This window comes from Labrus bergylta, chromosome 14, assembly GCF_963930695.1.
Source record: "Labrus bergylta chromosome 14, fLabBer1.1, whole genome shotgun sequence".
Lineage (NCBI taxonomy): Eukaryota > Metazoa > Chordata > Actinopteri > Labriformes > Labridae > Labrus > Labrus bergylta.
In genome coordinates this window covers 11,149,612-11,291,534 of record NC_089208.1, presented here as the reverse complement: position 1 = coordinate 11,291,534, position 141,923 = coordinate 11,149,612, and the positions used below count along the sequence as shown (strand labels likewise).

Here is a 141,923-nt window from a genome sequence, read left to right as displayed (position 1 = left end):
TTCAGCTCCCTGGTTTCCAAAGATATGAAGCTCCTCAGGGAGAGCAGCTGATTGGCTCACTGAGCCTCAGAGCTTCAGGCCAACCATGTGTGTGTGTGTTTTCGTTAATGATCTACCAATTAGTCACACATTGGTAACAGAAACCTAAACACCTCATCACCTGTCTGCGCTGCCGAGGGTGAAGCGGTGTCACTAGGTGCTCTAACATCTTTGGGGATGTTAGCGTTTGCACTTGGAAACACATTTTAGATTAACTCGCACCAACGCAAAACTGCATTTCAAACAATGCAGCATCTCTATCATGTCACTGAGTTTATCTTCAGTTACCACAGCAACCAGCTGCTGTGTGACGGGCCAGGTAAGGGGCAGACAGTCCCAGTCCTCCTCCCTCCCTCAGTCCCCTGGCAATAAACACTCCCAGAGACTCCCTGTTAACTACAAACACTTTGTTCAGCTTGCACAGTGTCACTGCAGAAAAACTTGACCGAAAGCTCCTCTCACGTAGAATAGATGACTGCTATGAAATAAATGTTTTCTCAGCACCTGCAGATCTGAAAATGACCGGCCATCCAGCGGAGAGAGAGCAGTCTCCTCACAATCTGTCAGTGAAGACCACTCTGGAGGAGGAGATCGAAAGAGCTGAGAGTATTCTTAGCAGGTGACAAAAACTTTTTCTTTTTTTTAAATTGACTAGCCTTAGAGGTTTTGTCTGAGATTAGTCAAATGTGAGTTATTTTATTTATTTATTTATTTTATTTGTAAAGGGACCATGTACAATATTTAACATAAATGTTTTTCTTTAACCTCCCAGGGTGCCATCTGTGTGTGATGACACATCCTCAGAGCTACAAAGAGTTTCTGCCCTCGACCCTCATGGAAGAACCTCAAGAAACTCTTTTCAAAGAAACGGAGCAATCTCAGGGTAAAGCTTAACTCCCAGCTGTGGCACATCACCCTTCTACACAAAGCCTAACTGATCAGATCATTTGTTTTCAAAAGCAGCTCATGGCCTTTGGTACCAACAAAGTTTAAAAGAGGCTCATTTGAACTCGTTTGAAGTTGTCTTAGGGTCACAGGCTGGACAAAAAGTACACATGCAGAGATTTAAAGTTTGGGAGTTTTTGCATGACTACATTTATTTTTACATTTTACCTAAAGCTGTGATGTTATATTTATGTGAGCTTTCATATTTCTTGTATGTGTGTGTGCCCGCGTGTGTGTGTGTCAGACTGTTTAGACTGGTGGTGAGACTGAGGGAATGGGCACACAGAAGCCTGTTGGAGGAGGAAGAGCGGCCGGACTCTTTCCTTGAGCGTTTCCGGGGTCCTGAGTTGAGAATAGCCCCGAGCCGCGCCAGCAATACACAGCCTGACGCAAATGGTAACACCAAAGGGATCTTCAGGTATGCCTGCCAGTCACCTTGGACCGTGACCATGTACTTTGAATATATTGTGTACATTAACAGCTCTGTAATAAGTATACATTAAAAAAAAGTAAATCATTTAGAAATATATTTCACACCAGTAAAAATCTTTAAGGGTTGTGGGTCTAATAGTATACAGGGTAATGTTTAGGGTTAGAAAACAGTGGGACACGCCAGGGGAAAACCCAAGCGTTAAACTGTCCATTAGGTGGTAGACATGTACTGTTATAATACATATTTTAGCTTCACTATTAATACTAAATATTTGGGGCTAAATATTAAAAGTACCTTTGGTTGCATTAATGGCAATAGTTTGGGACCTGACTTAAACTCTCAGATGTTATAAATGATGATTTCATTTGCAGAGTTGTTGCATTGCATCATTTTATGTTTTGCAGCTGCTTTCATCTTTTTGTGTTTTGTGTAGAAGATTCAGGTATTAGTAAAACATGTGGCTTATCTATTATCTCTCCATCTCTTTCAGGAAAAAGTGGGATCTTTTTGTGGTGTCCCCAGCTGATAATGCATACTACCGCTGGTTATTTGTTATCGCCACAGCCGTGCTCTACAACTGGTTCCTTGTTGTAGCCAGGTAATAACACAACAGTCTTTATCTGTTGGCTCCCTGCAGCCTCCAGTGATGGATGACGGATGGAGTGAGTGTGTGTTTTTACTTTCCACTTGTAAGACTCTATCTGTAAATCCATTTTTGTTTACATTCACAGGGCATGCTTTGACAAGCTGCAAGTGGGCAATTACATCTGCTGGTTGGTGTTGGATTACATGTCTGACTTTGTGTACATAATGGACACTTGCATCCGACTTCGCACAGGTATTTCAAATGACTGTGACAGCTTGCTTTAATTTTTGTGTGCAGAAATATGACAATCCCCGTAAAATTTCAACAACCTATGCCATTTTCAGCTTTCCCAATAAACAGGGATCAAAAATACTTTGACATAACACTTTTGAAGAAAAAATGTGATCAATACCTCTGGCATGCAAATATAAAAGGTAGCAAAGGAAGCAATGAGGACAATTTTCAATGAAAACAGCTGCTTGTGGTTACTTGAAATTATAGCACCAAACACTTAAGCTTAAGAAAGAAAAGGAAAGAGCTTGATAATTGGTGATTGCAATTCACCCTTCAGTACCAATGGTTAAACAATTAATTACATATTGTTTATTACTTCATTAATTTCTGAATCTGAATGTTATAGTTTTCTGTGTATGGATGTTTTATGATTGATGTCATTGTTTGCATCGCCCAGTACACTGAAGGGATCTTAATCTAGAAACCAGCGTGGCAACTGAAATAATATAAGAGGCATCTGGGCTCTGTCTTAAACGCCTATCTGAAACATTTCTGATACTGGTATGGTATCAGCTTAACTACTAGCTGATGCGAGATAAATAGAGTTCAGTGATTATTCTCTTAGTTTTTAACTAAAGCTTAAGCTTTCACTATAGATATTGTTATTTGATCTTTGGTCTGTATTTTTGGTGTTTTTTTCATCCACATATTTGATTGAAGAAACCAATGAGCTGAGATTACTCTTAAAACTGAATTTGTGATCTGTCTTTCTCCCCTCAGGTTTTCTGGAACAAGGTCTGCTGGTGAAGGACCATGTCAAGCTTAGAGACAGCTACATCCGAACGTTACAGTTCAAGCTCGATGTACTGTCCATCCTGCCCACTGACCTTGCATATATCTCTACCGGCATCCACACACCACAGCTTAGGTTTAATCGTTTGCTGCGCTTCCCACGCATGTTTGAATTTTTTGACCGCACAGAAACACGCACCAACTACCCCAACATCTTTCGGATTGGCAACCTGGTGCTTTACATCCTGGTCATCATTCACTGGAACGCCTGCATCTATTATGCAATATCTAAGTCTTTGGGGTTTGGCTCAGACACTTGGGTGTTCCCAAACATCTCCAAACCTGAGTATTCCTCCCTGACTCGGAGTTATGTCTACTGCCTGTACTGGTCCACTCTTACTCTTACCACTATCGGAGAGATGCCGGCACCAGTGCGAGATGAGGAGTACCTCTTTGTGGTTTTTGACTTTCTTGTTGGAGTGCTGATCTTTGCCACAATTGTGGGAAACGTTGGCTCCATGATCGCCAACATGAATGCCACACGTGCGGAGTTTCAAGCTCGGATAGATGCCATCAAACACTACATGCATTTTCGCAAAGTAAGCAAAGAACTGGAGACGCGTGTCATTAAATGGTTCGACTACCTCTGGACCAACAAAAAAGCAGTGGACGAGCAGGAGGTGCTGAAGAACTTGCCAAACAAATTGCGGGCTGAGATTGCTATTAATGTACATCTGGAGACCCTGAAGAAAGTACGGATTTTTCAAGACTGTGAGGCAGGACTGCTGGTAGAGCTTGTGCTCAAACTCAGACCACAGGTCTTCAGTCCAGGGGATTACATCTGCAGAAGAGGGGACATCGGGAAAGAGATGTATATCATTAAAGAGGGGAAGCTGGCTGTTGTGGCCGACGACGGGGTCACACAGTACGCTCTCCTCACAGCTGGCAGCTGCTTTGGGGAAATCAGCATCCTAAACATAAAGGGAAGTAAGATGGGCAATCGGCGGACAGCCAACATTCGCAGCTTGGGTTACTCTGATCTCTTCTGCCTCTCTAAGGACGACTTGATGGAGGCAGTGACTGAGTATCCAGGTGCTAAGACTGTTCTAGAGGAGAGGGGCCGGGAGATCCTGATGAAGGAGGGTCTGCTGGATGAGAACGCAGAGAGCGGTGGGCTGCAGAAAGAGGACACAGAGGAGAAGGTGGAGAGGCTGGAGTCCTCTCTGGACACGCTTCAGACTCGCTTTGCCCGTCTGCTCAGCGAGTACACACAGACTCAGCTGCGGCTGAAGCAGCGCATCACTCTGCTAGAGCGGCAGCTGAACCAGACGGACTGCGGCGCAGATGCGAGTGATGACAATGATGCAGATGCAGAGATTGTCAGTGAAACTAACTGTGGACCTGTTGGCCGAACAGATGGGTCTCCGCATCGGAATAGTGTGCAAAAAGAGGAGAGACAGAGCCCGACATCAAAACATTAACTGTCTAGCTAAGGACAATTTTCTTTCCATCTCTTTAAAGATTCATCAATATTAAGAAGACACCTTTTATGACCTCTGATGTGAGAATGTTTTATCAGTTGAACTGAGTGTAAAGAAATGTCTGCATGTCAATAAACATAAAATTTAGTAAAAAAGGAAAAAGTAGTTGGATGTTACAGTCATGTCCATCAAGCATCAAGCTAGATCACGGTACAGAGAGAGAACAAATTAGTGATGAGCAAAAATATACCAACAAATCAACTACAGTAAGTACATTTAAAAACCTGTTAAATGAAATGAAAATCTCACTTTTTGGATTTCAGACTAAACATTAATGGTTGCCATGGTTTTTAGGTGACTTGTCTTGTGTTTGGTTGAATCAGCAGAGGGAGTAATTTCTCCTGAAGTGTTTTATATCACGCTCTGGCACTGTACACCTTGTCTGTTACAGCATATTTCTCCTGGGTAAAAGTCCGAAGAGAGATGACAAGAGGAGATTTGCTGATTGCATAAACACAAACACTAAGTTTCCAGCTCTGGCATACCATGCTGGTGATCCTAACTACGGTTTCAAAGGAAAAGTGACTCACTTGCAGTTTGCCATAAAATGTACTCTGCTGTTCTTATTTAGGAATGAGTGAGACACTTTGTCTCTGAGTTAGACTATTTTCTATGATGGCGACTCTCTCTCAGAAGCCAGGACTGGGGATTTTCCACTTATTTAGCCTCTGCATTCCAGGATACAACTCAACCACATGAGCAGTGTCGATAAGCACAGCTGGAACAATGCCTCTGTACCAGAGCAGGCTGTGATAAAGAGGTAGGAGGTAACGAGTACACATTCACTGCAGCCCCTGAAGGAATGGGTGAGACCAAGTACAATGGACAAAAATCCAGTCACTGTGTACCTGCTGTGGACTCGTCATCGAGCAGAAATATACAGTTTCTCTTTGATCTGCCACAAAGGAAAAAAAGACAGGAACAGCTCTTGAAATTATTTTGGGATCAAAGTATAAAACCTGTGTTTTCTGCAGCACGTGAAGAGCTCAATGAATTACATTTAATGTAAAAGGTCATTCGGAACCTTTTTGAAATCTTGAGTTTGGCAATGTGAGGTTTTTGGAACACATAATGACCATATTTGGGCAAGAGGTTGAAGCTGGAGAGTAGTGAAGGGTTCGCAAAAAAAAAATCAGCTTCACAGCAACACAGGTCTGAACATGTCTAATTCAATAGCTGACTACGTTTCTTGCATACACAGATAAATGTTAATATGTCCTACTTTAAAATTACTCTATATTTCACTCACCAGAATAGTTGGAGCACAGACTTTCTTGGCACCCTGTTAAGAGTTATTCCCCTGACAACAATCATATAAATGCCGAGTTCATTTACTGAATGACCCTGCACGCAGCTGACAGCTAAAAGCATGCATATGTCACTCAAAGCAACCACACCCCGATTATAACTTTAAGCCTTTATACTATTTAAAAATTAATATCCTTCTATATGTTGTTATGAAGGAGAAAAGATCTACAGAGACCAAAATCTGTTCTTGAACCAGTCTTTACATGTTTTGTTTTATTGTATGGTTAGGCATTTTTATTTGGAGTTTAATTTGGAGAAAATAGAAACAGTACTTTTCAGTAACCTACACTGCTAAAACTGTTTGACTTCACAACCAAATTTGTTTCAGTTTAAATCTAAAATATCTAGATGTAGCCTATACTATGACCCATTAATCCCCCCCCCCATAAAACACAAACTTCATAAGATTTGGGCTGTGGTAGGATTGCATCAATATTTGAATTGACGTCAGAAGTGATTTAAAAAAAAGTTATCTTTGAGGGATTAAGAACAACAACATTTTAATTTTATTAGAGCTGTAAATAATAAAGAAGTACAAAGCTGTGCAGTGCAGATGGCCTAGCGGTTAGGTCAAACCACATTTTGGAGGCTATAGCCCTCCAAGCGGGAGGCCCATGTTCAAGTCCGGCCTGTGGCACCTTTTACGCATGTCATTCCCCTCTCTATCTCCCATTTCCTACTCTATCAACTGTCTTATCAAATAAAGGCAAAAAGCCCCAAAATAAATATTTTTTAAAAAGCACAACGCTGCATGCACAATGTAAAGACAAAATACTTAACAATCACAATAGTCTAGTGGGATTCAAACAAAGACAAGTATATATGGCCATATCCACATGGTCAAGACACACTCAATTTATTTATCTTTAAACTTCACTGCAGTCTCTTTTCTATTTATTTCTTAAATATATATCTTGGGCTTTTATTTAATAGGACAGTGGATAGAGTAGGAAACCAGAGAGAGAGTGGGGAATGACATGCAGGAAAGGGACCACAGGTCAGATTTGAACCCAGGCCACCAGCTTGAAGAACAGTGGCCTACAAACATGGCCACAACCAAACCGCTACGCCATAAGCGCCCCCCTTTTTTTCCCCCATTTCAAACCTGAGTGAAAACTGTGTCTGAAACTAGATACAAGATTTCACTTACAGCACAGTAACAAGAAGTGTTGCTTTCAAACAGTTCATAAACCAGCTTGTCACTATTTAAAACAAGACAACAAACAATCAGCTTCTTGTCTAGATAAAATACTGTTGTACTTCTGTCAATTTCATGCAATTTGCTTAACAGGTGCACTGAACTCTTACGCCCCCCTTCACCACGCACTCTTCTCACACGCACACGTATACGTCCAGCCCCCCACCACATCAAACACCTGCCACCATATGTCATGTGGAGAGGACAACTGTTCCGAAGTGTCAAAAGACCTTGTGGCTGCTGCAGTGAGTCTAAGGAACAAGAGGAACAACTTCCCTTTCTGTTCAAGATATACATCTTGTCGCATGACAATGTCAAAATATCAAAAAAGAAAAACAGAACACAGATTATGTTTTTTCTGAATATAACTATATTTTCCATCCATTCAAAGTTGTAACAGCTTACAAACTGCATTTGAAAATCCAACAGTATCTACTGCTTATCATTTGGAAATTAACATCCCCAAATCGCTGGGATTAACTGCCTAGGGTGAAGAAATCTACTGTATAGGTCCATACAGGTGACAGCAAAGGTAGCCCCCTCCATAGCAAACACAAATATTTATTTTTAATTCAATTCATCAGGTTGGGGCAAATATTTCAACAGAATGTGTTGTTTTTCAAGCTGTATATGATCACTGTAGAAATTTGACACAAAAAACCAACAAAACAAAAAATAAATCAAAAAAATGATTCCTGCCCAGAAATAACTGATTGAATGTGAAAATATAGAAACAGTGCAGGGCTGCTTATATGCATCAGAGCTGAAAGACCACCACAGTGGTCTGTGGGCTGATTGGCTGAGAGTATCCACTGGGTCAAATGCCCCGACTAACGCATCCGCATGTGCAGGCTGTGCTTGGGTCCATCCACCCGCTCCAACTTCTCAAAGTGTTTCCTAGCATTGCGGATGTTGATGAGAGTGGCTGCAGATGCTGAGAAAAAGGAAGAAAGGAGATTTGAACAATTCTCAAGGCAAGGGTTCAAGAATAATAAGAAGCACTCATTATATTTGTTCGTATTTTATGTACATCCTCACTGAAAACTATGTCCATGAAGCCCCTTGTGACCAAGGTTAGAAAAAGGAAAAAGCCTTAAGTAAATCCTACCAATGGATTTGTAAACTGTGCGCACAGATTTTAAACCTTACCACAGATTTGTAAATCATTGCACACAGTTTGCAAAACTATTCTGTGCTTACATAATTAAGTCCGTGCACACAGTTTACAAATCAGTCCACATAGCTTGGGAACCATGCGTACAGATTTGGGAAACAGTGCATACGGATTTGTAAACCCTTGGAATAGATTTACAAACAGCTTTTTAGTACCGGCTTTCTTACCTGAAGGGACTCATTGTTTAACAAAATACTCAGTATCTGTGGCTGTCACAGTTAAATCTAATTATTTCATTCTGCTTACATTTGTACATTTGTCTACTATATGCAAGCCTGCCTATCTTCCTATCTTATTGCATATTAGCAGATTTGTTTCAAAGCTAAAGCTAACAGGCACAAGAATAGCTCCTTATCTCTACACTCTCGTGGATTCGTTCAACACCAGTAATGAGGTAGTGAGTGTTTTTGTGGTTTCAGTGAGTGGCTTTATCTTTTTACCAGTTGGTTATTTCATATCTAGCTGAAGTTCTCTCTCCAAAGTTATCTCTTAAAGCTTTATCTGTAAGCTCACTGTAAGATCTGTAAAACTTACGAATGGAGGGGTCCGACATGATGACCATGACATATGTGTTGGAGGTGAAGACGTCGATGAAGGCGGCAAAGTTAGAGTTCCTCACTTCCATGCTTTGGAAAGAGGCTGCAAGTTTACTAGATAACAAAAAATATATACAAAATCAGACACCTCAAAAGAAATTAAGCAGAATATATGTGGAGGGAGGGTGTTCTTCTGCGGACTGAACTCACCTACAGCTGAGTTTGAACTGTTTGATAATATTACTTATCTTCTCAAAGCGATGAGCATCCCGCTGCTCTTTGCACTGATAGTGGGAGATCACCTTCATTGAAGAAACACAATGCAGAACAACAACAAATTACTTGAATAAAAGGATGGAGATTTTCGACATGAGTGGCTGAATCAGAGAGGGTGGCCGTTCTCACCAGGAAGGTGGCTCTCTCAAAAAGAAGAACTTCATCTGCCTCTATGATCTGAGCAAAATTTCTCAGGTTTGTCTCCAACTGCTGGACATTCGGGATGAGCTGGTACACAATGCTTGACCAGGCCTGCAAAGACATTGAAAATGTTTCCTACAGTGTTAACCTTTTTTTTTTTTTTTACCAGACATGTTTTCACAAAAACAGTCATAGATCACAACCTTGTAGAGGGTCTCGTCCCAGATGGATGTCCTGAAGCATGTACAGGCCAGAGGTCTGGACAGTCTCTTCAGATCTTCTTCACGTTCCTTAAAGATCTGTAAAAACACAAAACACTAAGTCAAATGGACAGCACTATATCTCAACATCTCTAACAAATGATGAAGAAAAAACATCAAAATTTTAAAGTTGGAGTAGTGTATTCTCTATTCTACATCTTTCTTCCAAAAAATGAAGCATGCTGTTGTCAAAGCTGAGAAACTTTTACTCATTTGAAATACATTATTATTATTATTATGATGTAATGTGTTGTGACACTGTTTTCAAGCCGGTAATAAATATGCCGTGTTATTTTTTTATTCCCAACAGTGAGGATGCGATTGTGCTAAGGAAAGAAAAGATTGTTTCTGCACTGAACATGGCTTTCAAATCGTCTGCATTTTCTGTGCTACTTATTAGAGAGTGTGAGACCACTGCTACTAATAAAACAAAAACCATTATGTTTACCAGATCTCTCTGGTCTTCCTGCACCAGGTCCATTTTGTGAACGAGGCAGAACACTTTGGCATCCGGGGAGTTCTGCAGAATGGCCTCCAGACATGACTGGTAATAGTGCATGTCTTTCTCCAGCTCACGGCTCTCAACATCGAACACATATATAAGAACCTCTACGTTTCTGAAAATGTTGTCCCTCTGGCTGGTGAAGTAGTTTTCCATGAACGTGTCCTGTCTGAGGGTTGGAGAGAGTCATGTTTTAAAGAGGGATTCAGGAAATGGGAATAACTTTGAATCAGCAGAGATGGACAAAAGAAAAAAGCATATAATGAACAAGTGTATTTACCCTCCACAGTCCCACAGGTTTAGGACCAGATTGCCAAGAAATCGAACATGGGAGTGCTCCACGTCAACTACACTCAACGACAGAAAATTAAAAAGATGTTGTTACAGATCAGATCAAAGAAACTTCCAGCATTAAACATTCATCTGAATTTACCACTTTTTCTTAAAGTTCTCTTACTTGTAGCTCCAAGGCGGCGTGTGTCTCGAGCTATGTAGTTGGCAAAGATGATTGATCTCATACTGGTCTTTCCAGACCCACTTTTCCCCATCAGTAACACCTGAAAGCATGAATGCTACATTTAGGACCATGACTGAAATCTTTTGTGTCCTCTCTGTGTATACTCTCTCACACTGTTATATAGATAAAAGAAGAATGATAATGTAACTTCAGTTTGTAGATGCTTTGACTAATGACTTTCTGCTCTATGACTCAGGATATGTTAAACTGTGTTTGTAATTACTCTGTGTTTTATGTCTGTAACTCTTGGTTGTGCTGCTGCCCCTCTTGGCCAGGACACTCTTGCAAATGAGATTCCTAATCTCAATGGGGTTCTCCTGGTTGAATACATTTAAATAAAATAAATAAATGAATAAATAATGTAAGAACATTGTATCCCAAGTAAAAGTCTTGTATTTATTTATCTATTTTAGTAATAATTGGTGGTGTAACTGACCATTAATACCCTTGTGTCATACTCAGATTCTTTCAAAGCATGTTCTACATATAAATGGGGCTCAAAATGATGTGACTACTTGTATTATTATTGGAGTCGTAGCAATGTGTATACATACACATTGCTACAACTCCAAAAATAATAGCAGTAAGAAGAAGAAAATGGAGGATGCGATACATTATCAGGATTCATGGAGATGCTTTTTAATCGTAGGGCTTTTAAAACGTGCAGTTTGAGACAAGACTGCAGCTGAGGAGTAGAACAGTTATACTATAAATATATGTTTTTTTTATGTTTGATCTGAAAATGATCAGATCCATCATTGCACTTATTTCCAATAACTACCTGCTTCACAACACTAACAGAAAACAATGACTGGCACATTTCAGATTGGTCTGCTGTGATATACTATCAGCTAAAAATGATTGATGAGATTTATATTGTGAGTCACTAATGGGATTACTTTTAGGAAACTCACGGTTTTGACTACACTGAGTTACAAAACCATAAAACTTTGGCATGTTGACCTAATGGTAAAAGTTTCAACTACAAATGTAAAATACTGCTTTAAAATATACTGTAAGTAAAAAGTAATGGATTCACCTTTTTCTTCATCGCTGTGCTTGACATCCCCCCTTTGCAGACACGAAGTAGAGTATTCCTCTGGGCTGCAAGTCAGATGACTTCAGTGTGTGTCCGCAGCAGCAGCTCTCCTTTTCCGCTGAATACCAAACACAATTATCACACAGCTGCTGAGTAACAGATCATTTCTAATGAAGCAGAACTACGATGTGACTGTAAAGATAAGTTTATCCACAATACGTTGAACACGTCTACACATAGGTATCACCCGCGTTCGCTTACAGTCACAAAACAACACGCAAACAGCTTACAAAATTATGTCAAACTATTTTTTTCTTCTCCGTGCGAACACCGAAGCTAATGCTAATAGAGCTAGCACGACAGAGAGTCTACAGATGTCAGCAAAGCTATACAGCAAGCTAGCTCAGTAGATATTGAGTAGTTTTGTCGTCTACTTACCCCGGCAGGGTAGAAATGTTTCTTAAAATAAAGCTCTTTCAGCAAAGGTGTCTATTTTTCTTGGCATACAGTTGTAAACATTACTTGGAAGAGGCAGGCAGTGAAGTCAAGATCAGCTGCTTCCTGTTTACGCCAAAGTCACATGACGAGGCACAAATACTGCAGCCCTGAGTTTTGTCTTGCGGGCAGCGTTTCCGTCGTTAAATCTGTTGTTTCTTTAATTGTATTCATTTACAAGATTTAAGTAGAGTTATAGAGATACTTACTCCTTAAAGGTGTCAAGGGCAAAAGGCGTTATTTGACTAATGGACCGGAAAAAAAGGGTATTAATGAAACAACAAGAAACAAGGCATTTGAAAGGGCTGTTTTTAAAAAGAAAACATTTTCAAAAGCTTTTATTTTCATTTCAAACAATATGACAGACACCCACTTGAACTTTTGTCTCTTATCACATCAATTAAACTTTGTACGTGAAACAAATATTCAATTCAATGTCTTTCAGTTTTTAATTAAAAACAAAAAACAAATCAATGTATTCGATAACTCCAAAAAGGCAAGGTTAGTTTTTTGCGATACTACATTTCAGTAACAAGGCAATTTGAAAGTGCTTCACACGAGACATAAAAATAAACATTACTAGAAGACGTTTGAAAATCACAAAAACAACCATTAACAATCATAGAGAAGATACAATATGAAAATATAAACAAAAATCTGAAATAAATATAGCCTAGACATATGAGCAACATTAAGCGAAAACAACACATTAAAATACACATTTTTAAATAACCTCAAATTTAGAATTCAGTGATGTTATCTGATCTGCGTGACTTTAAAGGTTAAATGATAATCTATGTATCTTAAAGATTCTCTCTCTCCCTCTCTCTCTCTCTCTCTCTCTCTCTCTCTATTATGGCTGTCAGCATTAAGTAGTGAATCACGATTATTTAAGGTCAGAAATTAATGCATACTTTTTTACGTGATTAATAACATTCTTTGTGTCTCTATGGGTGCACGGTAGAATTGCCTCCACTAGGAAGCCCTGTTTTGACATCCAACATTTCATTTCATTTCATTTCTGTTCCCTTTAGCTGTTTTCATTTAGCTGTTGATCCAAATGAGTTCCCTTTTCTGTGGTTAAGTTAATGTCACACCCTTCATACTGAAGGTCGTTACTTTATTTCAAACTATACTGCTTGTATTTTGTGACGAGACTTTGTAGATGCTGTAATTTCATTTAAGATTGAATTTAACAGGGTTTAAATCAATCAACCTCAGCACCAGTAAGCACATGAGCATGAAGGTAGTTAATAATGTGTACTGTGGGCAAATAAAATTAAAAAAAAGTTTATTTTTTGCACATCATAGTTCGTGGCATAGCTTTCGAAGAGCACTTATATAATGGAACATGGTTCAGATGAGAAGTGAGATTTCAGTTGCATGCAGTGTAGCATAGCAAGTAAGAAATTCATTTTGAAGGGGATTGTGATAACATGGAGGTACACAGCAGCAGTATCAGACAGTCACAGGGAAGGTCAATAATTCACTTATTTCCTCTGTGTAAGTGAGAGTAGTCAGAGACATTAATGATTAGAAATGATTGGGATGTCAAACACTAAAGAAAGGTGAGTGTATGCAGTATTTTATAATTTCATGTTCTTCTATTGTCACCCCATGTATTGTTTATTTTCATGTAATTTCTGACAAATATTATTCTGTAAAGGCTAAATACTGGATGTATGTTTTGCATCCACTGTAATTTGTTTTGGTTCACTGAGGAGCACATATAGTTCCACAAATATTTGTCACAACATAATGTCTCAATGTCTGACATTTAATAGAATGAAGGAGACACACTATGTGGCTTTTTTTATGTCCACACAAAATGTGTGGTGACTACAGATGCAATCCTGATGAATGTGTAATTACTGCAAATAATGATTTAATTTAATGACAGAGATTAAAAAAACAAACATAAAAGTATTATAAAATTTTATTGATTACTTCCTGAATGAAATCTACAAAGTGTAACCCCTTCCCAAATGATCAGTGAAAATAATGACGATGATCAGGCAAACACACAAGCCGATCATCCAGGATCTTCTTAAAATATATGTCAGAAACAAAACAAATCAACACAACAAGTCAACTCAACAGTGACGTGCATGGTCTTTCACACACTGAGGAGAAAATGCATACATGGGTTTGCAGTTATGCACAGATGAACCAGATATCCACTTCTATGGTCAAGAAACATTAATCACCATAAGTAAATGAAATTTGCCTTTAAATAAAAGGCGTACAACTGCCACTTGTAATTACTTTAAAACAGGTATGGTGACCTCCAAGGTACACAATTTCAACAATACAGTTCCATTTGATCTTTCCCTCTGTGTATATTTAAGAAATATTTGTTTCCATCACCATCATCTGCGTTAGCTTGAAGAAAGGTATTGAATGATAATAATGAACACAGAAGAAACAGAGGCCACAATAGAAGCAGAGACACATGAGATGTAAAGAGGAGGAAAGACCTGATGTAAATAAACAATGTTTAGGAGTAATATCCAGGTAGTGTGAAAGCACTCCAGAGCTCTGCATTAAGGTGCAAGTCCTCAGCAGTTGTTGTTTACACTTGATCTCTAAGTTTGGAAAGCCTTTGGGATAGTTCATCCTTTGGATAACAGAGAGAAAAGACAGGTGTTAGTGAGGTAATGGAGATGGTACAATAATATATGATGCTTTTTTGAATAAATAAGCATTTTGAAACAAAAAAATCAGAATCATTTTCAAATGTTTGGTTATCAATTGCTTTCAGTTTAAACTCATGTTGTGATCACGGTTTCTCTCTATGTGACAACCCCTTTATTACATGTGATGTCGTAAGGTCAAAAAAGTACACGTTTATCTGTGCCAAATGTAGAAGATTTTAAAACAAAATGTGCACCTGTTCTGCGGCGGCCACGCTGGTACCCACTGATCCAGTCTGTCCCCGAGGGAGCTCCAAGTTCAGGTCCAATCTATAAACAAACACATGTTCAAATCTTACTTAAAAAGTTAATAACCCAATCAAATATAATCATTTAAACAGTTCTACAAAGAATGACAATCTAATTGTTCACAGCAACCATGATTTACAATCTACAAATGCATGACAAGAATGTACATTTTTTAACAATGTTGAGATTGAAATCTGAAAAGGTTACCCTGCTTCATCAGCCAATTCATGCATCAGTGAGTCCACTTGGTTCTGAAACACACATCCAATGTAAAGTGAATGTTTTGTCTTTAGAAAAAATAAAGCCACGCAACAAGGGGAGAGAAATGTACCTGTGGTGTTGTGAGTGTTGTTGTGCTGCTCATGGTGTCCTCCATCTGGGCTGTCTGAACATCCAGAGTTTCAAACTGGTGCTCAAATTTATCCATAAGAGCCGAAATCTGTAATCACAAAAGAAATCATGTTAAAACGTAAAGGAATTTGTTTCCAAGTGTTTCAACGATTACGGTTTCTGCTAAAAAAAAAAAGAAAAAAAAAAGAAGAAAAAAGCACTAAGTAACACTCTACCTTTTCCAGATTCATACTCTTCAGGACAGAATCCATTCCTTTCACCACTCCAGCCATAGATTTTGTGACCTGAGATATAAAAGACACTCATTTAAATGGAAAAAAATGACAAGCAATTAACGTTTTCTGTCTAGAGTGCCACTCTCAAACCTGTATTGCTTACAGTATCAAAAGGTGACCCCAGTATTCAACGTACCTGGTTCATTGTGACTGCAGTTTGGACCCTTGCTGATACTGCATCAACGCGAGCGCTCATCCTCAGGAAGTTCACGGATTGGTTCTTCTGTCTGATGGCGTTCTCTGCATGGATTCTCGCCACTTCCATATTCCCCTTCTGGATGGCCTGGAAAAAACAGTGAAGTGAGTCAGTAAAAAGTATTCTGCAGCAAAGACCAATTCGTTAGCTTCTATTATATGCTTTTTATATTATTGCTATTACTATGGAGTTAGATCAGTCTCAATATTGTTTGTGAATATTGAGACTGATCTAACTCCATATATTACAGCATCAGAAGTGTAACTTACTTTCTTGACTTTTGCCTTCTCGGCTTTTTCCTGTTTGTCACATTTCGCTGAATTTCTTTGGAGATCTTTGGCGGCCATCTTCAGGTTGAAGAGATTTTCTGTGATACTCAGTTAAAGAAGAACAAGGTCCAAACAAAACCAACAAACCTTGAAGGACTAATGTAGTGTAGGGGGGGGGGGGGGGATAGAAGCGAAATGTCTTGACACTTTCAGCGTTTTTCTTACATAGAATATGTGTCCCATCAAACAAACAATTTGCCAGATTTAGCACATTCTCCAGGGAACAGAAATGAACGGTGAACCCCTGTGAAATGGTGATGAGCGAACTTACAAAATCAGCAGTGATTCAAACAACGAGACAATAATGCTCACATGAGCTTGGGCCCCTCTCAGCCCCTTGAGGTCTGGAGCACTCTTGTTTTTCCAAGATTAAATACATGCAACAGCTTTATTTAATGGATTTGAACTCTGAAATACACAGCATCGGTCTGGTGTATTTTAAAATTAAGACAATTGCAACAACTTTACTCTTGACTGAGTGATCAAGCTGTCACAATAACAGGTTCAATAACGTCCACTTAACATAACAATAAGCGTGTGATTAATTAAGTTCCTGCCACACCTTTTATGGCTTTTGTGTTATATAAGGAGCTTTTAGCCCGAAAAACTTATAGTCGTTATTTTAAACTTTCTTTATTTTTGGAGTAACTTAGCACCTTGACTCCATAGTTCAAATAATTAAACTTCAGCTGTTGGGTATTTTCAGCCATTAGCATTAAAGCTTGTGGCTTGGAGTTCTCCCCATTTTACGACGACTAGAATCGATTAGAAAATGTTCAGGTTCATAAAAAGGCAGTGCTTAAGACTTTGGATAACATCTAACATAATTAAAACAATTTAAGACGTCCGTCGTAGGTTGGTCTCACCAGTTTCGTCACATTATGTTCGGTCTTTAAGCACTCGACGCTACACCACCGTCGAGCGTCGTTTCTCACCACTGTTTGTGAAGGATACTTTCCATTGCCGACATTTTGAGGCGACTCTTCGTAAATCCAACAGTTAGAGGATAAAATACTTACAGGGACTTTGTAAAAAAGGCAGTTAAATAAAGCTTAACTTGGAAGAAAAACTTAAACCTGTCGGGTTTCAGTCGTCGCCTTCTTCGACACTTCCTGATGTTTCACCAAAATAATGAACGACGTCATTGTCACGTGGTGACGGTATTCCACCCGACGTCACGGGGACGTCCCCCGCCTCCATGCGAAATATGAATGAAGTGTTAAAAACCGAACCGGTAACACGAAAACATTATACATTAATGTTACAAATCTGTTCCCCTGGTGTTTTTTTTTTTATTCGGCGATGAATAAAGACATGCACATAAAAGTGGAGGAGGCGTTACACCAGCAGATTAGTGGGCGGCGAAGGCGGGTGATTGATGATTAGATTTACGGTGTGGATCACGGCGGGGAGAGGGGATGACTCACACCGTCTGATGTGATGTTCACCCCGCAACAGCTCGGCAGTGCGGTGGCACGCCGGTACTTCAGCCTGACAACCTCGTTGTGCTCCTAAAATAAATGTCAAACTTTATCAAACTGTGAAGATGCATTTCGGTGGCGCTAAGATGCGGTGTTTGTTTCAAACTTAAGTGTTTGTCAATTTGTAATTAGTGACGAACGAAGAGTCGTGATTTAGGGCTACGGTGAATTTCGTGACGCCTCATTACCATGGAAACAGTGCTCGTGCGCTGAGAGGAAACAGTCCGTGCTAACTTCATCATCAACGTCTCTAACGGGGTCGGGAAACAAATTTAACCTGTTGGATATCTGTTATTGTCTTTTCTTGTTTTGCTGTTTCGGATTTATCCCCAGTTTAAGTTTGCTACAAACAAGGTGAGTTTTTAAAATTATGTTTTCGTTTTATGATTGTGTCTCACCCTTGTTTGTACCCAACCCCCCCCCCCCCCCAATCATTTTTCCAAGTTTACAACAAAATATTTCACTTCTCAGTCAACTTCTGACTTGAATATTGTCTTGCAAGTGTATACATGTAGCACAGAAAATGAATTGGGATTTAGTTACTTGAAAAAAATGAAAGGCTACATTTTTTAATTTAGAGGATGGCATGACATAAGAACAAGGAACAAAAGTGGCAAGTGCACAATGTTGTTGGCCATGGGAGTTCATAAAAATATCCACTAATACGTTATCTATAATGTCTCCAGATCACTCCGATCTCAAGCAATATAATTTGTTTTTTTTTAATCTGTTTGCCAGGCTGATTGATGAAAAAAAAAACATTATAGGTGGTGCATTTGTGTCGTCAGGGAATGCATCCAGAAGAGGCAACGAGTGATGCTTCATTCAGGGGCTGTATGACTCATATAGTCTTATCTATAAAGAAGCCAAGTGGCAGGAGAGCAGTCCTGCTGCAGGACCCAGCTGATGTATCCGCTGACATTCACTAGAGGCTGCTGTGGGCCATGCTTCACTGTGCCCTGAGTAATGTTGCCTCTGACTGTATTTACACTGATCAAGTCCAAGTATAAACACAGGCTGAGGATGTATGTTTGTTTTGAACCCAGCAGATAGCCCATAGCTAGCCTATCATCACATGAACAGTCCAGTTTGAAACCAATTTGTAGGCTATTTATGAAAGTTAGGCCCTATACAAACAGCAAAAACAATAGTTATTGAACCATTAACCTCTAGTGTAATGTGCAAGTATGACTATCTGTACCTGGATCTTTAGACCTAAAAGTGCTTTGATGTCTTACCTTGAACTTTTACATTTAATTCAACACATAGCTTACTGCACACATCAATACACATTATTGTTTTATGCTGACTAAATCTTGAATGCACAAACATCTATATAATTAAAAGTAACCTATATTTAATTACAAGGTAGTGTCTTTTATTACACTAATTGGCATTCATTATTCAAGCATTTACTTCTCAAAACACCTTGAGGACCCTTAATGGATCCCTAAACCCTAATGTTGTCATAAATGTATCTGACAGTATATGAAGGTAAAGCCTGCTGGCAACAGGCTCAATCTGTGACAGTATGAGTCAGCATACATTAATGATGATGCACCTTCCTGCCTACATTTTTGATATATCTGCTAGAATAAGCAACTTGTCCCCTGTTTTATTAATATTCTGCAGATGTGAAAAATCACAGAATCATTTATATTTGTGGGTCTGAAAAGCTTGGATTAGTCACACTTGCATCAGACGGAGAGAGCTTACACATACAGACAGGTTTAGCCTGTCTCTAGATCTTTCAAACTGAGTTGTGCAGCCGACAGTCAGTGAATAACAGACAAGTGACTCACCAACTTGCAAAGAAGTAGCCGACTTTATCATGTAATTTCAACATGACAATTATTAAATATTCATCTCACAGATACTAGAAAAACGTGAGAAGCCATCTGTGATGTCTATATTGCAACTGGTACAGCTCAGAAGACAAAAAGAACTTATAGTGCATTTTGGGAGCGGTTGCAAAGTAGGCACCACTTACATCTTGTAATGATTTGTTTGTATTGGTTTAGTTGAAAGCATATATCTGTTATGGTGACAGCCATGTTGTTGTTTTTTTTTGCCATGATTGTGAGAGCAAATAATTGTGAAGAACTCACAGCACAATACAAGCAGCTTACTGTATGTTCAAGCATCTTCCTTGCCATTCAGATCACTTTGCCTTGCTGTGATGCTGACTGTTGCCATCTAGTGGTAGCCCAGCAGCATACAGGTTAATCACTGAGACTTCCCTCAGTCCTCTGAGCTTAATCATGTCATGCTAAATGTGGCAGAACATCAGAGCAGTAAGTGCATTTAATATCTCAACTCAAAACGAATCACAAGGAGTTCAACTGCACTTCTGCATTTGATAGGGTTAGGAAGAGAGGAAAAGAGTAAATGCTAAATATTTCACAAAAGAATAAACCTCAAGCAAACAAATGAGTGAAATAATGTAGACACAGTGTTACATGTTATTTGACACAGATCTTTTGCATGGATGCCAAAATGACAATGCTGGTAGATTATGTTTGGTCAAGAAATATTTTGCTTCTTGTACTGCTTTCATTGACCATTATTCCTTAATCATAAGCGAAAATATGATACAAACGTCAGACTTCTCTTTCACAGGCAAGTATGACAGAGCTTCAAAAGGAGAAGAGGTTCCACAACTTGACCCTCGAGCAAGTCCAAGCTCTGGACAAGGTCCTGACTGAAGTTATCCCCATCTATGGAAGAGGAAACTTTCCGACACTCCAGGTGAGAGCCAAAGACATCATCCGTGTGGTAAAGGATCGTCTGATCGAAAGAGACATCCAGGTCAAAGATATTCGACTCAATGGCGCAACTGCCAGCCATGTCCTGGTGAGGGATAACGGCCTAGGCTACAGAGACTTAGACATAATTTTTGGAGTGGAGCTGCCAAGGCAGGAGGACCTCCAGGTGATTAAAGAGGTAGTTCTGGGGAGTCTACGAGATCTCCTCCCTTGTGGAGTAAACAGACGGAAGATCACCTCTCTGACAATGAAGGAAGCCTACGTCCAAAAGATGGTAAAAGTCTTCAATGAGCATGACAGATGGAGCCTGATCTCGCTATCTAACAACAGGTCTAAAACCGTGGGACTCAGGTTTGTCAGTTCCCTTCGGAGGCAGTTTGAGTTCAGTGTGGATTCCTTCCAGATAATATTAGATCGAATGCTGGAGTCCTACTGGGATACTGAAAGGAGACAGGGTGGAAAACCGGCATTGAATATCGGAAATTCATCTAAAAGAGACAGTGGGGATAAGAAGACGGAGCAAGAGCAAGCCAGCAATCCTCTGGATTCAGATCACCTAAAAGACTCAGCAATGGCAACTGGTGAAGAAAATCGTTCTACCAATGAAGCAGTTTCCATGCTTGACAAAGAGCTTCCAGGTGAGGTTGAGCATGGGGATGAAGAGCACGAGGCACAGGAGGCATTAAAAACTAAGAACATTAACTTACAGCAGGAGAACAAGGAGGTGGATGGCATAGATTATGTTCATTCAGAGGAGGACATTGTGTTTGAGTTATGTGACGAAAGTAGAGAAGAGAAAGGACAGTTTCAACAGGTATCTTCCCCTAAAGCTTTATTTGCAGATGTCAATGATCCATCGATAACACATGACTGTTTTAAGATGCAGAGTAACAAAGAGCTTCCTGTGTCAAACGTTTCCCCTCCAGCATCTACGACATGTTTGGAAGAGTCATCTCCAAAAGATAAAGTCCTTGGTGAAGACATCACTCAGTTCAAAGAAGACTCTATAATCTGTAGGACTGTAAGTAGCTCAGATGTACACGATTCAAATCTTGAATGCTCCTTTCCTCCTCCAGCTAAGAAAACTTGCAGCACATCCCAGGACATTATACCAGACCATTGTCCTTCCCCAAAACTACAAAGAAAAATGTCTCGGAAGATGATCACGAAGCCTGAAAAATGGTCTTTACTGAATGATTTGTCAGATCTTACGACACAGCTTTTCCCCCCCATAGAAATCCCTAAAACACTTCAGCCGATGCCTCCGGTACAGGACAGCACTCAAGAAGCCCTTAGCTCAAGCATTTCAGATACCAAGTCAGAGACCCCTGAGATCCTTAGGGTTCCAAAGTACAGTTTAGCTAGAACATCTCCTGATGGAACAGGCTCGAATGAAAATATAGAACAAACTGTGAAGCCAAAGCACTGGAAGAAGCCACCTGATTTGGACAATCAAAGCCACACATGTACAACATACATGCCCTCACAGGTAATAGACAATGTCCAGAAAAGCTGTGGGGAAAACTCAAGGGCAAGGCCAACAGAGGATTTGACCATCACTGTGGAAGCAGAGTGCATGTATGGAGACTTCCAACAGGCCTTGGACCACCTTCACCACCGCCTCATTGCCACCCACAGTCCAGAGGAGATCCGGGGAGGGGGCTTGCTGAAATACAGCGACTTGCTGGTGAGGAACTTCAGACCAGCCAGCGAAACAGAGATCAAGTCCTTGGAGCGATACATGTGCTCCCGTTTCTTCATCGACTTTCCTGATGTGAACGAGCAGCAACGGAAGATCGAGGCTTACCTGCAGTGCCATTTCATTGGCAACGAGGAGGCAAGTAAGTACGACTACTTGATGACCCTGAGGCGCGTGATAGATGAGAGCACAGTGTGTTTGATGGGACATGAGAGGAGGCAGACGCTCAACATGATCACAGTTCTTGCTCTGAGGGTGTTGGGTGAGCAGAACGCCATCCCTAACACGGCCAATGTCACCTGTTTTTACCAGCCTGCTCCGTATGTGACAGAGCCGATTTACAGCAGCTACTTCATCACCCAGGCCCAGCCCCCGCTCGTCTACCACCCCTACCCTCCTTTACATGTCCACATGCAGACTGGCCTGGTGTAGCAAATGTGACGTGCCCATGTAGGCAGCTTTCAGCATGGTGCTCTGCAAGCTCAGGCACAAATGGAAGTTTTAGCAACAACAGGCTACCACAGGAGCAGTGTTGTTTAAAGCTTTGAAATCCCTCCTGCTTATGACATGAAAGACCATGAGAGTTCAGAACTGAAAGGGGTCTGGAGGCAGAGTATGTCACGCTTTCAAGAAGGATACTGAAAGGAAAAGACAACACTAAGAGCTTGCTTTTCAAAGAGCTCGTAGAGAGGTTTTCATTGAAGTGGACTGACTTTGTTGTAAGGTTGTTTCAGCTCAAGTTTGGCAGAGCTCACCCTCCCCTGCTGAGGAGATGTTTTAGTGTGATAATTATTCACTGTAATGAAACAGCTGTTGCAAATATCTTGATCTCGAGGTTTGAATAGTGATAAGTCCTTAATGTTTCTGAGGGGTTATAACCCCATATAGCTGTTTTGTGAATCATCAGTCTCTGTGGAGTAAATTTTAGCACGTGACAATACCTGTGTATTCACTGTATAGAAATAGGACACCTGTGAGTGAGGGTATATAGCCGACGAAATCTACTGTGGTACTTCCATGTTATTGTAAGGTCTGTGTTTGTATTATTGTAAACACATAATATGTAAGGTACAAACAAGTGATTCAAGCTTTGGTTCCATAAGGGACTGTCCAAAAATGATTTGGATGAAGAGAGGGGCTGAATGTTTATTTCTCAATGTAAAAATGGAAGAAACCCCTCGCTTGGGTAATTATATCCCCTGAAAAGAAACACAAGCTATTTCTTTGAACGTTTACTTTTTGACAAACAAAATAATGTTGAACGACAAAAATTATCCTCGACATGGACTGTATGTGTGTGGCTTGACCAGGTTTGACTACCAACAACTGCAAACTACCAACAAGAAGTAAATGACCAGAGCTGAAATACAGAAATCTCTTGAGTAAAAACAAAACTTTGTAAAGAATATGTTTTTTATTTTGGGAACCCAAGGGCCTTTAATGTTTTCAAAACAGGTTGCTTTTTATTCACCTTTGAAAAACACGCACTTAAACTAAGATGCATGGCAATGACACTGAATAAACCAACCTCCCTGTTTTTCTCAACTTATACTACTGCTTATAATTTTTCCACAGTCCCTTAGAATATAAAAAAAAATAAGGTTGATCCACATTAGTTACAGATTTTAATTTCAGAAATTGTCTTGTCATGCTTTTAAGTTTTTTGTTTTTTTTAATGGTAACAATCTGACCATATCTCCCCATATCCAACCTGCATTTGATCAGTTCAGTACTCCTACTTCATGTCCACTCTTAAGTTTTCTCTTTTGTATTGCTCCTTTAATGTAAAGGTATAATTATTCTACTTATAAGAAAGTTTTCCACACCTAAAAAAAGTGCAGAGAGCATGTATTTTTTGTTCAATTGGCTGAATATATTTCTGTATGTATTAAAGTTGTTTGTTGTGCTGGATGTAATGAGTGTTAGTTCTGTCTGGGTTTTGCCTGCTACTTTAAAGCAGAAATGTTGGTGCACCTTTTTAGTATGTGATGCGGCCAGCAGTTATTGCACTCTGTCCCTGTGTGTGTTAGTCCCTGTGTATGTATAGCTACACTAAAAAAGAAGACAATTTAAGCACAGGTTGGGAAATGTGGGCTGTTCACACTAAATCTGAGACTGAAGCACAATGTACTTGCACTTTGTTGTTGTTGAGTAAACAATGTGTTTATGATGTGCTTGTGAATATTGAAGAGATCTGAAATACTGTGTGAAGTAGTTTCTGTTATGTAACGTATCCTTGTTGAGACTTCAACTGTGTTGTGTATCATTGAGGAGCTGTTTGACCAGTTGAGAATTTCAAGTATTCCTGGTCTGAAATGTAGTTGCTTAGAATGTTGTGTTATTGTGTAATAAAATAAAACACAACTCTTTGTCTGGAGTCGGCTTTATCTACACAACTGTAAATACAGTTGTATCAACCTGCGTGATCACTATTTGTATTTTTATGCACTGGACTGGCTTGCCCAAGAGTTATCGCCCATAAACTAAATAAGGCTCAGCTTGACAAAAAGAGACTGAACATGAGAAGACTGAGAAGGCAAAGACATACGATCTTGAAACAATGTTCCCAAAATAGAATATCTTCTGGATTTTCTTTTTTTCTGATTATGAAAGTTGTGATTTCCAGTGATCACTAATGAAGTATTCATAATGAAGTCGTTTTTTGGTGTGATAAGTGGCTGTTGTCACTCTTTGCTTTGCTTGCTTAACATTGTCCCTTTTTACCTATTTATGTAACGATCAGATTTAATTCCCATGATCCTTCAGCATCTCTGCAGTTTCTAGGTGTGGCAGAGCATGGTGCGTCACAACTAAACCTTGTTTGTCCCTCGTCTGACTCACCCAAGCTTTCAGTGCATTAATGCAGTTTAGCAGAGGGAGATAGCACAGTCGTGGTTTACGTCGCGTTATCACGGTCGATAGGCCTGTCCTAATATCCAGTAACTATTGAATCTTTGCCTTCAATGCAGGTTTATGACTGCGTTCATAAAAACTGCAGATGACTCAGTTGCTGCTGAATAGCTGTTAAAGCTTTAGGTGAAGTAACACAGACAGAAATCATTGGATTACAAATATCTCGAACAACCTTTGACAAGTCTAACTTTTTTTATTAAAAAAAAAAAAAAGGGAAAACACATACAATCAAACTTTGTGTATAAAAGACAGTCACATAAACTCATTCCACCTACAGCAGAATGTTATTGTTGTACTCATCATCTAAACTGATGCGTCCTGACAAGAGCCATCTACTGTAAGAAAGTAAGATCCCAAAATATGAATTTTAAGTCTACTCACACTCAACCAGAAATACTTCAAGAAGCCAGTTAATGCTGCAGAATGGAGCACCCTATATGCTGATTTGTGTAATTTATCTCTGAGAACCTGACAAAAAAAAAAAAAAAAATCACCCCCCCCCCCCAAATAAAAAGACAAAGAATAACCTCTGAAGCCCCTCTTATACCAGTGACCACATGGAGGCTGACTGACAAGGTTGTTCAGATTTCAGCACCCAGCATTAAAATGGAAGTGTTCCTCTGATGATTCAGAGACTGCTCAAAAGTAAATATTACCAGTGCAACCAAAAAAAAAAGATGCATCCATATTGCAGAACTTCCAAAAGACCAAACCAATTGACCCATGAATCAATCATTATTAAACACAGTGATTTTGAGAGCAAATAAATACCTGATTGTAGTTTATCAGGTCAAATGTGTCTTCAGTTGGTCAGAAACAAGAGGACAAAAAGTGGCACGTTATTGAATTGCTGAGCAAAGAGCTGCTGTATGGTTGCTTTAGGCCAAAAGACAAGAAGATTAAAAATGGTACATCAGCTGATCCCTCAGGCTGAAAAAATGTTTTAAGCATGTTCTGTTATAACTTAGAAAAAAAAAAAAGACAGGATTAATGCTTTCTAATGATGTTCAAAATTCTTTAAAATATCATGAGGTTTCATCTTGTTTCTCTTTCTCCAAAAATCGTTATTACTCAGCTGCCACGTGGAGTAGATCAATGTGCAAATATATCCTTTTCCTCATCACTATTGTTGTTAAAAAAAGAAAAGAAAAGAAAAGAAAAAAAGAACGTAAACCAAGAATAACACAATGTAAAATAAATATTTCTGCACAAGAGAGTAGGCCAGAGACACCCTTGCTTTTTCATGTGCTGGGTGTTGGAGAAGGTGTGATGAAAGCAATTTGAAAACAGATGCAGATCAGGATGTACAACAGGACAGGAAGCAGTGGCTTTTTTACCCAAGAATATTTTAAAAAAAATCACCAATAAAAAAGGTAGGAATTCAAGAGAAAAGGCAAATCAACTACACCAAAAAGGAAGTGGGATATTACTAGAGCCAGACCGACTCAGTATCTTTGAGACCAATACAGATAATGAACAAGTAGATACTGTTCATGTTGCTTTCCTGAACAATTTAATTAAAGAATATTTTACGTCATTACACACTTGGTGCCCGGGTGTGATGCTCTGCTACTTGGGCTGCAGACAGTGCAGAGAGATGTTAGTGATGAAGAATGATCTGCTCTCTATATGATGCATGTATCAAGACAAAAATGTATGTCTTCATCACTATACTGGCTAAATCATATTGCCAAAAGACATGTCGGTCGGGCTCTAGATTGAATTCTCTCGTACTAAAACTACTGATTCCTCTGTATAAATCATGCCCAAATCACGCTTGAACTAAATCTGACTGAAACTCTGAAAACTAAGGCTTCCGGTTGTGAGAAAAGACCGAGTACCAAGACGGTTGACATCAGTTTCGAAGTAGAGACCACTAGCTTGATGGGTTTAAGTTAAGTTATTTCACAGAAAAAAAAAAAAAAAAAACCCAGACGAATAAAAACATGAGCACCGTTTTTGGCATCTCTGCATCCTTCTTTGGTGACCAGGATTAAGAGGCGACGTAGGAGGAGTATAGTGTTTAGTACAGGAGGAGGACAAGTGGAAGAAGAGCAGTGCCATGTTTTGGAGGCTCCGCCAGCGAGCAGTAAGGCCGAGGTGACTTAGTCCAGTTGGGGGTGAGGGTCTGTGTTGAACAGTAGCGCCGTCTACCAAGAGAGGAAACTCCATGGCAACGTGTCACAAGCACCAGCGATGAGTTTGAGTCATAAGCAGTCTCAGATAAAAAGAAACATCATATATATAGATATATTATATATACACTTGTACAAAAAGAAAGAAGAAAAATCCCTGAAGTTTTGCTCACGTTTGACAGTTTTCTTTTTTATTGAGGTTTGAGAGGGGGCGATGTGTCAGTGACTCCAGCCCATGAGGTGGCTGACGCGGGCTTTCTCTGTCATGCGCCGTACCCGCCCAGAGCGGGACCTGCCCAGGTTGAGAGGGTCGTCTTTTGACCCATGGGCGTCATCCTCCGAGTCGTCCCTGTACAAAACTGTCCTACGGCCCTGGTTTCGTGTGTTCACCCGCTGAGACTTGCACTGGCTGCCTCTCTCTGGTTGTTTCTTCATTGCTGTGGCTCCTCCGTGCGCTTCATCTGAGTTTTCCTCCTCCTCTTCCTCCTCCTCAGGTTCCTCCTCCTCCGGTTCCTCCTCCTCCGGTTCCTCCTCCTCCGGTTCCTCCTCTTCCTCTTCTTCATCCTCCTCCTCTCCCTCATCCTCCTCTTGTCTCACATTCCCCTTTTGCTGTTGCATTTGTGGCTGCTCTTCCTCCTCCTCTTCTTCTTCTTCCTCCTCCTCTTCATCCTCATCATTATTATTATTATCATCATCATCTTCTTCTTCCTCCTCCTCCTCCTCCTCCTCCTCTACAGGCGCCTGAACCCTGGCTCTTTTGGGTCTCTGTGCCTCCTCCTCTTGTCCTTTGTGTTTTCTTTTCCCTGAGGCCGCCTCCTTCCCCTTTGCCGAGAGGCAGGGGGCTTTGCTGTAGTCGTGGTCTCCCCCATCCACATACTTCTCCATCTCAGTGTCAGAGCTGTTCTCGCTGTCTGATGACGACGAAGAAGACGACGAAGATGAGGTGGAGGATGACTCAGACGAGGAGCTATTGGATCGAGACGCCGCCGCCGCCTCCTCCTCCTCCTCGTCTTCAGACTGCGACGATGCCTGCTTGGGGCGTTGTCTGGAGCCGTTACTCAGATTTAAGTTACGCCGGTGCCCTGATGCAATATAGAACGACAAAACTTTAATTCTGTATTCTGAAGAAACAATAAAATGAAACATGTTATATATTATGATTAAACTTGGGATGTTTTCATACCTGACTTCTTCACTGGAGTTGTGCGGCTGCGGGTCACCCGCGAGGACTCCTGGTCTCTGCTCTTGCTGCTTGTCCCTGAACTCGGGGAAGAAGGCTGGACGTCTTCCTCCTCTGCTACACTGTCGCTTTGCTGAACTGAAGCAACAACACACAGCAATTATTAAATACGAGTCTAAGAGTATGACTTTTCAGCATCTACAGCAGCAGTGCAATGCATTACATTCTATATTCAGTCATGACAAAACTAGAGAATTGTAAAAAATATATATATATATATATATATCTTTGACTTACACGTATAATGTCTTGCTACAACATGCTGAATTTAAATAGGTTTAAAATCTGCAGAGGTGTCCGGCAATAAATGTTGAACCTTTCTAAACTCTAACCAATCTTGGTAAGACTTGGAGACGGTTATTCAAAAGGAAATGTAAGGTGGAAAATGACTAATCTCAATAGAATTTAAGAAGACATTTTCCCACTCTCCTAACCTTAACAATCATTTACACCAGCGTCATATAGGGCACAGGAAAAAAAAAAAGACAGAGTTGTGCAGTCGTACCCTGATATGGCCTCCGAGAACGACTCTTGGTTGAGGTCTGGGATTTGTTTGGCTTTGACACCTTCCCCAACTTGTGCTTTCCTTTAGGGCTAGACATAGAGAGAGAGACAGAGAAAAAAAAGCAACATGTAAGAATAATAAGCTTCTTTACATAGAATCGCATAGAATGCGATTTTTATTTAAGGCTTTCAAACACTTTATAGGAGCAGGGGTTGAGGGAGACATTAGATCTAAGGAAGAAACAAGACTGTAATCTCTGTAAGTCAAATGTAAAGTTGAAAAACAAATCTAGATGTTTTCAGAAGATGCAGACACCCTGTGTACACTGTGTCTTCTGAGATGTACCTGGGGGATGGACTGATGGGCGGTGAGCTGCCTCCATTGTGCAATCTGTTCCTGTAACTGAGCCTCTGATGAGCCCGGCGCTCATTCTGAATGGCTGATTTGTGATCAGAGATGATGGAGATGATATTTTTTTCAAAGAAGGCCGACAAACTGAGGGTCATGGTGTAGATCTAGACATAAGTAAGAGTGTCAGAGAGTAAAATACCAGGATATCACTTTGATGGACTTCTCCCAATATCTACTTATTGAATTTCAGGGAGGTTTTCTTCACCTGTGATTTCTTGTTGGGTGTGTACGCTTTGGAGTTGCTGAAAATGAGACGCACGTCTTTGGCGAACTCCATTGGGTTTTCATAATTTCCTCCCAGCAGCGTCTCTGACACGGTTCTCAGGTCCATGGGAGTGTCTATGATGTCTCGATAATCCTGAACAAATATGAGAGCAGGAACGTTACTGTACAAAGATTTGGATTGTTGTAAATGTTAATTCATTCAAATGTCTTCAGTTGCATTATTACTGCATGTTACGGTTGCTGCAGATTGTTTTACCCGATACTCAAAGAGATCCACGGGCTGTCTGAACGGTTCTGAATCTGGCGAGGCAATCATTCGACGCATCAGCTCTTTACATTGACCTCGCCAAGCTTTCACATCCAATGACAAGCCACGCTTCTTTGAATTTGATCCCTGGAAGGGAAAGAACAATTAATATGTCTGTTACATAAGCAATATCACACGAGAGGGAGTGATGTTAGTCAATATTATTAGAATACGGTTTGTTGCGGTCACTTGACTCTCTCTTACCTGATGTCCTGAAGACGTTCCTGGAGTGTCAGAGTCCACATCCAAGTCAGCCTGTAGAGGAACACATACAAGAAAGTGATATCTTTTTTTTTTTTTTTTAATCTCTGCTCTGTAGGGGGAGCTCGATGATTTGAAAGGCGCCTTTAAATAAAATGTATTATTAAATATATTATCACAGAACACTTACAAAAGAAGGAAAAACAAAGTCTTAACCACAATTTCTCACCTCAGCTTCTTCTCCACTGCTGACCTCAGACTTGAGTCTGTGATACAGATCCAGGATATCTGTGCAGCTCTGGTCACTGCCGGAAACAAAGGGTTAAATTAAATACTGGTGTGTGCAGGCAGGAGTATCAATAACCTTAAAACAGATTTTGCAGTATCAGGGAAGATACTAGAACATGAACTCTCTGGAGTCTCACCTGATGTAGTGAAGGAGAACGTCCGTCACCACCTTGGCGGTTGCTACAATGGGGCTCTGGGGCTCATTGAAAGTGCGGGCGTTGTGTTCAATGTAGCGCACCTCCCACATTAAAGCCGAGATCCGCCTAGACACGAGAGAAGCTGAAATGTCAACACTTTTGGAATTTATGTGAAAGATAATTTGACTGTGTGTGTGAGGCTACATCGGCTGCTTCACCTGTAGAAGCGATTCTCCAGCCGTGTGCGGATGGTGCTGAGGTCAGTGGGGTAAGACACCACAGTGCAGTACAGAGGGTAGTCCCGGAGATTTACAGGATATGCAAAAAGCTTGGCAACGTCTGCAGAAAAATAAAAAAAACAACATCAAGCATGACCTGACTCTGCCTGCAACAACCACACTGGAATGAAACTTTGGTGGCGTACCCAGTGTAAGAAGCAGGTCGATTCCTTGGATGACTCTTTCACATTCTTCATCTCGTGTGTGAGCCCCCCACTCGCCCTCCTGAGGCTCGTAAAGCAGAGCCTTTAACTCGTCCTCTGCCACCTCCACACCATCGCCGACCTGCTCTGGTAATGAAGCTGAAAGAAAAAATGTATTCGCTCATTAAATAAATGTAATTACTCAAATAAGAGAAAAAGCTAAGTTACAATGTGCACCTATATTAATCATCTTTACTATCCTGATGGAAAACTTATATTCTTCCATTTTTCAATATATAATATAGGTATCTGAAAGTAAGATACCTAATAAGTAAGTAAGAAAAGTAAGGAAAAAAACAAGTTCACTTTTCAAAGAGATTAGAAGTAATAAAAGCATTGCTTGATGAAAAGATAGTTTTTCATTTTCTCCATTCTGCAGCTGAAACGTATCACCAGAATGAACCAGCACGGGGTTAAATGCCTGCCAAGTGAACTTTAATGGACAGCCAACTACATTTCAATATGAATGGACTACTTGGTGGTTCAGAGACATCACAAAGGAAATCAGAGCACTTGAAAAGAAGCAGCAAGTGGTTTCAAATGTTAGGGTACGAACAAGTCTTTTGTTAAAATGAAAAGATTCCTAATGTGAGCTGTTCAATAATATCTAAGTGGGTGTCCTTTTGAACAGTCTGATTTGGATATAAAAAATAATAATGAGCTCCTTTGTCTGGGAGAACTTGAGCCTCTTTATGGAGAGAAGATATTCACCAGCTTACTACAATTCTAAAGACAAACAATCAATTTGACAACAAAGTTCATAAGGTTCCATCTGAATTCCTCAGTTGGTAAAGGAGTGAAGATGTTCTTCTTTGACCACTGTTTCACAATTGTTGACAACATTTAAATACAGAAATCTGAACGTTGAAACAGGGATAACAACACTAAGAATACAGCGAAACCTTGAATTTATGAAAACCAAATGTTTCCAAGCAAATAAACCCTTATGGAAAATAAGTTTGGAAAAATATTGATCTCCAAGATGTGGTGATTTCCTATTTTTTCACATTTCTTTTGCTGAAACATAATTCTTATTGTATAAGAAATAATCATGTTGTATATTTCCTTTCACAGATTTTTGATTGCTCTATACTGAGAAATGTTTACGATAATATTTTGAATCATTTCAATGAAACAGATTCCTAAAACACAATGTGATTATGGACAACTTCTCTTGTTCACCTCCTGGTGATGTTGTAATGAGGCCACAGATACGAAGTTTGAAGTTATGGGTTGAAAGACTAAGCTTCAGCTTTTGAAATGAAATTTAATACAGTTTCTATATTTTTTTTTTATTGAACAGCAAAGGTTATATTCTTTGTGTAATCACCTGCAGTTTTTTCTTGGTTGCAATGGTGATCTTACATTTATTGGATCTATTCACATTTTTTCTGTTATAAAACCATCACAATAACAACATAACTGCACAGGTGTACAAACAGGTTAAGGTTCTCATAAATACTTACCTTCGTCAGGAATGGGCTCCATGTCCCAGGGACTCATTTTCTCCCGCTCACCATTATCCCACCTGATGGAAGAGGACGAAAACAAAGGGCAGTTAAAGAGAGTATTCGACTGAACATAAAATGGTACATCAGACAAGCAAAGAAGAATATGATATTGATTGTTTACACATCTTGTCACAGACATACTTTACTGCATAGCACTGAAAAAGGCTGTCTGGATATTCAGGCTGCAAAGGCTCTTGGTCCTCCACAGAGCCGAACCACCAGGCGTCATCGATGATGCTGCGGAACCTCATACCTGTGAGGTGAAGGCAGGATCAAACATAAGAGAAGGACCCACCCACACAATGAATATGAGTGGTAAACACATCATTTCACCAAGACTAACCTGACTGCCAGTTGTGCTCTTTAGCCTCATTGTAAAACTGCTGAAGTACCAGAAAATCTATGACATCAGGCATGTCATGGTACCTACAGAGAGTGGGAATGAAAAAGAAATATAACGCATACGTGAGCTTGGATTTTGATAATTAATAATCTAGGACTATGTATGTATAGTGTTTTCTAAATGCTCACTTTAAGGAGAAAGAGTCATTGGTCATCTTCCCTGAGACTGGGTCTAAGAAAGCCAGTTTTAGGCAGCAGAGGGTGGGAGGTCCCACTTCATATTTGATTCCCACCACTTTCACAGATTCCTGGTCCTGAAGAGGCAGGAAAAAAAGGTAAGACTCAAGACACAAGACAGTATATAGAACATCTGTAAAAGAAAACAAGTTCAGGCCTCAGCAGCACACAGCGGTTGATCGTGAACATGTTCAATAGAAACCGTGTTTGTGGATCGTTTGACACCAGTCTGGTAAGATGTAATTAGTGTTGATTTCAGATTCAGGAGTCTTGGTGCTGTGCTCCCAAAGATTTTTGATTTTATTAACTGCAATGCCATTTGTTTGTGTTCTTTCCATTCTTAGACCATTCTGCAAAGATTGTTTCAGAAGAATGGTCTAAGACGAGAGCTGTTTTGGAAATGCCTGAAGCAGCAGTAGATGTTATGCCATCCACCATGCCATGTCAAAAGTCACAATGTCTCGTTGATATAGCACTTGACCGGCCCACAGCCATGCTAGCATCTCTATGAGGCTGTACTTATGACACATTGGTGCGAACATGCTAATTTTAACAATGTGCAAATACTGATCCTAAATGAACCCTGAAGGATTTGTGTCTGATTTAAATTCAAAGGCTTTTGAGAAATGTCACATGTTGTAAGAAGTTGTGGTTCAAATGAGTCAGATGTGAACAGTGGTGAGAAAAGGACTTCGAGGATTGTGGAAGAAAGGATCCGCTGAGGGTATCGCGTTTTGGAATTGGGCATGCTAATGAGATAGCCGGTTTCAGAGAGTGACGTGAACTGACTGCTGTTTGCAAACTCTCGGAACAGTCGGGAGAATTGAAGTATGCAATTCTTTTTAATAACCCTGTGCCTCACCCTGAGGTCGAGTCTGTTCCATGGCTGTTTCTGAGGGTTGATGCTGTACGCCTTGGCCCTGCGGACTGCCCGGACGTAGGCCTGGTGGCCCTGTTTGAAGTAGATAAGCTGGCGGAGGACAGGAAAACCAGGATGAAACTGCATGTTATGAAACATATTTGTCTGCTTAATATCCGAATAACACACCCTACCTCATCTCCCATTTGTGGAACGAAAGGAGAGCGATGAGGGATTGTCTCCATTACCCACGATGGCGGCATCCACTCCTCAGCATCCAGTCCAGCCAGAGACGAGGTGGGTTTCTAAGTTAATGCACATTGTTAAGAATAAAATGTTCACATACAGAATTTTCCATACATACTCTGTGAGGTCAAGCTACATTGAGAGCAGCGCTGCAGAGGACAACTAATGTTTAGCACAAAAACATATGCTCACTCTGAATGCAGGTGTAGTCGACTCACCTGTTTAGTCTCCTTGGGCTTGCTCTTTTTCTCCCTTTCCTTCTTCTTTGCATCTTTTGCCTTGTTGTCGCCCTCCTCCTCCTCCTCCTCCTCCTCCTCCTCAGAGCTGCTGTAACCTTGGGGCTGCACAGGCCTCCTGCTTGATCTCTTTGGTGGTTGGAGATTGATCCCAGCATCGGCTGTCCAGTCAGAATATTCACTCGAGGAGTCACTGTGAGTGGGGAGAATGGTGCTGTTAGCCAGGTGATGGTAAAAACAACTTGAAAATATTGTTCATTAAAAAAGGATATTCACCTGGAGCTGCTTTCTGTCTGCCATTGAGTTTCCCCGTCAGAAGAGGCCTCGCTGTGCTCCCCCTGAGCTGCTCCCTGTCAACAAAGACACATCAAACACCTTTAGTATGATGTGAGGCTAACATACTTCAAAAACCTCTTCAAAATATAATTTTCACTTGTGTTTCAAGTGGGCTACACATGCACAACAAAATGTTTCTAGTGATGTTTATATATGAGAAATAGAGGGATGAAACATACATCTCCATCACTATCAGACTCTATCTGGCTGTCAGAGTTTCGTCGGTTGCTTGAATTTCGACTCCTAGTCCCAGGACGACGGACTTGAGCGGAGCGGGTCTGGTAGGCGTGGCGCTGCTGCTTTTTCTTGGATGGCCGCAGTGAACGAAGGCGTGTTGTCAGCGGATCGTTCTATAGAGAACAGTATGAGGTTGGAAAATAAGAAGAGCAGGAATCGACCAGAATGGACAAAAAACAACGTGAAAGAGAATGATAGCTGACCTTAGGTATGCATGCTGCAGGTTTCTTGCGCCTTTCTGTGTTGTATAGAGAACATTCCATGTCGCCTTTGGCTCGTCTACACTCCTCCAAAACTCTGAAAAGCACAAAAGATATTTTGCATCATAACATATATACACTAAATCGTATCATTTTGTTTTTAAACAGAAATCTCATCCTGTCGTCTTTTAACCGTCAAATATATCACTCATCAAGAACCTTTGCACTGGAAAATGTAAAAAAGGCAGTTTCCTGACCCCCCCAGCAACAATTTCTGGCATTAAAGATAATTAAATAGAAATAATCTTGTGGCTGACGGTCTCTTTTTGCTTTTGTGTGTCACAAAGAGACAGCAATATTATTATTTGATTCAGTTTCAGTTAAAAACTCCTCATGCTAGCTTTAAGTCTTCTTCCATTTGATGAAGTTTTCTTCAGCCCCCTCACCTGTGTACCCCTTGCGGTAATTCATTGACCATCACTCTGCGGCTCCAGGCCAGCAGGTCCCTTTCAGTGGCCACTTGACTTCGCAGCACATTATGCTGCATCTGCCACACCCTGTCAACCGGGCCAGTCCTGCGTGGTCCATCAGTTGGAGAGGAGGGCTCCACTTCTGCTGCATCATCGGCATGAGCTGAAATAGGAGGATTTCTTTTTAATGACTACATGTTATTTAAGAAATACTTAATGTGTGCCAATTAGCATTAAGCAATTAAAAATCTAGTTTCCACTCAATACTACTGCCTCAAAGTTTTATAATGGAACTCTGAGTTTTATGGACAATAGTTAATGGTATGAAAACACAAAACACACACTGTACATCACTTAAAAGTCACAGTTAGATACCTTCATCCTCTTCTGCTGGTTGCTCTGCATTTTGTAGTTGGTCCTGTTCATTCTGTAGCTGCCTGATGAGATTGTCCAGCAGGCTTTCTCTGTTTTCTGCCGTTTGCTGGCCAAGTACCTGCTCAACCAACTCTCCATCACCTAAATGACAAAAAGGCAGGACTCTCAGTTTCCTCAGTTCAAACTGTGTGAGCGTTCTGAACTTTTAACAACAAGGGAGCAAGGTTTACTGTTAGCCATGTATCCCAGCTGGGGAACCAGCTGGTCTTCCTTGCAGTTCTCTCTTCCCGGCACCAGGCGCTGGTAATGTGTAGGGTGAGGATTCCCATCAACATCCACCAGGAATGGTGGAGGCATGAGATGTGGGGCTTGCTGTGTCTGCTCGTCCAACACATAGTTGTTAGCGTCACGGATAAGAGGTCGGTAGTCCGTGTGGAAGAACATCTGGTCAGGAATCTGGAAACAATTTGTGTTAATAATGAGATTTAGAGAACTACATATCGCTGCTTACATTTAAAATGTATAACACCCAATCACAAATACACAAGAAACAGTACCGAAAAAGCTAAAACCGTAAAAAGACAAAACAGTACAAGACTGTAAAACAAAACTGTTATGAGTGTTTACCTTCTCATATGGCCTGCTGCAGCCAAATCCAAAGACGAGCAAATGGCCGTGTGAGTCAGTGCAGGCAAAATGCTGGCCATCCGCTGAGAACTTGCAGTCAAAAATAGCACCGTGGCCTTGGCCTTCAATCTGGAAACAAACAATTTCACATGAACACTGTGGTAGCGTAAAAAAAAATTAATTAATGTTGGAAGATTGTGATTCTAGAGAATTACCATGTTGAAGAAGTTTCGGATTTTGACTCCTTTGGACAGGTCCCAGATGTAAATGTTGCCATCATGGCCAGCAGATAGTAGGATGCGGGAGTCAATGGGGTGAGCTTCCATGACGAACACTTCATCATCATGACCCTTTACGAAGGAGACGGCAAACATTCAGGGCCGTTAGTCTCACAAAAAATAAAAACGCCATTAGACAAAAAGAAAAAAAACTATGCAGAGTAAAAGGGCAGCCACTCACTGATAAAATGTGCAGCAGCTGTCCTGTGGTTGAGCTCCACACTTTGAGCAGGTAGTTTGACACGGCTGTGATGACAGTGTTATCAGTGCGGTCCCAGGCCACCATGGTCACCACCAGCTTGGTTTTATCATCTCCGTTTGTAGCAGCCGTCCTGGAGGAAAATATATTCCATCAGAAATGAAACACTGAGCAGTTAACAGATAAAAGAAGCGGGCATCATACGCACTGTTTATTCACTTACCCTGGAAGTCTGGCAGCCATGTCTAAAGTGACACTCTTCCACTCTTGTTGCTGGTATTGCCAAATTCTGGCTGTGCCGTCACGACTGCCACTCACAAACCTCAAGCTGAACACAAACACACATTTAACTGTCAGAGGCTCGAAAGAAAAAATGTAATAACAGTTTGAAGTCTAGGAAACACACTCACCTGTCACTGTTATTGCTAAACTGGACGACCACTACTTTATCCTGATGACAAAGACAAAGGAGATGATTTTCAGTTACAGAGACTTTGGTTAAATTAAGTTCTTAGACTAAAACAGACCGAAACAGCAACGCGACAGGTTTCTTACCGTGTGAGCGTCCATCTCAGAGACCTTCATGGGAGTTTCAGCTCCAAGGTAGTAGACCCTGATCAAATGATCAGTGCCGCCAGTAGCCATGAACATGCCACCTATTAACAATAAACGGAAGAAATGTAGGTGACAGGAATACATTCAGTCTACTTCAATATCAATACAGCCACATCCTCTTGTTCGGTCACTTTTAATATACGTTGGATATCTTTGCCAAATGTATCTTGAAATGTGCTAATGTTCTTTTTTTTTTTTTTTTCATAAAGGAAATGATAGGAGGCGAGGAACTACACTCACCACTGCTGAAGGAGGAAGTGGAGACCTGTACTCCTGGTCGTGAGCGCTCGACAAACTTGACAGGTTGATCACTGAGAGATGGGAGTAAAACGAAAAAGAAAAAAAAACGTGTATGCCTATCAATTTTAAAGGAGCAATTTTACAGAACTTAAAAAGACAGATATGACCCGATCACTTACTTGAACGTTGTGCTGATCGAGTGCCACTTCCAGAAACACACCATGCCGTCTGCACCGGTGGAGGCCAGATACCGTGTTGTCCCTCTAATAGCCGGACAAAACTGAGGGGGTAGAGAGTCAGTGTTGGATACTTGCCAAGGAGTAAATCGTATTAAACAAAAACAATTATAATTATAATTATAATAAAAAGACACATTTATAATCACTGATCACTCATCAGCTACCTTGATAAGTCCTGAAAATAAGCACCCTCATCCATATTTGTTTGACTTATTGATTTTAAGAAGCATCAGCCTCACCTGTATCGATGTGATGGAGGCAGCGTGGGCCTGCAAGACAGTGATGGGTGCACAGGTACGTAGGCACCACACCCTGATGGTTTTGTCACAGCTGGCTGAGGCAATGAGAGTATTCTCGTGATTGACAGCCATGTCACAGATCTCTGCCGAGTGGCCACGGAGAGTTGAAAGGAGCCGGCCGTCATCTGTTGCCCAGATTTTCACCAGGCAGTCATCAGAACCCTAAAACACACAAGGCAAGGCAAGTTTATTTCTACAGCACATTTCAACAACAAGGCAATTCAAAGTGCTTCACGCAAGCCATCAAAAGACAGCATCATGAGACAGAAAAAAAAAGGAACATTACAATTCAAAATTAAAATTAAATCACTAACGCAAACCACTGACAATCATAGAGAAGAAACTTCCACCCTCAGGAAATCCCAACTCACAAGACACAAGACATTGGTAACAAATAAATCAACCAGTTTAATGGTGAATTATCTATCTGAGAAAGATAAACACATCAGGAGCCTTTCCGGATAGGGGCAAATGAGTAAAATCCCCTGAAGTTTCTTTTCAATAGATTCTGAGCTACAGTTAAAATTAATATGTCACTTGAATGCATACAGAACTACATCCTGTTCTCTGTGATTACTATCCCGGGGTGTGATTTTTACATATGTATCCGGAATAATCGATCTTGCAACCTAAAAGGTGACCTCTGAGACTCTCGTAGTAGTAGTAGTTTCCAAGCATAGACTATACCTGAATGTACTGCCCAGCTATATTTAAGGCTAACTAAGTACATTTATTAGCTTCGTCTTCTTTTATTTGCATAAGATCACCAAACTTGTGGACGAACTGAACTAGCCAACACCCACTCTGCTTCAGCGTATTGATTAGTGCCCGCATGCTATGCAGGTGATCATAGAGAGAGAGAGACATCCATTATTAAATCTGTCCTATAAATGAACTGAGGCTCACAGGTAGCAAAGCAGTATATCCTGTTGGCCTGTCCGAAAGTACCTTGAGCAAGATATTACATTTTTCTACTATTCTGTACGTCTTTGTGTGTGTCTGTTTGTGGTAATTTGTTGCTACTTCGTCCTTTGCCGATCAAATGCATGTACTACTCATAATCTCCAAACCTTAAGATGGAGGGATACTGGATACACTTTCTTCTTTTTTAATCTTTTGGTTAAATTTGACTTGTCAAATGGACGTTAATCAAGTAATAAACATAAAGATTTGCAGCCACAATTATCTGGCACTAATCATCACGTACCGTAAATATTCGACGACCAGTGCGATCAAAGGCTACACAGTACACTGAAGAAAGGTGTCCAAGGATACGTTTGTGTATCTTCATGTGTTGGTAGGAGGAAGAAGGCAGTGCCTGGCTGAAACGAGCTGTGCCTGTGGCCTGGCGAGCTCCCATGATGGACACTTGAAATGAAGACACATGATTTGTAGAAGCAATCATTAGCTTTATTTCATTATTTGCTGATACCTGGTCTAGGTTTTTTTTTTTTTCTCGTTTTTTTTTAAGGGTAGACAAAATAGATAAATATACACACCAACATTGGGAGCCTCCCCATTGCTGACTGGGGGTTCTGGTGGACGTCCTCGATGGAGTGCAGCAACAGCCGAACCGCTGCATACTTTGTGGCTACAACCTTAAACACACAGGCAGTAAATTAAAACAGAGAAAATGATGAACAGAGGTCTGCTTGATAGGAGGGATGTGCTCACTTTTGGTGGTACGAAGCAAGGACTGTCTTCCTAGCCCCAAAAGTGTTTTGACTCCGGGAACACTAGGTGGGATCTCCTTCTCTATAAGTGGGCCAATCCGCTGGCAGACACGGAGCAAATAGTCTGCAGGAATGTGCTGGTTTAAAATCACCTGCAAGAGTCACAAACAGCTATTACAAAGTAGCAAAACAAATTTATAACGAGCATGTAATTACAAAGAGAAATCATCAAGGTTACAGTCTGTAAAATTGCCTTAACAAAATAAGTAAAGAAGAGTTTAACAAATTTAAACATATTCAGCTTTGTTCTATAGATAGCTGTTTTTTTTTGTCTTTTCTGAAAAATAGTTGTGTTTAAATTGGGCTATACTGGATTTTCAAGGCTGCTGTATTATTTCTATTAGAAATTGTAAAAATAGTTAATCCCCAGACAGTTTATTGGCACACAAAGACAATTAATAATAATCCAATAAAGTGTTGGTATTACAATATTACTAAATGTTTTCATCTGCTCTTCTAAATGTAGTAATAAGCTAACCTTATGGCGCATCTAAACTAGTTTATTTTCTAAAATTAAATACTAATTTAAATGAGTAATTATAAATACGATTTAAAACAACAAGAATTATCATCTGTCTGTATCCATACCAAACGTACATATGATTGAAATGCTGGTGTGTATTTTAATGAAAGTCAACTTCTAACTTTAATCTTTTAATTCTCACACTATGCTTCTATTCATTGCTGAATTTAAAAGCCTTTGAAACAACAACGAAGACAAGGAAGAGAAACAGGACGGCAAGCGCTACTCACAGCCAATCAGAAACGTCTTCTACTATTTTTCCGGGTCGCTTGCTAAAAGCCAGTAATTTAATTGGTCCCAACAGAAGACTGACAGCTGGCTGCATCAGATTCAACCAATCACAGCGCGCCCTTGACTAGTCTCCTCCCACAAGCCCACACAAAGCCTCTACATAGTGATTTATCGGCTGGCATACACTAGTATAAATGTGTTAAATATGTTAAATAAACCTATACGTGCTATCAACAAGTTTGTTCTTTACAGTTGATTAAATTAAATATTAAAACCTCCGCTTATGCGTTTTATTTTTTAAAACAGATGCGAGGCGCAATATTTAATAAAAAAAAAAAAAAAAGTTAATAATGATTTTTCTGTACTTACCCAATCTTGAAAGGTCCGTTTGTAAATCTTCCCATCCCAACTCCATCGTTGAGGGACCAACTAAAGTTAAAAGATAATCTGTTAGAGATAGCATCAAGCTGCTAGTTTAGCTTAGGGCTCGACAACTCGCTGCTTTATCCAACACAAACCAGAATTTATGAAAAACCTGCCCTCAAATCGACGAGATAGGAAGCATGACGGAAACCACAGAGGAAAATAAAAAGAGAAAGGTCCAGCTGAACCTACCTCATACTGCTCCAGCTCCTCCACCAGGATCTAACAACACACACACACACACACACACACACAGTTAGCATTCACCGCTAGCATTCGCTTCTTTAAAAATAAATCAAGTTGGAGTTAATATTTCGCCGATAAGACGATGTTACCTGCGCTGCTCTTTTACAGGGCCCAGACTGCAGGAATCTGGCAATGAGGTAATATAATTCTGAAAAAGAAAACGCGTTGTATTAGCTCGGTGCTAAGTGATGTTAGCCAGTCGGTAGCCCAGCAGCTGACACACAACAACAAAGTGTGTGAAGTCCAAAGTGTTTGTTAGTGGGACACAGGGACGCGCAGCACTCACCAGCTTCGGTGTGTGAACTCCGTTCTCTTGCCATCACTTGATAACACGGGCGACATAAAGACAAACCGATGTTTTAGCCTGCTCCTTAGCCGCCGGCTAGCTAACAGTAGCTTGATGTGCTAACACAGGCTGGTGAGTGGCCTCCTCCTTTCTCAAGTTGTCCCAGACCACCTGGTGCTTTGTGTTAGCGCCCTCCAGTGGCACACTGCAACACTGTCTGCTTTGTTGCCTCGATTGCAATAAATATGAGATTCAAATATTAAAATGTACAGCTTTTGGTCTTTCATTTTGATACATGCATTGTAAAAACATGGGTTAACCACACCACAGTGGTTGTTAAAAAGAGATATTGAACCCTCAAAACACACACCAGTAGACTGAGGATCAGCTTCTTCCACCCAGGCCATTAGACCTTTTATTTATTTTTTTACTTTTACTTTGTTTTTATTTTTTTTTCTAAAGAGTTGCTTCATTCATATCGTTATTTCATTTCAGCATAAGATGTTGAATGAATCAAAAAAAGAAACTACCCCCAAGAAAAGAAGCAGCAACATCTTTAGAAATGAATACACAGACATACGTACACATCGAAACAATGAAATAAGAAAGAGAAAAAATAAAATAAATATAAAATAAATAAATAAAATGAAATAGAAAACAAGCAGACAAAAATAAGGAGAGGGATATAGCCCCTATGTTCAATGCAAATTGAGGTTTGGATTAATTTAAATATTTCATAGGTATTGTCACACAAATATGAACATACATTTAATTTTTAAACATGCATATAATTAAACATTTATATTAATATTGACTTGTATGCTCCTTTCCACAAAGGTATTCCCTTAAATAAGAAATTATACGTAATTTGTATGCAACTCAAACATTTACTAGTAGGTTTTTTTTTCTTCACATGGCTAAACTTAGGATCTCGTCAATATCCCCTTTTTAAATTAATAAATCAACCAATTCATTTACATATTTAAGCACAAGTGGGGTGGTCAGATCTTTAATGATCCATTTTTTAAAAAGAGAGAGGACAGGCTTTATTTCTAGTATGTTGATGATGATTATAATTTTGCTTCAGTTAAAGTCCATCTCTTTTTAAACAGGTCTTCCATGTTCCTTATTCTGTGAGATCCTTCTTCCATAAATTTGACTACTTGAATCATAATTTTCCATTTGATCAAATCTGGGGGTTTAGTATGGGGGTATAAATTCTGAGTATTCTAAATAAGTATTGTTCGTCTTTTCCAAGACGTACTAGAGGTTTTTCAAGTATGATGTTCTCTGCTTTTAAATATAGTGGTTTGTTGAAAATCTCTTCAATAAACTTAAAAACTTACTAACTAACAAACTAACCAAAAGTTGTTCAATAGATTGCATGAATAGAATATATGTAGATGATTTGCATTACTTTCACCACAGTTTCTCCAGCACTGAGAGCTTGCACATCTTTTATATTTGGAAATGATTCCAGGCATCAGGAAGTACCTCATAGTTATTTTCCAAGCAAATTCTCTCCAGAACAAGGAACTGGTTGTGGTATATATTTCATTAAACATCTGTTTCCAGTCTTCATCAGTTATTTGTGTTCCCAACTCTTTTTCCCATTTTATCTTTACATTGTGTGAGTCATCTTCCACATGTAAGATTTCATGCACTCTACCCATAGTATGTTTGGAACTAGCATTATGATTTTTCACGATATATTTTAACGGGGTGAATATTTTGCATGTCCATTATTTGCTGTGTAGATAACTTCTTATTTGCAAACATCTGTAAAATTGATATTTAGGTATTTCATAATGTTTGGAGATATTTTCAAAGGAATCAATTTCATTTTTAGAAAACATTTGCCAGAATCTGACTAATCCTTTTTTAGCCCATGAATTGAACACAGTATCTGTTGAGTTTGGCTTAAATTCTGGATCTCTAGCAATTTCATAAAAAAAATAAATAAAAAAAAATCATTTCATTTTCTGTTATGTTTAATATCTTAACAATCCTCCTCCACGTTTTTACAGTGTTTGAGATGCAGTAATTATTCATCCCACAGTCTCCTTTCTTTTTACCAAATATTACTGAGACTAAAGATTTCTATTTCCTTCCACTTTGGATTTTCGGTTTCACTCATCCATGTCATTATGTGTTTTATCTGAGCTGCATAGAAATACTTACTGAGATCTGGTAACGACAACCCCCCTGTGGATTTCAGTTTCTTTATAATTTTTTTAATTTCACTCTCGGTCTTTTGTCATCCCATATGCATTTTCTTAGGGTTTTATCCCATTTCTTAAAGTTTATTGGCGTTATATAAGTTGTTAAGTTTTGAAACAGGAACAATAATTTTGGAAGTATTGTCATTTTAATTGATTTAATTCTTTCAAAGATGGATAGATTCAATATTTTCCATCTATTCAGATGTTCTTTCACTTGGTCTGTCAATTCTGTGTAATTTATTGAAAACAGTTCCTCCAGTTTTTGGGGAATTTTAATTTTTTGCATTCCCATTTAAATTTGTATTCTCTCTTAAGATCATTTTCTATTTCCTCACCTACTGTCATTGCCTCTGTTTTATTAATATTGAATTTATATCCAGAGGCTAAACTATATATTCTTATTTCCTCCATTAAAGTTGGGAGGGATGTATTTAAATTTGTTAAGTAAACTATCACATTATTGGCATAAAGTGCTAATTTATGTTCATTTTCTCCAATTTGAATGCCAGTTATTGTTTTATTTATTCTTATACTTTCAGCTAGTGGTTCCATGCATAAAGCAAATATTTGTGGTGACAGAGGCTCACCTTGTCTTGTACCTCTTTTGAGTAGAAACGTGTCAGACAGTGTCCCATTGACCTTAATTCTTGCATTTAGTTGGTTGTCTATTATTTTTAAAATTTGGATGAATTTATGGTCAAATCCAAAAGGTTCAAAAGTATCAAATATAAAATGCCATGACAGTCGGTCAAATGCCTTTTCAGCATCCAGAGTTAACATTAACAGTTGCTTACATGATTTTTCTGAGTAATCTAACACATTCAGGTTATATGTCGAATATTATCTGAGAGTAGTCTGCCATGAACAAAGCCTGTTTGATCTAAGTTTAATAAAAGTGGAGTTGTTTTTGATAACCTGTTTGCGATGATTGATGTGAATAGTTTTTGATCCACGTTTAGAGATTGGCCTGTACTACAATCGGTGAGGTCCTTCCCTTCTTTAGGTATAACTGTGATTATGGAGGAGTTCCATGTTGGGGGCCAAACTTCCTTATCCAAGATTAAATACTCTACATAATTGGAATAAGAGCTTCTTTAAAGGTCAAATAGAACTTGTTCGTATATCCGTCAGTCCCTCGGCTTTTTTCCCTCTTACTTTTCTGAATTGCCTAAAGAATGTCTAGATGTTATTGGTTGTGTTAACTGTGAATTTTGTTCCTCTCTCACCTGGGGTAAATTTAGCGAGTTCAGATATAGTTTACTTTCATGATACTTACTTTCTATGTTTTCATAAAGGTTTTGATAGTACTTTAAAAAACTTTAAGCAATTTTTTCCTTTTGCTTTTTTAACTTAATTGACAATAGTTTTAAAGCTTTGGGACTACTGCCGTAATATTTTTGTCTTATAAAGGCCAGGGTCTTTTCTATGTCATCAGTTAATGATTTATTTAATCTAATTAGCATTTTTTAAAATTCAGATTTACTATTTTCATCACCCGTATTTTCATGTATCTTTTGTAGTCTCTCATCTTCTGCTTCAATTGCTTTAACTTCCTTTTTTGCTTCTTTCTTTTTCCAGGTTGCGTATGATAATACTTCTCCACGTAACATTGCTTTAGCTGCTTCCCATAGTACAACTGGTGTTACCTCTCCATTGTCATTATCTTTGAGATAACTGTCTATTGCTTGATTAATTTTGTCCCTATATTTCTTATCTTACAGTAATGAGTTATTTAATCGCCCATTGTTAATATTATTGGAGCATGATCCACCAAGGTTATTGCCTTAATTTCACATTTTTTCACTCTTGTAATCTCATCTTTAAATATAAAAAAATAGTCAAGTCGTGTGTATATTTTATGTGCTTCAGAGTAATATGTAAATAATTACATTTTTGGATTTAAAATGCGCCAAATGTCCACTAGACCTATTTCTATTTCAGCTTTCCTAATAACTGCTGCAGTCTTTTCTGATTTATGTTTCCCTTTGCTTTGGGTATCGTTTGCTTTCATAACCATAATAAAATCACCTCCCATGATAGTTATTCCCTTTGCCTCCAGAACAAGTATCGACAGTAGGTTGACCATAAATTCCGGATCATGTCCTGGTGGGTTGTAAACGTTCAAAAGTGTGACTGGTTTATTTCCTATGTTCCCTATCACTAATACATCACGCCCTTCTTTATCTGCAACATTTTTTTCAACTTTGAATGGGACATGCCTTTGAATAAGGGTAGCAACCCCTCTTTTTGCTGTGGATGAAGCAAATACCTGAGCTGACATTAATTTCCCAAGTTTCTGATGTTCAACCTTATTGAGATGTGTTTCTTGTAGGAATATTATATCACCCATTTTTTTCAGCTTTGTTGGATTCTTTTTCTTTTAATCACGTTATTAAGGCCATTTGTGTTCTGTGAAACTATTGTTATTTAATTCATTATGAATATTTATTTTTTACTTTTGTTTCTTTGTGCATATTTTTTCGCTGTTATTTTTACTCCTTGCAGTACCAAATTTTTCACTTTAGACCTTTTAATACATAACTCACATACACAAGGGCAATACAACTCCATTTAATATACATATATTTTTTACTTTTTTTTTTTTTTACCTGTGTTCCTTCATAAATTTGACTTAATTTTGCTGTATCGTATGTATTTCAATATTTACCATTTTAAATAAAGCCTACCCACAAAAGTTTTTCACATGTTTGTGCCAACATATAAAGCAACAATAAACATCTTGATAAAGCTGTCTTCTTAGAACCATGTTCTTTTATATATTGCCTTGACTAAAAGTGCTCTTAAGGATTTTCTGTGAAATAACAATCAATGGCCCTAGAAAGTCATTTTACTAGTCCTGGGGCTTACCGCTCAGCCAGTAACAACAGTTGCATAATGTCTTCTGAGGATCATTGTTTAGTAAGTAATTTGAGTGTAACAATATGAGTAATTTCAGAATTTGGTTCTTAATTTTGCCAGATAGCCTGCAGCTGGGTGTATGAAGATGTAGACATTTCTCAGCAAGGGTCTACAAAGTTGCTGTAGGGTGAGGATCTAATGTTTTTTAAGCTTGATGCACAACAAGTCAGGATATGTGTTACTCAGTCACACAGTGTTTATTAAGGGTGTGAAACAAAAGATACATCTGCATTAAACTGATCTTGGCTGTCCATATCTACAATATGAAAAACACTCACATACAATCATAAGAGCAATCAAAAGCCAGATCATTTGAAGATATGACTCAATGCAAAAACTCTTCAGGCAACATGGGGTTTACCACTCAAACCACAACCTGTTTACTAGCATGCTAGAGTTGTTATTTAGTTGCCACATTTGAACTTTCATTAACAATGTGTGTCATACTAACAATCAGAGCCCAAAGTAGCTCACCTCGAACTGTTATGAAAGACTAAAATGTCATCTTGGCAGCCGCAATGGAGAAATCAAGTAATCAAGGTGAGGCTTGCCTCTTCAAGCTTGAGCCCTGCCAAAAACCTCCAGGCCTATAGATAATGAAGTTGAACAGTTGTATAATTTCACTGGTAACTGTTTGCCTTTGTCTTCTTAATGGTTCACTAGAGTTCATCCAGAGAAGTGTCTTTTTTTTTTTTTTTTTAGTTTAATTTGCAATAAGTGAACCAGTCTTTACTGCTTCTAAATCTAAAAATTCAAAAAATAATTTCTACTTTTTGATGGCCTTATTTGATAACTTATATAAATTTTCTTCGCCCTTTAAATTGCTTCATCATCTAACATCTTTGGTCCTATTGGACAAATAAATTCAGCCTATTTGTATTACATATAAAGTAGTCTTATATGTCCACAGACACGATTGGGCTGATCAAAGTAGCCTACATTATATCAATAATATTATTACTTAAGTACTTCCCCCTTGAACTTTAGCAGTTCAACGTTGTGTTGTTGCATCTTGGGCTACTTAGACTCTGTAGACAAATCTTCCTGCATGTACACTGGTTGACCCAAGGGTGGCGCCTGAGCGTATACCTGGGGGACCCGGTGCATCACACAACCTCACATGCACTTGCCTTTACATTTTACCAATATGTCCGGTCAGTAGCAGTCCACATATACCAGCATTGAATGACCAGCTTTGTAATCACCTTTCAAGGCATGATGCACACAAATCACAGTCGGCTACACCCGTGTATTGAACATGTATGCAGCCATATTCAGTGCTTGTATAACCTGTTGAATGCTTGCCCGATCCGGCAGTAATAATTGAGATGTTTTAAAGAATATCTGGAGCGTATTTTAATTTTCTATATACTCAAAGGGCATTTTAAAGCCCAACTCAGCACCACTGCACGTACAGAAACCCAGAAGCACACACATGGATGGTCACATAACTTAGTAGCCTATATAGTTCAGTGGGCGGGACTGTCAGTGTGGACGCTCTCTGGCTGCAGAAACCCCTTCATTCAGCCGTCATCTGTGCATGTGGACGAGACGTGATTTTATGAGGAGTCAGTTACACGATAAAGTCAAATTTGAGGTGTGAGGCGATAAGGATCTTCACTCTCTTAACAGGTAAACACCCCCAACATATCGCCGGTCGGTATCAGTGATTTGCAGACCGAGCCGGCGGCACAGTTTCATCTCACAGCAACTTTTTTGGAATATAGGACGCGTTTTTTCAGTCGGCTCTTTCCACATGTTTCCGTTTGGATTCATCTGACCTTTCTCCCACCGAATAAGGTAAGTTTCCAGCTGTGTGTTTCCCGTGCAGACGGATCGGTCCTCTCACTGTGTCATGTTGCCTCAAGCTGAACCGTAACGGGAACACATTTAATTTAGATAACATTTATAACACAACACAACTCTTATACGTATAAACGCATAACGGACTTATACTGCAGTTTTCTGTCTGCTTTCTTTCACTTAGTCGTAGAATATGCTTAATAGGTGTAATATTTTCATGACTGTTAACTACCAAACAACACATATGAAGCGACTATATGCTATATAGAATGACATTTTTCTTAAGAGCCATAAATCATAGTTTGTAGCCTAGTTACCTGCCTGGAAACCTTTACAGACAATGATGGAAACCAGTATTCCTGTTAAGTTTTGGGTAACCATACTGTCCGGCTTTTTAAACACGAAAAAGAAAATAGGCTATTTGAACTTCCCAAACTCTTGGCTGAAGCCGAGTTTATTGCAACTGTGTCACTTTGTTAAGGGGACCTGATAGTGCCAAAAAGTACCGGTGCTGAAGTTGACAGGAGTCACTGTCAAGCGATTATTCTGCGTCATAAAACCACGTATACTAATGTCGGTACTCGAGCCATTGTGCCGGCATGCTGCGTCAGTGCGAGGCTGGCCCATCAGACATGAATAGTGATGAGGATGTGTGCTGACAGCTGAGTGGGACAGGCCGGGCTGCTCCTTCAGTGACTAAACTGGGTGTTCACTTCACTCATATGCTCCTTTTTTTTTTTTTTTACATTGTAGGCTACTGCTTAACATTTGGGCACGTCTCATGTCTTAGGTCATCTTCCTTTGATGTTTTTTTTTTAGTGGGAATGAACATTACCAACTGGAATTTACATTGTGGGCTACACATTGGTCTAATCATCTAAGTTTCATCATGATACAATAATATATCCACCTTTCGGACACATTTTGGTAGTGGTGGTAAAGTCTGTCACAATATGATTTTGACTGGATTCAGTTCAGTGATCTGTGATTAATATTATATTAATATTATACAGTCAGTGACATTATGTCAACTCACACTTGTAAAAAGGATAATAAAATATTATTACATAGTTCAGTACAGAGTTAGAGCCCTCTATGTACCTCAGAGAATAAATGAAGAAAAATAATCTATTATTTTCTATTGAACCTTTGATCATTGAATCCATATATGGATCTATATTGGTGTATGGTTACACTTCAAACAAGAACCAGTGACATGTAATCAGAAAATCTGTTAATCAAAAAATCAACTCACAGTTCAGTCTAGATGTTCAGAATCTCTTTGTGAACTGTTTCCAGTTTCATCATTAAAGGCTGTTGAACAGACATAGTGTAAGGAAAGGAGACACACAAGGCATTGTTCTGGTGCCCCCAAATATTTGGATCTAGATGTTTAAATGTAAGAGTTTGATGTCTTTGCACATTAACAGCTATAATGAGATACTGTTTGATACATAAGCAACACTACATGTAGGCACATATTTCTCATTATTATAATTACCAATAACAAGCAGATGTTGTTATGTCACATAATGTGAATTAACTTTTTAGTATTACCGACTTATTATAAAAGAGTTCACTCATTACTTGAACCAATTACATGATTACCAGACAAGCATTACACAACCATGAATATCTACCTCGTAATAAGCCTGTCTCATATCACAATTCCTCTGTGTTGTCTTTTCTTTATTATTCTTTCTTCTCTGTGCCAAATTGTTCTTGTTCTGTAGATTTTATTTTTCCTCTTCTTCACTGTCTTTAAATACATAAATCATATCACTTTATTACAGCATTTCATTTCACCTTAAGAGTTAATACAGTCAGAGGCCTCAAGAAGATTTTCTTTTTTTGAGATAAAACCTGATCATTTGTATTCTGCTTTTGCTGAGGCATTGCTGTGTCTGCGGTTTTGCCTCTTATTTGCTGAAGCTATGGGGTGGTGAAGGTTAGCTAACTGATGACACAGAGCCTCGTCTCTGATGTTACAGAGCATGTTGTGGGGAAAGTAGGTTACTGGGCCATGTCCTGCAAGCTTAAACTGAACACTAGTCTGAATATTGCTAGAGCTGCTTAGTGTGACTGGGCATGCACAAATGGTGTATAGGGCCTTACAACAGCAGAGGGATCATTTCCACCTCCTGTCTCTTTAAGAAGACAGAGCGGCGCTCCACATAGAATGAATGTTGAATGTACAACCCATGTTGATTCATCTCAAACACACATGAAATGGAGTGAAATCTGACATCAGGTTGGCTAACATCACAGGTAGCAAATTACAAAGCCCCATTTACCTTTCTTATATATATGTGAGCAACCCATATTTAATATTAACATTGTATGAATTTTTCAACCCTACCTATCCATAGTGACATCAGTTTTTTTCTTGCTTTAGAAATTAAAAAGTAATGCCGGTGTTCGTGAAGGTGAAGAGACCTGATTTAGACGTGTTATATGTTGTCTTAAAAGATTCAACTTGACGCTTTTTTCTCTAGAAATGCATCAACCATTAATCATGGTAAAAAATAGGTTAAGTATTACATGTAAACTCTCATGTTACCTGTCTCTTTTTTTTCCCCCTGTGCAGTACCTAAAGCCTATAGGCATCTTTTACACTTCTATGACAATAGTTTCTCTTGGGAATAACATGATCTTGTGACACAACCTATCACAATATCTTACACTGTTTATTGCATGATTAAGTGTCTGGGAACTACACTCGACAAGAATGGTTTCAACATCTCTTCATACAGCTTAGTAAGAAATACCAGACTTAAACATTAGAGGCAATCCTAGTTATTTATAACAACAATACAGTGAACACTTATATGTGATATCTTAGAAACAGCCTAGAGAGATAAGAAACAGGCACTCTGACTTTATATAGAAACATATTTAAAGCATTTATTTCCATCAGAAGAAATTGTCATGCTCCTTGACAACCTGTTCTGTAACAATAGTTCCTGATGTTTTTCGGTGTTTTGAAAGCTGTCTGGCAGGCTCTCAGAGCCTGTTTGCACTGTTCCAAGAAAGGCAATTCCTGGAGTGCTCTGTCTTGACCAGTTAAAGTTGGACAGGTTTGACAGTTGTAATGAACAATGTTAAACACAAGCAGGCACTGTTCAAGAGACTAAACAAAATCAATATTCTATAACAGAAATCTTCTTTAATATAACTTTTCTATCCTCTTTACACGTGTGTCTAACTCTGTGATCATAATCATTTTTACTGTCAAGTGTCATTATCAGGTCTCCTTGTGCTTTTGAAGGGGGAAATTCTCGATATTTCTTTTGCTCACTTACTTAAGTACAGAATATTTATGTAATTGAATGCAACATAGTGCTGCTTTAAACAGAGAACATGGCACAGCCTTAGATTGGTGCTTATGCAAGATAAGGAAGAACAACACTTTTATAAAGATTTATTTGTGGGCTTCTGATGTCTTTATTGTAGAGACAGGACAGTGGTTGGAGTTGGAAATCAGCGACAGAGAGAAATGGGGGAATGACATACAGGAAAGGAGCCACAGGTCAGATTTGAACCCATGCCGCCCACTTCGAGGACTACAGCCTCATGGGGCACGTGAACTAGTTTCTAGGCCGCTGGTGCCCCCAACATTTTTGTTTTGACAATAAAGCTATGACTTGGCACTTGTGGATGGTTAAACAATGTTTAATACTGTTATATGACTTATTAATGGATTTCAGTAAAAAAAAATCCATGGGCTAACGTGGCAAAGTCAACATGAAAGACACAGTGATTGACCAACATTAAAATCCTGATATCTGAAACAGCATCCCTACACATTCAGTGATCACTAACAGCCCACAAAACCATTTCAAGTTTTGAACACATTTAGGTAGATTGTCCACTTGTCCACAAGGCCTGTTTGAATGTTGGATGAGCATTTGCTTTCTTTGTTGCTGGGTTGTTTTCTCCATGGCCTGAAACTACAGCCTCCACTTCCCAAGATAAAAAAAAAAGACACAGTGTATCTTGACACTTTGTGACACTTTTTCCCTTTTTTACGACATTGTTTAGAAACGAAGAAACAGCAATTTATTTTAGAACAAATATTTTTCATTTGAAAGCCAGACATAAGACGTCTTCTATCTGTGAGTCCACATATAATTCATTTGTACTTATCTTAAACTCAGATTCAAGGTAAGCACAGAAATTCCCCAGAAGTAACGTTGTGGAGTTGGGCATTAACTGGACATCACATGTTTATATCTCATGTTTTGTCGATGATCTTGTACAAAAATATACATTGTTAGACAAACTACTATGTGAAAAATCTTATACTTTATAGTTAGAAACATATAAGTAATAAAAGTTAGTTTAAGAAACAGATTTTATAACGTTTATCAACGGTAATAATTAGGACTTGGAATCTTTGGGTGTTTCACGATTCGATTGCGAATCTGACATCTGATTTTATCCTCCACTCATACTTTTGTGGCTGCTATCAAGATGCTCGACTTTGATATATTCACTAGAACGAGTCAAATTTTCGGATGCTTTGTTATTGTCTTTATATCCATCTGTATGGTTCAACCTGAAACCACTCCGTCATGGAGGGAACGTGCTTTGATGAGCAAAATCTGTGCGTACTTCACTCTCTTTCATCATCACCCTTACTGCTCAAAGTTAAAGCAACATCTGGATTTCGGGCCTGAAATACCTTGGCAGACCTTTTTTCAATAGTAAATGTTTGGTAAATCTCCAGTCAGGAGATTTGTGCTTTTTTGGAAGCCTCTTAAGCCCAGAGGTAAAATGTCAGAAGAGATGCTGATTATTAACATAAAACATGTTATCCCCCTCCATACTGCGCTACTTGAATGCCTTGCTCTGTGAACTTGGATTCATTGAGCGAGTGGAAATATGACAGTATGCTGCACATGACTCTTGAGACTATGACTGGTATTCATGTCACCCTCTTAACCTTGCAACTATGACAGACAAAATGTTCAGCTCTGGTTATATAACTACAGCTACAGACGTCATCGTCCTTGCTGCTGTCTCTGATCTCTTGCTCCAAAGCACACAGTCATTGTGCTCAGTAGCTTTAGGCACAGATCTACTAGGGCATGATTAAAACATTTAGCTGCCTTTTGACAGAAAAAAAAAGAAAAATCTCCCGATCTTCTGCCTCTAAGACTCCTCACACTGTGTGAATTTGCCTTCTTCTCTTTTATACATTGATTGAAATGCGCGGCAGAGATACAAATCTGAGCGTTTGTGTGTGAAATCTTTTCAAAGATTTTTGACCTGAGGGTGGTTGTCCTCTTCTTTCAAAGGAGTGAAGTCGTCATCTCACATAAATGACAATCATTGAGTGCCAGGTGAAATAAGTTCAACCTCTATTTGAGTGCTACACTTCTTTCTGCGCAGAAATGTCAATCCTGACTACTTTCTATAGTTGACTCACAGGACAGGTTAGGCCTTTATCTTTCTTCCACCGCACAAGGTCACTTCCAAGAATTGGGTGTGGCTCCACTTTGTATTTCGGATGAGGAAAATAAACAGTTGCACAATACTTGTGGGCCCGGCCCCTGAGTTTGACCTATATGTGATTCAGATTTTGAGTTGGGGTGTTGGCTGCATTTGTATTACAAGGTGGTTTGTTTGGGTGGAGTATAACACACAACACTGCAAATGTCCACTAACCAGCATGTGGAAAAGACGAGAGCAATCCCAGATGGATTCCATGCTGTTTGATCTTCAGTGAGCCATCTGTGTTTGTGATGTCAAGTGGGAAAACCTGATTATGGCTTGTGACACTGAAGTGAAGTCTCAGCGCTCACACAGCACTGTGATGATGGATTTATATTTTAAGGTGCAGTTCAGGAAAACGGCAACAATGTACATTAATACTTTACCTCTACATACTTACTCTAGAAACCTGGATGCTCTGGTAGTTTATAGATTTTGTTTACTCAGTATTTTTTTTGCAGTTGTTGAAATATTTAGGTTGATTTGACATTCCTGCAAAAGTGCACAAACAAAAAGGGATATCTGAAGGGAAGTCTTGTTCCGCGATATCCCCCTCACATGAAGGGTCAGAGGACGTGGTGTCGCACAGAGCTGAGAGTGATTCGCTCAAGGACACTCCAGCAGGGTGAATGAATCATAAATCATCACACATTTAAGCCCGATCTGCTTCATTTTGTTATGAGCTGTTATCATGAATGATGTGCACACATGCTTCTGCTCACTGAGGTTGTGACTGATTGCATCTGAATGAGCTTTTATTTCACCCTACTTTAAACAGGCACATGTGTCAAAAAAAACACACAGGGAATGTGAAAACTAGTTGGTGTATTTTTTTCTCTCCAGAAGACTAACAATCCAGTCCTTTATCATTAAAAATGCAGATGTTATTAACCCACTTTCTTCGTCAGACATCTATTGTGATTATATGTGAACTCGTTTTTTTTCCTGTTGTCAGCCTCAGGTGAAAAAGAAGATTTACGGCTGGCTTGCTTCCTTATTGTTCTACCAAAGTGTTAATTACCTTTAAGATATATGAAAGATTCATGGGAAGTTGTCAATAATGTTGGCTCTTTCAATTTAGGAGAACAAAATGTCTTCAGTCTTGCGCTTTTGCTTTTCACATTAAAAACACTCACTGGGAATTTTCTCTTTTGACATTTCTTAATGAACTACTTTCCCCCTCAAATAGATGAATGCCTTTTTTTATAATAGTCTGCTTTCCTTTATAAAGAGAAGTCTGAATCTAACAGAAGAGAGATGAGTGTGCTTTCAGGAAGAACCTTTGAAAGTATGAACTACAGGATGTCACATAATGAAATGGCAATAGATAGGAATGGAGACATAAGGTCATTTTTTCCATGTGCTGCTTGCAAAAGGATATTCGAGTTCACTTCAGAGTCGGTGCACAACAACACAGTGTCTGGTTGAGATTTTAGAAACATTTGCTTGTGAATTCATAACAATGATATTACTCCGGTTATGGCTTTGTATCTTTGGGGGCATTGTGAAATGATTAGAACCGTTCCACAGCCAGGAATGTAATCAAAGATGTAACCTCCGATGTGAGCCTGAGACAGCGGCACTAAGAAAGAGCTGTGTTGCCCTTTCCACCCATGCCCTAGAATCGTGACCCACATATTTGCTCATGCACTGCCTTGGGTAATTGCATCTTTTTCCTGAGCAGCAGCAGACAATAACAGGCCTGGAATAATTTGGTGATCCATTTAGAATTGTGGAAAGAATATAATCATGTGGAAATCTGAGAGTAGATCTACCAGGTGAAATGATGTTTGCTTTATAGGTCTGCTTTGTCATTGGAAGGCTTTGGCCACCCACAATGAGCCTGCACTGTGGGGTGAATGTGTAATTACAAGGCACTATGGGATGAAGTATCACCAAAATCATTGACAAATGATGACGTGTAAGCATCAAAAGCCAACATGGAATAAGTGAGAGAAACCTACGGAAAATGTACAGTTGCACTGAAGAGGAATCAACTCACTGCTCTTATGAATTACTGGGTCAATTCTTCTTTTTTTAGTTATTCATTTAGTCTATAACATTTCAGCAATCGTTTTGATTGCATTGTAATATGTGTCTGAATGTAATGTTTTCAAAAATAAACTGGCTTATCTATAAAAAAAATACTCAATAGTTGTAGCATAGACTGTATATTAATGAACAAGCCTGAGTGACGTCACCCGTCTGTTCCAACAGGGGTCGCTGGAGGCGAGTATATGACTTATTGTTCATTAAATCAAAATTCACCCCCCCTACGGTGTGTGCTTGTGAAGACAATAACTAATCAGACCAATGTCCGTTTTTGTACCAGGCTGTAAACGAGCTAATGTCTGCTGTAAAAAAGGTCATTTATGAATGTAATGTGTATGTGAAGTACAGGGGTGTTGGAGCTAGCCTCAAGCAGACCCTCAACGAACTGCAGGATTCTGCACTTCCGCATTTGCTTCTTTTTACAACCCTGGGGTTTGCTCCTTGAGTTGTCCGCATAAACTGTTAGAAGACATGGATGATGCGGCAATAGAAGAAACCATTGGTTTTTGGACTTGCAGTTTGAAGCAGGGAGTTCAGGATTTGGGCCTTCACAAACAGGTTTTTATGTTGTCTGAATACATGGAGGACAGAGTGGAATAGCATTGCAATGTCTCCTCCCTGATTGAGCTTTGTAGCTTTGATAACAACTTGACAATGAGAAGGAGACTTGTCATATCTATACCCCTCCAAATGCAACCATTGCTCAATAGATTAGCATCATGCTTTGTTGAAGAAGACTTGAAACTAGCGAATAATACCAACAAATCATTTACAAATGAATCAGATGAGAAGCAGGGTGATTTTCATAGACAGCTATATTATAGGACTTTTTCTGTAATATTTGCTCCCTGCTGGTCATGAGTAAAAATGCAGGTTTAAGGCTCTTGGTTTTGGATTCACTTCTTACACCTTCTTTTATACAGAATATGAAGCTTTAGGAAATGTTGCGTGTTCAGTAACTTTGCTTTCTAATTTACTGAAATGATTAACCCGTGATTTTAAATTATTTTAGTTAACCCAATAATCATTTGACTCATAGTTAGAAATATTTAAAAAATGAATCATTCAGGTCTTCCATGTAGGTACAGTTATGGAGCATGTGGGAAAGGGCTTGTGTGTTTTTTTCCTTAATGCGTAGCAGGTGAGGATGTGTTAGACTCTGTGACAGGATTGTCCAGCGGGGAGAGCTCTGGGAGTGCAAGGGTTCAGCTGTTACCCGGGGGGGATTAGTGTGAAGCTGCTGTTTGGTTGAGACTGACAGTACTCGTGGGAAAGAACTGCTGTGGAGGGGCGTGAAGATTTTGTGTCTCTCTCGACTGGTGCCTTTTTCCATTGGTTACTCAATGGAGGGAAAATGCTGTAACAGGCGAGAGGGTCCCTAATAGCCCCTTCTGTGATTTTTTTTTTCCTTGCTCTGCTGTTGTGTAACAGCTGAAGTTGTGCTCCATCTACACTGGATTGCAAGGTGCAAAATGTCCTTGACCCGAACATTGTGTAACTTCAAACTAGACAACAGTAAGGACAGGCTGAAGAATAGAAAGTGAAAATTAGTCCCTGATTTGATTTTCTTTGGTTGCTGCTGGATGAACATCTGCTGCTGATGTAATGCTCTGATCTTTGTGGAAAAACAAAGAGATCAAGGGTTTGAGGCATTCATCAGCAGTGTCAGTCTTTCCAGTTCAAGTTTTTGTCCTGTATTATTTGGCAAATGATGTCAAATAAGGCTTAAGTTGCTACCCAGGACCCAATTTCATACTTGACCTATTCTTATGTTCAGATATCCCTACTGCATTTCCTGTCTTTATAATTTATTGTGTGAGTAGACACCACACATTGTTACCATGGGAACACAGAGTGAACAGCAGTGCCACAGTCTAATTAATGACAGTCAGTGCTTCAGCCACGATGACATCATGAATACCAGATATCACAGATGTAGCTTCAGGCAATATGGCTTCATGTCTGAGTGATTATCACAATAATCCAGTTTTTTCCCCTCTGATGTAAATTAAAGCAGTCTGAACAAAAGTACAGAATGTAAAGCATCTAACACGGAGCATTTATTATGTAGTCAGGCCTGCTTAAGAGCACTAAATGTCATCTCATCATCCAATAGCATGACCTAAATAAAAGAGCGGAACTAATCTCTATGTAGGCGGATGGTGAATAATGCAGTAAAATGTGGGAGATCTTTATGAATTTTAGATGTCTCACACTTGTTGGTCGCTGGCATAGCAACAATTTTGTTCAGAATAATTATGTTCCATTACTCTAGCATTGTTTGCTTGCTATTATCTTATTATTGTAGTGTGTGAGCTCCTATATAAGTAAATGACACAGAAATGTTGACATACTTTGACAGTAAGTATTTGTTGTGTTATATTACAAGGCGCAGCTATTCCTGCCCCCATTTGAGTCATCTAAAGCTATTACTTTGGAGGAACAACACTTTAAGTGAAATGATAGTGAGATATGTTACAAGAGTAAAGTCAATATTTTCCAAGAGTACAGGAACTTTAGGATTTAATATATCACTTGTTTTTGTTTATTATATGTGACACATTAGTAAAGTTACAGAAGATTGCATACAACAGAAGGAACAACAACAAAGTCCAGGCCTAATTTAAACTGAATGTTAAGGAGGAAGTCCAGCTATCAAGTTAGACAAATAACCATTCTCTGCATGCCTTCGATTTATATAGCAATAAAGCTGTGAGGTTGCTTGGAAAAGTAGTTCCAGAGACTAAATGTTGTTAGTACTTTTGTGGACTTTGAGAGAGTCTACTATCACGCTTGTAAGTCTAAACTCTGAAACAGTCTTGCATATGGCTTAATGCTGCCACAAGCTTGCTATCATGCTGACAAGCTGATGTTAAAAAAGGTTTTAAGTAGCTCAGTTTTGTTTGCGACAAGCAGCAAACAGTACATCCCTTCTTCCTCCCCACAGGTCTAATCATTGTGAACCACAAAGTGGAGTAGTAAGTAAAGCAAAGTTTCCTTAATAAATAACAGTCATCACCATTACATTTGCTATTTTGGCTCAAAGGAAATTGTTGGAACATTTTTCATTGAGTTGATTCAGAGCCACAGCACAAAGTGTTTGATTTGTAAAATGTTTCATATGAGACCTTCAGAAATCTCCAGGCCCCTGAAGAACAAGAACAGATATTTCCAGCACCATGTATGCTTTACTAGACCTTAAACCATTTAGAGAAAACACACACGTTACAGTTGCATCAGAAGAAAGTCTAAATCACTTTAGATCTTTTGCTTTTTTTCTTCTTAAGTGTACTTGGTTGTGGTTGATACAAGTCTACTGTGTGTAGTCTGTTTTCACACATGTTTAAGGTCACATTGTTTCAGCAGCTACCTCTTGTGAACCCTTTTTTCTGTACTACACTTCTGACATTTTGCATTTCTATGAAGAGTACTTTATTGCATCCATCAATGTCAGATGTTTTGCATGAAGAAAGGGTATTCATCATTTTAAGCATAGATTGAAAGCTTTAATAATTCCACGTCGGCTATTGGTTTTTCAAGATCGTAACTAAATCAGATCAAGCTATCTGACTTGCTGGTATGTCTTCAAGCACCCTTACATTAAAGGAAGAATGTGTGACATTTCACACAAATGTAGCAGAAATCAAGAGGTGTGAGGTGTGTCTCTGGAGGCTTCAATATGAAACGTTATGACTCAGTAAGTCTTACTTAAAGAAAAGACTCAAGTGCTGTGTTACTGTTTTGAAACTGGTGGTTGGCTGCACAATGCAAGCAAACTGCCACCGCAATGCATGTTCTGCAGCCCGATCAGCTGTTGTAACACCTTCCAGTTACAATTGTCACTAAAAAAGAATATAATTTTTCAAAAGAATTCCGTTTCAGTCATCCACCTGACTTCAGGTCTGTTGGACCTGAAAGAAACCGGAACAACCAACGTGATGACACTGTGGGGACTCCACAAAGAGAGGGCCAATTTTGGCTATTGAATGTGGCCAATGCAGTGGGGGGCCTCTGGTGGGTTGTGTGCCCTGCTGAGTTCAGTTTGGCTAATAGTGACATGCTACAAATGACCAACCACACAGTGGATTCACCATTTTCTTACAAATGTTATTTGGTTGCCAAGCAACCAAATTCGAAGCAGAATTTGGTTGCTTGGCAACCAAATTCTGCTTCTTACATGGAAATAAAGGAGACGATCAGTGGTAACGAGGTTTATGTTCAAAATAGCAACAAATAACATTTGTTCAGCATACTACCTTCTTTCACTTTCTTACTAAGTGCATGACTAAGCACAGTTTACAAGTTTGCTGTGAGGTATATGACTTTTGCGAATAAAGTTGGTAGGGATGTAGATATCTCCTTTACAAGATGATTCGATCCAATTTGATTCCAGAGCTATGATCCGATTCAGGGACTTTATCTTTGTGCCACTGAGAAAAAAGATATTTTTAAAAAATGTTTGTAATTTCAAAATAGCATGTTCTTGTGTTTATTACTTATCCCAAAGAGTAGAGAATATCCCTCCTGTACAAACTAATATTCTGACATGATGTATATTATGTGGAGTCTTTATTACACACCTATGGCCAGATGTCTCTCTTTGACAAGTGAAGCCAGGCAAGGCAAGTTGATATAGCACATTTCACAAGGTAATTTAAAGTGCTTTGTATGACAAAGGGAAACCAGACATTAAAAGTCACAGAGAAGGTAAAATGTGAAAAAATGTTTAGAAAAAATAAGATCCTAAAGAAATAAAGGAACATGACAACAATATGAGGACACAGATTCACCCACTGTTCTTGTCTAATTGAAATGTGTTTTGTATAACAATCCACCCTATAGAGAGTCTTTGTCAAAACAGCAAAACACATTTTGTTACCAACAAAGACATTTAGCTCATCTGTAGGCTACATCTCACTTTTTGAGCTTTTTGCTTACACTAACAACAAAGCAGCTTACTGAATTCCTCCAAGAGGAAACCATGGAAGCCTATGTAACTACAAGGAAAGTAAAGATCAAAATAATTCAATACACTCAGTGGTTCCTCTAGGTTTACAGCGTTGGGGGGAATGCACATGACATTCAGATATTGGTTGTGACTGACACTCGCTCTGCATCATACTGGTCTTTTTTAACTTAGTTCTTAAATTGATAAATATTTCTGGTAAGCTCTCAGGAAATTGCTGTATTTGTAACTAGAATCAAATGTATCAGCCATGTCACGAACCATGTCACTCCCATCACCACTATTAGTTTTTTAAACTAGAGCAATATATCTGGCTACAGACACTGTAACTTCACTGAGTTGTGGCCAGAGGAAGTGTGTTATGTTGGCATCCCAGCAAAGGTTTTTGCTTTGCCATCTTAACAGGTGAGAAGACGGGCAGACTTTTGGAAAGTTTCTCCCCTTCTACATATCAATCCAAATGACTTCATTTCTAAATTGGAGAAGGGAAAAGTGGTGCAGCAACTTAGGACGTTGTTGTTGTTTTCAACTTCTGAGCTAAATCATACTAACTGGAAAACCTGCTTAATCTTGCGAGATTACAGGCATAGCTATACAAGGTATGTAGGATAGGAAGCGAAACCTAATTGAACCGTTTCACAATTTTGAAACCAGGCAATCGACCGGTTCTCAGTACGTTTTAACCGATCCAGGCGTCAGCAGATTTGCTTGGGTCTCTACGTTAAGATTGGTCAACAATTTAGATTGGTTTATCCTCACACTAAAAGTTGGTTTGCACTGACAGAAACAAACAGCCAGATGCTGTTACCTTAAGGTTTCAGTGCCCAAGACTGAATAATTCATTGAGTACAAAGTTGCCATTATTCAGTAGATGAAGGATGTTTAAGTCACTGGCAGACCAGGCAGACATGCTGTTCGGCTGTGGCTCCATGTCTCACAAGCTGGTTAAAATGGCATCATACTGGTACCACATCATAAGCAGGATCACTCATCAAAATCTGGACTGGTACAACAGCTGCAGACGGAATAAGCTGTGGGAAAGTGTGACTCATTACATGAAGACGGCCATTGAGAAAAGTGTTCTGGAAATGTAGCAATGCTACTACAGCTCTGTCTCAAGTCCATGAATGTCTGGAGAGACATCCTCATCATAAACGGTGAATAATGCTTTTTGGCAGACTTAGTCTTACATTTTGTATTACGTCATTGCTAAAACTTGGAAAATTCTGTAAAACACATCCAAAAGGAACCCTCATATATGGAACATGTGATAAGTATGTTTGTAGGTCTCCTGTGCAGCTGGAGTTTTTGCAGTTACAACTTGCTATTGATATGTGATTGCCTAAGGTTGAAGTCTTCAAACTGGTTCATGAAAAGCTTGTACGTGCAGGCTGTCACTCGCCCTCCCTATAATAGGAAGCTACGTTCACCCAATTAGAAACATGCACAACAGGTTTTCTGATGTCATACACTGACTTGTCAAAGCCGTATTTTTATGCTCTGCTTGATTCTTCACATGACAGCTGGCTTTCATCATGCTGTCATTATGGAAATATTTTTATAAAAACCTAAAAGTCCAGAATTACATTTTTTGGGGCGTTCTGCCTTTATTAGATAGTACAGCTAAAGAGAGACAAGATGGGGGCAAGGGGGATGACATGCAGCAGAGGGCCATGGTCAGATTTGAACCCACGGTTGCTGCGACAAGGACTATAGCCTCCTTACATGGGGCGCGGGACATAACTGCTGAGCTATCCCCGCACCCCTTCCAGAATGAATTTGAGAAAAGGAAAGTACAATGTCTGCAAATATACAAGATTGCAGCATTGAAGTGGCACTAGAAAATTGTAATGTAATTGGAGACTTTTGGCTGATTACAAAGTAAACGCCCATATTTACTTATACACATTTTTGTCAGAAGTCTAGCAGACATAATTAAGTCAATTCAGGTGAGAGGGAGGAAATCCTATCACTCACAATACAACACGATGTGCAATCAGTGGCCCTCAATAACACTTGTATCATGATACGGCAATCATGCAACAATTATCAGTTGCATAACAATCACGATACATCAAGATATCCAATAAACTGAAGAATATATAACAGCACTTAAACACAAAGTGTGGGAATGAATTTCTCTATTTAATTTGACAGTTTTATGTCAGTTTCACCTCCTTGTTTCTCTATCTATTTTCACCTCTTTTTTGACATTATCATGCTCAATGCTTCTTATTTATTCCCCCTAAGTGAGGGTAACATAAACTAACGTTCATGTCATTTGGCATTAGCGATTCAGAATTTGTTTCACACAAGTCAGAATGAAGATGTAGTGCTGCTGTATAGATATTTTGTCCAGCCACTATAAAATATCATGACATCTGAACAGTTAAACAGTAGGTGTCCTGTTGCATCAGGGTCCATTCTTGCACACACACTTAATGAATTTTAAACATGCTTGGTGTTTGCTTCTAATGCAATGTTAGTCTGTTGGTCTGTCTGAATTTAAATACAATTTCAAAAGACAGTCATCGTTCCCAGAAAATGACAATTGATTGGTTTTCTTCAGCACCACAATGCGGTTCACATTTGTGATTCAAGTCAAATGTCTCTACAACTATTGTAGCTTAGGGACAGTCATGTTCCCCTTAGGATAAATGGAACCCTCATCATGTTAATGGTTGCTTGACTTCTTGTTTATCAGATAAAATAAATGTACTTTTCTTTATGACAAAAGAGCTACAAAATGAAGAACATTCCCATCAGGTTCTGCTGTGTTGTTTATGTCTAATCATTATTGTAGTTGACAAACCTGGCTGCTAAACATCTACCTGTTGACAAAGCCGCTGTGAGAATTTTGTCATGCTTTCATTACCATTTAGCTGAAAGCAGAGCTTAACCTCAGTGCAACCTTACAGAGTGTTTAACATGTCTAAGGATCATCTCACTGAAAACTATTCATTAAAACAATATTGCTCGAGCTATTAAAAGCAGAAGCAACTGAAATAACTTGACGAAACAATTTTTTTTTTCTTTTTCTTTAGGAGACCTTGTCTACCCACTGAAAATCACAATTCTCATCCAGACACTGCTATAGATCAGTAGTAGTGTTCCTACCTTTAAGGTCTCAAAACAAAATCTAATTAAAATTAGGAATCGCGTGCAATTGTTGACATAATCTGTAGACTCAGTGGCGACTGCTCAATTAAATTAAATGTGGAATGATTTACAAACTGGTGATTATGACAATCAATTACTGATAAGGATGTTATAGAGTCTAAAGTTTCACCTCTGGGTTATTTCTACTTATCTCCATAAGAGTAAAATGATTCTCGTAAACACTCACTTGCAGTTTCCTTAATGCTTTAAATGTTTTCAAGACACGGTGTCAATTCTGCATCCCTAGCCTTCTGTGTTATTATTTGACAGAGACTTTTGGAGCGGGTCCATTATGAGCCCTCGAAATTAGTCATGCAGACTGCTGACCCACATTTTGGACTTCAGCTGAGGGAAAAGGCAACCAGGAAGTCGTAAAAAAAAAAAAAACAACAACATAGGAAGTAGGGAAGTAGCCTACTTGAGGGCAGGACAAAAAGCTTCAGCCTCTCCTTTCACATATGGATTTGAGTGTCATGTTAGCCCTTTCCCCACAAATCAATAATAAATGGTGTATTAACTTATAACAGGGTCAGGCAGGATAATCTGTTGTCTCACTTGACAGGGAGGAGACACCCTTTGCCCTCACCTCCTCCTCCTCCTCCTCCTCCTCCTCATGTGATTTACTCTTTGACAGCACCTACGGGCCAGCCCTGGTTAATTTAAAGATACTTTTCTATCACACAAGCCTCCTGCTTTACCTCTCTGGACAACTGTTGAGCAAGCTTAATAGATTAAAGGCTACTTACTTCCATGACCAAGTTGTATTCCGACTCAACTCCACACCCTGCGTTACAATCAGATATTACAACTCACAAATACAGTTTGCCATAGCAGAGCTCAAAATGACATTAAGGTGGTGAGCTATTATGCTTTAAGCACGTGTTAAAGATTACAATGCGCCCCCTCCACCTGGTCACTACAGGTTCCTCTCGGTTGTGTTGCACAGCCGGCTGCTTATGCCGCTGCTCGTTGTTGAGTATTGAGCTACCAGCTGACCTACTTTCTCTGCTCTCAGCCACTCGGTCCTGTTTACAAGCCACTGCCAGCGGAGGATGTGGAGTTCAGTGCCTGGAAAAATACACGGACACAGACCGATACTAGCAGAAAACCGCCAAATGGGAATATTATCGTGCGTTGATGAGGAATAAGCGGCGCTACTGAACACATACGGTTATTAGGGGCACGTTGTTAACTTCGGGGTTGTTATGCAATTTACCGCTTTTGGTGCTGTCAAGTAGTATCAAGTACTTGGCTATGTTTTAGTTACAAAAATGACGACATTGGTTAAAGTGAAGTGTGGATCTTTCTTTCCGCTGGAGACTCGGTGGCAAGGTACGTGAGATTAATTTAAGATTTCAGTTTTGCGTCACTCTGACAGGAGCAAAAAAAAAAAAAAAAAAAAAATGTCACCACCTCGCGACACTGTTTATGACATCAAAGTTCACGAGTGACCTCTTTCCACTTAAAGCTGTGGTGGTTATGATTTGCACCTTTCAAGTCCTAGTTCATTTCCCTACTTCAAGGGGCCAAGCCTGTGTAGGTTGATGGTGTTTATATTTCGCCTGCATTAGAAATGTTACACACACAGCGCTCTTGAATGCTGCTTGCATGTTTTCAGCTCTCATTTATAGTGCTTTGGTTACAAGGTTGAAATAGCCTAACCTATTTTTTTTTTCTTACGTTGAACTTCTGCTGATGACATTCATGGTAAAACACCGAAGAGATATGCGTCATATTTTCCTCCAAGACACTAGATAACGAAATGTTAAATGTCACACAGGAAAGGAAATCTTTAAATAATTTCTCAGCCAGCTCAGGTCAGGCTGATGTTACCCAACCTGGCAGCTTTAAGTCTGCTGGAGTTCACATTTCTCTGACTGGCCCCGCTGTTTTCTTGTGCACAAGGCATTTAGTTTTTCTTATTAGCACTCACTTGTGGACAGAGAAGCTTCCTCTGTTTGACACTTCATGATGAAGTGTGGCAGAATTACTTGCATACAATATAGGCCTACATAGGGTAACTTAAAAGGTGTTGTTGAGTGCACTCATGGGCCTTCCTTTCATGTGTAGGTGTAGGACCAATAAAAATGCTTTCTATTTGCTTATCCCATACAGGGAAGCTTTGTATATGATACACCAGAACATAATTTTGAATTTAGAAACAAATCAATTTGTTTCAATATCTTATCAGGATTGCAAAAGCAAATCATTTAGAATTTTCTTATAGCTATATCTTTGCACTGTTGTTAAAAGTCAAGCAGATCAATTTGATTCGGGATAATGCTGAGATTGTTTTTTTTTGTTTTTTGTATGTAAGCATTTCATCATAATAACCACCTGAAGCAAACAGACCTAGATGAATAAACCTGTGGAGATTTACCGAAACTAAGCTTGTCCAGGCCCAGTTAATATTTACCTGACAGCTTGGGCTATCGGCTCAGAACCAGATGCAGGTAAAGGTGGTCAGGCAATGTAAACTTTTACACAAGCAGACAGAAGCAGTCACAACTCTGTGCTTGGATTAGCAAGTAGCTTAAATTCATCGATTAGCACAAGAGCACCAGAGACATTGTGAGCCCTCTGGCTAGAAATACCATTATTTTTTAAACTGGCAGTTTTTTTTAAATAAGCAATATCAAACAGTAATAAATCATGGCAGTATGAGTTGTTGCCATATGGTCCATCATAGAGGGACACAATCAATAAAGAAATACAAGTATGGTCATTATGTTTGACTTTTATAGACTAGACTCAGTTGTCCAGATGTTTGGTCTAGCAATCATTTTCTTTCCTCTTTTTTTTTGCAGGATTTGTACGTCGTTTACTTGTGTTTTTAAATATTGCTTTGCTGAATAATGGAATAGCTATTAATTAAGCCATTGACAACTAACCCTGTTCTGAAGCAGTGTTTGCTCGTGGATTCAAGGGGTTTTGTGCATATGTATGGTTTAGATCATAAGACATGGCCTTTAGCTTAAATTTGGAGTTTCTGTTTCGGGAAATTTCTGGCAATGTTGGAGCTGTTGATTTTGGATTATTTTCAACTTTTGAATTAATGATATGTCGACTTGGTTGGTATGAGTCACCTCCACTGACCATTCCCTGTGCAATGTGTCTATATGGCTGTCAGTAAGCTCAATTTGGTTTCTATAACTTAACATTTTTTAAGGTTTCTTTTAAAAAAACTTGAATAACTGTTTTTGCACAAAGAGGATTAAGAGCACCAGACAAGTCTTGCTTATCATGACATTGATTCAAGACTTTGGTATTGCATAAAGCCATCCTGCTTTTTGATTTCAATCATTGCCTTTTATGGCCTAATATGCTCACAGATAAAGAGGTAGCGACCAAATTGGAATTTGATTTATTGCAGTTGGAGAGTTTAGTAAGTTTCCTTTTTAGTGCTCTGAAGGGGCTGGCTGATGCACAGGAGAAGCAACAAGAATGGGTGAAGGGGCTGCGAAGGGTCCACAGTGATGGAGTCAGCCTTTCTGATAAATGGTTTGGTAAAATCTCTGACAGGTGACAAATTTATTTAATCTCCTTCCAATAAACTCAAAGGAACCCGAGAATATGAGTTGAATAATTTATAACCTAGTTCTTTCTGGACGCAAGGTAATTGTGCAAAACGTCATTGTAATTAGTGCTTGTAGAATGAATAGTTGGCAGCATAATTACACAGCACTTGTCCAATATGATCCAAATCAACAAACTAGGTCCTTTTAGGTCTTTGGTATTGCAACAGATTAAAGGTAAACTGCAGGCTTGTATGAAGTAATCACCAACTAAACGAATCTAAGAATCACAGAGAAATATAATGTCTTGGTTTGGCTCTAGTATAATGTTTGATTTTAAAAGGACTAAAAGATTAAATGATGGCACAAGATGTCTGTGGGACGATGTAATGCTCGGTATGTGCGTCACTTGAAATGCGTAACCAAAATTGCGTTACATAAATCTGCACTAATTCACATGACAGAAATCATTGCAGCAACAATCTTGACATGACAAGCCTGCGTACAGGCCACACCCAAATCTTAGAAGCAGAGCAGGTATTTTGTCTTCATCTGACAGTGAAATATCTACTGACTACATCTCTCATATGTGGTCAGACATTCAACGAGCTATGACTGTGACAAAGTTACTGATGGTATCAACCGCAGCCTGTTAGCTGAAGAGCTTTAATCCATCATTATAAACGGATGGGTGTTTGTGTTTATCATCTTGATACGGAGGATCAGACAGATAACATGATGGTGTTCCAAATAAATGTTGAATTTTCAAAAACAATTAGGACAGTCAACATCTTAAACCTAACAAGTAACTTCATCAAATATAGAAAATAGCAATGACTGTTTTACAATTCGGCCACAATTTTTGCATGTTGACTACATAGTCCAGTTATTCTCTAGATTTCATCCTGGTCTAGTTTCTCACCAAAGCAATCAGTGCTTTAAAACGATGAAGTTGAAAAGACAGCTATATTTGTGGATCTGTAATAAGAAAAGCCCTTTTTTTCCAGGCTCCCTGCGTCTGCTACACCAGCCTGTTTGCACATAGTTTGCTCATGAACTTGAACTTGAACTTGAATTTGAGTGTATGACTTCTGTCATGAGTTCGGGTTGCTAGTTAAAGGCTTTAAATACCTGGGGCCACAAGTGTAACCGGACTCTGGTGTTTTTTAGGTGTTAACCATGCAAGGTGTGGTTTAACCTCATTACTTTCCATGAATGCAGGCTAATATGGGAGGCTTCATTTTACACAGCTCTTTACTCTAAAGACACATTCCAGTATATAAGTTAAAGAATAAAAAAAGCATTTAAAAAAAAAAGTTTTAATACATTTATTTCTGCAAAAATCAACATTCTTAAAGTAGGTGCAATCAAATGATCAGTGCCAATCATTTGTTGCTTTTGTTTAATCAGCATGCAACTTAGCTATTTCTTGACTATATCAATATTTCAGGAACTTATTTAATTAGAGAAAAAGGTTTCAGTTGAATAACATTATGTCTAAACAGTAGTTTGGCAGTAAGTGCAAATAGCACTGCAGCAGACGCAGAAATTATGTTTCTGATTAGGCATCAGTGTTTCCCTCAGCGATTGCCAACACTTCCTTATTGAACATAAAAAGCATCTCAAGCTCACTTTGTGGAGCATACAAATTCTAATGGGCTCCAAAAAATAAAAATAAATCACAGCTTGAATTTCGGTTTAGTGTCCACAGCACTGGTTGCTCAGATTCTGGCCGCTGCATTTCCTGCTTTTCTCCCCTTGAATGCAGAGAAGTGAAGGAGGAGAGATCGGGCTGTTTACTTTAATTAAGTGTGTAAATGCAATTTTTTTCAACTCAATTGGTTCAATCTGATTAAGTCGGATCACCACCGCCCACTGTATTTGAACCAGGTAAGCATAGGGGTAAAAGCTTGTGCATCAGAGAGGTGCAGTGAGAGATCAAGGACAGAGACATTGATAGCTCAGTTTTTATATAATGATCTTACATTTTCATTTTCTTACATTATTCGCTGATCTAAAACAACATTTCAACTTGTAAGAATGTTAACTTTCATGCCAACCTTGAATAAAGGCAATTTAATTTAAGATTGGGAGGGGGGGGGGGTCTGTAAATGGATACTGCAGAACATTTAAGATATGATTAGGTTAATAAATGAAAAAAATATTTGTTTTTGCAACTTGGGAAAGACTGTGCTCCTGGCTAAAAGTAGCTGACATTATTAATGGATAATATGATGTCATAGCAGGCCCACAGTGTTTGAGTCAAACACTTTGCATGTTCTGAAATGTTCCAGCTAATGTTTCGCATTCAAACTGAATATTGTCATCAAAAAGTGAATCACTAAAGCAGAGTTGGTATACATGAGCATGGTCTATTGATGACATGCTTGGGGAATATAGTTCTCCCTGGTGATTAAAGTACTGTATCTGCTGCTCTGCTATCTTCCAATCTTGTCCGCTTAACATTGTGCTCGCTCTTTGATTTATTTAGATGCTCAGATGTCTGTGACCCACGTGACTTTAAGTGTGTGGCAGAGACACTGTGAATTTAGACGCTGTGCTTGAATCAAGGAGTACTTAAACATCTGCTAAGAAAATTGTGGCAAAAACAATAGACCCACCCTGCTTAGCAGAATTTGGGATTTTCTGGAAGGATTTGACCATGACGCAGTTCCATGAGGTGTTAAGAGTAGAGAGTTCTGCAGCTACCATCTGTTGAATCCAAAGCAGACACTGGAACATATGAGCAAAAAACAATCTGTGAAATACAGTGACTGGTTTTAAGCATACATAAGCATTTAGATTTATCATGAGTTATAGCTGTTGATCAGATGAGTGTTATGCTTATAGCCTACGGCGGTCACTTTCATAGGGGCTGCAGTATATGTTACTTTCAGAAGTACTGTGTTGATAGTGACTCCACTGGCTGTTAGGTGAACTGCACCAGTAACCTGTTGCTCGCTCTCGCTGTTGCGCCCGAACGATAATAATGACCATCAGCCGCGACGCACAGAGGAGACGCGCAGGATTTACCGGTGTCATGTTAACAGAGGAGGTATGTAAGTTACACTTTTGTAAGTTTATAGTTTATTATTTGACTCTTGAGTGCTGACACAGCACTGAAATGAAAATGTAGATATGCAGAACATAAAGAAAAGACGCTTGTTTCACGCCTGTTTTTCTATGATGTATAAAGCCTTATCACCTTTCTATCGAGCACAGCATTGAAAAAAATCATTGTATTTGAAAGATACGTCAGCTGCATTTTACCAACTTGTAATACATTGATGCTAACTGGGTTAGCTTAGCTGACCAGCTTTATCAATCATTTAATAAGTAGCTTTCACTGAGACTCAGAAATGTTAACATGGTAGTCTTTGCAGTAAACTTACTGTTACCACTACAGCTTATTGCTGAGTCTTTGCACTGTGTTGGAGTAACGTTACACCTGTTAAGTAACAACAGCTGCACTGCTCCAAAACTTAGTAACTCACTAGTGACAAGCCCCAACAAAACTCCCAACATTCAGAATACCAAAATGTAACATTGCGGTATCATTAAAGCTTACTGGAGCTGGGTTTGTCAGTGAAGAGGAGTCAGAAGAGTGTAATGGACTACCGGGGTCTGACACCAGGACCAACTGTACCAAACAGGGGTCAGCCAGAGTGGCACACCTGCCACAACTGCACAGTCGACTGGAAAACGGATAGTGATCCCGTGTCTATCGAATGTGAGATAAATAACCTGACCCTTTTGGAAACTATGTTGTGAACAAAGAAGTCCCTTAAAGATTTGATTAAAAAAAAAAAAACTCACAGGACTATTTTGAATGAAAAACTTTGATTAAAAATGCTCTTGTGAATGTTTATCTCCTCCACATGTGACATGTTGTCTGAAGCTGGGCTTGGGCCCAACCCGTCACATGTGTATGTAATAAACATTCGCAGGAGCATAGTCCACTGTACGGAATTTGTTTCTGTATTTTCACTTGTCTTTGTGGGGCAATTAGTGTGTACTTTTTAAAAATGTATGCCTGCTGTTACAACAGTCTGTTCACTACCTCCAAACACAAAGTGACTGTTATGTAAGTCTTTTGTTATTTTTGCAATGCTTATCTTAGTTGTGCGTTATTATACAGATAAACATATTTATTACGTGTCTTTCTGAAAATATTTACAATAAACAAATAAGATCTGAAGCACTCCGTCTCTTTGTCTCTTAATCCCACTTACAGTGGCTGAAGTCATGTCGTAGAGAGAAAGAGAGAGAGTAACGTATTGGCCTGTTGACCAGTGTTTTCAAGAAAAAGAGCTACCTGAACAGAGAGCTCAGCAGAGTAGGAGAAGAAGGAAGGAACAAATACTCTATACAGCTTGACCACTTCAACCAGTAGTTCAAATCACAGCTATACATCAGCAGAAATATAACGTGTAGCATTTGTGTCTTTTGACAATCATGACATGACATTAATTCAACGTGACATAGGACTCATGGATAAAAAATATTGACATATTTTGACATGTCACCATGTCTACAGCTTTGTTGATAAGTGTGTGTTGATATTACAGTACAATGAACAAGATTCTAGTAGACTTCTCCACTTCTCCATTTATATAATTTTCTTTTAGCTTTTCCCACCTACACATACTTAACCTACATACATTGTAGATGTCAAATGATTTTGAGACTCACTGATTGAAAATGAGAAGCACGTATCGATTTCTTTCAAAGCGTCCAAAGCTTGGCCCTCAGCCAGTGGTCTCACTCCTTCCATGAGGAAATCATCCCTGTTGACATAACATTTCTTTGTCACCAAACGACCTTCTTTGTGACTCTCTGTGCTTGTGTGTGTGTTTGTGTGTGTGTGTGTGTGTGAGCAGCCAGACTACACACTTAGCTGGATGGAAAGTCATAAACAGATAAATGATGGGCATTTCAGGGGGGCAGTTGAGAACGAACACTACGTCACTCCCGTGGTGCTTTTGCGGAAAATTCCGCTCGAGTCCCAAACAATGAATATGAGTTTACAGGCTTATATAGGCAACCGAGAGAGTCATGAATGTGTAATTTTTCACGTCAGATTACAGTCCTCTTATATACTGCAAACAAAAAAAACCACGATTAGTACATGTGAAACGTAACATATAGGTTCTTTAACCTATAATTTGGTGGTGATTGTATAACATATCCTCAAGGATCTAAAATCACAGAAACCTAAAGCTGTAGTCTGAACCCTAAACGGATTTTTTTAAATATATACTTCAATATATTCCTCAAACAAATGAACAAATCTCGTTGGTGTCTTGTGTCTTAGAACTTTGGCCGGTGATCACTAACCTAATTTGTGTTTTCAGACCAGCTACATACAGATACAGATACATATACCGGTGTGAGTAGTTAATTATTCAGGGTTGTACTTCATCACTCTTTAATTTCCATGAACGTATTCCCCCTCCGACAAGATTTCACATCTTAATTGAAAATGTTGGAAAATGCAATAACCGGTTGTTTCCCTTGAGGCTTCTTTTGTTCATCACTCGAAGTGGAAAAAAGACGGGCCCACAAAACTATTTAAGACTTGTGAAATGAATGTTAGTGCTGTCAACCTCGTACAGAAAAAAGGTGTTTGAAATATCAATACATATACTTGTACCTTTGATAGCCAGTAGTTCATTCTGTATGTTCTTTGGTGTTTTATAGATGTGTCTGCTCCGTAATGTTGGAGCTTCTCTAGCACAGAGGATGTGAAGGAGGTGGCTGTTCTGCACACTCTCTTTATACCGGGTTCTCAAAAGAGCTTTGCTGCTTTAGACGCTTTTCTAGGTCATGGGAGCTCCTCCTGTGCAAAAACACTTCTTTAATGATAGAGTACTGTACCCAGGTAGCAGCCGGAAATTGTCCATGCCCCACACACTTTACATTGTATTATTAATGGTTATCCAGCAAAGCAAAAAACATATTGTTAAAAAAAAGAATAAGGGTCAAAGAGATATTTTGTTAAAGAGAAATACAGGATCTTGGTGCATATTCTTTACGGGTTAAAGTAAAAATGAATTTATGCAATCCAGATGTTATCCTTAATAAGATTCAAACTTTAAGGATGCTGTGATTCCTCTCCCCACAGGTCTTGACGTTTCTTTGGTGGACTCGAGGAGGCGGTGGGCAGCTGGTCCCCGATAGGTTTTTCCAAAAAAATTGTTTCGACAGGATCAGCGCGAATGGGACTTATAAGACTTCAGAAAGGGCCTGGCTGGAAAAGGGAGTGAGTATGGACAACCTTTCGGACTTCGGTGGCCCCTGTCCATCCACCTGCAGGGATTGGGAGTGAGTACCAAAAAAAACAGTTAACCTTTATGTTAATGTGGCTCATTTACGGCATCTTCAAATGCCAAATTCTAAATAAAGATGTCTCTATTTCTGTTTCATGTGCCTCCACACATGTACTTTTCTTTTCATAGCTTCTGACATTACTCAGTGTGCTGCAAAGATCTAACATTTTTCTGTCAAATATATGGTTGAATAAAAAGGAAGCAGCTCTGTGCTCACCAGAATGTCTGAAAAGATGTCAAACTATAGCAAAGTTACGGTTCCGGTGAAACAGATTAACCACGTTTGAAGGAAAAGGAAAAAAGGGACACGAGTAATCAGGTGAAAGCGATTACTCGTGAGGATCCAGCCCGCCCTGATTTTATTTTTTATTTTTCTTTGAGTAGAATTTGGCCATGAGATTTCATTTGAAGAAGCAAATTCTAAGAAATCATTCAGTAAACTAAGCTTTGAACAATTGATGAAGTCTCTCATGCACTTTTAATAACCCCACATTTGAGCTGTAAAGCCATTTTGCAAGCGGAGAACATTTCTCACAGCTGTCCATAAAAATCAGTTAGAACTACACCGGATAATGAAGCATTGGAATGAATCTCAGCGCAGCTCTGATTATAATAATCTTACACAACAAGAAGTTACACTTTCAAACAAGTGTAACTTCTCCAACTGAAGACTCACCTGTAAATTCAATAAATAAACAAATTGAAACTTCATTGAAAGCTCAAAAAACAAACAACAGAAGCTGTGCATCTCTAGACAATAATCCCATGTAAGTATTTAGTTTGTTTAATTCATAGATACAAAACAGGCATCATACTGCAGTTTGTACATGTCCAAAAATGGAATAAAAACCAGAAGCTGTAATTAAGCTAGCTTTATGGTTCATCCATAACTTACTGTTAGCTCCCCAGGCTAATGTTTCATTTCTTTTCATTAGATTTTCTTCTTTTTCTCCTTTTTCTCCTTCTTCTCCTTTTGTAACACATGATACATAAAGATGCAAACAACTGGCGTATATAATAAACCTCATAAAAGCACCAAGTGCTGCACAGCTAAACTAAAACCCAACAGAGTGTAGGGGTTGGGGCTGCAAAGTCTGATGGCTTGCTAGAAATGTCTCATCAGCGGAGAAACTTGCTACTGACCGTAATCAGGTCAAAGTCTTATTCGGGTGAGGCTGTTTACATACGTATACCTCACAACCATATGAGTGATTATCTTTGAACCTGTGATAGTATATCCTCACATGATGCTCAGGCCTCAGAAATATCTATTAGCAGTGATGTGTTAAAATGAATCATCCTAAGCCCTCCTTCAAGTGTTTCACAGATCAAAAGTGACATAAGTTTTGATTCTACGTGGTCGTCTTCGTTCTATATTTCTCTTTATTGTTAGACCGTGTTATGCAAAGACAACTTAATCCAAAAATATGCAAACAGTGTTGTTAATGTACCTGAGGCCACAGTGACCTGTTTAAAATGGGAGAAAGACAAAGCATTTCAACCAGGTTAGCTGATTTTTCCAACACCAGTTTGTCTGACCCCATGCAGTCTGAAGCACAGGATGAAGGTTATTGCTCAGAAGACATTTTGACATGTAACAGGGGGAAAAGAAAGGCTGTAAATTACAAATCAATGATGGCTAGATTCCATTAGAACTTCACAGTTTTCCTTTCTCTACTATGGCAGGTCAAAATGTCTTTAAGGGGGTCAACGATGATACAATGTACTCGATATGCTATCATTTGTTGTCAGCCATGTTTGATGAGGTTCATTAAAGAAACTACATTGACCTTGTACCCCTCTTTTTTCCAGCACCAACAGCTGCGTGGATGACTTAATGGATGAAGATGAGAAAGACAGGGCAAAAAGGTACTACGTTTATTATTTGTATGTGGGTGTATGTGTTAGTCACTTTGAACTGAACTGTTTGAAAAATAAGTGTTGCGCTAGCTTAATAAATGAATTGACACATTTGTAGTTTTTCTCCCAGCCGCCACAGTCACTAGGGCATGTAAACACAGGAGTAAAAAAAAAACCCAACAACATTCATCTTTAAGGGTTTTTTATGAGTTCACAAATGAAATTCATACTCTGATGACACTAAGATGAAAATAGTGAAAGATGTGAAGCTCCTGTGAGGAACTTTAAGTTTGGGTTGATTTTGGTGATCCCTGTAGAGGAAGAGGTACCTCTTCTGTCTTTGCTGATTTTGCCTTTGAAATGTATAAGGAGTGTTTTTACAAGAAAAAAAAAAACATCCTGCTTTCCTTTAACAGTCTAGTTTATCATTCATCCAAGATCTTTGCTTTGGTTAAATTTACAAAAAGGCTGTTTCTGCAGCGTGTTGAATGACCTTATAGAAATAGTGAACCTTGTTTGCTTTTGTAGGTAATAGGTGGAATAAGTATTTATTTTGGTCGGTTTCATTACCAGCAAAAAACTTCTCATAGGAGCTTTCAATTGGAGTCAGTATAGCTTGTATAATTTAAGTTCTATGCCTAAGCCTTATTTTATTAAAGGTTCAGTTTTGCATACAGTTAATTAATCCTGGCATTTGTGTTTGAGCTGCTTTGATGTTGTCTTTCTCTCTCTCTCACTGTTACATTTTTCATTGTGGACGGTTTTAGTTTTTCTATCTGTGTGTGTCCTTGTCTCTGTCAGCTTTTATTTGGATGTACGGCCTGAACAGGCTATCATAATTCTAGACAATAATCGCTTGATAGACTAAGCTCCCCGTCTGCACTGACAATCGTTTTCTCATGTATTGAAGGGCATCTCGTAACAAATCGGAAAAGAAGAGAAGAGACCAATTCAATGTGCTCATCAAGGAGCTATGCACCATGCTGCAGGGTCAGGGCCATCCTCGCAAGATGGACAAATCCACCATTCTGCAGAGAACTATTGACTTCTTGCAGAAACAGAAAGGTAAGAATATGTTATGCCTTTATGTATATACTGCAAACATTGTGACATACTCCACCTTTCTACTTTATCAAGTAATGAACTAAAGCACTTCTTCTTCTCAGGGGAATTTTGAGTTTTCATAATTTCTTCATATTTGTGTTTTTCAGACATTACTGCACAGAACGATACCTGTGATGTGAGACAGGACTGGAAGCCTTCGTTCCTCAGTAATGAGGAGTTCACTCAATTAATGCTGGAGGTAAAACTCAGGAGGATGTGTTTGTGGAGCCAAGTCCATTAAGCTCTGACATTGACCGATATTAACAATAACAGAAAGAAAACATTATCTCCAACCTGTACTAACAATTTTCAACATTGTAGAAGCTTTGTCCAAAATGTTAGATATACTTAACTATGGTGGGAGTAGAAGATTGAAACAGTTATCTATCTTCACATATCAGTATCATTTATGATATTAACCTGCATTAACCTACCATAGACGAGGATTGTATGAGATGCAGCACCTTAAAACCCAGGTTCTCCCTCTTCCTACAGGCCTTAGATGGTTTCTTGATAGCATTAACTACAGATGGCAACATCATCTACGTTTCTGACAGTGTGTCATCACTTATCGGCCATTTACCAGTGAGTATCTCTTGTTCTCTTGCTGTTGCTGCATTGTGTTGTCATTGTTCTTTCTATTCATTATTACTCACTTCTATTTTACTAGATAGTCAAATATAAGAACTACATAGATTACCAAAAGTTCACCCTGTTGTTTCAACTTGATGGACCCTTCATGTGAATGTTCCTGGTCAGAAATTCATATTTCCTATTCTTCCTACACCATATTTGACATATAGTGAAATTTGTGCTGTCTCACCACTGAAGCAGTCCCTGAGTGTATCTTTGTTTATATCCTGTAGTGTGTAATGCAGCTTCTACATTAACAACGTTTCAAATGACAAATCTGACTGTCACACGTCTCTTTTTGTACCAGTCAGATATGGTGGACCAAAATATCTTGAATTTCCTGCCAGAGCGAGAACACGGCGAGGTGTATAAGCTGCTATCATCCCATATGCTGATGACTGACCCCATTGCTGCTGACTTCTTGGACAGTGAGTATCCTTCTGGGCGACCTCCCTGTGCACGTCTGGCCACTGTCTGTTTCCGTTTGTGTCGCCCATATCAGGAGGCACAAATAACCTCACCTCAAACGCTTTATTTAGAACAGGTTGCTGAATTGGGACCAAAGTATATGGGATTGCTGATTAGTGCGTTTCTATGATTAGCCGTTTTGCTATTATTAGGACCCAGCTGAGTATCATGGTTAAGACTCTAAAGCACTGTTATGTTAGCACAGTAATCCAGAGCAATGTAGTATCTGGGGCTCAAGGCTCTGACCTTAATCCTGTGTTACTATTGAGCTTTTCTGAGGAAGAGAGATGGTGAGGCCTGCTCGCTCTATTCTTGGAAGCCTAAATAGCAAACTGTCACAGAGCATTGTCTGAAGTGTTCATCACGTCCTGAGCACATTCAGCAGACACATACATCTTTTGTCTTCATGGCATAAAAAGAATGGTGTTGTTTTTAAGCAAAATATCTGCTTGAACGATTGTAAAACATATTACACAAGCAGGTATGTTAACATTCACCAGCCTTTTTTTAAAGAGGGATTTGCCGAAGTATTGTGAAAGACGTCTACAAGTAGAGTCAAAACAATCTCGAGCTCTCCAAGCAAAACGTTTTTATTTTGTGAGATTCTGTGAAAATCATCCGCTGTCTGTAACTGCTGGCAAATAATGTACACTCCCATAGTTAATCTGCAGGAAATGTAAAAGCTTTAGTGAGCTTCTACTTTAGAGGTTTGACATTGGAGAACATATGAAGCTGAAAGAGCATTTGTAATGCTATCAAGCCATGAATCTGCTGCTTTTGCCCTCCCAATGGATGTGAGAATGTATGAATTTATAAATGTTGATTGCAAACCTTTCTTTCCCCTTAGGCTGTTTGAATACTTTATAGAAACAAGCTTTTGTCAGATCTGCTAAAATATGATAAACACAAGGTTTCATGCCATTTCTTCTCTGCTCTGTAGCATCACAATGAAACTTTACGTCATCATTCCTTCAATCCAGATCTTTAAGTACACAGCTGAAAGAGTACAGTTATACAAAACACCAACAAGGTTAAAAAGCACCTTATTAAGAACCTGGACCATTATTGTTATAGTTAAGCATGTATACTGCAATATAAACAGGCTGTTAGAATTTAAAATCAACTCTGGTGTTCTTTTTTTTTCAGGTGAGTCACGTATTGAATTTTGCTGTCATCTCGCCAGAGGTAACATTGACCCAAAGGAGCCGCCTGTATATGAATATGTCAAGTTTGTTGGAGATTTCAAGTTTCATAACAATGGTAAGAATTTGTATTTGTTTCCTTTGTTCATATTGTCCAAAATGTGTAACTTTAAGTCTGAAGTGACACTTTTCCTTTTAATGAAACAAAATGAAAAGTAGGATGGATGTAACAACCACCTGAACTTTCCCCTGTCTCACAGTGCCTACATCTTCTTGTAACGGGCTTGAACTGACGTTACCAAGAAGCCTGCAGTCGTCGTTGGAGGAGCAGGTCTGCCTCATCGCTACTGTACGATTAGTCACTCCACAGTTTCTAAAGGTAAAACCAGCTCGGATCATCTCTCTTTGTCACTTTTCGCTGATGTGATTATTCTTAAAGTATAAAACAGATGCAGCACTATGTTATTATGATGACAGGTGTTTTTTTTGTCTGCGGCCTCATGTTATAGTCCATGCAAGGTCATGGTGTAAAACACTCAGTGGCGATTAATTGTGACACACTGTACTCGCCAACTGATTACATCATTAGGACACATCTGATCCCAAAGTTTCCTTGAGAGTGGAAATCGGGACACGTGGCATGTTATCAAGGTGAATTTAAGTTGAAGACCTGAAACCTTTCCGAGATCCACTCAAACCAAAATAACAGTCAAACACTCACCGAACATTACAGTAAAGTTCCAAAACAGCACACATCTCATGGCCAAGAACAGATTTACAAGACTGTAGGTAGCATGTTATGTACAACGTGTCATAAAGCCTGTTTTATCATGTCTGACAGACATGTGGCCAAAAATGAAGCATATGTTCTTGGGCAATGTGACAAGCCGTCTTAATATGAGAGTATCTGTATTTTCTTTGTATTCTTTAATTTTTTTAACTCGCCCTTAAAATGTGCTGGAGCTCAGAGAGCAAAGGTGCCAGAGGAAGCAGATCTATTGGACAGGCTTCAACCCTCCCCCGCTATTTATTCCAAAATGTAAAAGGCACTGATTACACTGATTTGCCAGATGGAATGACTCTAAGAATAAAGTCTGGACCATATGGCAGGGAATCATTTTTTCCCTCATATTATCAGAGACAGGAAAAAGCCATTGAAAACCCTGCAGTTTAAAAAAAAATCTAAACTCTCCTCGTCGAATTAGTCGAAGCTATCAAAAGCTTTGTTCACAATAACCTTAAATATTTAAGCTTTCAGAGAACATTCAAAACATGCAAAAAGCTCAGCCTAACTCGATGTTGATCATTAGAATACAAAATAAGGCACAGCTTCTAACCACTACACATGATTAGAGTATCTGAATTCATCAGCTTCTAATATTAAAAGACAGGTATTTAACTTTGCTGTGAAATCATAATAATGTGTTTTTTTTTGCCTGTTATTTTTCCTTTTGTTCAGGATTTGTGTTATGTGGAAGATCCTTGCGATGAATTCACATCTAGACACAGCCTTGAATGGAAGTTCCTGTTTTTAGATCACAGGTGAACAGATGATTTCTGATTTTCATTTTTTATCAGTAAGCGTTGTCGTCTCTTGACAGAGCTTGTCTTTCCAACATGTTGGTCATCCTCTCCTTCTGTTTCAGAGCTTCACCAATCATAGGCTATTTACCCTTTGAGGTTCTTGGAACGTCGGGCTATGACTACTATCATGTGGATGACTTGGAGCTCATAGCTCAGTGTCACAAGCAATGTAAGTAACTCATCTCCATCTGTTGCTTTCTACTATCTACAGCCTTTATTGTCAACGCAACATTCAGATAGCCATCTCTGTGAAACAAGGTTAAGTTACATGCCTTATCCTTCTGTTCTAGTGAACAGAAGCAGCCTTGACTCGTGACACCAGAACAAAGCATTGACGTTTGCTGTCTTTTTTTTCCTCTCCTCAGTAATGCAGTTTGGAAAGGGTAAATCCTGCTACTATCGCTTCCTGACAAAAGGTCAGCAGTGGATTTGGTTGCAGACTCACTACTACATAACTTACCACCAGTGGAATTCAAAACCTGAGTTCATTGTCTGCACGCACACTGTTGTCAGGTAGGCCTGGTGGTTGTACCCCAAGACAGTACATTGAACATTCACAAACACACTTTGTTCACATTCTGCGTGCTGTTTTCCAGTTATGCGGAGGTGAGAGCGGAAAGACGGAGAGCGTTTGGCTTAGAAGAGCTGTCGCCACCGGAGATCGCTCCGTCTTCAGTGAAGGCAAGTGTCCCTCTGAATGCGGTGCACAAGGTTTACAATGTAAGTCTTCATGTCAGCTGAGAATCAAGTCCTCAGTGTTGAATGTCTCTGTGTGTGTGTGTGTGTGTGTGTGTGTGCAGGCTCAGGAGCTGTACTTGGACATCTGCTCCACACTGGACCCTCCGCGGGAAAGAAACTGCCGCGCACGTTCAGTATCCTCCCACAGCTCCCGGAAGTCCTCCCACACAGCGCTGTCCGACTCAGCATGTGAGTCATCCACTGCTCCCCAAAAAGTCATCTCACTCGGGTCAATATGTAGAGAAATGCTGCTCCTATATGGCCGCAGAGACTTTGGATTTGTCAGGGAAACGTTCTCTGTTGTTGAGAAAATTATAATTACATGTCATTCACGGTAGAAAGCGTGATAAAAGATTGAAAATCCTTTATTTATTTTGGGGCTTTTTGTGCCTTTAATGGAGAGCTAGGACAGTGGATATAGTTGGCAATCAGAGAGAGAGAGTAGGGAATGACATGCAGGAACAGAGCCACAGGCTGGATTTGAACCTGGGCCGCCCGCTTGGAGGCCTATAGCCTCCACACATGGGATTATATCTCCCTTATAAATCTGAAAACACTCTAATCAAACCTCCACACAGAGCATAAGTCAATAAAAGATCCACTTTGATATATGTGGGTGAATGTGCATTAAAAATGCAATGTTTTCGAAGGCTAACTTTAGCTGGCCCTGTTTGTGTGAGCCTCCAGTCTCTCTGACTTCAGCAGCTCTTCCACCCACCGTCTAATGTTCGAAACACTTTACTTCCATCTGCATGTTTATGAACAATACACAGTGTCAGATTTATTTCAGCAGCTATTCATACACATAGCGGCTGTCTTCTATTCACCCACACACATATTCACTCTCATTATTTTTGTAGACATGTTCATAAAACTCCATCTGTAGAAAAAGTATTTAGTCTATTATTCTTCTTGCGTTTTTTTGTTTTTTCATTTTGCGTTGGCTACAGTGAAATAATATCCGCTGAGTGCATCACAGTTTGTGGGTTTAACTCAGAGGTAGAGTGAGGTGGCAATCAGCAGCCTGTGAATCAGCGGGATCTTTATATAACCTCAAAAGACATGTCTCCCATAATGCTTTTCACCTCCCAAAAAGGAGGTTACTCTCTCCTGGACAAACTACACAAGTATTGACAAGTGGTCGTTTTAAAGAGGAGAAACTTGTGAAATGTTGAATGTAAAGAGGGAGAATTTCCTCAAGTGATGTATACAGTGTTTGACCACTGACCCTCCTGAGGTGATATTAGTCGGTGCTAAAGACTACAAGTTTGAAAATGAATAATCAGAAGGTTTGGAGTCAGAAAGAAGACTTCCACAGAAAACTTCTCATACTAGATTGAGGTGACTCTACATTTTCTGCTACTTGCACAGGAGAAGTCATTCCTCAACCCAACATACAGCCGTTGAGTTGTTTTACATGCGATGTAGGCGACAGGTTTCATGAAGGGGGAAGAATACGATGGAATCAAGAACGTAATCTCTGGTTCTTTTGGAATGAATAAAGATAGATGTTATATTAATTAGCAAAATGCAAGTCAGTTTTTGTTTCCTTACATTTTTACAAAACTCTGTTTACAGGATTTCATACAGTTACATACAGTATGTGTAATTTATATGGTATTTCTCTTTCTACAATATAACAACTTACGTTATGATTTGACTCAAGCAAAAACTGAACATGAACAAATGAAATACATCAATGCTACACTACACATTATCGGTATCTTCACAACAAAGAACCAAGGTGCACAACAGTCTGCTGTTGTTTGAAAGAATATTGACTTCCAACTGAACAGTGAGGGGGGGGGGCATCCAGGCTTTTGTTTCAGTGTCTATACAAAAAGATCTATGGTGGGAGGGTTTGAAGAAAGATGTTCAAACTTTTTGATTTGCAGCCAAAAAGATTGTTAGTACATTTCCAATGAGCTGCTGTTGCAAAAACAACGACCAACAGGGACTGATTAAAAGGGTTATGTTCTTCATGTTTAACAAACTGTATTCCCTGTAGATTTGAGCACAGACTCAGGTGTTTGTTTCTAGTTATCGGCCGCCATTTGACATTGAAAACCGTTGATTATGATCTGACTTTGTCTCAGTGTGTCATAACCAGAGTGCTTAGAGGTAACCCGCTGTATTTTCTTTCTGCAGCAGCTAACTCCTACACAGAGGCCTGCACACCTTCATGGCAGTCTGCCTCCATGGGGACAGAGAAGACATCTGCCAGACTCCAGCCTAGTAGTTCAAAGGTCAGTTTATACAATGTGTGTCTGTCTCTGGGGATTAAAAAAAAAGAATCGTCAATGGGAAAACAACTGCGCAAAGTTGTCTAAATTGTGCTTAATTGTCCAACTTTATTGTTTACCCCTGTAGAATTTGGCACAAAGACAAAATTCCTTTGACCTCGTTCCCCAAATGAGCCTCCCCCTTTCTCCTACCTGCAGTAAGCACTCCGCAATGGTAAGTGTTTAGTCTTCTTCTCCTGCCTGTTGCCTTCCTCTCCTCTGTTTGTGTACAACATCTGACTGTTATGACTGTTCCAGTTTTATGTGTTTATTTCACCTCATGCTCATTGCAGTACCTCAGTTCTAGTTTTAACATTGTGCTATACAAATAAGAGAGATAGACTCATACAACAAGAGTACTTTGCTCTTCATGAAGGTGTCTTTGTAGCTTTCTATAAAGACATCACTCTTCAGTATGTTTTTGACCTATATCAGAAAAGTGAGATGCTTAATGTGTTTACCGAAACAAGAGTAAACCATAAAATAAATCATTGTCTCATCTAGTACACAGGAACGCCTTTTTCATGTATGTACTCATGTGTGCTGTTTTTGGCTTATATCTCTCCAGCAACAGCAAACACAGCAGCAGCAGCAGCAGCAGCAGCAGCAGCAGCCGCCGCCATCGGCGTCCATGTATCAGCTGCAGCAGCCTCAGCTCAATGTCATGAACCAGTTGAAGGAGCAGCTGGAGGAGAGGACGCGCATTCTGCAAGCTGACATTAAGACGCAGCAACAGGAGCTCCACGACATTAAGGAGAAGCTTCACCTCGCTAATCTCCAGGTAACACTCCCAGGAAGATAAACACTCGTCATGGTGTTCACTAAAGGGGAATAAAAAATGTGTGTAGAAAAAAGTTTCAAGTGCAAATTAAAATCAAGACAGACAAATACAATTGGGCATTGACCCATTAAAAGGTGGAATAGCAGCACCAAAATGCATTCTAACCACATCATCTCTCACAACTTAAATCCTAGTTCTCATCGTTAAAGAATTCCTGAGAACCGTCTCCTGAAATAAATGTGAAAAAAAAAACAACGAAGAAAATGTAATTGGCCTACAGATATGTGTTATTCCACTGTCAACTGTAATGACTCAAATAAATGCTTTCTCTCTGTGAGACACTTGAGCTTGCTCCTGGGCTTGCTTTAAATAATGAGATCAAGTCAGGATCCAGCAGGGTATCATACGTTCAAACACACTGCGCTCAGCTCATCATCACTGTCTGCCACTAAGAATACAAACATAATGTATCCGCTGTCACATTTCCTCACCACATGCCTCAGAGATTTTCCTGGTGCAGGGTTGACATCACTTCTTCTTCTTCTTTTTTGTGTCACTGCAGTTGAACATTCGACATTAAGAGCACATTTTGATTTAAAAATAAGAAAGCTTGGTAAAATAGAAAAAGGATTAAATTCATCCAACTGTTTGGCAGCGCCACTGCCTCCACAGTCCACTAGAGAGCACTATTGAGGCCCACCAGTGGACCAGAGCCAACTGGTTGTGCTGTTATGTGGGTCATGTAGTTCCTCCATTCCAGGAGGACAGACTCTGGGAATTTTGTGATGTTCCTTTAATGAAGAAACGTTGTGGAAAGTTAGTGTTGTATTTCTTTGAATACAATGTTGGACTAAGTCTGATTCAAAAAAACACTCAAACATATTGATTGAATTTTACCTAGTTTATTTTTTAACTGCCAATTTGACCTTAATATGGACAAAACTAATGTACCTGCTGCGATTTTAAAACAGAAAAAACGTTCTTCTAAAAGATATGCATTGAGTTGTAGCATTAGTTTTTGTTGGTATTGTCTTTTTTTTATCTTAAACAGGTTTAAGAAAAAAAAACATTCTATAGTAACTTGAACATTTTCTGCTGTTGTGTGTATTAGATGTTGTTACAGCAGCCAGTCCACAATGACTTTGGTCAAGCCCAGCAGCAGCCCCAGCAGCAGCCCCAGCAGCAGGGCTCAGGCAGACCAGCCCAGCAGAGCCAGTCGGGGGTGATCAGGCAGCACTCGGGTCACCCTAAACCAGCGTCCTGCAGGCCTCACAGTTCGTCCCCTCACTCACTCATGAGCGAGAGCAGCTCGCCCTCCACACAGGTAAACAGCTGCACGAGTGACAAATACAAATGTGAACAGTTAAAAAAAAAAACACAGCTGTTCAAAAAGTGTAAATGAGGATAATGTTCAATCTAATTAACCTCAGTCATTAGCAGCTAACGACTCGTAGCCTACTTGAGTGCTCTCAACACAGCAGGAGGCATGTTATTGATTCAGCATTTATAATCAGTGTCAGCAGGTGGTGGAATCACTTGTTTTGTTATTAGTTTTTTGCAGTCTCGGCTTGTTTGCATTGAAGCAAAAAGACAAAGAAACCTGAGAACTACATTATTAAGATGAAAGATGTTTGAATCATGTATAACAGAACGGAAAATTTGAGGTTGGTATGTACCAGTACCTCTCTTTTGGGTAGTAGTTCTATTTTAATACAGCAAGGCAGTGTTATTGTTCTTCAGTCCAGGACTCTGATTCGAGTCTGACTCAAACACTGATTTTCTGGACTTGAGACTCAACTTGGGCACAAGCACTGATGACCTGGACTTAGACTTGAACTGGAGCATTGACTGCATTCAGACTGGAAAAGATGGAGAGGAAGACTTGGAAAATGTGCGTTCAAGTGTCGTCATGTTCAGCAACAGTTAGTGTGTCGTGGGTCAGCGTCATAATAATGGGCAGATCAGGTTTTTTTTTTTTAAACTTTATTAAACACCTGCAGTGATCCCTCCACAGATGAAATGATGAATGAGGCGCACTCACAGCTCTGAAGCTTCATTGATCATTTAAATCTCCACAGACACTCCCACAGGCTCAGTCAGGTTCTAATGTTAAAAATGAAATGTGTTTTCTACACATCCAAAGGAGAGGTTAGTGGAGGTTCATACTGAGAAAAAGTTTGAAGTGAAACTCTATTTGGCCCTCATTTCTTGCAATTAGCACTTGCCTACATAACTGAATGTGTTGTGCAGATATGTGCAGGGTGAATACACTGCACTGTTTCACTTTACCTTATAAATACATCCCTATTTAATTTTAATTTTTTCCTGTAGGAAGGGTGTATTGGTATATAACATGTTTATTAAGTATAATTGATATTTTTGAATAACTGCAGTATCTTCTATGTTCTCTGATAGGTCCAGCAGAGGATTTCCCGGAGTGTGCAGTCACAGTCAGTTAGCATGCCTGTTCAGACGAACACGAGTATAACGATGCCATTCTACAGCAACCCCATGATGTTCTCTCAGACCAACACTAGGTCTCTGCAGGACGCCAACCAAAGACACACTGACAGTGAGTTCAACCAAGATGGACAACTACGGTAAGAGAAAAGAAATAGATCCTCTTTAACATAAGGCTTTGTGTTTTTTTCTGTTTCGCAGCACAGACTTGTGTTCTTTCAGTGACAGATGTTCTTTTCCCACAGCATGCTCCTCAACCAGCCGATGCAGACGCTGGTTCCCACAAGCAGTGTCACCACGCAGCCTTCCCAGTGCAACATGGGCCTCTCGCAAACCATGTGAGCACTGTTTGATTAGACTACACACACGCACCAGTGTTAGTGTGCTGTTATTTCATATCGTGCCTAAGTTCCTCACTGTGCCCTCCTCACAGATACACCCTGGAGCAACAGATCATCGCCCCGTCATTCTCCATGCAACAGGTCAACTGCAATGCTGTCCTCGTACCCTCCCCGGTCTTTACGTCACCCATAATGATCCCTCACAACAGCTTCATCTCAAACCAGTCCCAGTCCACCTACCAGACTCAGCCTCAGGCCTCCCAGCACTCCCTGCAGCTACAGCAGCCCCAGCAGTTCTTTCAGGTACAATGCACTGCTATGTAGTGACGCAGCTTTTTGACGCATGCATTTAATTATTATTTTGGATATAAATGAGGGATTGTTGCATCATAATGTTCATTATATTAACCTAAGGCTTCATGTTTACAAATGTATGTAAATGAAAGGCATTGCACTGCATCTGAATCCTTAGTTGCCACAGCAACAAGCTGCTGTACTTTCCCACAGGCTGGTAACCAATCACTCTAAAACCTCGGCTTTGAAAGCCAAATGTTGTGTGATGGTGAATTCATAAGGTCACATGTGTTATTGTGTTTTGGACAGAAAGGAAACACGGGTCACCAACATTGACCACAGATTAAGAGTTCAAGCCTGGTGGAAAAACAGAATTCCAAAGTAGATTATTGAATTCTCTCTGTGCAGCAAAGAAAGGAAGGATTTCATGAATTTCATTAGAGACACACTGGTGGCTTCAGAGATCAGCGACGCTTTTTGCTTCTCTCAAGTGATCACTTACAATTTTTAAATTTATATCAATTTTTTTTAATTCCACTCAACCTGTAGTGTGTTTGTGTGTGTTGATGTTATGCCTAGCATATATTATCAGCACTCTTTAGGTACTGCAGAGTACCTTTTTCAATTCCAGTTGTTTTATCTTTAACTGACGGGACAGATGTAGAAAGACTGGGAATGTTTTGAAGGAGAGAGTGGGGAGGGCATGCAGCAAAGGGTCGAGGTGGGGACTCAAACCAGCTGCGTACAGTTTATTACTCAGAGTTTCTTCTCATGTTTATATATTGTGTTCTAAATCTTTTTCTGAATTGGCCAGCATTCAAAACTGAGTGTAGGGGCTCCTGCCAGCTTGTGAGATAACGTTCATATTCTCTTTTGATCCACAGATGACTCAAGGACTTGTTCATGGTGGATCTACTCCAGCGTTTCTACACACTGCTAATGTTCCACATCAAAGCACTGTGGGATACATCCAGCAACAGCCGCAAACACAGCAAGTGCCTCAGGCACAACAGCAACAAAGGCAATACCAACATTCCCAAAACCAGACTGGCAGTGTTTCAGACTTCAGAAATATGCTGACTCGGTAGCGCTGAGGACCGCTTGAGAGCATGGAGATCTCCTTCTGTGTTGCCGCCGTGTAGTCCGCGGCACGTTGAGGCATTTGGAATCTAACTTGATGTCAAGTTCAGCAGTGGCAATGCTCACACGAGGGAATTGGCTTCTAGTGACCTCACTTTAAATGTGAAGCTGCCTGTTCGGAATAGGCCAAAGGCTGTGGCCAGAGTGAAAACCTCGAGCAGAGGCTGCACAGGCCTGAAGTCTCCTGCAGGACCCCGAGGAGACTCTGAGGTACTGGACCTTCATCCTCCGGTCCACATCAAGCTCAGACGGAGTAGCTGCTGGAACAAGTGGATTATCAAAGCTCTCAAGAAGACGCACTTTTCACCAAACAGAGAGATTCTAAGTGTCTGTTTGCACTTTGATACCTCCCACCCACCCAACCCTACCTAAAAGTACAATATTTATTTTTGCCCATAAATTAATATTCTATTTTCCTCAAGTAATGGCTTGACAGTGAGATTATACTTCAAACCTACAGCCTGACAAACTCTCCCCAGTGACATCACATCATCTGTATTTTAGCTCCAGTGAAAATGGTTCATCTCATGAGGGATTTATGTATCTGCGGACTTAATCGCATCAACATGTATTTCATTCTACCAACCCAGCTGATGGTTGATTTGGAGATGTTTTTCATGCAAAGTCACTAAAGAGGGACTTCATAGTGAAACATCCATCGGTGAGATGACCACCATTTCTACCTACAGCTTCGCTATGAAAGCTACACTGGGAAGCTCTGGGGTGGAGGGATATTTTCCAGTTTAAAGAAAGGTCTATCTAGATTTTTAAAGCCTCAATCTGAGACTGTAGAAGCAGTGCTCTGACTTCCTGCTTTTTAGGTGCTTGTGATTAGCTCCGAATGAGTCATGGGGTGACCGCTAACAGGAGGAAATATTTGTGCCTTTAACCGTGGTACATCCACGGTGTGGATCGATGGTTTTGTCTGATTACGGCTTTAAAAATCCAGCTCAGGTCCATTTGGAATACAAAGTTCTATTTTCATAGGTCATAATTTATTATTCATCCGATTTCAACAAAAGACATATAGATTTGTAATGGGGAAAATTACAAATATTTATTGGATGCTTCTTGCAACCTGTACAACAGTTCCTTCTGTAATGACAGTAATGAGCAAGATTTGATTATTTACTAACCCCCCTTCTTCAACCATTTCATCTTATTTATTATTACATATAATTTAATAAATATATGGGATTCAGAGACTAGTTTTCTAAAAAAAAAGGATGTTGTCTGCTCTGTGCAGCACTGTGATGATGGTGAAATGACAGCTGCAGAGCTCGGTTAGCAGGTCAACATTATTGAGGAGGAAAAGCACGCTAAAGATTGACATGATATACAAGCATCTCTGTTATTGACAATCAGACAGCCTGTGACAGCAAACTGTCCAGAAACTGTGCCAGAGTATGTCGTGAATATTTTCATTTACAAGCATTTAATAGTTTAATTTGAGGTTGTATCCCAGTCAGCTCCGCGGGAAAAAACTATTGTTTCCTGAAATTCTCACTGTGGAACTCGTGCTACAAAAAAAAAAAAAAAAGCCACATCAGCTGTTAACAGTCACGTCAGCTCTGTCTTAGCCCCGCTTCTGAGGCCGGTGCTGCGCTTGGTGGACGACAGAACCAAGCTGTTGGAAAACTTTCCACATGAACATTCAGTGCCGTTTTTACACTTTCCTATGTGCAATGTTGATATGAAAAAGAAGAATGTTAATTTATACAGTTTTAATGTGTCTGAATAGATGTACAATGTATATAGAGGTGTATAATAAGCCATTGTACCATGTAAATTATATGGAAGTATTTTTTTAATGAAATGTCCTAACATTCCTTCAGACGTCGATATCAGCACTATCTTTTATGGACTAGAACCAGTGGAAACAATGGTTTCATTATTACACGGGAGGTTTTCTTTCTTTCTCAAACATGAGAAAATCACAGGAACTCTGTAGAGAAAGGTTTTTACATTCAACACGATGATTCAAAAATGAAATGAAGACTTTGAAATCCTTCTGTCCTGTCTCAAGCAGAGTTTCAGACACATTTAGAGTTCACATGAGGGTGAGGTCACTGCTAGAGAAAAAGTCTAGTCTTTACGCTTTTTAACTTTTGATCTGTTTCAGTTTTTAGTTTTTTTTAATAAAAGTGCAATTGTACATCGTCATCAAAATATATTTTTTGACATCTGAGAAGAAGCATTGGTCTGCATTTATGTATTTTTATACATCCACACTCGGTATAGCAAGAGTAAAGTTAGTTCAGCCAGCAAACCCAGAGGTGCCATAGAGACCATATTTACACTTTCCTTCATTACAAATCTAAATCACTCATTTAACCACTCAGTCGATTGCAGTTAAGAATGGGTTTCATCATAATACAGTATACTGATGTCAGTCCATGCATGTCTGCAGAACAACTTGCTATCACTCAGTCATTTTGCCTTGAAAAGGTGGTTGAGGGAGATTCTGCCCATTAAACTCATGTTGAGATATTCATGCGTTGTGTTCTAGTTGTGCGTGAAGTCCTAAATTATTTGGTTTTGGACAAATCCCCTCCTTCTCCGCCAGATGTTTGGATGTGAAATGCTTTTGTTTTATGTATGTGTTCTTGTATATAATCCACCCTGCTCAGTTGGTACTGTTTTGATTTGTAGTCGCTGCACATTTTTCCTCTTCTGTTTATCTGTCAGAATGCTTTCCTCCTTCTTCATGGGTTTTTTTTTTTTTTTCATCAAGCGTCACTATTTCTGAAGGCATGTGATTTAGTTCACATTTAACTTGTATTTTTTCTGATTTGTATAAAAGATACTGACTGACACCTTAACTGTGAGTGTGGGCGGTCAGATTTATGCTTTCTGTGTGAGACTTGCCAGTACATGAACAAAGACGAACCTGGCTCACAGCCACTTCTGCCGTTTCACTGCAGGAAAAAAAATGAATATTTTGTATTATAGAATGTAAAAAAAAGTATAGACTATATAGTTGTTTATTTTATATGTCTAATAGATTACATATGTATGTTACATGATTTTAAAATTAAAGTAATTTTGTAACAGATAATGAAGTGTCTTATTAGAGGAGGTGAGGCTTTTCTTTTTTTGTGTTGGAGTTGGTATTGCACAGTCACTTGTATGGTTTGTATTCTTTCTGTATTCAAAATAAGCTTTAAAAAATATGGTTCATATTGTTTCTAAAGAAATTCACTAATTCAGTTTACATTCTAAACTATCTTGAAAATTAATTATGTTATATGGAATTATTTATAAATCAACCTGGATATATTGTGAAATATATTTGAAAATAAATATTTTTAAACAGACGCATTGTTATTCTTAGCTAATTGTTTACATAGATCGTCTATGTCGCAGACTTCTTCTTAACTGTGGGTTCCTGATAAATAAACACAAAATAATTCACAGCATTGAGAGGTTAGTATTCATCGATTTAAAAAAAACATTTGGCAGGCCACGAGTTCAAGAGAGAGAAAGGTTTGACTTTGAATTATAGAGAATGTTTTTTTTCTGTGCTGTTAAAACAATAGACAAATTTATCTAAACTAAACTTACAGCTAACTGTTGTGCATTACAGTTGGTGTCAGATTTAAAAGGTAATGTTACTTTATTTCAATGTGGAAACACAAGGGGGAGCCAGTGTGCATAACCTTTGAATATGATTTTCACTGAGTCATCTCCACATTTACTTGGAACTATTTGATTAACTGCAATTTCAATTAAAGTGACTATTTTTTTTTAAGATTTATTTTTTCAGACTTTGCCTTTATTAGATCAGACAGCTGACGACAGGAATAAGGGGAGAGGAAGTAGTGGAGATGACATGCAACAAACAACATCAGGAACCGGAATCAACCTGCGACCAGTGAGATGAGAGCTGTAGCCTTTTAGAAATGTGATCTACTGAGTGAGCTAAACACAGTGATGATATCCTGAACAAATAAGATTAAACCGAGAGTGTGTGCTCAACTGACAACTTAGTTTTAAACCAAGCAACAGTAAACACACTTCATGATTTTGTGGATGATAAAAGAAGCAGTTCAGTTATTTTCAATATTTCATGATTAAGACATTTTATTCTCAGCATCATGTTACATTTTGAAAACATTAATCAAATTATTTACAATTATAAACGTTTGGTCTTTACAAGTTCTCCAGTATTATTTGCTCTTTATATAAAATGACATTTCCAGTACATGATTTATGAGCAATTGTAATATTTACAAAATTCTCTCACAGAGCTGAACTCTTGCTGTTCCACACGTCCTAATCAAGACAAACTTCCGTCACTCTGTGCACCCGGCTGATCAGGACTTCAACCTGGTCTCCACCCAGATGACAAAGGTCCAAGATACATACGACATGTGTCTCCTCCAGCTCACTGGCTGTCACCAGCACCTCCTCTGCAACACAATAACATTGACATATTAGCATCGTCTGTCACACGGATACAAAATATAAAGCTATGTGTTTATGATAAATACGACGTGCTCTGTGGCGTTTACCCGGCTCAGGATGTGTTACTTCACTGTGGTTTGCAACGTCACTGAGAGGACAGAAGAAGCCAGATGAAAGGCACGACAGCATCGTGTTGCCATGGGGATCCTGAGGGAGGCCGACTGCTCGCGGCTCATCTGAGCTTACGATAGGAAAAAAAGCAGCATCGACGGCTATGTGCTTGTTTATGCCTGTTTGAAAGATTAAAAAAAAAAAAAAAAGAATTTTGGTGACTTATTTTGATCATAAAGGAATTAGCGAAGGGCTCAACAACATTGAAAGTCCCCACCCCCCGAACTGTTCTGTCAAGAGAGTTATTTCCTTGACATGTTACCTAATATAGTGACTTGGTAGTATCCTGGACAAGCAACAGGTGGGAAGGTGTCAGCGGTGTTCTCAGGTGTCCACCTTGTCGGCTGAAGGTTACTCTGCTGCAGGAGCATGTCCTTGTCGTCGAACGTGAACCTCTGAGAGATGCTTTCCTTGTACAGACCGCCTTGATTCAAATGTTCTGACACTTCTTGACGTTGTTTTGGCCAGCTGCTGCTTTCCCAAGATAACGCATCAGAGTCTAGTACTGGACACAAACACATCAGTGAGTCAGAACAAATCAGATGGACAGCGTTGTGCTGGTGCAGCAGTTATGTACCTTGATCTTGATTTGGGAGTTGGAGGGGAGTTTCCAAATCCTGGAATTGCTCAGGATCAGAGTCACTGTCTTCTTCTTCTTCCTGCCCTTGTTTTCCCCCAGTGTGTCTAAGACCAGGCCTCCTGAAAGAGCAAAGATGAATACGCTCAGAGAGGTTTAAATTGGTTGTTGATCACTACCAGCAGAATCTTAAGTACCTTTTTGCTTTCCTTTCACCAAGACACGAGGAGAACAGCTTGGCTCCTCTGTAAGACATGACACGTTTGAATTCTTCTGATGAGTTCAATGAAGCTTTGGACAGAAATGTGCTCCTAAATGCTACAAAAGTAAAATCAGGGACACAATATCAAACTCAAATCACAGTAAGACTCATGTGAGGTGAAACCTTGTCTTATTTCTTCTTTTCCTGCTGTTAGCGGAGATTTTCTCAGCAGGTGAAGATGTTAAACTGGACACCAAAGTCTGCTCAGCTGTGGACTCTGTAGGTTCACACACGTCAGCAGAAACAACCGGCCCCTGAAAGGAAACGATTTGAATTATTCCATAGTGATCATGTTGACTCATCTTGGGAAAGTAGCTTTCAAATCATTTCTACTACCTCCTCCTCTTCTGTTCCTTCAGACTCTGTGGTCTTTGGGCACTTTCTGTATCGTACTGCTGTGATCTGTCCTTGAATCGCTAGTTTTTTGTGTTCCCTGTAGTGCAGGGTCTCCAACTCCTTCTTCAAGTCAGCCACAGCAACCAGGGGAGCTTGAGCTGATGATTGAACAAGGTTTAAAAATAAAGCATGAAACTGGTAGTTACAGCAAATAATATTGAAGGAGCCACGTTTGTGAGGTGCGGACACAGATTGTTCCAGCAGGTGTCGCCTTTGGGTTAAGGTGAAACTCTATATAGGTAGGAACTATCACTGGGGTGTCAGGTGTTGCTTGACGGGGAGCAAATACACTTTTTTGACCGCTGTACGCCACGCTGAGGTAACAGATGTGAATTATTGTTTGAACAGGTCACATGTGACAGTAATCAAGACATTGATGGACTGAGAAATAAATATTCCCAAGAAGAAGAAGATATTGGACTGTCTTATTTCGAATGCTTACACTCAGGAGTGAAGCCGGCAAAGCGCGTCAATCAATAGGCTAGATTAGCCCGTCTATGCAGCCCCTCAGTGGCTTTAAGTTTAAGGCTTAGCCGCTATAAATATTGATTGTTTAAAATACTCAAATTTAGGAAGAAAGGTCTACTGGTGTTTTGTACTCGGCTTTAAGGAAATTTCATTGACTTCTTATGGGTGGTCTGACAGAATAGCTTTTACATTTACATTCAGAAGAATCGATCTGGATTGTAGACAACATTAGCCGTTTTCACATATGCACTCCGGATAATATCTAGATATTTACAGGAGGACTTCTCCGGAGATTCTCCCGAACTAGCCGTTCACATATGCTCCTCACAGCGGGGGACTTTCCCTGTCAGAGGGGAGGGGGGGGTCGGAGGATTTCCTGAGGTGAGATGTAACGTAATAAAACAACGTGGAAGTAGCGGCCGAAGCAACACAACGTTATAATGAGAATATTTACCTTTATATCAATGCTATGTGTAATCCAATGGAATGACAACATCCACAAGAGAGAGGAGAACAACATACTGACGACCAGAAAACATAATGCAGCCGTTTAATTACATGCATGGAGATCGTAGTGGTCGCCTGCAGACACTTTATGCAGTCACTGTATATAAACGTCATTCTCTTTCTATTGGCTCTAGTTGAAATCTCCAAAGTATATTCGGCCGCGTTCAGACATCAGCTCACTCGGACTTTATGCGGATAAAATACTAGGGGTCTGGCCGGAGAAACTCTGGGTAAAGACCGCGCGAAAAATGTGGCTGTTTGCATTTACACATAGCCTATATCCCCTCCAGGTAGCCAAATCTCCAGAGTACTTCAGGAGATTTCTGTATGTGTGAAAAGGGTAATTGAATGTTGTTGCAGATCTGCGAGAAAACAGACCCAGATGATTTCCACCACCAACAAGAGTGATTCTCATAACGCTCAGTACAATTACAAAAGAAAAAGAGTTTGGTGCTTTCTGAAATGAATTTCAACACTTACAGGCCAAAAAAACCCAGACATGAGAATTACGTTCTAAGAAAATAAAAATAAACAGATTTTTCTCTCACCTGGGCTATCTACCATTGACTGGGTATACACCTGTGGGGGACGAGGATAGCAGTAATAACCACCCACAGCTGTCTTCTGGAGGACCATGTTGTCCTTCAGCGTTTTGGTCCACTGGATGAAGCTCTTCACTTTAGGGTCACTCACGTATGGCTGACCTTTGTGGTGGCCTGTTGTGGAGACAGACTGTTTACAGCCCAGTTTTATCTGCAGATACATGTAGATTATCAGATACTTCGGTTACAGATGAGCTCACCTGTGATGAATGTCTCTGTCTCACAGCTGCTTGTGAGGTACGGTGAAGAGCCCTCCACTTGACAAACCCTCATCTGAGTGCACACCAGGTACGTCACTGGGAAAGAGATGATGAGTCAATGTAAAGTAAGTGGAAATACAGACAAGTGTGGCAGCAGATCTATCTAATAGGAGCTGACACAGTGGACTTACTGGGACATATTCGACTAAAGACTTCTGGCTGAGAAGAGGAGAACACCTCCAGGATGAACGGCTGCTCAGATGTTCCATCCACTGCATGAATCCAGCGATATGTCCAGTATTTTTCTGGACCTTTAAAGAAGAACATGTTCAGTCTCTAAAAACATCATCTTCAACTCCATTTTCAGAGAGATTCCCAGCATATACAGTATATGAAATACACTGACGCTTCTTACCCTTGTTGCATTTACTCTTGACTCTTTCAACACGACCAACAAATGTAACCAAACAAATGACATCACACGCCGAATTGTTGGACAATTTTTCCAACTCTGACCTGTAAGAAACGAACATTTTATATATGCATTTTATTTAATGGTAAATTCATGGCACTCAAGGTCACCGGTTGCATCACATGAAATAAGTTATAAAACATGCAATCAACATATCAACAGCAATAAAAGATCCTCACAAATATCCTTAAATGTGCAATAACTAACAGAGCATGAACCAGATATGAGTTCAGACACCTATCACAATAGAAAATACAATCCATATGATGCAGCTGAAGTGAGCAGGCAAGTTTAAAAGAATGGATTTTTAGGGCAGCTTCCCAGGAAAAAAAATGCAGCAGTTTTTTGAACAAAGTAAAACTCATTTTGTCTTAAAGAAGAGTGGCTTTTTAGAAACTTAAGCAACTAAAACTAGCATGGCATTCACACATGAATACTCAATGACAATAAACAAATGATAAATGGTGTCAATGAACTTACCTGGTGGTGAACTGGTAGGAAACTTCAGGTAGGCCCCACTGAGGCAGTACACTCTTTGGTGAGACCACTGTGATGACTGAAACTGGGTTTCGCGGGTTCAGACCGATTTCTTTAAAGAATAAAAATCGATAAAACATAAGAAGTTACATCATGGGTGTTTAAGCGTCAACATTACCCAGCACCTGAAAAAATGGGTGTCTGGTTATTTGACAAAGGATTTACACATGTGAGGTGTCGTCCACACATATCACATCATAGCATGATGCAACATATTCAGACAAAAAGGGAAAAAAAAAATAGAAAAGACAAAACTATTCACAAAAACAGCGGCGCTGAGCTTCAAGACACAAGACTGTTGTCGGCTCGGTTTTTGCATACCTACAGAGTTAAAGGTCTTCAGTCTATGATGGTCCATTTGCGGGTGTGATCGCTTTGAATAACTCTGCTTCAAGGTGTAATTCTGGAGGTATAAAACTGTGCCTACATTCAGTCTCTGGTAAAACTCTGGACAGAGTTCATTCCAAAGCACAAGAGACATGGTCCCACTCTGGTCAGCAACTTCAAAGTAAGCCTTAAAAACAACAAAGCATGAGGTGAAACACACGTCACAACAGAGCATTGAATATGTAGTAAAAAAAAAATATTGAAAATAGATCCTGTTCAAATCTCATTAATGAGGCTCAAAATGTGAGGTCAATTGTTCAATCCCACCTGGTAGGGGTAATCAATCTTCAAGCCAAACTTCCCATAATATCGTAATCTGGCTTTGTGTATTATCTTCACAAGAAGAGGAAGAGGTTTCCAGTTGTTTCTAAAGGACGACTCCAGGCTACCAAGAAGAGTAATCTTGGACACTGTTGAAACGGAGACATTGTGGACAGCAACATGTAACTTTTACTGGGACAGTAATTAGAAGGAATGAATGTAGTGCGGATTTTGATGGCTATAAATGAACCAGCGTCTCACCGTCCAGCACTGTGTCAGATGAGGGAGCCGCTGAAGTCCACATGTCTCCCTCCGGGTCATCGTTGTTCCACAGAGACAGGTAGTGTTTGCGGCTCACCTTCAAGGGAACGTCACTAAACAGCTCCACGCTCCTCTCCATGCCGTGTTTGACCAGCATCGGCAGCGCACCGACGTCCTTCACACGAGGCAGGACAGCAGACCTCTCCGCGCCACACCTGAGCTGTTCAACACGAATATAACCGTGTCCCAATCTCCTCTCGTCGTACACAAAGGAGCACTGTGTGATGCTGATATCACTCCCGGTCTTCAGGATGTTTGTGTGCACCAGGTGGTTTAAACTTGGGTGAAGAGTGCATTTGGCTCTCCACACGCCGTCAGTGACCGTCACGTCGTAGCTGTAGGAGTCGGGCTCGGTGTGCTCGGAGAGATACCTCTGAAGAGAAACCACAGCGACGGCAGCTTCTCCTCCTCCTCTCTGTGTTTTCAGACACTTTGTAGATGTTAAGCGCTCTAATGTACGCGCAAGGAAAGACACGCTGGAAAGACCTGCCGTCGAAGAAGAAGAAGAAGAAGAAGACGAGTCCTCCTCCATTGAAGGTTTTTAACGCGAGTTACAACAACGTCAACAAAGAGTCTGTCAGAGCTTAATTTCTTTAAAGTCTGTAACAAGTTGAACAGAAAAAAATCGATTAATACGAAGATATAACTAACTAAAGGTAGTTTCAGAACACTACTTTATATGTCAGGGTGTTTTTTTAAAAAACAACTACTCTCTGCTAAGGCTAACGTAAAAAAACAAAAAAAACAACAACACGGGTGCAGTTTGATTGCGTCACAATGTGCGATAATCGGGATTGGATATAAAGAAAAAAAACGTATTCTGAACTTTTGGACCTTAAGCAAACAAGACCGTAATATGTACAGTCTATGAAACAAAACAAAAAAAACAAAAAAAAAACGCTTGACTTGCCTAGAAACTATCCGGCAGATGTAAACAGAGAAACTCATATTTTTAAATACGGCGCCATGCTAAACGGTAGAGTGACGTCATAAATGCGACGATAGCTTAGAAACTTCAGTAGGGATATTTACAGTCTGTGGTAGAAACGGAATCAATTCAGATATAGCCAAGTATCACAATTTTTACTCCACCCACTATAGGTTTATTGATTGCTAATTACATACTTGATTTTTTACTGAAATTAGTTTTAATATACGTAGACTAAAAACATTTTTTATTATTATTTGTTGCACAAGAAAAAAAACATAAACATAATAGATCAATGGAAAAACAGACAGTACATAATGATTAGTTCATTAACAAACTATACATTTTGAAAGAAATGTGCTGGAGGAGCCAAATAAACCCAGAGGGGCTTGTCGAGTGGCCGTCCTAAAGAGAAACATGAAACACAGACATATTATTAATGTAGTCCAAGCAAAAACAATAAAGCTAACAAGAACACATACTCCAGAAGGTGGAAAAAAAGCAAAACAAGAAAGAAACAAATTAAAGAAGAGGGGGAAAAGGAAAATAAGCTCTTATGGTAAGTTTTTTGTCTATTGCAAATCACATGCGTTTTCCTTACCTCCATTTTTATCTTCACTTTTTGTTACTTCCACCCTTGAGATGATGAAATGCAAATGATAAATGAAAGACGCTTAAAATATGTCTGTGTGGAATGGTTTTGTAAATAGATTATCATTATTGTAAAGAAACAGTTGTAAGTCTTTACTTTGAAAGCTTTGGCAGTATTTTTCCCTGTCATTTGTTATTTCACAACTGTATTATGTTACACCTTTAGTTACACTAGACAAAATAAGGTCGTAACAGGGACCTTAACATTAAGTTTTACTACGTTTTGCAATCAAAATATAAAGTTTTTAACATGCAGTCACTTATCCCCGAGGTAGCTCTTGTAGTCTAATACCTCGACAAGTCACTCCCATTTTATGAGATTATATTGTAATGGAAACATTGTTCACGACTCTAGTTAATAAAACATGTCTTAGTTTCAACTTTCCAACTTTCTCACCATTTTCACAAACACTGAATATTTTCAAATAAAAGCCTTGTACCTTTTATAATTTTCTCGTATTTTCTTTTTTTATGAAGTACTAAGAGCTAACAGCTGAGCCATATGACCAATGTGGAGACTTTCCACAAGCTGGCAGTGTCTAATTTGGGGAAGTGTTGCTTACTTGAAGTGACCTTGCCTAGTCTGATGGCGCAGCTATGCGTTTACTGAGTTTTTCAGAGACATTCAGCTCATGCGTTTTGGCACTAAATGAGCAGAAATTGTCATGTGTTTTGTGTACTTATTTATTTGAATGTAACTGCTTTCATTGGGAATGTTTAATGAATGAATGAGTGACTGATATATGGAAGCTAAAAGGTGCCCTTAAGAAAAAAACATATAATTAATTTTGAAATATAATATGTTAACAGGGACCATGTACAAAATGTACATTAAACTGAATTAATGAGAGGAGATGCACTGCATCAGACTTAGCCGATTCCATCTGCGGTCCCTGGGCAGGTGTAAACACAAACTGTACAAAATACACAATTAATTATTACAAAATAGGATTAAGAGCTAATAAAACCAGATTACATCATAGCCACATTCCCTAAAGTAAAACCTACCACATATGGTCCATATATTTACTTACATTTAATAATAACATGGTGTCCATGCTAATTCCCTTATTTAAATGTTTAGCTACTTGTTTACATTCACGCCTGCTGACTTGAACGTATCATGGCCTCATCTGTGCAGTGAGTGCGCCAAAGAAACAGCTTCAGGCTGTGAACAAGGGATGATTAAAAGTTGGTTCCAGTTAACAAAAATATATGAGTTATAGGAACATGTAGTTTGTCCTTAATAAGGTTCTTTAGAAAAACACACAACTTCCTGAGAGTTTTCTTCTCAGAACTGATATCATCGTGGACATGAAGATTATGACATGCATTTCCTGCTATAAAGATAAGGTTTCATTATCATCTCATCATCTTCTTATACAAATACCACATGTAACCTTTCAACCTTATTTTATCAAGAGGACATCATTTATTTATTTATTTATTTATTTTTTAAAAGATTAATTTTTTGGCTTTTTTGTGCCTTCATTAGAGAGATAGGACAGTGGATAGAGTTGGAAATCAGGAAGAGAGAGTGGGTAGTGACATGTGGGAAAGGAGCCACAGGTTGGATTCGAATCTGGGCCACCCGCTTGGAGGACTACAGCCATGCAGATGCAGATAGGCTACAAATATGTATAATTACTTCTTTATACATGTTTATATGAGTATACCAAACGTGTGAATGAATATACATGTTGGTACTAATGCCATATGAAGCCCAACCTCAAGGTGAGACTGTTCTCATTTGTAACTCTTAATTTGAAACAGTGGCAATAAAGTTAGGACCTTCTCTCACATCCTAAAAGCTGACATGCCAAGCACTTTAACTGCACAAGTAAAGCTTTTATTGATTAGAAGATTAGAAAGTTAACAAGAGTATGAAGTGTATTTAACTGTCAAGAATAACAACATAGCTAAACAAATAAAGGTATGTAAGAAATAAATTTGTTCTAAACTGAGAGTACATATTTTCTCGTCGTTCTCTCTTCCTCCATGGAGCTTAATGTCAAAATGTTGTGAACATTCATACTGTTCTATATGTTGTTGTCAGTGTTGGCAACTCTGCAACAGTTCACAGTGGTAAAAAGCTTGCCAATGGACTGTTTTCTAAAAAAAACATACAGAATTAAGTCTGCAAGAGGACTCATCTTAACAAACATGAAAGATAGGTAATTCAGAGTTTTGTCAGATCTGTTTATGTTCAGGAACAAAATCATGCTGGGCAGGAACAGCAGTGTGTAAATGAGCAGCACCAGGACCAAAACTCCAACTATTCGTTGTTTTTCTTCAGAGTGGACGGAGACGGATGCAGACAGGGCTCTGAGGGTTCCAACCAGGAAGATTATGAACAGTGGGAAGGGAATGATGAGGAAAATGGAGAAAATGATTCCTGCCACGTCATAAGTAACCCGGGGTAACACAGTGATGAAAAAGACAGGAGGTATGAGCCAGATCACAACACTGACCACCACAGAGATCTTGATCGTCCGTTTGAAGCGGTACCACAGTGGGTGGGCGATGATCAAATATCTGCAATAAAAGATGAACACGTTGTCTTTGAGGCGGTGCAGAATAATTCAGATACAGATGTAGCTACAGGACATATAGTTACCTTTCCAGTGAGACACACACCATGAAGAAAACACTTGTCACTAGGCCACATTCGTAAATAAAAAATTCTTCGGCCTGAGGCTGATACTCTCTTGTTTCAAAAACGATCATGCAACAGAGCTGAATGAGGTCGGAAATAAGAAGGTTGATGACGTAGATTGGAGCCACATGATCCTTTCGTACCTGCAGAAAAACATATGAAGTAGACAATCAGTTGTAAACATGTTCTGAACTCATTGTTCTTCCAAAAATAACAACTTTTTCTGCACATGTATTGCAGTAAAAGCCATTTTTCATCTATCTGTCATTGTGCTATCAAAGACGTAACACAAATGGCACACTGGTATATCTGCAGACATGCAGCTATACTTTCTATCTGTTTTCTGTTGATAACATCAAATTCTTGTTATTTTCTTGCGACCGCAACTAATATATTTCCAGAGTTGCAAAAACATTTAACAAACAGAAATGAAGTGCAATGAAAGCATGTTAGGGTATGGTCTATCGCTAACTTGTTTGGTTGTTTAGAGGGCCAAATTATCCCGTTATCACAAGAAAACAAGCTTTAAATCTCAAGATAATGTGGTAATTGAATGAAGGGAAAACCAGCTTTGTTATCCTGAGATAACAAGAGTCCAGATCTATAGAGAAAACAACTAATAACTATATCATGGTATAATGGAGTAAACAGCTTCTAAATGCATCAATGACATAAGGTTTGCTGCAGCATTTGCACCTGTATTTCAGGCACAGTGTCACGTTTGTTTGCCACTTTTATCTACTCCAAATAATTGGAGTAGTGTGTTAACAGAGGTCTATTTTGTTTTAAATTGGATTAACTTTGGTCTAACACTTTACAACTGAGAGCGCCAGTTGAGAGCGAAGTAAGTGCCAAATCCGGGGGCGCAACCTAGTAAAGTGGTTAGTGCGTGCGCCCAATGTACAGAGGCTGTGGTCCTCCAGACGGGCAGCCCGGGTTTGAATCTGACCTGGGGCTCTTTTCCAGCATGTCGTTCCCCACTCTCTCTCTCTCCCTGATTTCTGACTCTGTCCTTCATGCGCTATAAAAAAGATTGTGATGCAGGTTGGCCTACTGTTTGCTATTAGGTCAGCTCATTTTAGCATGTAAGCACACAAAAATCTGATTTCTTCTTGTTGTAGCGTTAAATACAAAGAACAGCTGGAGTTTATAATAATGGCATTAGTTTTGCTGTTTGTCAGTCATAAACCAAATTGGATAATTTGACCTGATGATGAGGCCAAATTAAAAAAAAAACAGGGATCACAAAAATGATTAAGATTCAGCCTCTGCCCACTATGAATGTTTGTACTGTATTTTATGGTCTCTGCACACAGTAGCTAATGAGTAACTCCACAGAAAAAAGTTGATCAATTGGTATCGTTTAAGTAAAATGAATTATTTATTATTTAGCAAACCAGATGAATGCACTGCTGCTCCTTACAGAACAAATATGGACTTTTGCAGATCCACTGCCCTGTGTTTCACTGAAACCTGGCTCAGTGAACACCTCCCGGCTTTTCAGCTCTTGTCATCCTCCTCATGTGACATCAATCTATGCACACTGCTTTATAGCTAAAACTGTGTACCTGTCGTAAATTAGATTTCTGATATGATTCTGATCCTGAGACTGTTGCAAAAACACATGGCACAGACAGTAAAATGAATAAAGTAATGTAATGTATTACCAGAGAGTAAAGAGCAGAGATGGTCATGAGCGTCAGAGGAAGGCCGATACTAATGATGATGCATGTTGCCACGTGCATTTTGAAATTTAATTTTTGGTAATACTCTTTGTAGATGTCTTCGTTGCTGACATTCAGGGGGGTGACGTTAATGTAGTTATCTGTCATTCTTCAGATTGAAACCTAGTTAAAGAGATCAAGACATAGGGAGAAAATGTGTTGCACGGTGACAATAAATGAAGCAATGACCAGCACTAATGAAAAAATTAAACAGGAAGTCATTCAGATTTGTTTTTGTACTTTCTAAAAGCTGATGATTGTTAAATAGTTTAGTCAAACTATTTTCTATATTAATTTCTATCAAATTATCCCTTTTTATTTGGATACAGGCAGTGTGACACCTAAGAGGACTTTAGGAAAACATCAGATCTTTGATTTCCTAAAGTCAAATACAAGTTAAATCAGTGAGCCAAAGTCAAAAAGGTTTTTTTTATTACTTAATAATTTCTTAACTGATCAGTTAAGCAACAACCATAGCCAATCAAAACATAGTGTCTCTCAATAGCGTTTTTTTTTTTAAAACATGTTCATGAATCACAATCTGCTAATTAAAGTAGTAAATAAATGGGTCTTGAATAATCGTCCGCTGCCCTGATTCTTCATCTGATTCATAGGGTTAGGGTTAGGGTCATGTCATTAGATCATTTGACTCTAACTCGCAGGGGGAGTTTCATAGATAACCACAAAACTCTTCTTCACACCTCAGAAGTTGTCATTTCCTGGTAAATTAAAACATTTCTAGAAATAAAGAGTTTATTTGCAAACAATTTGTTTTGTCTTTTTTTTTTTTTTTTTTACGCAAACCCATTCTTAAAATGTTAAGAAATAACGACATTTAAAATATATCATCAGGTCTCACCTGAATGAGATCCAAGCACCAATGTCTGATGTTTCTCTGCAGCCAGCTGTTGAAAAATGAGGAAGTGAGGGGGGGGAAAGAGTCGGAAGGGAGAAACAAAAAGTCAGGCATGATGATGTGTAGTGAGGGAGGAAGAAACTGCGATGTAAGCATAAACTGTTTGAGATAAGAAAAGCAGATACCTTCTTTACATTTCATCAGAAGTCGTAGTAGCAGTGCTAAAAATAGTAGACCTAGTTGTTTATTTTATCTGTGTCGCAGGGGGCCCAGCTCGAATGGGATTACAAGACACTTTAGAAAACAAATTCAAAGTCAAACCAAATATTAATACTAGGCTACTATGCGCCTGGGCTATATCTAAACTAAATTAAATATAACTTATCCTCTTCCACAGCTGGAAATCATTTAACACAAACTGAGCTTGGTGAAAGACTTGGCGCAATCCATTCTTATTGAAACATGCTCCAATAGCACCATAAATGGGCAGAAATCTGTCAATTTTAAGCCCCTAATCCTCAAAAAAATTGCACTTTAAAAATATGCCGGCGCTAACACACCCACATAGTTGTCCTGCTCTCTGCAGTTTGCTCTAGTTTTGCGTCTGAATATATAGAAAAGCCGTCTGCACATTTGCTCTTCGCGGTCTCACATCCTGGATCAACATGCAACAAAAGAGGGAGACCACACAGACTGCAACATTATGCAACATATTTTAATTGAATTATTAAATTACAAGGTGTTATGCTTGCGAGAAAGTCAGTTTGTGTGTGAGTGTGTGAGCATGAATGAGTATAGATCTCCAACACAATACAAAACAAACATTTATGTAAATTGTTGTTTTATGTCTGAAACCCTAAACTTGACTGAGGTCAAGCCAGCCGCTCCTCGCTTTTACCTGGTGAAGAGAGCCGCCCCTAAATTTGAAGTGCTCACGTATTCTGATCTTTATGGTAAATGCTCCGGACTGCAGAGCGAGCAGGAGGAACAGACAGAGACAGCTCCTCAAAATCAAAGTCAGAAAATAAGACTCATTATAGGAATTTATAAGGAACTTTGACAGTGGATTTCTCAAAGAGTACACAGTACTTCATAGTACCTGTGCATGTAGTCTAAGAAGTCATAAGTCCAACCATATCAGAATCATTGTGTACTTATGGAAGAATTTGTTTTTACAAGACATCAAAGTCAGAAAAAAGACTCATTATAGTGCTTTATTATGGACTTTGACAGCGGATTGTAGCATGTAGTCTATGAAGTACTAAGTCCAACCATATCAGAATCATTGTGTACTTATTTAAGAACATATATTTTTATATTTTTTCCCAGGAAAACACCTTATTTTGAAAAACGGAAGTTACCGCAGACTCGCAGTATTATTCTCAAACTATTTTCACCGACCTCCGAAGCTATTCCCTGAACAGTATTTTGTTTGCTCCCGTTTCATACACGTGTATCTCATAGCCAGTTTTGTTGTAAGACTTCGGCATTTATCACTTTTGCCCGGAAAAGTAGATTAATAACGGGGCTAAATCGCTCTCCCGGGCCCTTTCCGAATAGCTACAGTCCAGTATGCAGTACGTACTATTCAGTATGGAGTTTCAATATACTGAAACTCAGTCATTCAGTATGCATTTTGTGGGTCCACCTCAGTATACTGAACATTTCAGTATGGATACTAACTTCCGGGTTTTATGCAGTATGGATCGGATGCGTGCTTTCAGGAAATTAATTGTATTTTACCACCCACAATGCTGTGCGAAATTAAACGTAAATCGTCACGTCACGTCACTTCTCCAAATCAAAACAAACGAGCGTGGATTCATTTAATCAGTTTTTAATCTAGAGTTAAAGTCCCGACTGAAATCACTACTTTTAATTAACAACAGAAAATAAAACAAATGTCTGCATTATTATAAAACCTTTCCCCCTCTATTTAAATAATGATTTCACTATTTAAATGCGTCTTTATTGGTTTATTTTATATTCTGTATATTACTGTCTTTCATTTGTACTTTTCTTTATGTACTGTATGTTATTTCGTTATTTAATCGTGATATTGTGATATTGTGATATTGTTTTTTTGTTTACCTGACTGTATGTGCGCATAACTCTTCTTGAATAAAGCTAAACAAAAAAAACAAAAAAAAAATAGGTGAATGCGGCCGGTTCGGGTAACGTAAATGACGTCACTTCCATACTGAATGAATCAGACAAATAGGGACAAATATCTGCCTACTGAATAGTAGGTACTAAACAGTATACAGCACGGATAGTAGGTACTGTCTACTGACTACTGACAGATTGAGTAGGTACTTGACAATTCGGATACGGCCCAGCACCTGCTACGTCTCTGTTCTCTTAATTGCATCTATGCATCCTTCACTTGCCTCCTCAACTTGCATCTTAGTCCCTCCCACCAGAGATACATGGAGAGATGCAAGGAAATGAAGCAGAGGAGAGAGGGAACAAGGAAATATGTTTCAAGAGAGTTTAAACGTCCTTTCCACCGAAACGTCACGTAAAGCGACGTCGTTTGTGATGACGACATCAGCTGATCACCGCTCAGCTGTCAGTCGGCTTTGTATTGTAGTTTGTGGCACTGCAATTATTTCTAATAAAATCAACAGTAACCATGTTTAGTCTCTTTATGTGACCTGATTACAAACACCTGCTCATGAAGAACAACCTGCTGTCTGCTTAAGCAAAAGGCTGTTTTTGACTTTGTAAAGCAGAACTTTTGTTACTTTATTAATTCCAACAGTATTTCCTCCTGTTAATGCATTGAAGCTTACTATTGGAGAAAGGGTTTAAAGTCAACAGAATATTTGGCCACTTGGGGACAGCAGAATGCAGGCCATCGCCATCAAAACTTATTTATTTATTTATTTATTTTAACACTGGCAACTCCTTTCAAAATCATTGTTCCAGTTAATTGTTACGTTTATACTCCAGAATGATGCTCATATTTCCTTCAGTGAAATAGCAAGCATTTATCTTTGGCAATGATCATTTTCACAGACTAAAGTGAGGTTTTTATTTTTTGTTGTTTTGTTTTTTTACATATTTATTGGATTTCTTACATACCACCATGAGATGTGGCACTGGCATTGGTAAAGCATATATCCACTTTACATGATATCAAGTCTTTACAAAGTATCTCTAAGTGTACAGCTCTACTTTATGAAAGATAAAATGACAGAAACCTATAATCTTTCTCTAACAGTTAGTGGCAAAATCTTATTTTTAACCTCATTTTACTTGGATCATTATGGCTCAGTATTCTAGGTTTCGTCATCATAACCTGCTAATGTTAATTAAATGTTTATGTGACTGTTAACAACCATTTGCAGTGTAAAAAATAAAGGGCAAATAAAGGACTAAGTTTGTTGCTTCTTTTGTTGTTCAAACTATTAAATCCATGAAGTGCCATAGTTTAGTGATACTTGTACTAAATGGACGTATGGATGCAATTACCTGTGGACTTTAAAACTATGGCACAATAAACAATAGGCTATACTCTATAATCCAGATTTCAGAGTTTATAGCCGTTTTTTTTTAGATGAGAGAAAGAAAGATGGATGGAGATGAGATATCCTATAATGTCTGAAGAAATAGTCAAATGAATAACAAATACTGAGTCATGCAAAAAAGGAATAATATTTTACTATTGGTTAGTTATTTTTTATTCTGAGAGAAAGAGAGGTTGCAAAGACTATTACTGCCTTCAACTAACATTTAAAGAGAGAAGGCAACACTTAAGTGTTAGAATTGGATGGATTGGTTTCTTGTTCAAAAGTGGCATTCAAAACTACTTGATAAACATTGTTTGAATATTGTTTTTATTCATGTGCTGAATAAAGGATATGAGGAGCAGTGCTTGTTTGGAAGGAGATCTCAAACTGCCAAATATGACCTCTACTGTCCAAATGGAGTCATGGCAACTAAATCTGAAGAGAGTCATTTAGTAAATCAACACCACTTTTACTTTTTTTTTGTGCGTGCATTAGATGTCCCAAGTCACAATGCTTCTACCAGACATTCACAAGTTTGGAAACGAGATTTTCACTTAATAATACTGCTGACCTCTTCAAAAATGTTTTGCTCCAACTTCCTGCAAAATGAATCACTCTTCATTGTGTTTCAACTTCCTTCAGCGGTGCAAAAGTCTTCTCGATTTTAGAGCATTTAGACTTCATGAGGTTCAGCCTTGAATCATCGAATATTTCAAGTTTTTTTTTTTTTTTTTAAGTTTCCCCATCATTATAGTTACAAAAAAACAACAACTTTCGGTTTAACGTTTTTCAAAGAGTTGGTGGTACATTTTTATTTTTTCATTCCATGTAACTTAAATCCTTAAGAATACGTTTATTTGTCATCAAAAGTTGATAGGGTTTTTACTAACAATGCATTTAGAACCTGCACTTGTAATGGAGTCTCCCAATGAGGTTGAACAGTTTAGCCTGGGATAGTGCAGAGCTAATATTTAAATATAGCCTAGGCCTAGTGGTGAGGGCAATATGCTAATATGGACTTTATCCATTTTATCTTTACCTATAAGCCTGAGGCCTACATGAGTATTTCAGAGGTTAAGAGTTCGGTCAAAACGTATTTGCATTGATTTCTTTAAAATAATCTTTAAAATAATCAGCTAGATAAAAAAAATAAAAATAGTATGGACTAAAAGGTGATTATGAATCACAATTATTTAGGCTGATAGATTTTCTGCATCTCATCATAGACTGTAAATATTGCATCTCATTCATGAAACAGAGCACACGAGAAGACCGCCTTCTCTTCGGAAACTACAATCCCAGAATGCCTTGCAAGCTCTGGCAGCGTTTCTTGTCGACGTGGGAAGGGAGGGATTCGGTACACAAAACAAATGTCCACGGGTTTGATGTCGCGCTACGTAACAGATTATTGTGACATGTCAGTGGGCTTCAATAGGTAACTCCATGACATTTTGAAACATGTGGCTCAAACCTGAAGAGATTCTGCTGAAAAACGCCTTTAAGTTATGGGTTACGGAGAAGGATAACGAGTATTTCGTGCTGCAAAGGAGACGGGGGTACGGAGAAGGTGGAGGCGGTTTGACAGGTAATGTTAACGGGGTTGTTTTCACCTCCTGGCGCGTGTAGCAGAGCTGCTGCCTCTCTAAACACACAATAAAACAACTGAGTAATTAACGGGTTAACTCGTCATACCTTTGCTCAGCTAACGTGCTGTGTGCCACATATATGGGCGGGTACCGCGGTTACAGTCGTCTACGGGAAAATGTTCTCATAGCAACAGGTACGACTGTCAAAATGACGGGGTCAGTTTATGATCAGCTGGTTTTCTAATGCTGACACAGCAGGCTGCAAGAGTGGAGGTCTCTGTGTTCCTGACAATATATTGACTTAACTTGGTTTGTCTCATATTTGTAGATGACACTGAGTGAACATGGATTAAAACATTCTGTAGGTGTTTTGGAGTACCAAACTCTCTGTCTCTCCTGGAGCCAGTTTCTCCCTCAGACTGGGAATCTATCAGAAAACTCTTGAATTTAAAGTCATTGCAATGTCAGGGACTAGTATTGCCTGAACAGTAAACGTGTCAGCTGCTTTATGTTGACACTGATGCTCAGGCGGCTTGTCAGTCACAATGTAATTTATGTTTTGTCAAAGCTTTTCTGCGATGAGATGTTGATTTTAAAGTGAGGAGAACCGCCCCGACCTCTTAGTTTTGATCAGACTATTTTAGTAGGCTACCAATCAGTGTAAAACATTACCAACAGAAAGTCAAATTAACACATTTTAATCATTAGAGACGGATAGGTGAGCATCCAGCCACTTAAGAAAAAGAAAACAAGTTAATGTTTTGCATGTTACTTTAAAAAAATAACAGCTTAACCTGTTTTTGTGCTATGTAAACATGTCATGTGTAGCCTATGTGTGTGAGTGTTTGATCACACTATGTTATTATGGAATGTTTTCATCCATGCAACATTTCCTGATATCATAAAGTCTGCCACAGTCCAATTTTGTGACAAAATCAATTAAAGGTCACATGTTATCCTCCACTTTAAATAAGTATCAAAGCTTGCAAAAATATTTGTCTGTGAAGTTTCTTGATGAAAATCCACTCTGATCATGTATTTCATCGTGCTTTTAAACCCCTCTACTTAGCCCTGCCTGCTCAGAACACACTGTTTCTGTGTCTGTAGCTTTAAAGGTGAGATGTTCGACCATGCCCCCCCTGGAAGGGCTTGGGGTGATTTGGGCTTTCTCGCTCCATGTCCTATTGTTTACGGTGAGAAGGCAGACTCAGAGGGCAGAACAAACACCTAGCTGTGGGAGCGTCACCCACCTGGGGGAGGGGTTACTGCCCTTTGTGATGTCATGATGGTAAAATCTCTAAACAGCCTGTTTGAGCACACATTTCCCTAAAAGTGGAGCAGGCGTAAGACAGAGAGGATAGACTTTACTAATAATTAGGGGGGTTTGTAGACAGACTAGTGACACATATTAGTATTAGAAAAACATGGTAAAATGTATTTTGCACCTTTAAATATTATTATATTGGTGAGATAATATCATAGTACAATTTAATAAAACCAGTTTATTTATCTCAGAAAAAAGCAAATATAAGAGAGTGTTTAATGATAATCCCTCTCCAAGTGAAATAATTTCAATTAGATGTGCTAAGATGTCTTTATTTTTTTACTTTAATTTAATCATCCATCTTCGATTTTTGTAACACTAACATATTTTGAGCACAAAAAAACCCCCTGAGAGTAAATAAACTTAAACAAATGAGTACCTTCAGTTCTAAGTAAGGAGTGTTGCATGTTCAAACAAATAGCTTAACGGGCTTTCTAACAAAGCACTAATGTGTGATCTCTTAACAATAGCAGCGCTTCTAATGATGCAACTTGTGCGCCCTCAGGTTCTCACATCTTACTAATCCCACAGCAAGTTAATGATTCAGACACACAACCTGAAATGTGAAACTAATAACTGCATCATGTTCTTTGCTATTGTAGTCAATATTGAAAAAACACCTGGCAGTATAGAAGTAATACATAATAGCACTTGTGATGTACATTTTCTAATCACAGTCCAAATGTGACAGCAGTAAGGTAACTAACTGATAATTAATGATAATGACTGGTGGTCTAGCTGAAGACAAAAGGCCTGAAGACCTGTGTGGTTCATCTAATGACAGTGGAGGTTAAATACGACCTGATTGTTACATCCAGCATGCTGCACTTGAAACCCTCTCCAGCTGAAGAGCCTTTTATGTCTGGTATCTTTTTATGTGTTTAAGTCCATCCTCTCCTGTGGGCCGTTGTTCTGCTCTGATGAGAACATAATTTATCCGAACTGTGTTTGATCCTTTGAATCCTACACTACTTGGCAGCTCAGTGTTACAACATGTGGGAGCTGATCCACAGTCAGAAGGCAGGCCGGTGCAATGCTGATGATGCAGTGCATGAATGTGGTTTCCATACGACCTTGTTAATTATTCATGGAGGGCTTGTCACTGAGAAGTGGTTAAGGTAACAGATTTGGCTAATTTTAGCTGTATGGCTCAGAAGTGGACCAGTGTCTTGTCTTTTAATACACAGACTAACACACGACACTTCAGAGGTAAATATCTCTGTGGTCAGTTTAGAAGCTTAGCTTGATGAAGCTTAATTTTAAAAGATTATTGAACAAAAAAATGACTTTGTTATAAGAGCCGTAGGTTAATTTAAACAATTGTTATTTATTTCAATAGAATTAACAAGCAATAAAAAACCAGCCCACACATGAGGGGGAAACAATTGATGGTTCTCAATGGACTTTGTGGATGAAGGTGCCTACTGTCACTTTTGTCTTGAAAACGTACAAATAAAAAGCTTTTCAATGATGGGTAAATAACCCACAACCAAGCTTTTATTAACAACAGAGGAGAAAAACAGCTTTTAAGAGCGCAGGCATAGAAGCGGACAATAAGATGTAAGACAATGACAGGAAGAAAAGCAAAACTGTGGGGGATCCTGTCACTGAAATTTGTTGGACAAACGGTTGGTTATAGTTGACGCTACACTCGGCAGCAGAATAGCACTTGTTTTGATCAGTTTTATATCAAGTAGTTGTAAAAACTAAAAGCACAATTTTATTATGAGCTTTTAGTGGGATCGTTTATGTAAAAGACTTACAATGTAACGTTTGGCAGACCTCTTCATCTCTGCTACATTTAAGGCATTAAGTACACCTTTGACATGCTGCTGATGTGTTGTATTTTGGTGTAAAATGTAAAATTTGGGTCTTAACAGCACAATGAAGTACTGTAGTGATGCAGAGGCATACAACAATTCTTCTCCAGATTAAAGACAGCATGTTTGTTTGGGGCTGACCCCAACAAATGTGACGTTGTCAGATTTCAATCAGATGTCAATCATTCTTTATCTCCAAGTAATTGCAGTATTGTTTTGTGAAACCATAGTGCATATTATGAATGGAATGGATATTTTTCTTTCTTTCATGTGTGATAATATTACCTGAAATTTGAATGTATCTTTTGTTGTAGGGCTCCTTGTCGGAACACTTGATACTATGTTGGACTCAACATCCAAAGTGGCTCCTTTCCGGATTTTGCATCACACACCAGACTCGCAGGTGTACTGGTCGATAGCATGTGGTACGCCAACGTCTTTTGTATCATCATTCTCAAAGACAAATCAAAAGTGATATAGGTAGAAGATGTTGCAAATTAAGTAATTTGTTAAAAGATTCACTGTTTTTGTACTAAAGTCCTGCAAAATTACTTTTAGAATCAAATATTCTTAATCCAAGTTTATGATAAATATTATAGAGTGAAATAGTTAAAAAAAAAAAAAAAAAAGTATTTTTTATAGGTCAAAGAAAGTACTGGCAAGTTATCTGACATACAACATGTTTTCACCCTTGATGTTGGTTCAGGTGTCACCAATGAGGAAATAGTTCAGCACTGGGATTGGCTGCAGCAGAACATCATGAGGACTCTCTCCGTTTTTGACTCCAGTGAAGACATCACCAGCTTTGTACAGGGCAAGATTAGAGTAAGACTTTACAGGGACTCAGAGATCCCACAAAGCTAATATGCTAACAAGATAATCTCTCAGCAGGGATGTAATTGTAACGCTAAATGTGATAATGAACTCTTAATTCTTGTACATCTTTACTTTCTGACTGTCAATGACTTAAACCTGATTACTGGTATTTGGTGTGAGTAAGAGTGGGTCAAGAACAGGAACTCTCTTATTACTGTCTTTTTACCATCTTTGATTCAAAGATGTTGAACAGCTTCAGGATGATGATCCATAATGACATGTGATGTTTAATGTGTTAGGGTCTTATTGCTGAGGAAGGGAAGTTGTCCATGGTGCTGGAGGATGATCCCGAGAAGTTCAGAGAAGCATTTTTGAGGTTCGAGAAGTGGTTTGAGCTTCCGCCCAAGGAAAAGCTGGTCACATATTACTCATGCAGCTACTGGAGAGGCAAAGTGCCGTGCCAGGGCTGGCTCTACCTCAGCACTAACTTCCTGTGCTTCTATTCATACTTGCTGGGATCTGAGGGTGAGACATTTCTGTTCCTTTTTATTGACATGAGCGGACATTTTTACTTATTAAGTGGATTTGTGACAACAAAAACCAGTGGCAGCTCCTGAAGTGGGGCTTTAATGGAAAACATTTTCACTACAAAAAATGACAGTTTAGATAATGGTAAAAAAGCCATTACAGTGGAGCCAACACGGGAGGCAGTCTTGCAAGGTAGTGTGGATAATGGATAACACTGAATCTCCTGAAAGAGTGACATTTTAAGAAAGTATTGTGTTGCTATTAAGTTTTTCAGTTTATTAAACATTTGAAATATGTAGAACTTTTCATAGATTTAAGAGGACTTTATTCTGAAAAAAATGGAAGTGCATGATTATAACTTTTTAACATTATTTAGGATCCTATTTTTTGATTTAATTTTTTACGTGTTGCTATGACTCTGCAGTGAAACTGGTAATTTCCTGGGATGACATCTGGAAGCTGGAGAAAACCTCTAATGTTATCCTGACTGAGAGCATCCATGTCTTGGCTCATGGGGAGGATCACTACTTCTCCATGCTGCTGCACCTGAATGAAACATTTGTCATCATGGAACAGCTGGCCGACTACTCCATCAAGCGCCTTTTCGATAAAGAGGCCTTCCAGAGAGAGCCGGCGCTCTCAGATCCTCTGCAAATTACCAAGAGGTAATGTCTGTCTGATGCTGTTAGCGCAGGCTGACAGCTTGAAGAACCAAAGAAAACATCAAGTGTGACTTAAGTCAAACTGCATTTGTGTTTGTTTTAATTTGTTTGAAGTGGCAGGGCAGGTCAGACGTACAAAAAAAACAGTGACAGGTATTTTAAAAGCAACTTAGTGTAGTCTTTCACTTTGAACACTTTAGCAACACATTCCAACTTTAGTTTGATGTATCTGACAAAATCAGGCTATTCATTTAAATTCGTATTGCTGTAATTGAAGGATAAAGTATCACACAAGGGCAATTAAGAAGCTGACATTTATCCAAATAATGTATCCCACCACAATTTGGTTTTCAGTTTACAGGAGGTATTTGTTTCGATCTAACATACTAGAAGGTAAAGAAATAGCCCCTTAATAGACGGGTATGGAAAGTGACATCCAGCCATGTCAGGAGAGCTGTCTGCTGTGCATGTGAGTCTGGAGTTCTGATTTAGGGATGTTCTTGGAAAGCTTCAACATGATTTTTTACTCTCTGCTTTCCTTTTTTACTTCATCAACAGAGGCCTCGAAGCTCATGCAAAGAGTGAGCAGTTCCGGACATTTTTCAGGCTCCCCAAAGAGGAAAATCTGTTGGAGGTTCATGAGAGCTTTCTGTGGGTTCCCTTTAGTCATTTCAACACGCTTGGCAAGATCTGTCTTTCCGAGAACTACCTGTGTTTTGCAAGCCAAGATGGCAGCCAGTGCCATATCATTATTCCAATGCGAGAGGTAAAAATGGAACAAATGTGGTATAAAAGTACTTTCAATAAAGTCATGTTTCAAAACGCGCCATGCATGTAAACAGCGGACATCTTTAAAAATGGTCTGTCTTGTCTTCAAATTTCACCTCCTCCCAGGTGGTAAATGTTGAGAAGCCAGACACCAGCAGCAGGGCTTTGACAGTGTGTGTGCGTGGAAAGAGGGCGCTACGTTTCTCTGAGGTACGGGAATATCAGCGGCTTGCCAACACAATCCGCAGCAGATGTGGCATCAGTCCAAGTCCTCAACACTCTGCTTCAACAGAGGTAATGTTTTTAACCTGTTTTATTTGTATGATCCACGTTTTATTCTTTACGGCAGTGAGACATGTATTTCCCAATATCTCCAAAGGCTATAAGGGGTGAGTGCCAGTCACTCATCAACCACTTTGAGGACAACCCAGAGGACGTCACACTGATGGTGGGACAGAAAGACAGCAGCAAGGCTGTGAGCACAGAGGCTCTCATGACTGTTTTCCACCCACAGGACGTTGAAAACCTTGACCCCAAGATGGTAAATAACATCATTGTCATTCAAATGGAAGAAAAACACCACAATAAACAAAAAAAAAATCTAAATGGATTACCTCAATGTAATGCAGCAGAACCTTCCCATGCTTTGCTGTACGGAGGTGTGTGCGAGTAGGTGTGTTAGCAGTTCAGGGGTGAACTTGAATAAAAATGTAGCATGAATCTGTTATACCAGCAATGCAGAATGTGCAATGAAACTGTGCTGTGCTCTGTCTGTGTGTTTGACAGCTGAAAGAAAAGATGAAGGAACAGTCTTGGAACATACACTTCTCTGAATACGGACGTGGCACGAGTATGTTCTTCACCAGGAAGACACGAGACTTGATCGTCCGTGGTGTTCCTGAGGCCTTGCGAGGAGAGCTGTGGATGCTGTTTTCAGGTATCTTAAGCAGCAGACGTCACTCTGCTGTCAGTTATCTGCAGTATCTGCCATTTTTCTACACCACCCTGCATGATTGAATGTGTTAAGTACTCAAACACTTGTTCCACATTAATAATTAAGCACGACATGGTTGGTGTAGGATCTCAGCAGCATGATTTGGACTGCCTGTGGTTCTACCTCTGTAGGAGCTGTGAACGACATGGCCACTCACCCCGGCCACTACAGTGAGCTGGTTGAACAGTCCCTGGGCACAAGCACTTTGGCTACAGATGAGATCGAGAGAGACTTACATCGCTCACTTCCAGAGCACCCCGCCTTTCAGAGCGACACAGGAATCTCAGCTTTGAGAAGAGTCCTCACAGCCTATGCATACAGGAACCCAAAAATTGGATATTGCCAGGTACTTTGATTTCTTAAGGTTTCTTAACAGTTAGAAAAGCCATGTTTTAACATACATACTCACCTAGTCTCAGGGACTTAAGGTCAAATGCAGCTGCTGTCATCTGTGTGTATCTATCAGAAAAAAATGTTAATGTTAAAAATGAAAAAGAGGCGTGCTGGTGGTTGAGGCTGTCATCTCGAGCGGGAGGCCCGGGTTCGCTTCCACCCATGGCCTCTTTCCGCATGTCATTCCCCACTCTCTCTCCCTGGTTTCCGACTCTATCCACTGTCCTATGTCTGCATTAAAGGCACAAAAAAGCCCAAAAATAAATCTTAAAAAAAAGAAAAAGAAAATATGCATTTAAAAACATTACTAACATAAAGTGTCCAGCCGATATTCTACCATGTTCTTTTCCATGTTTCATAATTTCTTGTATTTATTTTAAGTATCTGAGACCAACTTCTGTTTTTGCTATTTTCACAATCACAGTTGAGGTCATGGTTATTTCAGAGACTAAAGTAAAAAAAAAAGGCCACACAAGAGTTTTAAACCCCAGTCTCTTGTACTAAGAGTTTTTTTTTATGACATATAAAGACCACAGAGGATTTTTAAAGGGCTCAGTGTTTATAAAATAAAAAGGTCTGCAGCTAAATTAAGGCCACAAGAGATCTAGAGACAGTGAAAACATTTTTTATTAAGGCTGTTAGGCTCTTAAAAATGTACCTTGTTAACACTCACACACCTTTAAACAGGCCACCTCTCTGAAGTTAACCTTTCGCTTACAACTGAAGTGTCTCTTTTTTCACTTCACAGAAAGTGACTTTTCCACAGAAACTAATGGTTTCCTCTTTTTTTTCAGGCCATGAACATTCTCACCTCAGTGCTCCTGCTCTACGCTAAAGAAGAGGAGGCTTTCTGGCTCCTAGTGGCCGTCTGTGAGAGGATGCTGCCGGATTACTTTAACCGGAGAATTATTGGTGAGAGTGGAAGCAGAAGGTTATACTGTTTTTGCTGGTCAATTTGAAACCTCAAATTTGAATGATTTCTTTTATGAAGTTGCTCTCAAATATGTTGCTGCTCATGTTCGACAGGCGCTTTGGTTGACCAGGCCGTGTTTGAGGATCTGATCCGGGAAAACCTCCCTCAGCTGGTGGAGCACATGACAGACCTGAGCTTCTTCTCGTCCGTGTCCTTGTCCTGGTTCCTCACTCTCTTCATCAGTGTCCTACCCATAGAGAGTGCCGTGAATGTGGTCGACTGTTTCTTCTACGACGGGATAAAAGCTATTCTGCAACTCGGCCTGGCTGTGCTGGACTACAACATGGAGTCTTTGATCACCTGCCACGATGACGCAGAGGCTGTCACCATCCTGAACAAGTCTGTGACCACAAACAAAGCAGGCCTGATGTGTTTTAGACATTATTAAAGTATATTTGACTGTATCTCTTTCTTTTTGCTTTCAGATTCTTTGACAGTGTGACAAACAAAGACAGTCCACTGCCTCCAACAGTGCAGCAAGCTCCTGTGGGCAACAATAATAAAGCATCCCATTTAAATGTGGACATCAGCGAACTGATCCGAGAGGCCTATGAGGTACAACAATATTCCTCTGGGTTACTTTTGTGTTGATTTAAACTGATTATTGAACTGAGAACTTTGCTCTTTGTTTTTTTTTTTTTTTTTTAGAAATACGGAAACATCCGGACAGAGGAAGTCGAAAGTTCCCGTAAAAGAAACAAGCTCCATGTGATCCAGACTCTGGAGGATACAACCAAACAAAATGTTGTAAGTAGCCATTGTGGTTACTGTAGTTGGTGTAATTGTGTTGTTTTGATGGTATAAAGGATGAATTTTATTCTGTTTTCAGATTCGAGTGGTGTCCCAAGAAGTAGGATTCAGTGCTCCACAGCTTGACAGGCTTTATAACCTGTTCAAAGTGAGTCAAAGGCACGATACAGAAAGTTAACAATGCCATCGTACCAAATGCTAACGCTACTAATAAAATGAGAATTTGTCAAATCATGTTTTATGTTGTTTCCTATCTTCAGAGGCAACATTTCCTTAGCTGCTACTGGACAATGAAGAGTCAGGCTTTGCTCCATCACGACCCCAGCCTGGCTTATTTAGAGCAGTACCAGCTGGGTTTTCAACAGTTCAGCACGCTCTTCTCCCTGCTTGAGCCCTGGGCTTTCTGCAGCAACAATAGCACCCTCTCACTGTGGAGCTTCCGTCTGATAGACGAGAATCAGGACGGCCTTATCAACTTTAAAGAGTTCTGCTGTGCTCTTGGTATGTTTACTCGTTTTCTGCTCTCGAGCAATGCAGCCGCTAAGCGGAGTGTCCTTTCTGCTCAACTTCAAACTGAATTAAAACATTTTTGGGTCATGATTTAAAAAAAAGAATAAGAGTCAAATGCATTTGTGTAAACTGCTTCTCCTGTAGATACTTTGTACAGTGGATCTTTCACAAACAAGCTGAAATTTCTCTTCAAGCTTCACCTGCCACCAGGTGAGTCACAAACAACCCATAAAGCATTCAGGATCTGATCTTAAAGACACACTTTCCTTTTTTGAATTATTGAATGATGAAATGTGACCTCTTTCTCTTAACGCATTGTTTTGTCTGTTTCTTGTTAGCAAGAAAAAATAAATCAATGTTAGTGTATCTACCCTTTTCTCTCACAACATGACGACACTTATGATCCTACATACTCCTGCATGTTCAACATTCAAGTGCAGCCAATGTTTTAAAGCTGCAGTCTTAACCGTTTCTGAATTCTACCTTATACCGTCACATGACTTCAACAACAACAAAAACTGCAGCGGACATACATACGCTGACAGAGACATGAGGTCAGATAGAAATACATCACAGCCTGTGAATGTTTGAGTTGTCATTTTAATATTCCAATCCCTAACACAGTATTTGTCGACGGAGCACTTTGCCTGGGGACTAAGCTGTCCTTGAATATGTGTCTCTTGTCTGTGTGACGTGTCGGTGCGTGCTGAGTAGCTGGGGTAAGAATAGTTCATGTAGTCTATGTTGGGTGAATGAACTTTACCATGGCAACAAGGGGTGTTAGGAGATGTGAGGGCATTTTGCAGTGAGCTAGTGCACAGAGAGGATCTGTGATGAGGAAGAACTGCTCTGATTACCTCCGACATATAACCATCAGAAGAGCACTGAGTCACAGTTTGTGATTGGCTCTGCAAGTGAACATCAAGCAGCAAAGCTTGTTTAATGCATCACGGAGAGCGCTTCAGGTCCATAGAAGGGCCACATTCCACAGGCCAAACAAAATTGTTAAGACCCACATTCAGACTATGGTCATTGGTCCAATAGTTTAACTGCTCAGAAAGGTTTGAAACCTAATTAGACCATCCAAAAGAAGAGGCTGCTCTGATAAGAGCTGGTTACTATCCATAAACCCAAATGACCCACATTTCACAGCTAATAAAACAAAAGATTTTTAATTGAACAATTATTTTCCTTTTTAAACCTGATAAACAAAAATCTAAAGGAAATGATGAGTCCATGTATTGAATTTAAAAAGTACACTTTTTTTTGCTTAAATATACCGTGGATGTTACAATACATACATTTTTTGTATATGTAAAAAAAAAAAAAAAAAGAGAGACCATTCTTACTTTGGACACAGAAAATGTTGCAGACCCACATCAGTAATATTTGCTGTCAGTTTATTGTGCAGTCAGATTCCCTTAGCAACACACTGGTCTTTAGGTTCTTATATGTCTCCTTAAAATCTGTTCCTGATCTTCTTATGCTGTTGTTCATCACAGTCAATGAGAGTCTTATTACATTATTATATAATGTATGAATGTAATTTCACTCTTTGGCTTCAGCCCAGATGTTCTTTCCAGTCCTCTGTTAAACTCACTGTCATCTGTGCACCCACTAGAATGGTAATGTGCTCCAAGCACTGTTTGATAAGAGGCACAGCACTTTTGTAATTGCATTTTACTTTGACAGTGACATTCCTATTAACATTCTAACATAGGGTGGATGATTCCACAAACAGCTTATTGAAGTCAACCTTTCTTTGTTTGCTGTTTTTGTACAATAGTTTTTCTCTTGTAAAAGTGTAATTCTACACTTTTGTTTTCAGCATTGACCTCCATCACAAAAACTACAACAATCAAATGTTTCTCTTTTGTTTCTTTTTTTAATGACGCACTGTCATCACTGTCTCAACCCATACTATCGTTGTGTTTTTACCCTTAAGGAGAGCTGTGGGCTTTTGGAAAGTGTGCAGAGTAAGATGAAAAATAAACCACTGAGACCTCAAACTTGGCAATTTCACAGTGGGACAGCCCTGAGCCCTCGTAGATTTAGAGTGAGCCCACATCAAAGTCTGACCATGGAATTGGGCCAATCGCTCGATTGATTAAGGCACTAAAGTCATGGGCTACTTTGAGCTGAGAGTCTGCAGGTTCTCGTGCCAAACACACAAAACGACAGCTGCTGTCACATATCAGCAGAAAGGCGACGCTACACAGGGGCATCATCTGCATAGAGATTTATTTTAGTGAAAACAAAATGTGCAATGTATCTTTAACTGATATCTTCAGCTCCACTACGGCCTGAAGTGATCTGTATACTGCACAGTTTGAAAACAGATGAAAAATACGAGTGAGGCCTTGTTTCTATTGTGAGAAAATAACAGATAGAAGCAAATAGAGTGTTGTTTCGGATTTTCATTCATAGCCATTTTTTAAATGTATTTCTGCTGCTCTATCTGAAACATTTGTGTTTTTTGACAACATCAAGCCGAGTGAATCTTTGATTACAAACACTGCAACTAAATGGTTTCTCCCCTGTGTGGACAACTGAGTGTCATGTAAGATAAACACGTTGAGCTGGTTATCTGTTATAGAAGTTGGTTAGCAATATTAACAGTTGTACATGTGTTGAAGATGATAGTCCACTGCAGTACCCTTCATCCTGTGTCTGAGTTGAGAAGTGTTTTCACAGGGGATCATATCTTTTTAACAAAGACAGTTATTTGAGTTATGCTTGCAGCAGAAATGATCAAACACTGACAAATATCTTCTACCAGGATAGTGTTAAAAGATCTGCTTATTAGACTTTAAATAGGTTTAGATTTTATGATGAAATTTGAAGTGTTTCAATTAAGGACATGTCCCTTATGTTCCTGAATGTCAGCAACTAATTTTGTGGCACAGACTAGCTAAATGACAAAACAACATGGCCATCGTCAGGTTGAGCTGCTAATGTAGCACGAAGCGATTGGGCAGATATAATGACACTCCTGGCTCGTGAGGGTAATTGTTTAATCCTGCAGCAACTTCCACACATGCATGTACGCACGCTCAGACGCACACACCCATACACAGTGTTCATTGATGGTGGTTGGAGGAAATCACTATAGCACATCTCACACAGGCCAGAGGCATTACAAGTAGAATCTGTTAATTTACTATTCAAATGATTCAGTTAACACAGAGGGACGTCTATGTAAATGTCATACTGGATGTTCTTATTCTGTACGAGTTATCAGTTTATAACTCACACATAATATAGAATAAACTATAAGAAATACATTTAAATGAAAGACAGTCCAATACACAAACACTATTGTGTACGGATTTGAATCTTTGACAAAAAAAATGAAATTCTCCAAAAAGCTTTACATTTATAAAATACTTAAATGGGATTGTATTTTATTGTATGAAGTAAACTGATAACTCAATTTAAATTGACCATCTGTCAAATTCCCTCTCTGCTGTTTATGTGGTCTCTTCATCTTTCCTCTGAGTGCACTCACAGTCAGTCTCTTGTAGCTTTCACAGGAAGTCCTTTGCACCTAAAGGAACAAAAAATCCAGTACTTTATCCCAGTGACTGAAGACTCTTCTCACTTGGGTAACCTCACTGGTTAGCCTCTTTACTCTTTCTTCTCCTTTTGACCTGTTATTCTCTTGTAATTCTTGCTGCATGCTTGATTCCCTTGAAGTCATTGACTGTTACTGAAACACTTCTCTTGATAGTTTTTTCAAATTTTGGTTTTTACATTTCAGCATTTGATCTTCCTGAAGATGGTGTCATTAGGAAAAGCCCTGAAAGAGGTACTTTCTCACTTGTATTCAATATAAACACATCATCAGGGTAAAACCAAAAATGTTTTTGTTTTTGGTGTTAAAGATAGTGAAGAGTTTGTGTTTTAAATTGACAGGTAGAGGGAAAGTGGACCTTCAGGCCTACCTGAAACAATGGCAAAATGAAATACTTAAGAAAGAGGAAACCATTAAGGATCTACCCAGAATAAATCAGGTAATCCTGTCCATGTTGCCTTTATTGACTGTTTCCTTATTTTTAAGTGAATAAAAGCCTATGTGATATGAAAACCTACTGTATTGACGTTGTTGTTTCCATTGCAGACCCAGTTCATCCAGTTCTCCAAAACCCTGTACAACATATTTCATGGTGATGCAGAGGAGGAGTGTCTGTACCGAGCCGTGGCACATGTGACCAGCCTCCTCCTGAGGATGGAGGAGGTCGGACGGAGGCTGCAGGAGCCGAGCAGCCCACCTGAGTCCACAAAGCCTGCCAACGCTACCGCATCCTCTGCAGAGGAGGAGTCTCCAACTGAAGACGCTTCCAACACGCCCGAGGGCTCTGACATCTCGCGCATTAGCCAGGATGCCGGGCCTGACCTCACAGAGATTGAGTGGTCGTTCTCATTCGAGCAGGTCCTGGCTTCGCTGCTCAATGAGCCGGCCATTGTCAGCTTCTTTGAAAGGCCCGTGGATGTTCAGACTAAACTGGAACAGGCTAAGGTTTCTCAGCTGAAGCTAAAGGCAGACAAGTAAAAATAAAAATAAAAGATACATGGTAGAGTTAATTCTATGCTTCTGATTTATACCCAGAAGACACCATGAATTTCCTTTCTCTGCTTGGATGGTGCAGCAGGTTCTTGGCGAGAGATAGGAAGACGGTAGGAGTACTGTTGAAGTGGAGGAGAGCTCAGATTCAAAATCTGTGGTGCAACGTGAGTGTGTGTGTGTGAGTGAGCGAGGGGCTTTTGCGTTCAAGCAGATGATGATGATCAGCAGAGATGACTGACTAAAAATATTATATCTTAAGACAATGTCAACACTATTGTAACAAGTCACTGACTTTGAGTGTGTTTGAACTTTGACCCACATTGCAGACCCATTAGAGTTTTTCCTCAAATCTGATAATGCTGTTTCAACTTTTTCGTTCTCTAAAGTAAGCTCAGTTGAACCTAAATTACCCACTTCTTCATGCTATGAAGCATATACTGTACATTATAGTTTTGGAAGGGACATTGAGTTCTGCCCGATGTATTCAGGAATAGAAGGGTTTGTCCTTTCTGCCGTCTCTGATGTCATAGTGAGGTACAGATTCACAACTAGATAACCTTAGACAAGGTTATTATACAGAGTCTAAAGGCGACATTCTGGATATCTTGATGTATTTTCTCTGTCAGATAACTAGTCACCGCTGTTAGGAAACAAATCTGTAAGTGCTTGTGTGTCCCATGACTTTAGTGTATGCTGTTAAGGGCAACATCAGTGTCATTCTGTAAACTTATTGTGAAAAACATCAGTTTTAGAAGTGATAACAGGCACAGAATCAACAGCACTTCAGCAGTATCGTCCCTCGAAGCCATGCATTGATTTGAGACGGTTGTCAGATTAAGTGCATCGAGAGCTGCAGGATTCAATTATGGCATTTATACATTTGCAATAATGGCTGAGAGGACGCTGCACTGCCACAGCATATTCATCTGTCTGTCTGACAAATACCAGTATTTGACCATCATAGTACCAGTAGTTTAAACTTCATATTGCTGCTGTAGGGAAATCTCTGGCGTCTGCCTCTGACAACGTTCTGTGTGTGACCTGCACAGTGTGGGTGATGTACTGTTTGCTTAAGTCCATCTTAATCTATGTGTAGGATATTATGCTCTAGTATAAGTGAAGAATCTTGTACGTATACATATGTTCAATAGTCGTTTGATTACTGTATCTATGAGGCTTTAAATGTAATATACAAGCTAGTAGACTGTTGTGGACACAACTTCAACATTCAGAAGGACATTTTTTTTGATCAAAACTCAGGGTGCAATCTGTGTAAATAAAAGGGAGAAAAGGGATATTTTTTTGACATTGGACATATAAAGTTTATGACTGCGTAATATAAAGCTTACAAATGTCTGTAACATCAAAATATAAAGCATGTGTGTAGCATAGTAAAGGTTTTATCACATGATGCTAGTCTTCAATGAATGCAACTTTAACTGCTCGGAAAAGCCAGACTTGACTTTACAGCACTTCAGTTGATTTCTTTTCATCTGTGCTTTTGCTGCTCTTCTCTCTCGTTGCCTGTTCCTGCAGTGAATCTTTGGCACAGTGGTTTGAGATTCACACGTTATAGATATGCCTGTATCTAGGCCACATCTCGAAGGCTTCAGGAATAATAAAAAAAAAAAGGTCATGACTGCTTCAGCTGCAGCTTGTCGACTCTAGGGGCCAAAATTCCCAGATTTATAGAGCTTTACATTTACCTGTGTCAAGAACAAGTATATAAGAAGCTCTTAAAGTGCAAGTGCAATTGTTTCTTTTCTGTATCTTATTATTTTTCAGTTTGCTTGAAATGTTTTTGCTGTTATTTTGTGTAATGCAAATTTGTATAAGGCCATCTGAAATGTATTTCATTGTGCAATTATTGGGTTGATTAATATAGATCGTTATATTTAGTTGAACAAAAGTCATTGAAAATGAGCGTTATGCAAATACTGATTATTCATTATCACTGAAATGATACATGTATCACTGTTTACATGACTGGTGTAAAAAAAAAAAAAAAAAAAAAAAGGTATGTACCGTACACTCAATTAATCTTCCCTCATTAAATCAAAATCTTGATGAGTAAGTTCAGTCAAGCACCTTAAAGAAAGTTTCCACTATGTTTCTGTTGTATAACAAGAATTTATACTCTCTGAACATGGTCTGACTATTTTAGTACAACTGTTCCCTGGCAGTCTCATGCTGCTTTTACAACAGTTATCCCAATTTACACACAATCCTACGTTCTGTAGCTCTTCAGTTTTCATGTCTGTTTATTTGCATCCTCTGACAATATTGCACAGAGGGTAAGAAACCATTTTGAAGAAAGGGAAAGTTCAGTTTCAAAAATGAACTTGTTGGTCTGTCTGTGAGAAAGGCAGAAAGGCATTTGAGACCAAATGGTCCGTCAGTAATTCTCCTCACTGTATTTACTTGAATAACTTTTAGAAAATGGCACTTGAGATTTTCTATAGCCCGAAATAAGGTTGTTGTCTCCTCTTTGTGGGGAAATAAATCAAACAAGACTTCCATGTAGATATATTCAGAAAAATATCAGCGGCTCTGAAATCCTCCTGCTGGAATATTTAATTGAGTGTATACAAAGAGTGTACACATGGATAATGCTTAAGCCACTTCTTTATTTGTGTGCTAAAAACAGTTATTTTATGTGCAAATGTAGTCCACAGCTTTAAGAGTCTGTTGTTTAAATTAAAGGCTTGTTTTGTAAAATATGTGGAGCACAGGTATTTCTGTTGAACTGCTGGATTATGATTTTTTTTCCCCCCCTGGCTAAGATACCCAAATAAAGAGAAATGATTCCATCAGTAAGAAGGTTTGGCTCATTTTAAAGCACTGATTTTAAACACAGATATAAATTAAAATGTGACTCATAGAATGTGTTGTAGCTGTGTTATTGTAACCCACTGAGATACCACCCTGTTTTTTGCTGTGTTGTGTGTAATTGCAGGGCCATCTCTAGCTATCTGTAGCCGGGGTCTATGTGGTGATCACTTTGTCACAGTGATTTAAGATTGCTGGTTCTGGCATCAGCATGGCCTACAGTCTCTGCCTCCTTCAGGGCCCCAGGTGAAGGGTCTTTGTAATATAGCAATGAGAATGGTCTTTTACCTGCTTTTTGTAAAGTGTCTTGAGATAACACTTGTGATGAATTGGTGCTTGGTTACCCACGTTGTGTATAGAGGTGCACATCTGCTGCATAGGCTACGGTAATTTTGGCAGCTGTGAATCCTTGTGTCCTGTATGGCAATCCTGTATGGCATCAGGTCTTGCAATGTAATACCCCGTCTTTCAGGGCCTCGGCCAAATCAGTTGACAGTCTTACCTGGGTGAGGTAAGGCCCTGCTGGTAGCAGTGCCACAACATCAAATGCAAAGTCTCGGTCAAAGGACCTCAGGGACCCGCTGGTGTTATGTGGCCCCAGCAGCTCAGTGATTTAAGCGGGGGCTTGACCATACAAGGCTCTAAACACAATAACAAGAGCTTTAAACTGAGTTCTGAAACTGATGGGGAGCCAGTGTTAAGACATAAGGACAGGTGTGACATGAGACCCTCTAGATGATTTTGTCAACGGCAGCATTTTGGTCCACTTGTAAGCAGCTCACGGATGTGACACTGACATGCAAACAGAGAATTACAATAATCAAGCCTTGATCAAACAAAAGCATGTACAATCATCTCTAGCTCAGCTCTGGACACTTGAGAGTGTTGATTGTTGTGAAAATGGCTGCAGACTTTACCCACAGGTCTGTATATTTTTTGCGCCTCACAACAGCTGACATCCCCTCCAACCACAAACAATAAATATCTACACTCAATGGCATGTTCCATGTTGTCAACAAAAACTGTGAAGTGTCCCATAGATATAATACCTTAATTGTATAGTAGAAGGATATACATCCATTAGAAATTTTTTTTTTTTGATGACTAGAAGTAAAAATGTTCTTGTAATTAATTTGTGCAGCCTGTAATCAGAACATCTACAATATTGGTGCTACCTTTAAGTTTGAATGTCTTAGCGAAAGAGAACTACAAATCTTGATTTATTATTCTATAGTTCACTGCTCACCATTATGTGGGTCATATTTTGACCTGAAAGCAGGCTGTATGATTGACAGTTACAGTCCTACCACTCACTGGCGACACAGCACCAACCAAAAATGGCAACAAACAGGGACCATATAGACCTTGGTGTAGGCCCACAGTAAATCATCATTAACAGTTCAGTATCTCCTCGTTGACTCGTCCTAAAGTGTGCACTCTGTCTGTCAGATTAATGGGCAGCAGCTTGACTCGGTGACGGATGGTCTCATGCGTATCACTCATACTATTCTGGTGCGGAGATTTAGTTGCATATGGTTGTAACCCAGAGTTCATAACCTTAACCCCTTTCACCTGTTCATTTCGCCCTGTCCTGTCAGGCAAGATCAGCCTGCTCCAAAAGTTTGAAAGCTCTTTTCAAGATCCACATTAATGGATGCCAATGGACTCAGTTTGTCACAAAATGTACTCGCTGTCTGCTACCATTCATCGCGTTGATCTTTATTCTACATGGCACTGGCCTTGGTTAACCCAACATGGGGATAGAAAAAAATAAATAAACTGCAAAATAAAATGCTGAGGGCACTTTGAAATTTAAAATGTCTCAGCTAGACAAAGCTTCATCATTCACAGCAAAGAAGTAAGAATGAATGAACAATTGCAGTTGTTAGTACTGATAGGACAGAAGACACTGTGCTTTTGTTGTCATGTTGTCATGTTCTCGCTCTTTAATTTGTCAGAACCCTCTAAAAGCTATTTTAAGAGGTCATCCTCCCAAATATTAGTGCTGCTTCATTATTTGACGCACAGCTTGCCCCTTAGTCTTTATTAGGGGTACATTGTCAGTCAAAATGTTTTGTTGCAAGGACAGGAGAAGAAACTTGTTGTCCCCCCAACCCCCCTTTTCACCCACAGTGCCTCTCCAAGTGTGCACAAGTGCTATTTTTAGCAGCAGTGAGGAAGTCTTTGAAGCATAGCTCTCACCAGTATGTGATGGTATGTGTTTTGGAAATGGGTCCATCTATACTTCACTTTAGCTTCTGACAAAAAGTACCACGACCGCATTAATACACTTCACACTGTGCTGATGTAAGCTGCAGACACAAAGAACTCTATTCATGACAATATAACGTCATTAAATTCAGATGTTGTTTGAGCAGCTTTATTTCATATCAATAATCAGAATTTCATCTTTTTCACAGGTATAGAAGAAAACAAAGGGATCCTTTCAACACACCCTGTGCTGATGTTTTGCACCCTTTCATGCCACGTCCCTGAGGGTCAAAACGCAGAATTTCTCAAAACACAATAACATTTCGGAAAACACACAGAAACACAGATCCAATCATGCCGATCCATAAACACGGATCCAGGATCACATCAGTTCAGCTCACTATTACTCTTATATTTCTTTCGGAAAAAATGGAAATCAAGTGAACAGATATTTGTTCTGTCTTGTTCAGTTGAAAAATATATTTTTTTGTCATTGAAGGTGAGATTATTTTGATCTTTAGAATGAACTAAACACAAATGAACTCAGAGAAAAATACCTTCTGAGAAGAGTCAAACGCATGAATGAGCCAAGTGAATAACTCACATCTCTGTAATAGCTATAAAACACCTATTGATTTCAAAGTTATCAACAGAACACACCTAACCTATCTGGTTCATCAAATCGCACATTTGAAAGTATTATAATTTGAGTCTTGTGTATGTCGAGGTGTCCACTCTTTGTAGAACATAATCAGATATTTATTTATTTTGATAATTGATTAAAGCAATTCTTTATTGAAAAACTCACCCGTATCTGGGAAATATATAAGTCATTTTTTTCTACATGCTTCACATTTTCAACAAACAACAACATGGCAAAAAAAACAAAAACTGGACCACAGAAAATATATCCAACAAAAGGTTTCTCGCTTTAAATTTGACATCCTGGCGTACATCTCACAGTTCAAGTTTAAGTAAATTGCTTGTAAACAAAACAATTCTCAAGTTTTCCGCTTTCTTTCCAGTTACAAATATAAAAGTTCATTATATCAGCACACCTTTTGGCAGGTGTAAATCACCATATTTAAACATGCCGTCTAAAGTTGTGGTGTGCTACAAAAAATAACAATGTCCAAGCTGTTCTGTAAAAGCTTATTTTTAACAACCTCTCGTAAAAAAAAAAAAGTCCCGTTAGCTAAACGTTAGTCGAACAGTTTGACAAATAGTTCTTCATTTGAAGTCGTTCTTCGTTTTCAAATCTGTCCCTGTTCATTGCAAAATATCACCTAAATTAACCTCAAATGCAATCTGTTTTAGATCTATTCAACATTTTTTTCTTTTTCTTTCATTACCGCCGGCAAATTTCTTTATAGATACTCTTGTTGTTCCTTCCTTCCTTGATAAGGTCTTTAGATCTTCAGGTCATCCAGCCTGCTCTTGTTATTGCTGTGCTTGCTTGACTGACTGTTTCGACGCTGATTTTCAGCAGGCATCTCAAACACCAGGGGAGTTTTCCTCACATCATCTCCCTCTGCTTTACCTTTCCTCTCCACAGCCATGTTGTCTCTGTTCTGCTTGTAAACCACTTTGCTATTGTAGGGGCTGTAAGCAGAGTTCGGCTCGGCCATGCTGTACTTTGGGTCTGTAGGGAAAGGTTCAGGCACTGCAGGATGTCCAGCAAAGTAGTTATAGCTTGGAACGAAGGGCATGACTGTCTCAGTGAGGGCCTTTGGAGATTCAAGAGCAGCCTGGGACCGTCGGTAACGGAGGCCTTGATGGCACTTTGTGAAACCCAAATGGTACATTTCCACAAGGTTGAGCAGCAGGGAGATGCAGGCCACAGCAAGCATGAAGAGGATGAAGACCGTCTTCTCTGTAGGTCTGGAGATGTAGCAGTTCACCACATTAGGACAAGGCCAGCGATCACAGGTGTACATAGGCTTGAGCTCAAAACCGTATAGGAAGTACTGAGCTACGATAAATGCCACTTCAAACAGGGTCTTGAAAACAATGTTGAAGACGTAGGTTCGCAGGAGTGCGCCTTTCAAACGCACATGGCCCTGGTTGTCTTTGATTGGCGCTTTCTTGGCCTTGGGTCCAAGTAACTGCTGATGCTTTTCACTCTGCATGAGTGCCAGATCCTTCTCTTTCTGACCCTGCTTCTCCTCCATGCGGACCAGATGAAGGATGTGGCCCAAATAAATGAGGGTTGGTGTGGAGACAAAGATGATCTGCATCACCCAGAAGCGGATGTGAGAAATGGGAAAGGTCTTGTCGTAGCAGACGTTCTGACAGCCGGGCTGCTTGGTGTCACAAGTGAAACCCGACAACTCGTCGCCCCAAACCTTCTCAGCGGCCGTTCCCAGCACCAGGATGCGGAAGATAAACAGCACCGTGAGCCAGACTTTGCCCACAACAGTAGAGTGTTCCTGGGCGCTTTCCAGCAGCTTCCCCAACAAGTTCCAGTCCCCCATACTGGCTCACACGAATGTACCCTCTTTTTTTTTATCGAAAAAACCAGGACAGATGGCTGTAAGAAGAAGAAAAAGTGAAGTGTTAATGTAAGAGCTTCATAAGAGACAATTATATGTTCAGTTACATAACGTTGCATGGCAGAATGTAGTTATAAAACAAATTTGGTCTAGGATTTGGGGCTTTTTGTGCCTTTAATGGAGAAATAGGACAGTGGATAGAGTCGGAAATCAGGTAGAGAGAGTAGGGAATGACTTGCAGCAAAGGAGTCACAGACAGGACTCGAACCCAGGCCGCCCGCCCGGAGGACCACTGCCTCCACTGTGCCACCAGCGCCCCTGTACATGTACTTTTATTGCATCATTTCTAATGAATGTTGGCTTCAGTCTGCATGTTTCCGATCAACTACAATAAAACAAAATAAAAGAAATGAATGCATGAATTTATCCATTCAACATTACTGTTTAAAATGTTTTGGCCACTCTCGGAAACCTGTAAGCTAATGTTGACTATTTACTCATAGTCTGTATATTATTATCACTCCTCACCTTTCGTTTCGGTCTCATCCAACTACAAAGTGAAATACAGTTTCTTGATTCTTTTTGCACTGTCCGCTTACTAGTCGCTAATTTTGTTTGTTTGTTGTTTGGCCCAACATATCTAGCATAGCTGGTTTGCAATATTTTTTTCTTTTGTCTTTTATGAAAAGATTGCTCATAGAGCTGTGAGGAGGACACAAAAGGTGCAATAGTTAGCTGTACAACCTTAAAAAATGTAGAGGTAAGGGGACCTGCAGAAACAGGTAATGAGATTCTGCAGGTGCGTCAATAGAAAATATCACTTTGTCATCACATGTAGTCATTTAATGTATCACTGTGTCAACCTGATTCAGATTTTATTAAGGTATATTCTGGCATATAAAATTTAATATTTGATACTGATTGTAGAGGCAAGTATGATCGTTAACGTTGTTCTAATTCAATTAATGTTCTCGTCATTTCCACTGTGATCAATGAATAGATAAGGTCAAAACTTTCTCATGACATTCATTTTCTTTTGACACAGTTTCCAGAGACATACAAACCAAAGACTACTACTGTACACCAAAAAACCCCAGTGTAGAATCAGCCAAAGAGTCTCTGATTGATCATGAATTAACTGTTTGTTATCAGAAGGTTGTGTCCTACTCAGTGTCTGCTGGAAAAACGGGCCAGGACACTGCTGACTGTGTGTGAAAGAAAGCCCTGGAGCAGGCTGGGGAGACTTTCAGCGCCAGCATAGATCTTGTGACACAGTACCCACCAGAGCTGCCGGGGTCCAGAATTAGGTGTCTAGTTTAACTTTCAGGGCCTACTGCATACAACATAGCAAAAATGTTCTTTAAAAATAGTTGAACTTGTCCTTTAGAAATGATGGCTCAGGGAGTACAGACTGTGGATCTGAGCACCTGTTGGGAATACTTAAGAAATGCTTTTAAAGATAGGAAAACACTATTTGCACAGTAGTAGCTTTAGTATGAATACACAGAACACACCCTTATTTATTCTTAAATTACACATTCAAAAAAGATACTGTATGCCAAACTAACTTGAAATCTGCACTAGGTCTTTTCATCATAAGCCAGTATATTACATTAAGAGAGACCTACCTGATAATGTTCATCTCCTTCAGCAGTGCAGCTCCAGAGTCATTGACGTTTGCGCCTCTTCAGTTCACACAGGGGCCATGTTCTTCTCAAACACTGAGGGAACTGCAGAGCCAAGAGAAAACTTTTTCACTCTGTGATCCCGCCTGCTGCCCTCCCACTCTGACCTGATCAATGCCCAGTGTTCAACAACCCAACCGAAGCCTCACTTCTATCTGTTCTTAACACATTCCCACATGAAGAGAAGTATGAAGCTGCTCGCTAAAGAGGTGTTTCTGTTCAACGTGAGTGGCAGCTAAAGAGTCCAGTGAGGATGCAGGTTAGTCTTACATGTCAGTGTGCTCTAAATATAAATCACAGTGAAGGGAGTGGCCTTGTTGTCACTCTAAGGGGCGATCTGACCCTTGGGTGTGTGTGTAGAAACGTCAGACTCCGGAGAGTCTTAGTAAGTATGTTCGACGACCATCGATTAGTGGTGGGACTACATACGGAGAGAGATCTATAAACTTGATGCTGTTCTTCACACTGTGTTGTATGAAGGTCTTTATTCTTTGTGTGTATCTACTGAAGCGCATTTCTCTACTTTATATAGTCTTATTTTTCTAATCTTCTACTTTGCTTGATTGTTTTTAATTTCTGCTACTGTATTCCTTAATTTGAGCATTTTTTAGATGATAATAAAACATTTATTTGACAGCTGTTGTTACAATTAACTTGTAATATTCCATCCAAAATATACAAGCGTAGACATTTTGTTGTGTTACACTTTCACTGACCATATATAAGAAGCGATGTAGACTTCAAGTGTGTCTTAAAGCCCCTTTGAGGAACTTTGGGTCTGATGATTTTTGGCGCCCCTTCAAAGTCATTTGTCCTATCAATTTGCTGATCTCGTCCTGTAGATGTGTTAGTAGTGTCAAACATATTCTCCAGTGAACTGTAAATCCTCCTGTCTGACACCTACCCCCTAGCTGTGGTAAGAGGCAATTAAAACAACTCTATACAGATAGATAGTTTTATAGTTGATAGTCCTGTTTGCCTTTTTAGGTCATAAAAAAACATCACCATTATTTTCAGTCTGCTTCATAGCCAATTAAAAACTCCTCACAGGAGCTTTAAGGGAAGAGTTAAGGAATCTGCAAAATTATTTAATGTCATTACTGCAAAAACAGTCCTGCTGATTTAATATATTAATAATATTTTTGATTCATCTTTTCAATCGCTTGTCTTATGTCACCTTATATTAAGTACAATCGTCTTGTTGAGCCTTACACCCTCGATATAACTGACAAAAGGGCGTGGCTGCCTAATGATTGAAAAGTCTTTTAACATTGACACCAGTCAAACAGAAAGGGGTTTAGCAATGTATATCCAGCCTGTGGTCCAAAAAAGGCACCTAAAGAAAAAGATGGCAAAATTCACAACTTAAGGCTTTATAGCGTTGGTCTCCATGTGAACTGGTATTTTCTGACACAATGTCCATGTATAGAAAAGGGAGTAATACATCAATATTTTCCAGTTGCTTACACTGCTTCATAGAGCTATATTAAATAATGGCACATACCATTGTACAGTATACAATATGGATTTTATTTTTTATATACCTCAGTTTTTTCTCGCCTTGCATATCATCAGACAAGATGAGCTCTAAATAGTTCAAAAGTTAAGCTGACTCTTCTTAAGAGGATTATTTTGACCCTTACAACAAACCATGTGTGTGTTAAACAAAAAACATCTTTTAGAACATATGGGCTCCAAAAACAACTGCAGGCGGGGAGGGGACATTGGTGCATTTATTATGCCAGTAAAACAGATCTTTCATGATTAATATATGCATCATGTGCAATAACTCACTTGAATGAGACATCATGCACTGATCTCTCTTGTCCCTTCATGTCCACTTGTCCTTCTTTAGTATGTTGTTTCTCTGTCCTCTGTTTAATACTGGTTGTCATACTTACTAATGACATGACCTCACCAATACTGATCACAGACAGGAATAACAGAGTGGATATATTTGTGTTGGTCCAGTGCTGTCAATAAGCTTCCTGTCAATCTGAGCTCTCTAGATGGTGTTTGTTGATGCCTTCCATAAAAAGATAAATACCCTTATGCTCGGTCACAGGTTCAGCTGTCTTTAGGGTCAACCATTGTCACCCACACACTGACCCTTTAGGTGGGGAGGCTATTGATAACCCACAACTCTGTTCTCTGGCCTTCAGAAGGAGAACTTAATCATGTTGAGACATTTCCTCACAGATGGCATCAAGGCTCCGAGATGCTGTCTGCTAAACGTGCTGACACTAAAAGTGTAAACTTCATTCACATTATTTTGTTTTTCTCCCAATCCCACTGCTGACAGCTGAGAAGAATCACACAGTGGCACCGTGTCATTTCTCACTGCAGAAAAGTGTTGCTGTCTGGTGATTTAAGGTATTACACTCAATACATGTTAGACAATTTAAAAAGTCACAGATATGTCACACGTTTCAGCTAGTAGTTTAAACCTTTTGTTTTTGTAAAGTTGATAAATTCTAGTAAAGATTTCACAAAAGCACAGACTCTGGAGATTTTATTCTGCTGTGTACAATATATCCAGCAAAATCAAAATAATTTAAATAACATGTTAAGCCTCAGTAACAATTGAGGGGAAACAAGTTTGCAATTCAAGTTCTCTTGTGGATCAAAATAAATAAAGACTATTAAACAAACATTTTGTGATCTGACATTCATCAAATGTAACATCTCAGTTTAAAATTGAATAATAAGCTGAAGAAAATACGGAAAACCACAGTCTTTTAAGTTCAGCTCGGGCTGATTTTCAAGTTTGATGTGAATAATATAAGACCAAAAGTAAAAATGAGTCCATAACATTGAAGCCTAAAATACAGGTGTCATAAAAAGCCATTAATGCAATTAATACTTTTGTAAAAAGTTAGAGAAAGAGAGAAAGCTTGACTGAAATGTTTCTGTTTCAGCCTGCTGCTATACTCATAAGGTGCCCATTTAAATGTTAGAAGTAAAGACTTGTGATGTTATCATTGTTTGATATTTTCAGCTTATATCAGTCACAACAGTAGTCACTCAAAGACTCCATCTATACATACATGTTCATGTCACACCTGATGTCTACTCAAGATGTTTTCTATGATTATCAAGTTTTCTCAAGATCCTATAATAACTAACTAAATTATATTTAAAAAATGTTATAAATTAAAAAGTGTCACCATATTGTCTTACGAACTATGTTCTCAGTTGAAATAGTGTTTCATTAAATGTGTTCTGGTTTTCTAAAATCCATTTATTGCATCATGTCAGTAGAAAGCGCTGCTGTAGTTTTTTTGTGCAGTTGTAGTTTTTTGCTATTTCTGTAGAAAATCACTGAAGCATTATGTCTAGTCTGATAGAACCCTTTATGTATTGCAAGAGTGTCTGAAACTTGTTGTCTGACTACTTCCCCCAGCCAAGGTGATCATCAACCAAAAATAAATTGGATCATAAACCAATAATGCTGTACACTTTTATATTTGCACCTTACATCATGGTAACATTAATGGCTGTTAGCCAGGACCTAAGGTCACTTTTATGTTCCTTCTTGCAGGTATTCAATCTTGGCTTTTTGTTAATACAAGCAGAGTTTTTGTTGGATCCAAGCCCCTATAGTCGAGTCACCTGCATTGTTCAGATGCTTACTGCAGGCCTTCCCCACCAAGAAGACCACCTCTGCAATGTTGAGCAGAATACAGACCCCTGAGACGGCCAGCATGAACACGGTGAAGACCGTCTTCTCTGTGGGCCTTGACACGAAGCAGTCCACTGTGTTTGGACAGGGGTACGAGTCACACTTCACCAGCCGGATCATCTTGTACCCGGGGTAGATCATATAAAACAAATACATAAAGGTGACTTCAAAAACCAAGCGGAACACCAGACTGATGACGTATGTCCACCACAAAGCTCCTGTGATTTTCATCTTCTGGGTCTTTATCTGCTCCAGGTCTTTGGGGTTGGTCCGGCCTGACAGTTTGTAGAGCCTTTTGTCGACATGGCGCCGGTGGGCCACATGCATGGCAACCAGCAGGGCCGGAGTGGAGACCAGAATGAGCTGGAGGGCCCACAGGCGGATGTGGGAGATGGGGAAGAAGTGGTCATAGCAGACACTGTTGCATCCTGGCTGCTGGGTGTTGCAGGTGAAGCCGGACTTCTCGTCACCCCACACACTCTCTGCTGCCACCACCAGCACCAGTATTCTGAAAATGAAGAGGACGGAGAGCCAGATGCGACCGATTCCTGTGGAGTGTCTGTTCACACCGCTGATGACAGCATAAAATGATGCCCAGTTCATCTTTGGTTCCGGGTCTGATGGAGAAGATGCAAAAAGCACATCAGAGAGAACATTTTTAAGTACCTTAAAACACGTAATGCAACACAGGCTATAATAAGGAAAGGTAACAGATTATGCAGTTTTTCAAATCTATTGATTTTAAAATGGTATTAATACATATGACATTTTAACTCCTATGAGCCGCGGCGCACCCTCAGATGAACCGATCAGGGTGTACTGGCACCCAGAGCCTGTTAGAAGACTTTGGGCTATCAGGCTTTTGCAATCCCAGTTTTCAAACTCCAGAACGACCTAGATGATGAAATCCTTTTTAGGGTTAATCTCTCTCTGCTTTTACATCTCTTCATAAAACATTCTAATTTTAATTGCCATTTCTTTCTGTGTTGACCTGCTTTTATTCTGATTTTCTCTACTTGAATTGTAACTACCTGTTTTTTATTTTCTTGTGTCGTAATTTATTTTCTGCTGTTTGTGAAACACTTAATAACATGATAAAGAAAAGTGCCACATTGATAAAGGTTATTATTCTTTATAAATAGGTGTATTTGATCACTGTCTTTTTTTTTACAATTACTTTATGTCTTTCTTTAAACATTTGTGAAATTAAATTGTCCTCATGATGAAAAATATCAAAGAGGCACGATCTATCATTCATTTAAAACTTCAGCAAAATCCAACTTTTTCTTTTTCTTCCGGAGCAGAAAAATCCATGACGCACCATTTAAATAAATAAATAAATAGATAAACAGGTTACAGCTGATAGTGCACTCTGATAAAAGATTATCAAGATTAGGTCCAAGGTCCTGATAACCGCCAAACTATATGTGCAGCTCTGCACTAATAACTACCATCGAAACTTCTCACAGAAAAATTACAAATCAGAAGCATGTTTTATATGCTTGTAAATTCTGTGCAGAGGGAACTCCTGAAACAACTTTTAAATAAATGAAAAATAAATGAAAGATCAGTGATCATACACATTTCTTTATTTTTTAATTGTATTCTTACTTTAATTAGATGCTTAATAAATAAATGGACAACAGAAATATACTCACCTTCTTCTATGAAAGTATGAAAGATAAAAGATCAAGTCAATTTCCTCAATCATGTGCAATACAATTTTTTAAAAGCATAGTGAGTTCATGTTAGAGCGCTTTGGATACTTGAGTAAAGATTAATCTCCATTTAAGGTTTTTATACTTTCTCATATTCCCACAAAGATTATAGTTTTGTAAAGTTCAGATTTAATGTATTAGTCATCCTTAATGTTCCATCTCCTCTGCTCTGATGATATGTATTGTTTGTCTGTCCCCAGCCTGTTTGGATTTCCAGTCTAGTGTAAATGTCAGAGTTGTTACCCGGCTCAGCTGGAGGTGTAAGAGGCATAGGAGGCAGCTTGGAGGACAATGTTGACCCGCTTGTTTGGCATGGATGTGAATCAGGAGAAGAAGAGAGCCTCTCTGCCACCTCCCTGCAGCTGGCAGGCCTCTTAAGAGTGAAACACTGAAGTCTGGCACCATGTGTCATGTGACATGCTTTCACCAGTAGCCATGGTGGAGATTTCAGAGTGGCACCTAAACCAAACACCCAAACTAACTGTTGACTCTGGGGTTAAACTCTCTAAGTTTGAGCTGGGAAAAAGAATGTGAAGTCCAAAATTGTCCTTTTGGGCATTAAAAAGAAACATCTGATGACTCAGAGAATATTAACTTTACATTTTCATTATGACCAGCTGTAAATCTTAAGACACTTTCGACTGAGTGACTTCAAATGTATTACCATTGGAAGAGGCAATATATTTAGGATGAAACATTTTACTTATACCACAGTTTGTCTGACTGCCAATCCTTTGCTTAGGAAACTCGTTAGAGCAAAGTTAAGAGAAACAACAACAACAACATCAATAAACCCAAAATCAAAGAAGACAAACAAACAACAAACTCCATTCATTTCTAATTAGACTTACCTTCAGCTGTAGTTTGGAATGAAACACATCCAGAAACATTAACTTTGCCAGATTTTTTTTTCTCAATCCGGACGTCAATGTGAACAAGAGTATCAGAGCACCATGACTTTGCATTGCTAATGATTTCTCTCACACTAGCCACTGCCCTGCACTAGAGAGGTCATATGCTTCTGGGCGCGATATTTGCATACAATAGCTCCATTTAGAGTGGCCAAACAAACAGCTTCAGAGTTCAGATCAAACGTTTTAATTTGTGCCCGGCTGAGGAATCTGTGTGGGGACCACCGTCTGTCCTCTTGTCCTCTTTGTGCTGCGATCTGCAGAGGAAGTAGAGGGTGTTTTTGACGCAATATGGAGTAAAAACAGAAAGGCACGAAACAGAGAGTGACCCATGAAATCTCAAGATAAGAGGGACAAGTGGGTATCATCATCATTATCAGTCTCACATCTAGTGTTCCTCCTCAGCATTTATGTCCACATTGTTGCTGCCTGACTAATATTTGACAACATAGTTAGTCTGCTCTCTCTAAAAACCAGGCCAAGCAATGTTTGACGTATTTCTGTGGGATCAAGTTCTTGTTCATCAGACAGACACGCTTTCCTACGATGACCTCGAGTTAATTTCTGCCTTTCGAAAGTCACAAATGAAGTGATACATAATAAATTGCAATAACCCCTGCAATAAGTTTTATTCTTCCCCTGATCCATGGAGACAGTTTGCATATTTGTCCAATCAAATTACAAATCACTGCTGGCATAGAAGAACACTAACGGTTCAAGATGTAGAAATAGTTATTAGGATATAATCCAAACATGCTAGATATTGCAGATTTGTTACCCATACACACAAAACCTTCAGTAACACATCTACATCAATAGAAGGCTCATCCTGACACTTATAGCACAGCCTAAGCTACAAAAACAATCACTTTGACAGCATTGAACAAAGCTCTGTCATCCAAAGGCTATACAGTCACACCTACAGCCTGTCAGCCTCAGCAGCAGCTCAGGAGGATGATAGCTTGACAATCTCTCCTAACCGCCTCTGCTATAGACGTCTAATCCCAATGGTGACTCAGATTTCATGTAAAACGTATTACAAGGGAAGTAAGATAAGAAATAATATTCCTCTGTGACCGCTCTGAGGTCTGAGCAGTTGAAGAGTTACTCAAAAGTTAAAAATAAGTTGGACATTTCGTCACTGTTTGCCATGAACCAATTTCTCTATTCTTACATAACTTTTCAGTTAGTGACAAGTTCACAACACGGAGAAGAATACTGGATTCTACGATTGGTAAAAATACTAGATGTTTTTTATTTTTTTATTTTATTTTAACAATGGAACAATATCAAGTAACATTTTTTTCACACATTTTTTAAGCTACAATTCTCATTATGTGTTTTTACGGACAATCTGATGTCTTTCCAAATTCCAAAGAGAAGTGCTCTGCTGAGTCTTTTTCCCAATAAAAATAAAGAACAGAGCAGGAATTCCTAAGCATCAACCAGCTGTTTAATTCACCCATGTTGTCCTTAAGGAGGCTAGATTTACTAGTATATTTATAATACAGGCCTAGAGGTTTTTAATGCAGACTTTAAAATGATGATCCTGTGATGCGGTCAGATCACATGATTGTATCACCAGCATGGAGTGGATGGATTTACAATCCTGATATTGAACTTTTTAGAGTAA

The 141,923-nt window shown here is 39.2% G+C and overlaps 11 protein-coding genes across 20 annotated transcripts in view; 4 read left to right on the top strand and 7 right to left on the bottom strand.

Moving 5' to 3' along the window:
* Positions 1–6,203, top strand: part of cnga2b (cyclic nucleotide gated channel subunit alpha 2b) — a 6,886-nt gene extending 683 nt beyond the window's left edge. The window contains exons 2-7 of the mRNA XM_029276669.2: positions 541–658; positions 812–922; positions 1,229–1,402; positions 1,908–2,015; positions 2,149–2,255; positions 3,018–6,203. Of these exons, the coding sequence (XP_029132502.1) occupies positions 558–658; positions 812–922; positions 1,229–1,402; positions 1,908–2,015; positions 2,149–2,255; positions 3,018–4,510 (2,094 nt within the window). The 5' untranslated portion in view covers positions 541–557 and the 3' untranslated portion in view covers positions 4,511–6,203. The remainder of the gene's footprint in view (positions 1–540; positions 659–811; positions 923–1,228; positions 1,403–1,907; positions 2,016–2,148; positions 2,256–3,017) is intronic.
* A 1,220-nt stretch (positions 6,204–7,423) lies between these two features.
* Positions 7,424–12,120, bottom strand: rraga (Ras-related GTP binding A). Its single transcript, XM_020630178.3, has 10 exons — positions 11,960–12,120; positions 11,522–11,639; positions 10,423–10,522; positions 10,246–10,312; positions 9,912–10,134; positions 9,407–9,502; positions 9,192–9,314; positions 8,997–9,088; positions 8,785–8,900; positions 7,424–8,010 (listed from the first exon to the last, which is right to left on the bottom strand). The coding sequence occupies exons 2-10, from the start codon at positions 11,546–11,548 to the stop codon at positions 7,907–7,909; spliced, it is 948 nt and encodes a 315-aa protein (XP_020485834.1). The 5' UTR covers positions 11,549–11,639; positions 11,960–12,120; the 3' UTR covers positions 7,424–7,906.
* Positions 12,121–13,934: 1,814 nt separating this feature from the next.
* Positions 13,935–17,243, bottom strand: chmp1b (charged multivesicular body protein 1B). The gene is made up of 8 exons (XM_020630300.3): positions 17,064–17,243; positions 16,050–16,147; positions 15,721–15,867; positions 15,525–15,593; positions 15,290–15,397; positions 15,166–15,209; positions 14,907–14,979; positions 13,935–14,633 (listed from the first exon to the last, which is right to left on the bottom strand). Exons 1-8 carry the CDS (start codon positions 17,077–17,079, stop codon positions 14,589–14,591), a joined length of 600 nt encoding a protein of 199 aa, XP_020485956.1. The 5' UTR covers positions 17,080–17,243; the 3' UTR covers positions 13,935–14,588.
* A 290-nt stretch (positions 17,244–17,533) lies between these two features.
* LOC109981406 (terminal nucleotidyltransferase 5D) lies at positions 17,534–24,451 on the top strand. The gene is made up of 2 exons (XM_020630171.3): positions 17,534–17,944; positions 20,210–24,451. The coding sequence occupies exon 2, from the start codon at positions 20,216–20,218 to the stop codon at positions 22,484–22,486; it is 2,271 nt and encodes a 756-aa protein (XP_020485827.1). The 5' UTR covers positions 17,534–17,944; positions 20,210–20,215; the 3' UTR covers positions 22,487–24,451.
* A 716-nt stretch (positions 24,452–25,167) lies between these two features.
* brwd3 (bromodomain and WD repeat domain containing 3) lies at positions 25,168–42,024 on the bottom strand. The gene is made up of 40 exons (XM_065963314.1): positions 41,886–42,024; positions 41,689–41,747; positions 41,546–41,575; positions 41,300–41,359; positions 40,118–40,268; positions 39,943–40,041; positions 39,651–39,811; positions 38,384–38,605; positions 38,085–38,185; positions 37,906–37,976; positions 37,606–37,706; positions 37,461–37,501; positions 37,274–37,378; positions 37,033–37,183; positions 36,789–36,923; positions 36,574–36,702; positions 36,177–36,402; positions 35,947–36,087; positions 35,548–35,734; positions 35,105–35,198; positions 34,844–35,014; positions 34,605–34,678; positions 34,311–34,521; positions 34,041–34,151; positions 33,850–33,957; positions 32,940–33,064; positions 32,752–32,834; positions 32,550–32,661; positions 32,364–32,425; positions 30,841–30,996; positions 30,635–30,755; positions 30,417–30,542; positions 30,221–30,296; positions 29,995–30,045; positions 29,740–29,877; positions 29,464–29,616; positions 29,193–29,362; positions 28,848–28,936; positions 28,286–28,420; positions 25,168–28,184 (listed from the first exon to the last, which is right to left on the bottom strand). The coding sequence occupies exons 1-40, from the start codon at positions 41,917–41,919 to the stop codon at positions 27,322–27,324; spliced, it is 5,433 nt and encodes a 1,810-aa protein (XP_065819386.1). The 5' UTR covers positions 41,920–42,024; the 3' UTR covers positions 25,168–27,321.
* Positions 42,025–48,558: 6,534 nt separating this feature from the next.
* Positions 48,559–92,490, top strand: npas2 (neuronal PAS domain protein 2). 7 transcript variants are annotated; one of them, XM_065962811.1, is made up of 22 exons: positions 48,559–48,658; positions 74,142–74,341; positions 76,159–76,215; positions 77,117–77,271; positions 77,418–77,509; positions 77,806–77,895; positions 78,251–78,371; positions 79,558–79,671; positions 79,814–79,932; positions 81,013–81,095; positions 81,200–81,306; positions 81,503–81,650; positions 81,734–81,818; positions 81,938–82,064; positions 84,024–84,121; positions 84,246–84,332; positions 84,726–84,938; positions 86,050–86,262; positions 87,354–87,538; positions 87,644–87,736; positions 87,808–88,042; positions 88,918–92,490. In XM_065962811.1, exons 2-22 carry the CDS (start codon positions 74,286–74,288, stop codon positions 89,119–89,121), a joined length of 2,682 nt encoding a protein of 893 aa, XP_065818883.1. In that variant the 5' UTR covers positions 48,559–48,658; positions 74,142–74,285; the 3' UTR covers positions 89,122–92,490. The 7 variants fall into 7 exon arrangements, with proteins under 7 accessions (XP_065818883.1, XP_065818887.1, XP_065818886.1 ...); XM_065962815.1 differs by lacking the exon at positions 48,559–48,658 and adding an exon at positions 48,659–48,826 and having other exon boundaries at positions 84,027–84,121; XM_065962814.1 differs by lacking the exon at positions 48,559–48,658 and adding an exon at positions 48,659–48,826.
* A 748-nt stretch (positions 92,491–93,238) lies between these two features.
* Positions 93,239–99,485, bottom strand: radx (RPA1 related single stranded DNA binding protein). Its single transcript, XM_020630249.3, has 15 exons — positions 98,682–99,485; positions 98,427–98,569; positions 98,094–98,286; positions 97,716–97,824; positions 97,179–97,279; positions 96,955–97,074; positions 96,764–96,859; positions 96,510–96,677; positions 94,927–95,084; positions 94,714–94,844; positions 94,526–94,573; positions 94,329–94,450; positions 94,014–94,256; positions 93,688–93,870; positions 93,239–93,585 (listed from the first exon to the last, which is right to left on the bottom strand). Exons 1-15 carry the CDS (start codon positions 99,271–99,273, stop codon positions 93,449–93,451), a joined length of 2,544 nt encoding a protein of 847 aa, XP_020485905.2. The 5' UTR covers positions 99,274–99,485; the 3' UTR covers positions 93,239–93,448.
* A 2,311-nt stretch (positions 99,486–101,796) lies between these two features.
* LOC109981414 (G-protein coupled receptor 4-like) lies at positions 101,797–105,619 on the bottom strand. Its single transcript, XM_020630183.3, has 4 exons — positions 105,560–105,619; positions 104,644–104,823; positions 102,938–103,119; positions 101,797–102,855 (listed from the first exon to the last, which is right to left on the bottom strand). The coding sequence occupies exons 2-4, from the start codon at positions 104,806–104,808 to the stop codon at positions 102,360–102,362; spliced, it is 843 nt and encodes a 280-aa protein (XP_020485839.2). The 5' UTR covers positions 104,809–104,823; positions 105,560–105,619; the 3' UTR covers positions 101,797–102,359.
* Positions 105,620–110,397: 4,778 nt separating this feature from the next.
* Positions 110,398–127,582, top strand: tbc1d8b (TBC1 domain family member 8B). 3 transcript variants are annotated; one of them, XM_029276671.2, is made up of 21 exons: positions 110,398–110,656; positions 114,116–114,226; positions 114,508–114,626; positions 114,917–115,142; positions 115,570–115,810; positions 116,366–116,573; positions 116,702–116,869; positions 116,955–117,116; positions 117,362–117,512; positions 117,701–117,915; positions 118,757–118,874; positions 118,989–119,274; positions 119,361–119,490; positions 119,584–119,682; positions 119,765–119,833; positions 119,946–120,186; positions 120,340–120,405; positions 123,720–123,800; positions 123,956–124,003; positions 124,111–124,208; positions 124,316–127,582. In XM_029276671.2, the coding sequence occupies exons 1-21, from the start codon at positions 110,530–110,532 to the stop codon at positions 124,745–124,747; spliced, it is 3,396 nt and encodes a 1,131-aa protein (XP_029132504.2). In that variant the 5' UTR covers positions 110,398–110,529; the 3' UTR covers positions 124,748–127,582. The 3 variants fall into 3 exon arrangements, with proteins under 3 accessions (XP_029132504.2, XP_020485871.2, XP_020485872.2); XM_020630215.3 differs by having other exon boundaries at positions 123,720–123,812; XM_020630216.3 differs by lacking the exon at positions 123,720–123,800.
* A 3,025-nt stretch (positions 127,583–130,607) lies between these two features.
* Positions 130,608–134,226, bottom strand: gja2 (gap junction protein, alpha 2). The gene is made up of 2 exons (XM_065962792.1): positions 133,923–134,226; positions 130,608–132,332 (listed from the first exon to the last, which is right to left on the bottom strand). The coding sequence occupies exon 2, from the start codon at positions 132,274–132,276 to the stop codon at positions 131,212–131,214; it is 1,065 nt and encodes a 354-aa protein (XP_065818864.1). The 5' UTR covers positions 132,277–132,332; positions 133,923–134,226; the 3' UTR covers positions 130,608–131,211.
* Positions 134,227–136,476: 2,250 nt separating this feature from the next.
* gjb1a (gap junction protein beta 1a) lies at positions 136,477–140,390 on the bottom strand. Of its 2 annotated transcripts, none has more exons than XM_020630298.2 (2): positions 140,231–140,390; positions 136,477–138,278 (listed from the first exon to the last, which is right to left on the bottom strand). In XM_020630298.2, the coding sequence occupies exon 2, from the start codon at positions 138,262–138,264 to the stop codon at positions 137,542–137,544; it is 723 nt and encodes a 240-aa protein (XP_020485954.1). In that variant the 5' UTR covers positions 138,265–138,278; positions 140,231–140,390; the 3' UTR covers positions 136,477–137,541. The 2 variants fall into 2 exon arrangements, with proteins under 2 accessions (XP_020485954.1, XP_020485953.1); XM_020630297.3 differs by lacking the exon at positions 140,231–140,390 and adding an exon at positions 139,623–140,210.
* Positions 140,391–141,923: the final 1,533 nt, after the last annotated feature.

Bases quoted from the DNA above. Each gene is read 5' to 3' on its own strand.
- rraga (XM_020630178.3), bottom strand. From the start codon at position 11,548: ATGTCAAGCACAGCGATGAAGAAAAAG. The intron at 8,901-8,996 runs GTGAGTTCAGTC...TTTGTTATCTAG, and splicing joins CAGTTCAAACTCAGCTGTAG to TAAACTTGCAGCCTCTTTCC. The intron at 8,011-8,784 runs GTAAGTTTTACA...CCTTTTTCTCAG, and splicing joins CATGTCGGACCCCTCCATTC to CATCTGCAGCCACTCTCATC.
- chmp1b (XM_020630300.3), bottom strand. The intron at 15,868-16,049 runs GTAAGTTACACT...TGTTTTTTCCAG, and splicing joins AGAAGGCAAAAGTCAAGAAA to GCCATCCAGAAGGGGAATAT. The intron at 14,634-14,906 runs GTGCACATTTTG...TGTTATCCAAAG, and splicing joins GCGTGGCCGCCGCAGAACAG to GATGAACTATCCCAAAGGCT.
- LOC109981406 (XM_020630171.3), top strand. From the start codon at position 20,216: ATGACAGAGCTTCAAAAGGAGAAGAGGTTCCACAACTTGACCCTCGAG.
- brwd3 (XM_065963314.1), bottom strand. From the start codon at position 41,919: ATGGCAAGAGAACGGAGTTCACACACCGAAGCTG. The intron at 41,360-41,545 runs GTAGGTTCAGCT...TTTTAACTTTAG, and splicing joins AGGAGCTGGAGCAGTATGAG to TTGGTCCCTCAACGATGGAG. The intron at 29,363-29,463 runs GTGAAGAAAACC...ACTTATGTCTAG, and splicing joins CACCCAACAAGAAATCACAG to ATCTACACCATGACCCTCAG.
- npas2 (XM_065962811.1), top strand. From the start codon at position 74,286: ATGGACAACCTTTCGGACTTCGGTGGCCCCTGTCCATCCACCTGCAGG. The intron at 77,272-77,417 runs GTAAGAATATGT...TGTGTTTTTCAG, and splicing joins CTTCTTGCAGAAACAGAAAG to ACATTACTGCACAGAACGAT. The intron at 81,819-81,937 runs GCAAGTGTCCCT...GTGTGTGTGCAG, and splicing joins TCGCTCCGTCTTCAGTGAAG to GCTCAGGAGCTGTACTTGGA.
- radx (XM_020630249.3), bottom strand. From the start codon at position 99,273: ATGGAGGAGGACTCGTCTTCTTCTTCTTCTTCTTCTTCGACGGCAGGT. The intron at 97,280-97,715 runs GTAAGTTCATTG...CGTTTCTTACAG, and splicing joins TCCTACCAGTTCACCACCAG to GTCAGAGTTGGAAAAATTGT. The intron at 95,085-96,509 runs GTGAGAGAAAAA...TTCAATCATCAG, and splicing joins GTCAATGGTAGATAGCCCAG to CTCAAGCTCCCCTGGTTGCT.
- LOC109981414 (XM_020630183.3), bottom strand. From the start codon at position 104,808: ATGACAGATAACTACATTAACGTCACCCCCCTGAATGTCAGCAACGAA. The intron at 103,120-104,643 runs GTAATACATTAC...GTTTTTCTGCAG, and splicing joins TCTCTGCTCTTTACTCTCTG to GTACGAAAGGATCATGTGGC. The intron at 102,856-102,937 runs GTAACTATATGT...CTTTTATTGCAG, and splicing joins GTGTGTGTCTCACTGGAAAG to ATATTTGATCATCGCCCACC.
- tbc1d8b (XM_020630215.3), top strand. From the start codon at position 110,530: ATGTGGCTCAAACCTGAAGAGATTCTGCTGAAAAACGCCTTTAAGTTA. The intron at 117,117-117,361 runs GTAAATAACATC...TGTGTTTGACAG, and splicing joins AAAACCTTGACCCCAAGATG to CTGAAAGAAAAGATGAAGGA. The intron at 119,834-119,945 runs GTGAGTCAAAGG...TCCTATCTTCAG, and splicing joins GGCTTTATAACCTGTTCAAA to AGGCAACATTTCCTTAGCTG.
- gja2 (XM_065962792.1), bottom strand. From the start codon at position 132,276: ATGGGGGACTGGAACTTGTTGGGGAAGCTGCTGGAAAGCGCCCAGGAA.
- gjb1a (XM_020630297.3), bottom strand. From the start codon at position 139,791: ATGACACATGGTGCCAGACTTCAGTGTTTCACTCTTAAGAGGCCTGCC. The intron at 138,279-139,622 runs GTAACAACTCTG...CTTCTCCATCAG, and splicing joins TACACCTCCAGCTGAGCCGG to ACCCGGAACCAAAGATGAAC.